The following is a 109,935-nucleotide window of genomic DNA, read 5'->3' on the forward strand; positions in this document are numbered from 1 at the left end:
ACTGAACCTCCAGATGATCTCCATGATGCCACCTTTATCAGATGGAAGATGGAGCACCCATTTGCCTTCCAATAGCTCCTCCACACTACCTGTCTCTCCCCTTAACAATAAAGTTTTGAGTGGAGCACCAGTTTGCCGAGGTAATGGGTTTTCACAGCCAGGGGAAGGTGAGCGCCAAGGATTATTAATAGTGTTCCTCGATCAGTTAAGGGAAAGATAAATGTGACACCGGCAATCAAAATCCCTGAATATCTGATATCAGTGAGGAGTGGGTATCACCCGCCAAAAATAGAAAGAGAGCAAGAGATTATATAAGAGGGGTTCCTACTCGGAGTTCCACCTCTTTTTGACCACCTCCATATCTAACACCCTTTCCAAGAGTGCTTAGGAGAGACCCAAGAGGTAAGTACCAAGAAAATGTTCTAACTTCCACAGCACAGGTGGCTTCGCCCTCTCCCGGCAGGAACCCAGGACCTTCTCCCGAAGGAAAGCAGACAAGAATATTTCTCACCACGCCGACTCTATCCCCCTTCCCACAAACAAAAGACCGGAGACAAAGAGGTGAAAATCTCCCAAACACTGAGGAATGGCTTCCCGCAGAGACGACTCCAAACGAGAAGAAAGGGCCATTAAGAGACTGGAACAGGTGAACAAGCGGAGGGGGGCTGAGGAGAAAAGGGGGGGAGGAAGTGAGAGAACGGAAATAACAAAACAGAGAAGGAAACAAAGCGAAGGAGAAAGTAAGGACTCGGATAACAATTTACTGAAGTGCTCAGATGTGAACCCCTCTCCTTAACATGTCACAGAAAGGACATCTCTATGCACAGACAGCGACTGAAGTTTCCCTTTCTGGTGTGGTCATTAGGAAGATAAATGTGTCACACTTTTGAAAAGGACCCCCTGCTTTCTGCTTCAGCTTTTGGAGGCTTCTTGTTGCTAATCAAAGTCTCCCTGAATTGCTTGCTTGTGGCAAGGGCGGGTTGATGTCTACTTAATGTACTTGATCGTTTACTTAGTAAGAATATAATCGTTCTGGCGCTGGTGGAAGGGGGAGCTGATCTATACCAAAGCTTCTGTGCAGACAAATTGGATTTTGCAAGTAGCTCGGGCAGGAAAATTGTCAAAATCTCAGAAAGAAAGAAAAACGTGTAATTCATCTTGCAGGGATGGTAAGAAAATGGTGAAGGGCCGAGTATGAGCCTGCCAATACATGAAACGCTTTTTCTATTAGAAAAAGAGGTTTGAGTAAAGCTTGGTGGGTAAAAGAGCCTAGAAGTTTGCTAGCTGTCCTTAAAACGGATGCACTGTTGAGATTAGAGACGGGCCTCAGCCACTCCTCCGTGCTAGAGGCTTCGTAACCGGAGCGGGTCCGGCACCGGGATGCGGCTGACTGGCGGCGGGGTGGGGGAAGGCGGGAGGGTTCCCCTTTGTGGCTCCAGGAACAAGGATACCTCAGCAATGAGTTAGGGAAAGGTTCGTCAGAAAGAAAAGAAGCTGCGGGGGGTGAGGCCCAGCTCCGAGGCAGACTGCAGCAGTGTGGACTCGGCCAGGCGGTCGGAGGTGTCCTAAACAGGACACAGGAGGACGCCCTCCTCTCCCTCCCGCCAGCTAAGGAAAAGTAAAGGGGATAAAGGGACATCAACTGCATAAAATCAGACACATCGATTTATCTTGTAAATAGCTGTGTATTGATGGGTCTACATTTAAGCGTAAAACAGACTAACGATTGGGTTTTAACCTGTGCTACACGGGAGATTTTCAACTCCCTCCTCCGAGTCGAACCCCACTGAAGCAAGAGTAACCTGGGTACCGCCTTCACTGCACTTCCCACCTCCAGGACACCGGGGGGAGCACGGAACCCTGCTGCCTGTGCCCAGCCAGCAGCCTGCTGGGTGTCCATGCTGCGGTGTATCTCTGGTCAGCATCCCAGCCACAGCTCCCCTTCCCCGCAGAGCAGGTAAAAAGGTGTTTCCAACCCAGGAGAGGGACTCGACTCCCCCATCCGTCTCTTTATTTGTCCTTGGAAACCTCTCTTGTACCTCAGGAAATACATAGAAACGGGCCGGGGGGAAGTTCCATCGAGAGAAAAACGACGGTCCCTCCCACAGCGGAGAGTCGCTGCTTAAAAAAGAAAAGGAAGGAAAAAAAACAGGGGACCCCAATGTCACCTCCTCCTCCGTCCTTCTGCGCTTAGTGGCATGCTAATGACTCACCCGTTATAGCTGAACTTGGGCCGCGCAGGGAAGGACGGGCTCGCAGTTCTGGAACGACTGACAGAAGAGACCCCAGTGTCACAGCCGCCACATCCCTCCCAAGGCCGCTCCCCGGCTGCCCCGCTCCTGGCCGGGGTGCAGCAGTCCCCGGGGAATCGGGCTATGCCCACCGGTCCCAGAGCGGGGAGATTACTTCCCCCCACACCCCCTATTTCCTGAAGCGGAGATGCCAACACTCCCGCGGAGATCTGCCCTACTCCCGGGCCCCAACCTTGGCTATCTCAGCCTAATGGCTCCTGCCCAGACTCTTGAGGACTAGCTGGACTATTGGCCATATTTCTTGTGAAAAAATGGGCACAGTTACTTGGAGAGAAAACAACCCTAGAAAACACTTAACAATCCTGAAATCGTACTCGACGATGTCGGGAAGAGCCCGGTCCCGCCTAAGGAGCCCACCGCTGCTCGGGAGCTCCGCACCAGCGCGTTTGTCACCTCGCGTCTCGTTCCACGGTATCCCATTGCGAGGCTTCTGCAGCATATTGTGCATTACAAACAGGATCTGTAGGATTCGTAGGGATGTGATAATTAATTCAGCGAGGATGATGCTTAATATGGACTGGCCCGAAAGAAACGAGGTCTAACAGGAACGTGTGTGTGAAGGGGAGGGGGGGGGGGAAGGCAGAAGGGGCAGATGTTTAAAGTGTTTGAACGGTAAGGCGAATGTTCAAAAGCTACGTTACATTTGCTTCCCGACCCCAAGAGCAGCTTGAAGCTTGGCATATGCTGCAGTTCCTTGCTCATCCCCGACTATAACCGGGGAAGCTCGCCCTGCCTTACTAAAGGAAAAGCCTCTGCTCTGCACCAGCACTCTTCCACCGCACCCGAGGACTTGACCTTGGCACAACTCTTTTCTCCAGCCGCTATCACGACAGACTCTGGCACTGCTCCAGTAAGGCTTAGGCTCCCATCTCGTAGGGAGAGACCCCCTGCCCCCTCCGGTCCCCGCACAGGCGCCCATCCCCGTGCCCTCTCTTGAGCCGAACCCCCTCGTCCGCGGACGACGTGGGGCTCTGCGAATGGGAGAGCGACAGCCCACGTTTGGGCGCTCTGCCACGCAGGGGTACGGAGCTGGCGCGGGTCCAGCCCTTCTCGGTGTGCCATCCCCGCGCGGCACTGCAGCTTGGTCATATGAGCAGAAATGATGAGAAAAGCACTTTTTAATCTTTTCGCACTTGCCTCCCTGTTCAAACAGTTGCAGGATGGCTATGACTGACGTGCTCAACGCTGAGGATATCAAGAAGGCTGTGGGAGCCTTTTCAGGTGAGTACCTCTTTTTCTTTTCTTTCTTTTATTTCCTCTTTTCTCCTCTTTCCTCTCTTCAGCTTCCGATAGCAGCGCATTTCTTTGAGCTTGGGGAAGATTAGAGGATATTTCTAAGCAAAATACTAATCGAGGATGCTTTTCAGAAGTACAGTGGAAGCCTGTCACGTTTATCAATTCTAGGGCTGCATCCTCAGCAAAGTTGCCCTGCACATTACAGAGATGAAATACCTATTTCAAAGGAAGGTGAGCAGCAGCTGCGGACAGGCTCCTACCGAGGGGATACTTTCAAAGGAAAAAAAAAATACCCTCGGCAAACCAGACTGGATTATATCCTGTTGTGGGATAGGGAAGTGAGCCATGGATGCCGGCAGCTTCCACTCACCCCTGAAATTGAGTTTCAGGTATCATAGAACTGCTGTTTCTCATTGCAAGGAGCTAAGAATTCGCTCTTTTCTTACGTCCTATGTGGGATCCCTGGGTGGGCTTTGCTTTTTGGGATGGAGCAGAAGGCAACGATAGAGCACTCACTACTCGACTGCAGAAGCTTTCTGCAGGACGAATGGCTGCCAGCCGTCTGTACTTGCCTCTCACACTCCTCCGGGTCCCGATATTCCCTACCTCTCTAATTGACCACCAGCCCTGAGCCGACAGCAACCCTGCAGAGATTCAGCAGCTAAGGTTGCTCTTAAAGCAACGCCAAAAATCGTGCTCCGGGATGCACGTTCTCTCTCCCTACCCCTCTGGACTACCTGGCCGACCGCAGCACCGGTAGAGCCGCCTCCCTCCGTCCTGCCCTGTGCAGTGACCTTCCCGGGCGGACGGAGGCGCAAACCCTGCCGAGCCCGGCTGAGCGCAGCAGCCCGGAGTCTAAGGGACCAGCAAAACGCTTTGCTCCATCCGGCGGCTGTTTTTCTCATTAGCTCCCATTGTTCTGAGGGCAGGTCCCGGAGCAGATGCAGTTAGCAGCAACTAATGACAGGTCTTAGTCAAGCAGATCCCGAAGGACTGAGCCTCCTTCATTTTACGTAAGAGGAAAAGCTGCGGCCGGAATAAGGATGCATGGGGAAGAAGGAGAGGGAAAAAACAAACAACCCTCCGCAGCACGTTTTGGAGGTCACTGTACTGGGTTTCTAATCCACACCTTCCTAATCCCTAGCACAGTCGTTAGGATATCAGGGTGGGACAAAAGCGGGTGCGGTTAAAGGACGGGAGAGATGAAGCACGTAAACTCGTTTATCTCGGCTCCGATTTCAAGGGCTCTGTTTGTTTGTTTTGATTCTTTTTTGTCTCTTCCTCCCTGGAGATCGTTTCTGATACCGTCTCGCAGGCAGGATAGCGCACAGCACTCCCTTGCAGTGCCTGAGCTTACAAACCACCACTGCACGTACCTTTAGCTGTCCAAATGCAACACTGATTTCTGATAAGCCTTCAGGAAAAACGAAACAGCCCTGAAAAAGCCACGTGCTGTAACACTTCTCGTCAGTGCTCCATGGTTGAGCAAGAGTGGGCTTTTTTGTTTTAAAGGGTGGAAATGTCAAGAAGTGACAGCCATGTAATATCCAGAGACCGCTCTCAGATGACTGGTTTAGAATTAAACTTAGCCAAAAAAAGGGGTTAAGGCACTGAAATGAGACCAAGCAGGGTAGACTTCAGCTCCCAACTCTACCACAGACTTCCTGTGTGACCTTGGGCAAAGTCTCCATCTCTCTGTAGCTCAGCTCTTCATCTGCAAAGAGCAGGCACTGTCCCTCTCCCCCTCTGTTTATCACAATTAGCTTCTGTGAAGCATGGAAAATTGATTACAGGGCGTACATGGAGCTCCTACATAGCTGGGCTCAACTGTGCCTCCCAGGATAGGACATGCAGCAGCGTGGAAGGAAACCACAGGTATGTACTAGTGTATGTCTCAATGTTTTTTCTAAGCAGCCCTCTGGCTTTTCATCTCCTATAGCTGCTGAATCGTTTAACTACAAGAAGTTTTTCGAGATGGTAGGACTGAAAAAGAAGAGCCCAGAAGATGTGAAGAAGGTTTTCCATATTCTTGATAAAGATCGAAGTGGCTTCATCGAAGAGGACGAATTAAAGTAGGTCAAGATATGTCCTTTCTCAAATAGCGTCACCTTAAGAGTCTAATTTCCTGGGTGTTTTTTTTTTTCCAAGACTTTAGATTATAGCATACAGTTCAATCTTCCAACTAGTATTTGTGTGCAGTAATCTGTTATTTACTTACTATATGGTATGGTCTAAAGCGTGTTGGAGGTAGCTAGTTATAACTTTTATGAATGATCAATACCTTATTGCTAGTTCTTCATTCAAATGCAGTTTCAGAGCAAAGCACTTGTCCTGAATGTTAGAGAAGGTCAGCACTGGATTTTAACTCACATATGGAATTGGTGGTACAAATAAATATGAAATTAAACTGTTCTGGGGGGGGAAAAAAACCACACGAACCACAACTTTCCTTTTTTCCATGCCCCCTCTTTAGGTTTGTACTGAAGGGCTTTACCCCAGAGGGACGAGACCTATCAGACAAAGAAACGAAGGCTCTTCTGGCTGCTGGAGATAAGGATGGGGACGGTAAAATTGGCGCTGACGGTATGTGATTAGAGGAGTAAACTTTGACTGTAACAATGAAATATTACTCTTACATACAACAGCTGAGGAAATCTGGGAATCACTGGGGGCTGTGACCTTCTGAAGGGCACAAATTAGATTTAATGAAATACGAAGTCCTGCTACATTTGCCATTCCTTGCTTTAGGCAAAACAGGGGCTGAGTTCTGACACTAGAGGGGGCAACAGTTCATAGAAACCGAGATGTAGTTAAACCACAGCACCGGGCTAAGGACTGATGCAACTTCAGTGAGTTTAAGATTTCAAGTGGATTGAGGATCAGGACACTGAGAGTTCAAAGACCCGGGCTTGAATATAAAACTTTGAAAGAAAAAGAGCTGAGTACCAGCATTTCTGCTTGATGAAGAGTAAATAGGAAAGTAATGCACGACTTCACAAAGTAATGCCTTTAAAATTCAAAGTGCAGTCAGTCTGCTACAGAATTTCCATCCAGCTTTGGCTAGTATTTAGGTGGGTCTTCACAGCTAAGAAAGCTTTTCACTCCGTTTTACTAAATATGAGAAGTATAAGAAATAACAACTTTTCCTTTTATAGCACTGCTTAAAAATTACTGTTTTCTATTCCCCCTTGGGATGAATCAAATTAGCCCACATGCAAATTTTATCCTTCTTTCTCTTTCTGTATCCCTGAGACACACTGGGAGAGACATGAAGAGATGAGTTTCTGAATTTAATTTTTCCTCATTGCAGGAGACAGTAGCAGAAGTCTGTGGCCAGGGTACTAAATCACCGAGACAGCAGGCAATTGCTGAGTTTTCACAATACTGATAAGCCACATGCTAGGTTGATATCTAAAAAATACCTAAAGCACTCCTATCTCTCTCTGTCACCCAGTCTCTGGGAGCTGTAAAAAAAAAAAAAAAAAAAAAGTTGTATCCAAAAAAAAAAGGCAATTAAAAAAGGCATAAAAAGCAAAATATGATTAACTAACATAGTCTCCTTATTCAGAAGCTGAAAAAAAAAGACTCACAAAATCAGCCACTGACATATTAGTCATACATATCTGCCTGTTGGTAGCACCTTGCCATACCACTGACTATGGCCCTTTTTCTAGATTAAAGCCTTTGATTTCTCAGATCATGATTCTATCATGGTCCCAGAAGAGCTATGTGAAGCACCTAGAGGAAGTTCCTGCTAAACTTCAGCAGTGGTACTGACCCTGATGAGTGTGTCACCATTTGAAATTTCACATGCTTTAACTATATGGGTCCTCCTTATTCCCATTAAAATTAGTGGCAGTGGTACTAAAATTAGTGGGCAAGACTTTTCAGAAGCAAACTTGGCTCAGGTAAGTAAGCTTAGAGCTGATCCACCAACCTCACATCACATATATTTTCAGTTATTACCGGAAGGCTGCAAAACAAAAGCAGTATTGATTAGAATACAAGGACTATATTGCAGAATGATTTTAGCTTTTACAAGAGAATACAGCATTAATTTTTTTATTTAACATTGACCATAACTTTTTAAAGTCAAAGCAATGCCTGAAAGCCAGTACATTGTAATAAAGCAATACGAAACACTCCTCTTTCTTCTGCAAGTTTTACCCTTCCTTAACTTTGAACTGGAATTACACTGAATTTATAATCAATAATGGGAAGAGAATGAAAGGCTTCTTTTATTTGCCTCTTCTGGGGTGGTACATAGCCCTACTGTGCAACATCACTGGTTTTTTTCCATTTCTTAAATTTGACTTTTAACAGGAAATTGTGACACTGGAAAGGCTTGAAATACATGCAAAAATACATGCAAACAAATTGGCTGTGACCAAAGGGTGAGGAAGACAGAAACTTTTCAGCTTTACCTTTGGTTCAGAAATCCAATTCCAGATTAGAATTGCCTATGTAAATAAAAGTCACAAATGTACGTCACATTTATATTCAGTATTGCAGTGCTGTATTTCTGTTGCAAGCCATTTGTTTCCCTGTAACAGAATTGTCAGGCATCACTTTTACCCTTTGTTTCAAACACCAGCTTCCTACATTACTAAATTATTGCAGCCTAAATGATGCAGCCTTACACAGGGATTAATGTTAATTCGCTAGATGGTCCTTGAATGCCCATATGAAGCACCCCTCAGGAGCCCATAGCAGTTGTAAGACCCAATCTTCATGGATTTTTAACACCACAGAGCCATCTTTCTCAGACTTTTTTTCACAAATGTTAATCCTAACGTAATCAGACTTCTTCCAGTTAGGGTTACATGTTACAAATTGTCTCTCATGTCTCCTGCTTTAAACCTTTTACCATTCCTGCAAGACCATTCAGCTCAGAAATAGTTTCTTCAGGTTACGTCCTGTCCAGTCAAGATTTGTAATTTGTGGCTCATCTGCCAGTTTCAAACAGTTGAAAACTTGCAGCCTGTTCATATAAGACGTTATCATCTTCTGTCTGATATTAAGACCCTTTCATCTTTTACTGATATGAACAAAAGATGACAAATGTGAAAAAAAAAAACCCATGCAGGTCAAGGCCAAGTTACCTAAGAGAACTACAAACATTAGCTTTTAGATTAGCTTGGGAAGCGATGCTGAAGCTGCTCGCTCGGCTTCAGGAGAACATTTGTAAGAAAGAAGTGAAAATTATCATAGTGGGTTTTTTAACCTATTTTGTGTGTCAGCACTGGACACACACATCACGCCTTTCTGTTTCTTGGTACCAATAGACTTGAGAAAGTATATAAAGAATTTTCAAAGTTCATGCACTGTAGACAGAACAAGTCCACATTTTTGTCCTAGTAAATCAAATATTTTCCTTGATACAGCTCAATTTCTGCAAATATTTCAAAGTATTTCAATTATTTTCTTTAAACATTGTAAAAATGAGACATCAAGCATTCAGAATTACAGCTGCTAAGTCATGACCTTGCTACAGGTAAAAGACATAACAAAGAAGAAAAAGCTTGTGGAAGTAATTTTTGTTATCCCTCTTTGTGCTGCTGTGTCTTCTAAAATAAATTAGTGTAAGTCATTACTTATGAATTTTGCTAATCAGATTTGCTATTGTACCGATAACGTAAAAAACAATCTGATAAGAGAAATCGTTAGCCTACAATGTGTAATCTGCAATTATAGCTGTCATTTCAGTAAAATACTGCAGGGTATGCAGCAGGATGGTATATGTTACTGAACTATATTGCACACCGCAAAAGAATCCTCTTGTTTTATGACATAAGACAGCTAGTAAATTATTTTACATGACAAAATAGTCTAAATCCTTGCAATTTAAAACTATCGATTGTGCAAAGAAAGACAGAACTTTGTTTGGAAGGAAAATTACAGCTGGAAAGGAGGATGCAGTCAATCCCAAGGATTCTCTCCCTTGTCAGAGCCAGTAAATATATACAAGAACAACCAATAGGCAGGGGCTAATATACAGTGTCATATCTCAGAATATATATTCTCCATATATGAGAACACTTGGTAACAATGCCTCCACAAGCCATCTGTGGTTGGGCTAACCTTTATATGAAAACCCATAGTGAACTACTTTACAAGATTATTCAACTGGAACATCTTCAAAATATTTCAAGTATATTGAAAAACCTGGGAAAACTTTAAAGCAGATAGCAGTTATTCATAAAGGAGTATTTTATGGTTTGCTGGCTATCAGGAGGTACCCATGAAATATATTGCCATTAAGTGATAATACCACTATCAAAATGCATTACAGAAAATATTTGGCTGCAAGTCTGAATAACCTTTTCCAAATATGTTCCATAGATGCAAATTATTATAAAAAGGATTTAATTCAGCTGTTGCAAGTATGACAGCTTGTTCTAATAGAATATGTGTAGTTAGTTTTCCCTTTTGGAAAGGTTTCCTCCATTGCAGTTCATGTTTCTGTCTGCAGGATTTATTCACACCGTGATTTAATAATCATAGCCTGTTTCCTTTTCTGGGCAGAACAGTCTGGGTTTCTATCACAAGCACTTTATGTTATCTCTTAAATTCAGTTTGCAACATTTTCGATCTCTGTACCCACCATGTACAGGATTTAGACACATTTTGTGTTAAGTAATCTGCATCACTAATCCTAACTTGGATTTACATCTTTCAAAATGATGGATAGATTTGGATTTAATTTAAACCCACTGACATTTTTATGTCTTACTCTGGTTTGTCAGCATTTGGCAACATGTTTTTTGGACACAACATCATCAAAAGTGCTATCAGTTTGCACACACCAGTCAGTGAAGATCTCACTTGTTTAGAGTTTAGCATTTTTCAACTGAACATTAGAATGTTCTTCAAATGCCTAATTTTCATTTTCTATCCTTTTTAGTTGCAAGACATTACTCTTCATTATGTCAAACTTCAATAATTTTCTTTTGAGCCTTTACAGATGACTGCCTCCCCTATTTGTCATGTTCCTCTCAGCTGATTATGTTAAATCCATAAACCACTCTCTCTGTATACCCTCTAATCCCTTTATCATTTTTGTTGCCCTTCTTGGGATTCCCTCCAGTCTGTCATTTTTCAAGCTCTGAGGCACACAAAACTGTGCAAGGTATTCTCATGTGTGACTGTTCCAAGGTTAGATGGAGTTAGGAATTATAACCTCCTTGAGTAATGCAGTATTCAGAATGCGGTATGCCAGGCAGCTATTCACCAGGATACAAACATGCCTTTTCCATGCTTTATCACCCTGATGAAAAGCACTATATATATATATACACTCACCAAAGCATAAAATAAACCCAAACTGAAGATAGATATGTTTATGTAAATATTATTGATGTAACACTAATAAAAGCCACAGGGTAAAATTCTGTCCCTCTGAGATCACAAGAATTTTTCTCATTATCACCAGTGTGGTCAAGATGTGTTGGTGTGAGCTTTCTGGTTTTGTAATCTGTCATTTCCAGTCAATTTGCTGGGACAAAATTGAGTTTAAATGTAATATATTTATAATATAGGGACACAAATACTCTGAAAGACTCATTAATGAGTCTCTTTGCCAAACTCTGATATAAAGGAAATTTATCTCACTGTGAAATTAAATTTCTAGCTCTTGCTTTCATCCCATTGCGATTTACAAAGGAATAACAGGGAGCTAATCAAGTTCTTCAGATGAATAGCAGTGGACAGTCTTGACAGTCTGGCATGTACACCATTTCTCTCTTACCCTTAAAAAAATCCTTTCATTTCACTGTGAGATTTCCCAAGTCATACTTTCCCTTAAACTAACCAGGATTTCTTTGTTCTTCTGTTATTGTGATGTTTCTGCTACACCACTGACTCTGTAATCATTGTAATATGCTTCCTCCTTTACATTTTCTTTTTTTTAATATTTTTTTTAAATGTTTCCCTTCTCCAGAATTTGCAACTATGGTGGCTGAATCATAAAGGCTTTGACCAATGCAAACCCTTCACCCATCCTTCACTGCCCAATTCCAACCACCTCCTGCTGGCTGCTTTGGCTCCTGTTCTATTTATTTATGTTATTTTATACTCCAGCTATGTTCTCTGCAATCCTGCAACTCTGTAATTGTGCTGAAAGACACTGTTAAAATAATAAAGGTCACATCAATCTGGGCTTTATTCTCTCACTATAACTTGTTTCTTATTTCATGTAGGTTTGGCACACGCTGAGAGAAAATTTTACTCTTTTTTGCTGACATCCCTGCAGCTTTATCCCTTGCTAGGGTAAAGTAGGAAGAAATAAAAGCCAGTTTTTGGGATAAAACATGCATATAATGAGTCATTCAGCCCAAATTCTGAACTGTGGCAAAACTGACTGCATTATTTTTAAGCCATCCCTGCTAAATGGATGCATACTCATAGCCTGGAAAATCTCTAGTGATGGAAAATCTCTAGTGATGGCAATTACCCAACTTCATTTGGCAGTTTGTTCTTCCAACTTAATCAGTGTTATAGCTAAAAAGTATTTCCTAATATTTAACCTACATCTCCCATGCTGCATTTTGGTTATCAGTAAATTGATCCTTGTCTGTATCATTTGTTAAATTTGCCTGGTGCAGGGGGATTTTTGGATAAAAGGTTTGACAGGAATATCAGTTGGTGCCAATCATGCATGGGGATAACTCTGTGAAGTATTAAAAAGCGGTCATTTCTGAAACACAGGATATGCTTACTATCAATGTTACACAACTATCTAGGACAGGAAGAACAGAATACACAAAAGAACAACAGTATGAATATCAGGAAGAGGGACACCAAGATTCAGGTGTTGTGTTGCTGTTGATACTCTCACTATTAAAATACTATATAAAAATCCCATCAAAAAACATTCCTTCAAATACTTTACTAAAGAAGAGAATATTTTTTCCTTTGAGTTACACATACAAAACTGAGACTCAAGTTAAGGAAATGACTAGCCAACAGTAAGCCTATGACAGAGCCAAGAGCAAGACACTTGTATCCCAAATCCTGTCTCGTAATTTTGGTACCAAGCTCATGCTTTTTATCTTTTTCTTTTTTTAACATCTTCCCCACATCTTGACAGAACATTGATTACTACTGCAAGAAAAAGGAAGGGTAGTTGCCATTTCTGGATTCCAAACTATTCCCTGCAGCAATTACACCTTATTCCATTCAGATTTATTACCGCTAATTTAGTATTTAAAAGAAAAAGGAGAAAATAACGCTGAAACCCTGTCACCATCACATTGTACAGAATACTGTCCTCTGCCACAGTAATTACCCAATGCTACTCGGGAAGCCAATAAACACTCCCTAAAGCTGTTCCAAATTTTCACTCTGTAGTAACTCACAAGAAAGACTTTCTTTGCTAAAGCTGCTGTGCTTTCAAAAGAAATCCTTTGGTTTTGCACAATGTATATACGGATCTGAAGAATGTATTGATTTCTAAGTATTCTAAATAAAGCAAACGAAAACGGACTGCAATGAAGCGATTTATTGCCTGGTTTTGGGTTTTTGTTGTGTTTTTTTTTTTTTTTTTTTTTCTCTCGGCAGCTGCTGACCTCACGTGGCAATAAAGCGTAATTACAAGAGTATACTGGGCTACAGGGAAAAAACCATTAGGAACCCACCTATTGACCTATCATGAATCGTAGAACCATAGATTCATAGAATTGTTTGGGTTGGAAAGGACTTTAAGATCATCCAGTTCCAACCCCCTGCCATGGGCAGGGACACCTCACACTAGACCAGGGATGGAGCATTTACCATTTCTTTGGGCAACCTGTTCCAGTGCCTCACCACGCTCATGGTAAAGAATTTCTGCCTTATGTCTAACCTGAACTTCCCCTGAACTTCCCCTGTTTCAGTTTGAACCCATTCCCCCTTGTCCTATCACTACAGTCCCTGATGAAGAGTTCCTCTCTGCATCCTCGTAGGCCCCCTTCGGATACTGGAAGGCTACTATGAGGTCTCCACACAGCTTCTCTTCTCCAGCCTGAACAATCCCAACTTTCTCAGCCTGTCTTCACGCAGGAGGTGCTCCAACCCACAGAATCAACATAAAATTGCTATATAAAGAAAGGCTTTTATAGTATCTTCCTAGTCTTTGAATCTGCAAGGATTTATATTTTAATTCTTCACTAGATAGCACGTAAGCTGAAATTTTACAACAACAACAAAAGCACAATAGAACAAAAATCAAGAAAGAAAAACCCCACTGACATTAATGGTATAAATTATATTTTTATAGTATATTAGGTGAAATCAATAAGTTACAGCAACATTAACAGGGATATTTTACTGTCATAGAAGTCCGAAGAACACAACAATTCCCTTATCAGTCTTTCTTCATGTTATTCCCTCAGTCATTCCTGAAAAAGCAACACTGAGTGCCCAATCTGGCCTGAAATTTTTCAGCTCTATAGTAATAGATAAGATGAAAAGAGATATATCCTTTAATTTCAAACTAGAAAAGTTACGATGGGTAGAAAGACCTTCAAAAGATCATGGTTACTTTTCATGATAAGAGTACCTGACATTCTAAACAAGCATTTGCTCAGTTTATTCAAATATGCAACTGCTATATATTTGAATTTTCTCATGCATAAGCAAGGGTGCAAAAAGCTTCCTCAATGAACAGTAACCTTAAATTTCTTAACTGGCATCTTACATCTTTTTTTCCTGAACAGCAAGTATTCCATATTTCTTTCCCTGTTATAATAGAAGTTATGAAAAAAAACCCAACTCCAGCCATCATGTTGATAACAACTTCTTAAATAATCAATACACATCCTTTCCTTAGATTCATTGCCAATGGTTTGTAACAAGACACAACTCGATGATTTAAGATATGGAAGTTATGTTTATTCATATGAAAAAAGACACTACTTGTTCTCATTGGTATTACATATTGCTAGCAAAGAAACACAGCTTGTTCCCAGCTACACCTCAAAAACAAGAGCCAAATCCTCATGTCATAGGCAAACCATCATTTCCTGACAAATGACATCAGGATTTTAAGAAAGGGTTTGTACCAACACACCATCACCAACTCTTCACATTTCTCCAATCACCATTTACCATCACCAAACAATCAAAGAAATCATAATTGTTTATGCTTTAAGGGTCCTGCCAAGTTCTTAATGGAGTTTCATGGATCAGCAGTTTTCCACATGTCTTATTTTGGGAATCAATGGACTGGAGGCTGTAACACCTGTTCACTTTGCAGAAGCTGAGCTAGGATTTATATTTACAGTCTACCCACTGGCCCTGAGCTCAGCACTGCCCAATGTTCTATGATTGCTCCCACACTTCATTCACTTCATCAAAGCAAATCTTGCTTGTTTTCTTCTGTTGCCTTTTTTGACATTGCATCTTTGCGGGAGGAGGGAAGTAAAGACACTTCTACCTCATTTCTAAATACTTCTGAAGACTGGAAATGCAGTTCATGTGCTCCTTTCCAACAACACACACACAGTTTGTCAAAGCATCTGTGCTGTAGGATCTAAATATTAACAATACTCTGTCCAAAACAGTGTTAATATTGTTCTGTAATTGAAAACTGGCATTGCACACATTTGCAACAAGTTTTGACTCACCAAAATAATGTCCAAGATTATGAATTTATACAAGGTTCACTGAATCCACAAATTAGCCCACAAAATTTGTGTTAATGAGCGTAAAGCATAAAAGAACTTAATTTGACTCTATAATCTCAGATTGACATTTAAAGTGGTCAATTTCTTTTTCATTTGTCATTCTTTTATTTATAAATGAATTGCAAATGAAAGAGAAATTTATATCATTCATATAAATGAATTTGCAAATGAAAGAGAAACTTATTTATATAGAAATGTCTATGGCATGTGTTAACACACCAAAATTCAGCTGTGGTTTTAAAGCATATGCTGGTATTCTTGCTTGAACACCATCCAGGAGCCATGGGTAACACAGGTACCAGAGCACACACTTTAGCAAATGCCAGTGATTAAAATACCTCCCCCATGTGCTGGATTCTATGCTTGCTAATGATGTGCTTGAACCTGAGCTGCTGCATCTTCATTCTGACAAGGTATTTTAGCAGATTACCTTTTCCTGAGAAGCACACCTTTTAGAAATCCCAACATTCTCTAGAGTTCCAACATTTAAAAAAACTTTTCTCCTAATAAAGTGATAGTGAAGCCAAATGTGCCTAAAGGGGGTTAGCTGTATGCATGAAACATCAATTGTCAAAACATTCCCAGACTGTAGGATCTCCTAATGTGGGAGAATTACTCCACAAAGAGGAAGTGCATTTGTGGTCAGGGCTCTTGTGGTCAAAGAAGTAACAAAGTTTAACAGAGGTTCATACACTTCTAAAGACAGAAGTTAATATAAACATGAATACTAGAGTGCCTTCTGAAGAGGGGCTCTTTATCAGGAACTGTAGCGATAGGAAAAGGGGGAATGGGTTCAGACTGAAACAGGGGAAGTTCAAGTTAGGTATAAGGAAGAAGTTCTTTACCGTGAGGCTGGTGAGGCACTGGAATGGGTTGCCCAAAGAAATGGTAAATGGCATCCCTGTCAGTGTTCAAGGCCAGGTGGGACAGAGCCTTGGGTGACATGGAATAGTGTGAGGTGTTCCTGTCCATGGCAGGGGGTTGGAAGTAAAAGATCTTAAGGTCCTTCCCAATCCAAAGCATTCTGTAATTCTATGATTCTGTGATTCTCCAGCTACCAGAAAAAAATTAGAAGGGACTGCAACAGCTACAACAATAAATGGATCAGAAGAACCAGATAAAAATACTAGAAGGCACTTACTAAGCCCATGGAACATGCAGCTGGAAAAGATATTTTCTTCATAAATTCTTTTAGCCTTCCACCCAGGAAAATCCCAATGAAAGGATTTTGTCAAGTGTCTGAATCAGAATGTCCAGCTCTTATTGGAACAACAGTTATTAATTCTGGGAGATGCTCACTAAGCAAGTAATGATTTATGTACAAAACTGCAGTCGGTTTCCCTGGTGTTACAGAGGCACCGCGCTGGCATTACAAATGGGGACATGGGCCTTCAAGTGGTAAGAACACGGTAACTCTCTGTTAATTCCAGCTTTGCCCCTAGAGCTTCTTGACAGGTCATTAAGAAGCACAGGACCAGAGGACAAATGCTTAACCAGTGATTACTGAAGGGAATGTCCACGGGTTGCTGAAAAACCAAACACTTCAGAGGCATTTTCAGGTTTTGGAAACGTTGCCTGGAAGGTTTTTAAGAATTCTATCATTTTCACCATAAATAAACTCCATTTGCTGTATCTTCAGAATGCAGTGCAGTTGAATAAAAATGTATCACTAGAAAGATACGAAAATATATAGGTAATAGCAAATTATCAAACCCTTCTTACTGCTTTAATATAAAGAGGCATAAGAATTATGTGGCTCTGCTAATTTTATGCTTCCTTCTGCAGATGAATAAAGATTTTCTGTCTTAAAACATTTGCATTTCCCCCCCCCACCCCTTAAAGTAATTTTCAATTTTGCTGGATACAGCACAATCGCATCTACTCTTTCAGCTGCAGTGGGTTGTTGAAATTGAGCTATTGCCCAGCACCTGCTCTTAGTCAGACAGCTGAAATCAGAGGTTAAGGGAAAAAATAAAGATTTTATGTCATTGTAATGCAAGTCTCCTTTTAGCTTTGCTGCAGTCAGTGTTCAATTACGTTCTGTAACAATCGCCATTACCAGAGCCAGTGCTTTTCTGTTCCTCTCTGCATGTATTAACTTTCTTGTTCACACGTGATAGCCTTCTTAGCAAAGCAGAGGAGCCTTACGAGACATTTGCCCATAGATTTAATGAGCCTACATCTTTTTTGGCCTGTTGAAGATCCTAGTGTTCAAAAGTATCTTCATTTTGAATGCTCTGAAGGAACATAACTGATATCATGGAACTTAAATTATTTCTCACTGAAAGCCTGATAGGTCAAAATTAACCTGAAATTTTATCTAGTCTCTTGAATGCAAAACACAGAACACGTAATAGTGAAAGGCTCTACCTAACTTTTTTCCTGACTGCATCCTATTTTTACAAGCTCAGGATCCTTCTCGTTCATAATTTTTATAAATTCACTGTGTAGCCCAGATGTCAATTGATCATAATATAAATCATTATAATAAAGTGACCTTGAAAAGAAAGGACATGGATAAGGTAAAAAGTTTGTGCCTAAAAATTAACCTGTTAGAAAAGCAGAGATGATAGAAAACAGTGTTGTGAACTCCTGAAAAATTAATTAAGAGTCTTAAATATTTCTCTTCTACTTCCTCCATTAAGCTTCTGGGTTCTGCAGTCACATGGCTGCCACTCAGTTTTCAGCAAGGGGAAGAAAAATTCTAGCTATCATGCCTGCAGATAAAAACCTTGAACATTCAATCCCAAAAAGCATAAACAGAATATAAACCAAAACATAACCTTTTATTTTGTTAATAAATCTCATTACTTGAATGTAGTCTGTCTTTGAGTTTTTAATATAAGATATAGTATTAGTGTAAACCTAGCAGCTGCTTTCTCAGCAGACAGCAGCTAGAGATCCAAAAAAAGATTCCCAGCTGCTATCATAGCCATCATCACCACATAATGACTGGCATGCTGGAATTATGGGTAGCTCATTTAGAGATGTCATGTATTCATATATTCTGTATTTGACAGATTAACCCCTTCCCTGTGATGCAGAAGCATACTTAACGCTCACTTACCAGCATCCAACACAACTGTGCAAAAGAGCATGACAATGATTGCTCCAATAATAGCTGAGAAAGGTTCAGGCCACACACAAGGCCACAGCAAGTCCTCAGTCTGTCACAGATACTCCCCCACAGAGAGATCTATACAACAGTAAGACCTGCTGTATGAAGTTCCAGATCTCTGATCAGCTGCCCACATCTAATGCTTTAGAGTGTGTTGCTAAAAACTACATAAATATTTAGGGTTTGTTCACAGAGCTTTTCCTTGTGCAAGAACAAAGATTCAAACTGGAATTTTCCCAGACATATGCAGAATAATTATTCCCCAAAAATTCTCCTTATCTTTACCCTTGTGGATTTGAACGTATCCTTGAGAAATCCATCCCTCATTCCATATTCATCAGAAGAGAGGACATAACAGCTACAATTAGCACACTCAAACCAAGTTTACAGCCTTGTAGAGGTACCTACCCAACATCTAATGATTTACCACTTTTCACTGATGCCACAACCACCATTAATTTCTATCTTCCACTTTCTCAATGTAGTAGCTCAGAAACAAATGACAGATATGCCAGATCAGTCAGAAGCGCTGTTGTTGTAACTGCCAACAAATCCTTTGGCTGATTCAAACATTCCATAATCATCTTACATTTCAGTGCACTGAGTCTCAGCCAAAACCCCTTCCTATCTGTGTCTCAGTCCCTACCACAAAAGAGCAAAATCTCAAGACCTGGAACTATGATGCTGTTATCAATAGTGACATAGAAAGCATCCAAATTCATACTTCTGTGCTAATAGTCTCACTGTGAAGAGAAACAAAAGGCAATTTTTGGGGGTGGCAAATGAAGTAGCCCTCAAAATAGATGACGTTTCTATTTATTCTAATGCGTGGGTAAAGTGTAAAGAATGGAAAGCTACAATAAAATTTACACATCCGTTCTTGCCATTTTCAAAGCTCTTCAGACATGTCAGTAAACACCCAGTCAATTCTGTCAGATCTATAAAAATTTTAAAAGCTGCATGAACTCTGAGTATTTATCCATTTGCAAGATATTTCTGGTGGTGTTTTGTTCCTCAGTTTCCCTTTTGTAACGTGCGATTTTAAAAAAGAGCTGATGAAACACTTTTTATTTAAGAGGCTTCTTATAGAAAAGTCGAATTCCTTTCCTCAACACTAATGACCTCCTGAGAAGCATTGCTTACTCCAAGGAAGGCTACATTACTTCCTCAGTAGCTTTTATTAAGCAGCACATTCAACTTACAGGTTGTAATGTGCTCAATTCTAAATGTGTCCAGAATGTTTACATCTATACATATCTATAGCTATAAAACCAAGTCCTGGGAATATTAATGAATTATGTCTCACAAATATCACTTTTTAACAGGTATGTGTTGTGAAGGAGACAATGAAGTGACCTGCACAGTGCCTGACAATCCAAAGCACAAGCTACACTTCAATCTAAAAGACTGACCTTGGTTTAATCCTTATTGTAAAGCCTTAATTTGCTTCCAAAATTCCTTCCCATCCTCCTGGAGCTGCAGTTCCAACACCGCTGCCTTCTGTAGCCTGATGAAATGCAAGCTGCACATAGACACATGCAGCTTGTGACCACTGCCTAAAGGAATGTGACTTCAAATTTTAGTGTCTTGTGGCTGTCAGGGCAACTCACCCTGCTCACATCAGAGAAGGGGCACCTCCCACTCATAGGAATCTTGCTTTATTTGAGGAAGAAATACAATGTGTGAATAAAAAAAAGAGCCCTCTATTTCTCCTTAGCTGGTAAATGCAGGATTTAACCTAACAAACACTTCTCTAGGGCAAGGACATCATCCTCTGTTGTTTTTCTGCTGGTTTTGTTTTTTTGGTTTTTTTTTTTTAAACCACAAGGTTTCTCTTCCCCTCTCTTTCTCACGTATTCAAGATGAAAGAAGCTTCAGTGAGCACAGTTACCAGTATTCCAATTTATTCAGCAGCAACCCCTGCGGACTGCTAACAGCAGACTGCGATTCTGCTTGGATTACAAGGTGTAGATAAGAAATTTCATCCTTAACCTATCACTGTCAATGCCGGTAAGGGAGCGACTTTTACCTATGAGAAGTCAGGCTGGGGAAAAAACTGATTTTGAGGTGTGGGGGGGAAGTATGTGGGGCAAAAAGGTAGCAGAAATAGAGAGGACACAGCCCATTAAGAGTTCTACATGCAAGTCCATAGGAAGGTAAGTGGGAAATGAAGGAATGAGACTAAAGACCAAGGTAAGTAGCATATGGAAGTAGCAACAGAAAGGAGATTAACAGATTCCAAGCAGAATTTTTCAGAAGCAATGAAAATCTCACCTCCAACATACTCTATGCCTTCTATTACACTGATCCCAGTGTAAAACAGTAGAGATGTTTGAGACCTCAGTAAATGCTGATGGATACTACTACATTACAGCCACGATCAATAAATCTCAAGTACATAATAATGGAGCCTCAAAACCTTCACATACAGACCTGTCAGTAAACTGGGACAATATTACAAATAGGCAACAATGGATAATGCAAAGATTGCAAAAATGGAACAACACAGAGACAGGTGAATTTCTCAGAGGATGGAGTGGAAGGAAAAGATGAAAAAGGCTGTAAGCTATTTAGACATAAGTGATGGAGAACATCAATAACCACACAACTGTTTTATGCGATGGACGATTCAGGAATGGAAAGAGAAAACGGTGAAAGCAATAAGATGATCTGGGATTAATTTTTATTTTCCTTTTTACAGGAACCCCTAGTAGTGACTCCATCACTCCACTTTGCTACAGTCATCACCCACAATTAAAGTCTCTGCCCACTCAGGCTAAAGAAGACCCTTTAATAATTTAATCACAGAAACAACGTTTTTATGTGCATATAAAAGACTCCTTTGATTTTGTTAAAGGTACTTACTATTTTAATGCTATTTCCATGCCTGGCTATATGTCTGGCAGATATGGCACAAACATGTACAATGGGTCATTCATGCTAGAAAAGACCAAAAAAAAAAGATAATTGCCTTTTAAGCTGGCAGAGGTTAAAACAAAGTTTGGAAAATTTTATTTTCAACCAGCTCTACTCTTGGAATGTCCAATATTATAATCCAAATACAGATGCATAATTGATTATTCTCTTCTTCCCAAGCTTACTGCTTTTCATAGTAAGCACATTCCTTGCTCCACAGTAAACAACCTAAAGCATAGCAAAGTTTATACCCTGAGAAGTGTTGTTTGTTATTAATGATATGCTTTCGAACAGCACTAAAGCTGTCAAAGTAATGGGAAGGGAAAATCGGGAAGCTGCACAATCAGCTTCTTCAGCTGTATCCCAGACCCATGAAGTTTGATTTGGGCTGCTTAAGTAAGACAGGAGATCAACTTAAAGATTAACAATAGGGGATAAACATAGTTTAAAGATAGTCACAGGAGATCTTAGGAAAAATATTTTAAGAGTATCACATAATTGCAGGAACCAACCTACTGCAGCATTAAAGACTACACAGATAACAAAGAGGAATAAAAGGACAAAGTTCTGAGATATTGAGAATAAAGCAACTAGAAAACTGGTTATTTAGAAGATAATTCTCATCAGAAAACCAACAGTAACATAGTCAAAAGCAGGAACTACGAACTGGAGGAAGTGTAACAGGTCAAACGCTGACCCAGGCTGAGAAGAAAAGCTGCTCAATTTCCACACAGCCCTCACAAACTGTCTCTTTTAAACGTGCTGACCCAACTGACACTGGGAAGTTCAGATTTGCGGACTTTTGTTTTGTTTATAAACAGCCACAGGAAAGAACACAGTGCGTCTGATGAGAGAAGTAGGGCAGCCCCACTGCATAAGAAGACAATCGTTCTATGGCTTGCATGCGCAGGACTGCACTCAGCCAGGCGGGTGAGGGAGCTTCTGCACGGAAGATGCCATTCCGTAGGCTCATCGGCAGGAAACAGAAGCTTCTCTCCTCCGCCATCGCTTGTCCTTTCCCTCCTTGCTGCTCTTTGCCCATAACTTCATTGTTTTCTGCCCTGTTCCCAGGGGGTTAACTTCAGCTCCGTGGTAGGGTCCCCTGTCTTCTGCCCAATAACAAACCGCCTCCTGACTAACGTACTTAGTTGCTGGGTAGAAACTACTCGCTTGTCTCCTTAACCCCCCTGCGCTACCCCGCCCCAGCTACCCGAAGGGGCGGGGAAGGAGAGTTTGAATAACAGGACTTTTGGTGGGCGGGACAAGGGAAGAAAACCAATAGAAGCTGCGAGTAGCTTTGATGAGCAGCGCTCACAGCCAACCGAATTGCTCAGGAAGCCTCGTCTTAAAGGAGGCGGGGCGCTCGGTTGCTAAGGCCGCGCTGTTGCTAGGGAGGCAGAATATGGTGGTTGCTGCCGTCGTCTTCCCTGTGCCGGGGCCATGGTGAAGCTCGCTGCCAAATGCATCCTGGCAGGTGAGTCCAGCCCGCCCCGTCCCATCCCATGCCATCCTCCCCTCTGGCTACAGGGGCTTAGAACAGGCTCTGTGGGGTCGGGCGAGGCCAGCAGTGGGGCGGCGCTGGGACGCCCGGCCCCCCTCAGGGTGGTGGTAGGCCGCCGTTGGGAGGAGGCCTGTCTCTTCTCGGCCCCTCGTCGAGGGGTCGCCCCGGCGGAGGATGGAGGGGGAAGAGGCGACAGGCGAGGCGGGCACCTCAGCTCCTTCGGGAACGGTGGAAATTGTGTTTCTCGTTACCTACCTCGTGTCCTCTCCTACGATATGTAGAAAACCAAGAGATTTGCTCAGGGAGGGTGTGAAGCATAGCCGGACCAGCTGAAAGGTATGGCTCTGAAAAAAAGAAAACAAATAAAAGAAAGAAAGAAAAGAAAGGAAGGAAGAAAGAAAGGAGAAGAAAAAAAATTGAAAGAGTATTTTTGCAGTGTGGAAAGGTGGGCTGAGGATGAGGAGAGTGTGAAGGGAGCAGGGTAGACAGCAGAGTTCTGCCTCATGCAAGGAGGCTCCCCTTGTGCTGGAAAGAAATTCATATCAGAAATAGGGATGATTCTGAGAATGAGGAGAAAAGGTAGAGCCTTACCAAAGAGTAGAAGGATGAAGCATATGTGCTTCAGAAAGACGTCTCTTTTCCCCGTGCAAACTGGAGGTTAACCTGAAACAAAGTGAGGTGAAAACACTGGGCTGTTTAGTCAGGATGGATTATGGAGTTGCTGGAAGTAAGTACATCTAACTGTTAACACTGCAGAAAGCAAGCTTGTCCTTCCGTCTCCTGCCCCATGCTGAAACACTGTGCAGCCTCAGCCAGAAGCACAAATCCATAAAACTGTTGTATGCAGACAACTCCCAGGTTTAACTCTGCACCAAACCCGTTTTCTTTAATCCTTTTTTTTCTTTTCCTCTTTAAGTCTCAGAAGCAACTAACCATCAACTTGCACAAAACAAAGGTGTGATCTTTGGCAAATGCAAAAGAATTAATTAAGAATCAATCTCCCTTGCACCTCTTTTGACAGCTGCTGTGGACAGCATGAGCATCTTGCCTGTCTTCTAGATTTGAAACTTACACATCATTACCAATCTGAAAATTTCCATGTCCCAACATGTAAGCTTTGCTTCAGTCTTTCAGATTTTGTTGTTCAGTGTTACCAAAGGCCCATTCTACGGCCATTTTTAATTCACACAGGTTTTTTTCGGATGACCCAGTTATGTGCTTTAATCCTCACTGGGTTTGAAGCCGCCTTCTCAATTCTGTTCACAACACAAATAACAGAAAGATCCTGTCCCATATGTAGTTCTCGTAAGTGCTACAATAATATCCATGTATTATTAAAAATACATTTTATTATAAATAATAAATAAATGAGGCAAAATAACTTAGTGAAAGAGATGTAAGAGGTAGGTAACCACAACAACCTAAAGAAAGCAAGAAAATGCAATTACATAGGTAGAAGCAAAGACATCAGAAACCGAACAAGGAACTCTGGTGTACCTATGGAAATGGTTATGAAGAGTAGAGTGGCTCATAGTATTGGGATCTGCACCAAGGTCAAAGAGAACAACAGGGGGAAAGGGCTTTTATTAACAAAAGGGAGACTATTAGCTTGACAACAGAAAGGATTTCCTGTGTTATCTCAAGGGTAATTTACAGAGGCCTAAAAGATACTGTTGTTTGAGCTGACTATGGAGATACTGAAAAGGTTTTCACCATAGAAAGACAGTTGGCGGTAGCAGGCATTTTAGAGACACACTACAGTTTCTGGCAGAATAACAGAAATATGGACAGAATAAATATTGTGGGATGCAGTACTGGCAGATGAGACCAAACTAAATGAAAAGGGCAAGGAAACTTATTTTTGGAAAGTGTAGTGATGTAATGGGCTAAGAGGGTGGAAAATAAGAAGAGAGAAAGAACAACTGCGGGTGTCAAACTGAGGAAAGGCACCACGTTAATTGAGAATTTGCACTGGATGATGTTGCTGCAGTTTGAAGCAATGAATGCTTCTCTGTCTCATTTTACAAAGACAGATCTAATTGTCTATTGAAATACAGAATAGCTTCCACTCAGAACAGAGTGTTTTCTTCCGCACAGACTTGAACTGATCAGGGAACAAACAAGCTGACTTACCAGATTTTCCTGTCTAAATATTATGAACCCAACTCAGCTCAAAGTAAGCAAGCATGCTAAAAATGTTTAAACAAGAACTACATTTGGTTAATGCATCTAAAAAGCTGTAATAAGGTCAAAATGTAGCCCTTTCTGGATTATTTATTAACAACATAATATGAAAGACTGGTATTCCAGGCTTGGCTGTCATGAGCATTCCTTTACGGGTAAAGCTGGAATCACTGAGGTATTTAGTTTGTGTTTCCTGTCCTTTGAACTATATCCAGGTTAGTGAGATAGTATGTGAAGAGAGGAAAGCCCTTTGGGAACATTAAGTCTTTGTTTTGCAAGGATTATGATATTTTTTGTGGACTGATATGGGCATACATGAATCCTCCAGTTCTCTGCCATTGTATTGGATCTTACGCAGCAGGTCAAAGCAGGCAGCTGCCAAGATTACCTGGAGTGTTGTGCAAGCCATACCAGAAAGCCTCGCTCTAGAAGAGCAAAAACCAAAGCTCCTTGGTTTTCCTTCCATACAGGGATGAATCAGCAGGCGCTTTCTCTCCAGCCTAGTGACATTTGCTTCTGTTAGGCTCAGGATGCAACTAATGAGCCACCAGCAGCATTGAGTCAGCAAGAGTTGCTCTCTTAGCAGGGTCAGCAAGAAGAGTTCATTGAGGAATGTTACCAGTTTAAACAGCTTTGTAGTATATAAATGACCTGTCTCTTCACTAAACTCAGTATATAACACAGATTTGAATCTGGGGAAATGGGTAGTCTAAGGAGAAGAAATAGCCTCCTATGCAGCTCAGTGCGCTTATCACATTGGTTTTTCTTTGCAGGATAACATCTCTGGGAATTTTTCTTAGGTAAAGACTATAGGGTAGGCATGAATTTTAGAGAAAACAACAGTTTCAGCCTGAACTGGGAGACCTTTACTGTCGTTCATAGAGCAGAAATTTGATGTCAGCACCAGTATGGATAGTTGCAATATTAATTTTCTCACATGGGTAGTAATTTTCAGGTTGTTTTATGCTTCTTGTGACAGTTGTCTTGCCTGTATTTACAGTTAGAGCATCCAACTCCTGTGGCATATGATAGTAACAGAACCGAGGAAAAATAAGATTCTCCAAGACACAACACAAATATTTTATGGTTTTGGGTTTGCAGGAGATCCAGCTGTGGGAAAGAGTGCTTTAGCCCAGATGTTCCGAACTGATGGGGCTCATTTTCAGAAGAACTACACACTGGTAAGCATACAACAGGCTGAAACGTTCTTTGAAGTTGCATAAGAAAACTAATAAGGTCTAGAACAAAAGAAATAATGTGATTTTAAGTCAAGGCATGCAAGGGGTGTTCTTACAGGATTTTCTTTCTCTTACACCTTGAATTCTGAAGAGAAATAGTTTAATATTCTGTCTTTACATTATGTAGATGACTCTTTTGAAACTTAATGCAGAATAATTTAGTTACTTTTGTAATTTTCTTGCTGAACCAATATTTTCACAAGCTTTTGTGGTGTTAGAGAGCTTCCCCCTTTAGGGAGTGCTCTATGAAAAAGCATTGCTGAAGGAGAAAGCTTTTAATTCCAGCTATTAAATGTGCATGTGGACAGTGCGCTTATCACTATGCAAACACGAAGATGTGCTGCATAGCCCCAAGATAATTATAATCTACAGAAACTGTTCCCAGATGAAGAGGATACAGTTTGCAGTCTTTCAGTGTGAGAATCAATGGTGATGACTAATCAGAAGCAGGATAAAAATAAAAGTAAATATAAGTAAAGTAAAAAAAGGAAAATATGAGTGTAGAGGAAAAAAAAACCCATACTAAAAGATGTTTATTCATTGAAATAAAGATGGAAACCAGAATTTAACGATAGAAATAGAACAAACAAACAAGCTACAAAGCAAAATGAGATAAAAGGTGGAAGAAGCACAAATAACCTCAGTCCCATATGTTAGCTGATCACATGGTTGGTGCAGAACATTTTAAGGTGTGTTTTCCAGCAGCAGTAAGATAGTGAATGTTACCCTGCAGATTTCAGCTAATACTCTTTGCTGTATATAAGCAAATCTCTGGATGTTGGTGGTTCTCTGTTTTTTTCCTTTATCTGAGCAAGTCTGTGTGGCTTTGACATGTAGGTAGGAGTGTGTTACCAGAGCTGTGAGGAGTATTGCTGAGTTCCCAGCAGTCTATGTTTGATGGGATTGTAATGATTCACTAGAATTGCCTCAGTCCAATGCGTAGTTGGTATGCAGTCGGACAGGCTTTTAAAAACTCTTCTGATCCTTGTTTTCCTGATTCTTTTTGACAGACAATGGGCATTGAACTGTTGGTGAAAGCTGTATCAATTCCAGAGACAAGTGATAGCGTGGTGAGTTTTTATGTGACATAAATTGGGTCAGAAAGAGACATCCAGAGCTCAAACTTCACTTCAGTCTCACTCTGATGGAAGATTGCTCTGCATGTTCATAGGGCCATTATTTTGCATTAAGGAAATGAGGTTGATCATGAACAATTGCTGATACTCCAGGTTTAGTTTAATCTTAAAAATGTGAGCTTTACATATTTGTGTCCCAACATGACAATTGAAACCAAAGCTGTTGCCATCTTTCTTAGGATTCTGTTCTGACTTTTAGGACACTCAGGTTTAGTTCATGTTTCTTAGAACTACAGAAGTTATAACTTAATTGTTATTTTTCTTTAATGCCATATATTCCCACTAGTGGAATGTGGACCACATGTATAGTTCTGTATAAGTAGTGCAGGTTACTGTCCTGCTCCACATACGCTGTTTCCAGTTGAGATGGAAACGAGACTTGGGGCTTGGATGTAACTCTTTTATTGATTATACATAAAAAATAACTATTTCTTTTCTCATACTACCTGAACTGGAGTGCTCTCAGTGTGGGGAACTTGTCCCTCAGGGACATGACACTGTTGTACTGAACAAAATGCAGGAGTTACAAGTTCTGGTATTTACTTTCTAAACTCTTCCCTACACTGCATTTTCCTGGCAAGAGCCTTCTTTCTGCTTCCGTTTTCAGGAATTTTTCATTTTTGACTCTGCAGGAAAAGATCTATTTTCTGAAGTGCTGGAGAAACTGGTAAGTCTTATGTAACAGTCCTCTTCTTCCAAAGAAGCACTTTTGCTTTGAAGATCTGAACTTCCCAGTCTGGCAGATGTAGCAAACTTTTTCTTCAGTGTAAATGGGAGCAATTACCTCAGTTGCCAATGCATCCTGTTCTTCCTGTCTAAAACTTGTAAAAGTACTAGAATACTTTCCAGAGGAAGGAAAGCAGAAAGTCATTCACTTTTCTTAAAATAAATAAATAAATAATAAAGGGATGTTTAACTGAGACTCTTTGTGTACTGGTGATTGAGGTTATTTTTATTTCTTACAGAAACATCTACTTTGCTGCTACTCCAACAGTGGGGTTTTTTTTGGTGTTTAAGAGGTGTATTTGATCCAACACGACTTATTCTTGTCCTTGAGCATAATATTGCCCTTGTTTCTTTCCTTCATGCATTTGTGTCCTTACCTGTACAGTTCTCTATTGTGTTATCTCATTTTGAGGGGTAGTATCAATTAATTGATGCAAGGTTTCGTAAGGTGGCTTAGTCAACCTAATGAGAAAACTAACAAAATTCATTGCTGTACAAGAGGCAATCCCACTTTTGCCCTTGCACTAGGTCTAGTTTGCAAGAGACCCCTCTAGAAGCTGGCTCAGCTTCTCAAACTGGAAGAAAGCCTTTCTACTTTTTTTTCTCTAGGATTAATTTTGCGCTTATTCAGCATGCAGAATCAGCTTCCCCAGGGATCAGATGAGTGCCAGAGCTGATACAAGTAAAGGAGCAGGACTGTGCAGACAGGAATGGGGAAAGAGAGCAAGGCCACCTCTCCCAGTGCCAGCTACCTATTTAGTCAGCTCCACTGAAATGTGAAACCTCAGCCAGGGCATAGGATTCCTGCATGTTAGGCTTCTTATTTTTGTCTTAGCATCTGTGTTTGCCGTGTTTACAAACTGGCTGTTGACCACATCAGTTTCATTAGAGCTGACAATGTTCCTTTCTTGCTGTGCAGTGGGAGCAACTCAACGTACTGTGCCTTGTGTATGATATCACTAATGAGCAATCTTTCAACAACTGTGCCAAGTGGCTGGAGAAGCTGAAGACTCGAGCAGCTGGGATGCATGTCCCAGGTGAGAAAGGGTGTGGTGATTCTTGTTATCTGCTCTCCTTTTCTATGACAGCAGTTTCCCCTTGAGATGTAGGGCATGTCTTCTCTATTTGCTTTTATCAAAAAGCAGATAAGGTATTAATATGTTTCCTTTGTGGAACTTTTTCTAGGTACTTCTGGACTATTCTTCATGCCTCCAACTTTTTCAGCTGCTTCTAGAAATGTTCCAGCAGTTATTGCTAGCAAGTCAGCATTTCTGGGGGTTTGTTTTTCCTTTGTGTTGTTTTTTTTCTGTAGGTGTTTTAGTGGGGAATAAAACAGACCTAGTTGGTCGTCGAGTTGTGGAGCAGAAACAAGCACAGGAGTGGGCTGAACAACATGGCTTGGAATACTGTGAGATGTCAGTGGTGAGTATCTGCTCCTTTCACCATCTGTGGAAGTGGGTCTTTGTAAAGTTATCTTCTCTTTCAGGTAAATAAAGATAATTGGGGTCTCCTTTCCACTTGCCATCTAACTTACCCTCAATTTTAATGTCTTCTGTGAAGCAGAGCAGAAATAGTAAAATGCTTATTCCATCGGTGATTCACAACTTTCTTATTTCTTTACAGAAAGAGATGAAAAATTTTGAGACCCCTTTCCACATCCTGGCAAAGTCATTCCACCAACTGTACAAAGAGAAAGTGGAAACCTTTCACTCACTAGCTTGAGGGCTGTGATTGGCATGACTTATTTATCCTCTCAGCTTGTTCTAATGGCGAGAATCCTGCAGGGTGGAATACAGAGTGAAGAAAAGAGATGAGCTATTCGCTTCTTCATGGTCATCTGGTAATTCAAAATAAACTAGATATAAGCAAGTGGAAAGGCACTATTCTGCAGTTGCTATCTCAGCATTCCTTTCATGTCCTCTAACTTGGTTCTGTGCTCACTGAAAGTCTGCTAGGTTGGAGGAGGCGGGGAGTAAAAGGGGAGGGTAGAATGGAAATAACCAGCTCTTTGCTTTGATGCTGTCATGTGTCTTCCCTGAACAGACTTCCTGCTGCTACAAGCGAGGATTTAGAGGTTTGCAGAAGGAGAGAGGAAGCTGACAGGATGTTTTTCAACTTAAGCAACCCAGCATATGTTTTAGGGCAAGACTGATTTAGCCCTGATGCTTCAAAAGCATTTTCAGTAGGAGGCCTACACCCTAAAATCAACACATGGAGACTGAGATATGTGGGAACTGAGCTGGTTTTAGGTGTGTTTCTAGGAGTACCCAGTGTTTGAGGCCTGTTTTAACAGCGTTACCCTTATCAATTGTAGGACTGATATGCTGATGACTAATATGTGCTTGTGACTTCCAGAATGTGGTTCTTTTCTTCAACGTGGCTCACTTTCAGTGCTTGGTAGGAACTGTCTTGCATCTGTACCGCTGACAGTTGGTAACGCAGTGCCCTCTGCTGGTCCCAGGTCACAACATTTCTCAAGAAGCTACCTCTCTTGAGGCGAGCAGGACTTCCTCCAGGCATATCCAAACTGGCTGATCTGCAAAATGGGGTCAGATAGCAAAAATATCTCTTTTATTCTAAATACGAGTGTAAAATTTGAAACAAATTCCCTTCTTCATGTGTTTTTCATCTTACGTGGTTTTGTGTCATTTTCCGTTTTGTCAGCTGAACTCAGCAATACCATGCTCTTACTAGGCTCAGACTAGAATGAGAGTCCTCTTTGTTGTTAAACTTTCCCTGCTTGTCTTTGAATTTGGGATTAAAGACCTCGATTTTGATGTTGCTAGTGGAAGCAGGGCTAAGGAAATGAAAGACAGCCTGGCTAAATTACTGTGACTCAGCCATGTCTGGCTAGAAGTTTTTTATCAGGAAGGGTAAAAGCCCATAGAGAACTGCTTTTCTGTGGGGAGTATTGATGTTGCATATCTAAGAATCTTTTTGCTAATGCAGTATGTGAAAGCATCTGTGGTCAGGTACTGCCTTGTAACAGCCTAACACTAAGAATTTCAAAACTGTAACTTTCTTTTCTCCCACATTATGTCAGCCTCCCTTGGATGTGGGAGGCTGAATTTTGTACTCCTAGGTACTACAGTGATTTTTCAGGCAGGCTTTTCAGGAATCTGTGTTTCAAGACTTGTATACATGCATTTTATAACCATATTTATGCCCAGTGCTAGGAAAAGTACATTGGATTGAACGTAAGAAATACAACCACAGATGTTGTAGCAGAGTTTATGAACCACTTAGAGAATCTGGAGAAGCAGCTGGACTTATTTCACTGATAACTGTGTGTTTATGCTAGGGAGCATGAATACCATCTAAAGAGTTTAAGTAGGAGCTCAGCCCAAAAGAAAAGAAAATGTGTAAATTCTTGTGCTAGAAGCCACCTCAAAAAAATGACAGAGCCACCTGAGAAAGCTCTTGCTTCCTCTAAAGAAGGAAGGACTAGTCTATGGGCTTAGGGTAACTAGAAAACTCACTCTTTTTTGAGTTGGATTAGCATTACTGGCATTTGTATCTTACATGGGTTGTCTTGTTAACCCTCGGAGATGTCTGTTGATTTCCATGGGCTGAGTAGAGTCTCGTCTGCAGGTGCTAATACCTTTGACTGTTAAGAATATTAAGACTATTAAGAATGAAAGTTATTTTGGATGCTGTGCTGATCTAGTTAAAGAACTAAAGAAGGCTTGATTTGATTTGGTAGCTCATTTCCCCTGGTTCTATTGATGATGTGATTACAGCAAAAGACAGATACTTTTTCATATTGAAAATAGGATGCCAGGTGTGTATGCCACCTGTGACATGGTATATGGGGGGAATGAATGCCTTGGGAATGGGTGATGAAATGAATCCTATGCAGTCTTTAACCAGGGAGTTCAATCTCTGCACCAGAAGGACCTCCCATAACTTCAAATAAACAGTCTAAATGCACCAGTAAGATGAAGATGGGTGAATGCTGTTTTATTAAATGAATGCAAAAGCTGGAGGATCTCATTAAGGGAATGCTTGCAGTGGTGATTTGTGATTTATAGGGGAGCTGCTTTTGAGAGGTTAGTGAAGAAAAATGCATCCCATGCAGGGAAAGATGTATTGCCTGAGAGAGGAAATGTATGGTCTAATTAGCTAGCAGTAGGGTTTCACCCACTGCCCCTTTCCCTCTTCTCACAGGCCATGGCTAGAATTAGAAAAGAGGCTGTGTCTAAAGCATGTTTCCCAACTTGCTTTTACAAGACTATTTCAAGCACTAAATTAATGTCCTTCAAAGTGGTATGTTTGACAATAATCATTTCAGTCCTTCCAAATGCATTTTAAAAGCATAATATATTGTCTTTCCTGGCTAATGTACTATATAATACCAGCATGGTGCAGATGATGCTTGTTGCTATTTTCTTAGCTTATGCATGACCTTGTTGTAGATACTAGTAGTGAGGAGTGCGGAGAGGTCATGGGAGCCAGATATGGGAATACTGTGGAAAACAGTTCTGTGTTTGCAGGAGTTTAGGGTAGCGACTAGGTGAGCAGGATGAGTTAAGAGACTGAAGCCATTATTAAGTTTCTCTTACTATGTTCAGTAACTGTTGTGGCCACATCTGTAGAGTGTGAATTCATGTTTGCTGCTTATAGCCTTAGCATCCCTCTGAATTGCAAACACTGTGGAGAGGAGTAGGATAAAGGCAGGAAGCTGTCTGCTGACCAGGAAGCTTCTTGTCGTGTTACAGCTCCCCTATTTTGTCCAGCTGTGCAGTGCTGCAGGTGCTCAGCATGGGTGTTACAACTCGGAATAGACCCAACTCAACCAGAACGGAAATTTCAAAAGAAGCAGGAGGAAACAAAAAAGCCCTTAATTGTTTTCCAGAATACATTGTCCTTCCTGTTCCTGCTTGCTTGTTTGATTAGACAAAAACATTCTTTTCTCCTGGGAGTCCCTCCTTCTTACCTTTCCTCTGGTCCTTGTGGTTCTGCTGCACAGAATCCCTGTTATACGTGTGCCCTGCTTTACTTAGCTTGATACATCACCAGCTGATTTTTTTTTTTTACCCTTTTAATTTCTGCATTATCTATTCCCAAGGCTGCAAGACATTTCTTCTTAGAGAGATTAATAGATGAAAGAAAACAGAAGTGGAATTTTTAGTCAAATTGTCTTGGAAGAATGAACCTTAAGAAGCTGACTTTCTGAAATTTCACTGGAAATTTGTCTGTGTAAAGTTGTCATGTTAAAGATGCTTTAATGGTTTTGTTTTGTCTTGCCAGACATATTCTACTGTGGAGTGAAATGCAGGATATAAAACTCCAGAAAGATTAGGTTTTATTGTGGGAGTTAATAGGAATTTCAAAGCTGATCATACTGTGATAAGATCTGTTCAGTCTTAACAATAGAGTGGTCACTGCTGTTCATAATAAAGCATTAAATATACTGAAATGGGGCTGTCAGAACAGTTTCTTCTATAAAGACTTAAAACTTAAGAAAGGCCATCTTTCAGAAAACTGATCTGATAAATGACACCATTTTGACCAGGGTTATTTCTAATATAACTCCAGTGACTTAAAGGGCTGGATTTAGTCTTTTATGCCAATTGGCTCCCCTGGGTAAGCTTCATTTCTTTACCCACTATACATCTTGGACCGATCTGACCTGATAGCAAAAGACACATGATGTTGTTGAAAATGAAATACTGCCTTGGGGCAGAAGGATAAACTGTGTGGCCTCCTGAGGTCCTCCCAGCAATACTTTCTATAATTCTATTAGATTAAGTGGAGAAAGAAGTAGCTTGGAAAGCACAAAACAGGCTAAGTCATAAACTAGCAATTAAACTGGGAGCTGGGCTGGTCTAGGGCAGAACACGTACAATCTATCCCAATTAAGGACTGTATCTCAAGAGAAACCAGGAGCCTGACGCAGGTGCTGACAGCAGGGAAAATGCTGCGTTTCTGTTCTGGAGGCAGCAACTGCTTTCTACTGGTGCTTACACAGATCCATGGGGGTCCATACCCTGCTCAAGGCTCTGCTCTGCTTTTAATAAATACTGCATCTATGATGTTCAGGTGGCAACTGTTTGCAGTTGTCTCATCTGCCTGTAAGAGGCCAGCAGTGCAATGGCAGAGTATCTCTTAGCAGCAGAAAGATATTCCTATTCTTGACACCTGCGTGAGGGCCCCCCCTCTGCCCATACATTCATCGTCAGTCCTTTTTGTAGCTCATATCCGCTTCTAAATGGAGAATATGCGCTTCTACTTGTTCTTAGCAAGTAATTTTCCTGTTTTGCCTCTGGTACTCTAGGGAAGCTGGGGCTAAGGGACTTCTAGGACCTTCTGGAGCAGAGGTGGAGTCTGAGAGGGAGCTTTTCCAAAGGCCATGTTGGCCCCCACAACATCTCTCAGCCTAAGGGCACATCATCTCTGTGCTGCTCTCATCTGATTTCCTCCTCCTGCTGTCATCTTGCCTAGAGAACAATGTCTTCTGTGCCAGTTGCCCTTGGCTCTGCTGACCCGGAACAACAATGCTTGGGGGAGGGAGAAAGAAGATTGCTAGTCGATCTCAACTCTTTTCAGGGCTCTTTAGCTGTTGTTACTCCCAATCAAAGTCACCGGAGAGATGGGGATGTTGCTCAGCCTAGAGTGTAATTTTCTGGCAGAAGACCCCCAGCTGAGTCCTGGCAGCCTGATCTTGGCTCTTTAGAGCTTGCTGCAGTGTAACTTTCACAGATGCTGCCTGTTCTTGAGAACAGACTCAGAGTTTTGGTCTTGGTTTGTTTTTGTTTGTTTGATTTACTCCTTGGGGGTCTTTCTCTCATTCCTCTGTCACAGCTTCACATATTTCCTCCCCTAGAGCTGTTTGTCAAGAGAAGCCTGGAATTGCTCTCTTTCCCAGTCTCTGAGATAAAATTCAAATCTGGCAATGTTGAAAAGGGAAATGTGACAGAGCCTACATGTCAAGCTGGGGTCAGGGATGGGGTCACTTTTGATGAGTTTCCCTCCAGCCAGATCTGCATCAATTGGAGAAATGTGGAGCCTGTAATCTTTCTGCACAAGTACTGGAAAAATACACAGTATGAGAGCTTCAAGTTAGGGACAGCAAGCAGAAAGCTATAAGGGCAGAAATGAACAGCTGCTGTGTCCCAAACGGGACAAGCAGGAGCAGTAGGGGAATAGGAATATGTAGGAAAAAGCAGGGTCTGTATCCCTCCGTGAAGAGCCCAAAGGATTTGCTGAGGCAGAGTTGGTGGGGTGGGAACACCTAAGGCTTTTCCCAGCTTGTAGAGTGATGTATGGAAATAAAGTGGGAGGAAAAGTAATTTTTGCATGAGCCGTTGGGGGAAAATGAGGATACAGGGTAGGGCTGGATAATGCTGCAGGTGGGAGGGCCCGTGAGAATTAATTCAGGGTGAAGACCTTGGGGCCAAGGCCAGTTTGGGGAATTCAGAGCCACAATGAGTAAGGTCAATGCTAGCCATCAGTTTAGGTTCAAGATGTAAGGCATACATTAGACCAAGGCAGGATGAGTTAAAGGTTGCATGAGACCAGGGTTCGATAGGGCAGTAGCAGGAATCCAGAATGATAAGTCTACGAGTACTGCGGGCAATGAGAACAGCAAGCTGTGATACTGTGAGGAGCAGTAGCTGGAGAAGCCATAAAAAATAGAGAGGGTAAGCTAAGGACACCATCAGACTGCCAGAGTGGAAGCATGTGAAGAGATGTTGGAATTCCAGATTGAGTACAGTTCTTCAGAGGGGATTTCTGAGTGGAGGGAAATAGACACCTACAGTTGTTACCCACACATCTTTGTAGCATTTAAAACACAAATTAGTTCCAGCACTAGCTCAGTTTTCTTTTGCTAGAAAGTGGGGTGATCTATTCTGGTTTAAACTTTTTTTTTTTTTTGGGAGAGGGATGGGAATGACATAAACTCACGCCTAATTGTGCCGCAGCACCCTGACTACATTATGTTCATCCATTCAGGGAACAGACAAGGGAACCTACACCTCACCCAAGCAAGCAGAAGTGCCCACTACAACTTGAGCATTGACATCCCCACAATGGAAACTTCACAGTCAGTTCATACAGCAGAAGACCTCCCCAGAATATCAGTATTTAACCTCAAGCAACAGAAAAATACAATGTGCATGAGATCAATGTAAAGCAGATAGAAATCACTCTTTTGTGAATAAAATTAAATACAATAAAAAATGCCTTCTGCTCTACATGGCAGGAATCTCTTTTCTGTGTTGGTTTCCTTTCTCTGCTTTTGCTAAATTATTTTGATTCCTGTGGAGCATCACTCTCAGTCTGAGCTGGGCATGGCCACTGTGTGCTATTTCTAGGACTTTTGGTTTTGTGATATTTGGTGGCTTCAGTCTGGGGGCCACGAAACTGGAAGTTCTGACATTCAGGTTGCAACCGAAGCATCAGACATAAAATTAGCTTGTAAGGACAGCAGAACAGAGTATCTAGGAAAGATGTCTTGCAGGGTTAAGATAATGCTTTTCAGTGCTGTTGTCAGCAGAGAGATCAGGCTGCAGTGAATGAACGTGAAAATGTTAGCTGGGGAAGGAATGCTGGCGGGTTTGGAAACAGGTAGCAAGGCTGGGTAGCAACAACGTGGGTTTCTTGTAACTGAGGTAAATGCAGAGGAAAGGATTCCTCTTCATTGTCCATGCCTCTTGCTTTTTTTCCTCCTGACTGTCCCTGCACATGAAGGTCTTGCAACTATTCATCCTCATGACTCTGCTCACCTCCCATGTGAACAGCCCTCCCCATTACCATAATGCTGCTTAGATTCCCTTTTCCATTTACTTTTGTTTCTGGGGTTATAAGCTGCTATCAGAAAAAAAAACCCACACTGGTCTTTCTATCCACTACCATCCTCTCCTACCCCTTTCCTCTCCATCTGGTGCTAGGTTAGAATTTGTGCCTTGTTCCCCTGGCACAAAACTGGACTGGTATAGGAGCAAAAGAGCTGTGCCCATGTTGGATGTGTGTCTCTGTATGGGTGAGGGGCATCTGAGGCAGGCACCCTTTCCTCCTTTTATCAGAGCGTGCTCATTTATTATACCATCTGTTTTCCCAGTGCTGGAGATGATGCTGGGGATATGTGACTTGGGGCACTCAGGCAGAAACTGGCCTGCACAAGGCCGGCCATGTGTTTGCCTCCTAGCAATGCAGCGGTCAGCAGCAAATTCTTTGCTGCTGCCTCCTCTCAGTATGGGAGAGAGCAAGTGTGGGCCTGGGTGTGCAGGAGACACAAAGGGATGAAATGTGCAAAAGGGGGGCAGGAATGGGAGAGGGACTGGGGTACACGTGTATCAGCTGGAGAAAACTGTGGAGACAGACAGATGGGCAGACTGGGGGAGAAGGAAAGAGGAACGGATTGTAGAGAGGGAAGGACAGAAGAACTGGGGGGAATGGACGCACAGAAATGAACTGGTTGGGGGACAGCAAGAGAAAGGCTGTGAAGGAAAGAAAGGCAGATTTGTCAGGTGTGTGGTGAGGAAGTAGATAATCTGTGGGAAATAAATGTGTATAAGCTAGGTACTACAGTAACAGGTAAGTGTATAACTACAGAGATGGAGATAAACAGTGTGTATATGTGTGTGTGTTGGGGTGTGTTTATATAGGCCTGTGTGAGGAGAGCTGAATGATTGGCAGTAACAAAGAAGAGCCACAAGGAAAGAGCAGAGAGATAAAGCAGAGGAACAAAAGAGCAAAGGTAAAGATGAACCATGGGGAAAAGAGAGGCATGGGAAGGCAAGGCAGCCCTTGTAGTGCAAACAAGAACTGGGATCTGGTGGGGGGATGGAAGGGGATTCATATGGGAAGAAGGGAGACTAACGGCACTCCTGTGTTTGTGGCTGAGGTTCTCTTACTGAGACCTGAGAGAGGATGCAGGGCAGAGATCAGAGCACAGTTCCTCAGTACTGAACAGAAGCATTTTTATGTGTGCAGGGCTCACAGTGAGTGAACACAGAGACCCAGTGGACCTAGGAGTGTAAATGCCACTGTGCTAGTGCAGATGGTTTCCTGCCTGCTGAACTGCAGTGTGACCCTGAGCATCTGCAGCCTGTGGCCTGCTTCTTTCCAGTTTACCTGCTTGACTGCTAGGAGCTGTTTAAGATGACAGCTCAGGCATTTATCTATCCTTTTCTCCCCCCTCCTCTTGCCCTTTTCCTCATGGTGTACTCACAATGGAACAGGAGACATGAAAAAGCAGTGCTCAGATTCACAGGCACCTTCTTAATTCTACTGCCTCATATAATAGACACCACCTTGCTTTGCTGCCTGAGTCGACCTCCCCCCTTCCCTTTGACCATTTCTTTTCTCTTCTGTTCTTTTCTCTGCCTTTTTTCATCTCCTCCTTTCTCTTCTTTCAACTTTCTATCCTTTAAAATTCTTACTCTTCCCTGTAACCCCAACCCCCTTTCTCTGTTGTGTTCTAGACTCCCAGTTTACATGCCTCCCCTTGTTGTTGCAGCTTATTCCCTCTGGTTGCCCTGTTTCTTCTGCTCCTTTTTATCTCTCCCCAGTTCCTCAGTCTCCTTCTGTCTGTGCCAGTCTGCCTGCTTTCCCTCACTCACTGTCTGTCTCTCTAGAATTGGGTTGTGAATTCTGTTGGCATCAGAGCGGGACAAACTGTAAAACCGAGGTTCCCGGAGGGCCAGGTTGTGATCATTTTATTTTTACAATGTCCTTGGATGTGTAAAGGTGTTTGTTTGAGGGGGAGGAGCGGTGCATGTGCTCCATGTGGGAGAGCAGAGTGCAGGCCAGAACGAATGAAGCTTACCACTAATATAGGTCAGTCACAGAGAAGGATCCCAGTGGCCTGTAAAACAGAGAAGTGCTTCGTCTCTTCAGGCTGGCTACTGGAAAGGTGGCAACTGAGCCACCTTTTTTTGTTTATCCAACAGACACAGGAAACCTGGAAAAGTGCCCTGTCAAAGAGTGCAGCAGTGGTGAGCATGGGAGTAGGATCAGCTCTGCACATGGGTCTGCTCATCTCCCAGCCACCCCCTTAACCCAAGGAATAACCAGCCTGAGACTCCCTTCTGCTCTGAGCTGTCTTCTCTCATTCTTGTTCATATGTCCTTGTTGCACACTGGGGAGCACAGCTGCTTCCCTCTCTATAACAAGGATGCAGGGAGCTCCCTGTGCCCCCTACCAGACTTGCTCATTGTGTCAAAGCAGACAACAACAGAGAAAAATAATTAGAGAAGCCCAAAAGAGAACCATACCCCTGCATCCTTGGAGGATGGGCTGGAGTGTTTGGCCAGCCTCTGCTGGGGTTGGTGCTGCCAAGGAGACCTACACAGCCAGCAGCGAGGTATCACCAAGGACCTGAGCCTGATCTGGCGGAGCTGCATGAGCCAAGTGTACTGCTGGAAACTGCTTTGCTCTGCAGCAGACTCCTCACCTCCCATATGATTCGCCACCATGTGAGTAAACTCTGCTTTGAGAGCATTCCCAGCAATTTTCATAAGTGGTCAGTAGCTGCAGTGAATGAATGAAAGAATGAATGAATGAAAGTGGCAAATCCTGATGACTGCAGCATTTCTCCTTGGAATTTTTTGTTTCATTTCTGCTAAGACTTTTGTTGTTCCATGAGGTCAACAAAAAAAAAAAAAAGTTAATCTGCTAAGATGACATTCAGGCAACGGAACAGACATTCAGATTTTTGTAGGTATTTGGAGCCTCTGCACCTCTGACTGCTCAGCACGACTGAAATTCAGGATAGTTCTTCGATGTCTAAACATGGTGTTAGAGCCTTAAATAGGTGTTTTGTTTTCTTTATTAAAATAGGCCTCTATTCCCAAGACAGAGAATGTCACCTCTCTACAATTTCTATCCGTGGTACACTCTTATGTGCCTTACCAAAATGTTCCAGGTTAGCATTTGACTGGCTTAATCTGATGTGTTTAACATACTTCCTCTGTAAGAATTCACATTGGGAATCCTAAACCATTCCAATGGCAATGTAAAACCATCGCAGGAGTTCACATGATAGCCCTGTGAACACAACACACCACCTTGCTTTCTCTGAAACAGTGTCTAAAGCACATGTACATCTCATGGGATGTCTCCCTGTCTATGTGGGACTACAGGAAGAAACCCTTCTCGCTCTGGAATCCATAGCCTGTTACTGACATCAGAGGGACACGACGATTTTGGATTTCCTAAGATTGCCCACTCACTGAACTCCTGAATAGTTGTTGGGTTACATACTTCTCTTGATTGTCCCTCTGAAAAGCCACTAAAAAAGGACTAAATAACCTATCCCAGAGACTGACCATTTTTCTTGGTTTTCTTAGGATGTTCCTTCATCTCTTTTAACCCTGTCTTATTACTGAGCATCACACAAATTAGAAGTTTATTATTCCTCTCCTGATACCTAAACTATCTGACAGTGGAGAGTAAGGGATGTCCTAAAGAAGACAAAAGTGTGTATAGCTGGCTTGCATAAGGGTTATCTGCATGAGTACCACCACACCTAGGAGAGCAAATCTGCCCCAGACAGGAAATCCCAATGATACCTTTGCAGCTATGAGGACCAGATGGCAAAAGTTCATTCATATTTGGGCTGGATTGTTGCTTTAAATGATGATACTGAACAGATGAGGCTGCAAAGGGTCCTCCTATCTGTCCCCATCTGTGGCCTTTACACTGGAAGAAAGGCTTGGAATATCGATCAGTGTTGACACGAACCATCCTCACTGTATGCCTCACCTTTCCCTCCGCATTTATCATTGCGCTGATGCTTCCAGGAAGATTATGAAAACCTTCAGTTCAGAAAAAAAAAATGAAGGCCTTTATTTTTCTTGCCTTATTCTTTGCAATTCTCTGATTGCTGCTATCTTCACACGAAACAGGCTTTTTGCTTCTTTCAGAGCCAAACCACAGTCAATGCACATTTCCTCACAGGAGCTTCATAAACCTGTTTGTCAAGAAATGATGAGGTTTTTAACCTGTGGGTTCTGAAGCTGACCAAGAGAAACCATCCTTTCCATGAGAGGCAGATCAGGAGTGACAGTCTACTTTAGTTACAGTCAGTGGATGAATAGACAAAGGCTTTAATGAAAGCAAGAAAGTTATTTGTGCCCATGTTTCATCCACAATGGGCAGTGAGGCCCATTGCTTCTCTAATCCAGGCGTCTGGAGACCCTTTCCCTGTGCCTTGACCCTAGAGCAGATTCTGATTACAAAACATGTGCCATAACCTTTTCACCAACTTTTTGTTTTCTGGATACTTCTAGGATTGGACCTATGTGGATGTCATGGGAAGTATCTGTACCTGGGTTTGAATATGAATGGAAAGAAAACAGAGGATTTCCATGAAGGATCCAGGAATACAGCAAAGGAGAAGGAATACCTGTATGCTTGTGAATAAGTTGGTCTCAGATTGGATTTCTATAGCATGTTTATGGTACGCACGGTGTATGTGTGTATTTTCTGTGCTTTATGCAGGGGTAAGGGCGTGTGGTCTAGCATGAAGGTAGACTGGGACTATAGAAAAGAGTGTAGAAAAATGTGTGTTCTGGGGTGGAAAAGTATGAGGGGCAGCATCTGAGGGAGAGGGATGGTGCCTTCAGTGTAACAGAGTTATGCAAATACATGGCCATAGATGTGCTGGTGGGAGCAAGAAGGTTCGCACAATTTTTCTCTCCTAGTCTTATTCAGTAAGTTTGTAGATATGTGTATGCATATATCCTCACTGGGGACACTTTACCAAACACTGGAATACCAGCTAGAGCGACTTGTTAGCAGCCTGCCCTCTGTTAGAGCTAATGGGTTGCAGGCATTGATTTTTACTTTTTTCCCCTATTGATTAGGAGGCTGCTGTACACACAAACCTCAGCACAGCATGGAAAGAGAAAGGGAAGCAAAACAGTTCACATCCCAGCCATTTGTCATGGTGGAAAATTCATCTTGAGAACCCCAGTTTTCTCCCACTATCTCTTTCAAATAAAGAAGGAAGCTTTTCCCTTTTGAAGAAATCAACCCACAAGGCTCATGAGATGATAACACTTTGTTTTTATTCCAGCCATCTTTGAGTAGCAAACGTTTTAAAGGTTGCCATTCAATGGAAGAAAAAGGATTCCTGCAGGAAGAGCACAGGAGTTGTAGCTTCAAGACTCAATCTGGAACAGATTTCTTGGTTGTATATATGGATACCTAACTAATTTCTAACAGCACTCAGATCACACTAAAATCAGTGCAAATACTTTGATTTTGGCGGGCTTTGCTACTATATTCTGAACTTTTCAGTGCTTCAGTGCCTCTGTAAACTAATGTACTTTGTAAGAGTGTTAGGAGGCTAAATGAGTTGTTTGCACAACATTTAGCTTGGAAGAGGATATAGGTCAGAAGCTGAGGGAATTACGTATTGCAGCTTTATAAACTCTCACTTGGTCCCTGCCAGAGTTCCAGTTCTGTCTAAAATGGAGATTTTAGGCACTCTCAGGGCAGCACCAGTGCCACTTTTGCATGGAAACCTATTAATTTTAATTATTAGACCTCCATGCTCTGTATCTCTCATCTTTCTTCCTTTCCAGTCACAGTGTTACACTACAGATGACTCTTCTGTAGTATTTGAATATTTGATGTTTGAACTGCCTTTTATGTTGATCCTCAAGTTATATGAACCTGAAGAGGACCACTGAGGCTATTTCCATCTGTATTTATCTCCCTATCTCTATCTCATTTAAATCTCTATTATCCCAACCTGCAATTCTCTGGCAAAACCCCACAAATCTTCTTTCCTTGGTTTACTAGTTTGTTAAATTGGCCTAAGAAAACCACCAGCATGAAGATATGATGTGAATAATGTTTCTTAAGTGCTTTGAGACCCTCGGCTTTGGATGCCAATGATAACTGCTCTGATCATCCCCTCTGCTTGTCTAACAATACACACTTTTTTCAACTTTCTCTTTTCATTCTTTCTGCATCAGATCTCACTTCTGTCTTCTCTGCCCCATTGGCTTCCAGTTCTATAATCATCACCCTAACCCCAATTTATTTTTCCTAACATCTCCTCTGCTGGTGCATCTGTCTATTAACACCTCTGCTCTGCCTGCAAATACAGCTGCATCAACTCCATCTCTTCTACATCTCATTACAGCAGCTCCTTCTGAGTTGGCCTCCCCAGGATGAAGATTCCTAGATACCAGTTTTCGTACACTATCACTCTCTGATTTTCTTTTATGTGCCAAAAAGCTCTACTGCAGCTCTCAATCCACAAACACTCCAGTCAGCTCCATTACCATCCCATGGAGCTGCTTCCGACTTTGTGCCCTTCATCTCCCTTCCTGCATCTTTCCTGTGCCCCTGTTTTTCCTGCAGCACTGCCCCTTCTCTCCACAAATAGCAGCACTCTTGGTCTGCCATTGGAAGCAGACTTCCTGTGGCTCCCTGTCTCATCAGCTTCTCATTTCAAGTAATTTAAAATGTAATTTGAAATCTCTCTATTTCCTCCAGACTATTAATTTCTCTCTCCTTACTCTTCTATAGATGTCATTTTGTGTTGCGCTATTCAGTAAGACTGTTGTAAAAACCTGCCACAGTGTTTTTATTCTGTATTCTTGTTTTGGATTATAATTTTTAATGGTTCTTTGTAGAAAAGATGAAATCTCAGCACAGCATCTAGCTACAGCACAAGCAGTCACACAGGACATTCTGGCATTTGCATTGCCTTTGCTCCATTCTTCTCCTGCGGCATTTAGAACCGTAAAGGGAATGTTGTGAGTGGCCTAAGAGTATAGAAGTAGGGTAGCAGGAAGAGAATTATTTCTGGAAATTGGGAAGTGTGAGGCAGGAAGCTGTGTTCAGTCCTGATCCTGGGACGTGCTGAGCCCTCATAGCTCTCATTACTCTCTGCCAGAGATTGCAGAACTCACCACCCTGCGAACTTGGCCTTGTTACACTGGCCATTCCTTTCTGGGGAGAACATGCCCCTCTGCTGTTGTCACTTGGAACCAAACTCGTCAAAGCTGCAGAAATACGTAATAAAGACAACAGTCCTGAATTGGTTTGAGGGTCTCTGTTTTGGCCCGGCTGCTGCATCATCCTTGGCATCTGCCTGGATTCATTAGATGTAAAAATATGTAATTCTGATGTTGCAGCAATGTGTTTTTAGTCACAGGTGAAATCTGTAATTTCTCACAGTATTGGGGTCCCCTGCAAGCCCAAATCCACAACCTGTGCAGTGACCACTTGCTCCTCCTACTAGTCTCACTAGACTCATACACCAACAGAAGAAAGCTCCTCAGCCCAGAGACAACTTCTGTCCAGGCAGCCACATGTTATGCAACCCAAAGCAGCACTGTCATTTGTAATAGTGAAATAAACACTTAACCACATGGGCTGCGCAGGGGAGCCCAAAGTGAAAACACAAAGCATCACCCCTTGTCTCCCTGTCCTCCTTGAATGACCCTTGTGTGTAAGGACAGGATCCTGGGAGCTTTCAGAAGGCCTAAGATCTCTTTGCTTCCACTAAGTCCAGCCAGGTCACTCCTGTGGCATTACTACAAGAGCTGTGCTATACATTTTTGAGAGTACCAAGTAACTGAAGAGCCCACCTTCCTTGGAGCTATGAGCTCCACACATTGGTGCCTGATGGATTTGAGTGCTGGAATAGCCAGCTGAAGTTTTTTCCTCTTCAGAGTCTTCCAGACTCCTAGCCCAGCATTTCTACCTTTGAAGAAAGAGAAGACTTGAATACTGGGGTTAAGTTGGAGGGGAACAACCACCAGTGGAAAAAGAAAGTGGCTTAGAGCCCCAGTAATTATTTATTCCTCCCTCATACCTTTCCCCTTCAAGGCCCCTTCCTTCTTTCAGTGGGAATGTCTCAGAAGGGAGAGGAAGTCGTTGGAAGATCTCTAGCTTCCCCAGCTAAGAGCCTTACAGAGCTTCCTCTTCGACACAGGCCGTCCTTGTAAAGCCATTATCTCCCATCATCACAGGGGTGTTCTCTACATCTCTCTGCTTCTCAAAATCCTTTGAACCAAGGACAATGGTTCAGAGCCTGTCCGCACCTACCATACTCCACACTCCTGCAGCAGGCTGTGTCCTAAAAGTGCATTGGGGCCACATCCCCCTTGCCCATCACTCCACAAGTGCAGAAAGAGACTCGCAGCTCCTGTGGCAAAAGTAAAAGCCAGGATTCTTCCAGGTGAGGCTGTGAACTCAGTGGACTTAACCTGCACTGTCTCCTATCATTCCTCCTTTCATCCCTTCTCCTGCCTCCCCCAGGTCCTTTCCTGCATGCTGATGGTGATCTGTGTATGGCTGATGCCAGACACCATGAGTGCTTGCTGCTAAACACCTCCAACTCAGTCTCAGCTGTGCAGGCCCTCCAGCTGGGGAAGGTGAACAGTGGTCTGCAGGGCAGCCCACCCCCCCACCCCACCCCCAACTGCTGGCTATGGAGCCTTTCAGTTCCAACAGTCCTGGGGCAGATTGTCCAGAAAGGGCAGTCCCAGCCTGCACCCAGAGAGGGAGAAGGGAAGAGAGGTAGATGGAGTTATGAAATTGCCCTCTGAGTGGTTCAGCTTCCCAGCACCCGCTTCCCTCAGCCCTGCTCCCTGCACAGAGCAGCGGTGAACCTACAGCAGCTCTTCTGGCCCCCTTTTCACTGAACAACGAATCCTATCAGAGAGAAACAAAATCGGCAGCATCAAGAATTAGATGATTCCTTTTCTTTATGGTTGTTGCATTAATGAGCAGCTACATGTATAGGACCAGGAGGTGACTAATGTAATTAACCTGGTGTAATGATACTGCTGAGGAAGAGAGAGAGGATTATGACATACTTAGATGTCAGTACTGCACAGTTTTGTGTATGTTCCCAGTACTCTCAGGTTGTGTCTGACACAGGAAACTTCACCACTGATAGAACTCAGCCTACATCCATTCAGCTCATGCATCTTTCTGTGTAAAATGAGGATGTGAAATGGGGATTGCTTCCTTGGGTTTGAAGGGGAGGGAGGTATTCAGTTTTGGTGGTTTCTTTCCTTAACAGCATAATAGTAATAGTAAAACAAATTGTCCTTTCTGCTGAAGAATCTTCCCAAAATGTCTGCTTCTTGGAGCAGGGGTTGGGATTTCACAGAAAGCTGTAAAGACAAAGTCAGAACGCGGGGATTCACACAACACTGGTCAGGGGGAGACAGAGGGACGGAAAACACCAAAACACAGCCAACTTGCAGCGAGCCCACGGAGAGTGAAGAGCAAGCATTTAGAACCCCACCACAGCAGCAATAAGCGCTTATTTTTTACATTACCATTTCACCCGTCTCCTGAGAACAGAAACGGCTGCCTGAAGTTTTGCGCTGGGGTGCCCGCTGTGTGCGGGTTTGCAGCTCTGAGCATGTATGAGAGGAAGGCTGAGCTGAGGGGGGCAGAAAACCGAGAAAGAGGGGGAGCCCCCAGCTGCGCCTGGGCCACCAACTCTTCTCGGGGCTGGCAGCGGAGGGTTGGGAGCCGGGAGCGGGGGGGGGGTTGCCCCCTTCGCCCCTCCCTGCCTGCTCCTTGCCTGCTGCCCGCGCAGAGCGGAGCGCAGCGCAGCGCAGCGCAGCGCAGCGGAGGAGGGCGGCTGCCGCCCGCGGATGCTGGGGCGCGGGCGGCGCGGGCAGGGCGGGCGGCGCGGGCAGGGGAGCTGTCCTTCAGCACCGCGGGCCGCCGAGCGCGCCTCCCGCACCGCCGCCGCCCGGGGAGCCGTCCTGCAGCACCGGGGCCCGGCAGCGCTCCTCCCGCACCGCCGCCGCCGGGGGAGCCGTCCTGCAGCACCGCCGCACGCCGCCGCCGAGCCGTCCAGCGCCGCACCGCCGCCGCCGCCGCCGCCTTGATGCAGTAGCGGGGCCCGGGAGTCGCCGGGGGCTGCCGCGGGGCAGGGGGTGCCGCAGCCGCGCTCCGCGCCTGTACCCCCCCCCCCCCCCCGTTTCCCCCCCAACCCACGTCCGTGTCCTCGTCTTCCCACCGCCACCCGGAGCCCCCCTCTGTCCTCGCCCACCTCCGCCGGGAGCGAGCGCCGCGGCTGTGCGGAAAAGCCATGGGAGGCAAGACCTCGGCACCTGTTCAGCTGAAATCAAGGGCTTACAGTATACTGGGCAGCCTGGCTTGGTGGTAGGAGCGAGCGAAAGGAAAGGAGAAGCAAGCAAGCAAAAGTGAGAGAGGATTGGAGCGACTGCCGCTGCCGGGAAAAAAAAATCAAATAAATAAAACCCCAAGGAAGATAACTGAGAAGGAAAAGGATTTTCATGGCGCAGGCTGCAGAGCTAAGCAAGAAGACTGAAGGTTGCATCTCTGCTCTTACAGTCTCTAACTGTCTAGGTCCAGATAATGAGAGATTGTGTTGAGGATGCTGCTGCTGCTCCCCTGTTCACTGTGGAAGCCATCTCCAAATTAGCCATTACATATGGAAACTGGAGACCAGAATTTTAGAAAAAGGGATTAAGGCGTCTCATTTTGGGGGGGGTTCTCTCTTTATTTGTTTGGTTTTTTCTTGGTTCTTTTATCTCTTCTTTTTTTTTTTCTTTTTTCCTTTTTCCTTTTTTTCTATTTCAACCAGAACGTTTCCGATTTAAAAGGCAAGCCTCTTCCCGTGTGGTCTTTCTAATTTACACTCTTTTCCGTGGGCTTTCTTACCTCCCTTTTTTGATATCTATCTCTCTATATATACCCATTATATTATTAGTCGGAATTATTATTCATTTATTTTATTAAACACACACACCCCAAGAATCAGAAGGCGGTTGGGTATTTGTATAATGAAGAATTATGGGGCTCTTTGACAGAGGTGTTCAGATGCTTTTAACCACCGTTGGTGCTTTCGCTGCCTTCAGCCTGATGACCATAGCTGTGGGGACCGACTACTGGCTTTACTCCAGAGGGGTTTGCAAGACTAAAACTGTCAGTGAGAACGAAACCAGCAAAAAGAACGAGGAAGTCATGACCCATTCTGGATTATGGAGAACCTGCTGCTTGGAAGGTATTTGATTCCGGATCTCCACCACCCCCTCCTTTCCTCTCCCACCAACCCATGTTCCCCCCCACCACCACTTTCCAAATAAATCCCTCCACATTCCACCATTTTCTCACTTCATTCTTTTCACCACGGATTGAGAGCGGTGGGCTCAGTTACTCAGGGCACAGAGGCAAGAAGACAGGCAAAACATTCTCTGTTCCGTTCCCTTCTCCATTCCTCTTCCCCACATTCCACCCCCACCCCTCCCTGCCAAAAATTCACTTCCCCTCTCAAACTGGGATAACGCACGTGTTACAAAAACACCGAGAGACCCAACTGTGTGGTCTGCCTGTCTTCAGCTTGTTTGTACTGCCTGGGAAAGCAATGCCAAAATGCTGTGTTACTGCTGTGCTCCGGCTGTAACCACAGAGTGAAGTAATTTGCAAATGGCTTATTTGTGAAGACAAGACTGGGAGCGAGGGGTGATGCGGGGAGGGGGTGACTGCAAAGCACTTTGGATGCAATTATCAGTTCACTTTGGGAGGGGGGGAAGAGAGAAAAGGAAGCAGCCCTGTTAGGTCCAATATGCCTCATACAGTGAATCTAACGATTCCAGTCATCTTGAGCAGAGTTCAGAGCATTTCGCAATGTCTGTGAGCAACCACATCTCACTGGGCTGGGTGCAGAGGGGTCTAGTTGGTGGCTGATTGCTTTGGGACTAAGATTTTTCCTGGGTTTGTTTGTTGTTTGGGGGGGAGGTGTTGTGTTGGTTTTTGTTTGGGGCTGTTGTTTTGGGTTATGGGGTTTTTTTGTGAGGTTTATGGTAAAGGCTAAAAATAAACAAGCCTCTGAATGGAAAAAATCCAGCCTAAGTCTGATGTGGTGAAACTGAACAGCAACTCAGTGACATGTCTGATGGCAGAAGAGACACCGCCGCAGCCAACTTCTCGAATCAGACGTTCCTAAGGGAGAGGGAAAGAAAAGAGAGAGCCAGTGATTCGCCTTTGAATATGTGTTGCTCAGTACTGCTATTGGCGTATGTGTGGGCTGGGGAGGTGGTCTTCAGCCTGTGCTAGAGGGAGAGGGGCAACCGATGTAAATGCGTGGCTTATGTTACACACGTAGCGAGGAGGAGAGAAGCGAGAGCACAGGAGCGCACATTACAGCCCATCGTAAAAGCCCTGTTTATGAACTAGCCCCCAGCCTAAAAGTGGGCTTTGTGGACATCCAGGGATAACGCCTGGATCTGGTGGTGTCCACCGGAGCTGGGTGTGCCTGGAGCTCCCCGGCGGGAGACAACAGGGAGCGGGTACCGCAGGACTGATTCTCTCAGATCGGCGCTGGGAGATGGGAAGGCAGTGGAGGGGGGGGATAAACTATGCATGTCCTGATGTCTCTCACCAAAGCAAGCTAAAGCTGCTGTTTGGAAATGGTTGTGTCCGGGAAGAAGCGTGAATTTCCCCCCCGTTCTTGGTGCAAACGTTTGAGTGATGGCTGGACATGTTTTGAATAGCTAAGTGACTTCATTGAGCGATGGTCTATTTGACGCATACTGCATTTAGTGCCCTTTGTCAACCCAAACTGCTGCCTTTTAACATATCCTGCAGAGGAGCTCTATGCTGAATACTATATGCTGTCTCCACGCCAGAAAATCAATAGCAGTAAATTAATGGAGGATGTTTTAAACACACGCGCTCGCACACACGCACACATTTCCTCCAAATAGATAGAGGTATATAGCAATAAAAAATGAAAAGCTTTTCAAAGAGCTATTCATTAGAACCAGGGAAGAAGATGTCTCCTTAATTAAAAATTAATGAGAGAGGGAAGAGAAAAAATAAATAAATAAAGGAAGCCTAAATGCAAAACCATGTGGGGAAGGGAGGCTGCGGGGAAGAGCTCCCTTCCTGAGCCATGTCCCCAGGCTGTAGGGTGGAGGGAGGCTTGGGATGGAGAGAGAAGGTATGAGGACCCTGACTGGGAGAGGCAGTGAATTCGGATCATGTCTATCTGCCCAGAGAGCCATACCCAGAGGGACGAGGTCCAAGGGGGAGGAGGAAGGGGCGGGTGAGGTTTGTCAGATTGGAGAAGTTCAGGGTTCCTGCTCCTTTACATCTGACAGGACCCCACAGGCACTATGGAGAAGTGGCTTGCATGGCAAAGGAATATGCTAGGATGCTTCCAATTAAAAGCTTCAAAGTGCCCCTAGCCCAGGCCCTCTGTCCTCCCTGTTGATGCTCTCCAGCAGGCTCAAACAGCAGCCCTGGCCAAGGGGGTGAAATGCAGCTTGAGCACAAGGTGCATGGCCCTGGCAGAGTATTCCCTCTTGCCCCAGCCATGTGAGGGCTGGACTGGCCCTTTCCCCCAACCCCCGGGTGCTGGGCAGAAAGAGCAAGTGGGGTAGGAGCGTACAATGCACCACACAGGAGCTGAGCACAGCTCTGAGTCCCTAGCCCGAGGGCACAGGTTGCACCAAAACTTGGATAAAGGCTCAGTAGCAAGAATATGTCAGCAGAAGGCAAAAGGAGCCCTAAGGACACATGCTGAACAGGCCCTGGACATGGGTTCGCTTCCTAGGGTGGCACGGCACAGGTCTGGCACCACTGCTGCCAGGATGCCTCTGCCTGGATTCCCACCACACCACAGCCTGCATGGGCTGCTGGCTGGCACTGCCTTGCTCATAGGACAGCACAGCCAGATACCTTCACCAGCCCCTGGATGGCAGACCTCTTACTGTCATGTCTTAACCTTAAAAGGGGTTATTGTCTTTCTCAGCAGGGGGAATCAGAAACGTGTCCCTGATTGACTCACTCTCCCTGGTGAAAGCTGCCGGCTGGTGAGCAGGAGGGAGAAGGGAGCAGCAAAGGATCCTTTCCCCCATGATACGGAGGTTGGGCAGATTTGTGGAGGGAAGGGCTTGGTCCCAGCAGACTGTAAAAAGAGCAAACCCCTTGGATCGTGCTCACACCCTGGCCACGGTATGGCACAAAGGCTGTGGGACAGACACACTTCTGCTGCCTGGGATGGGTGTCAGGGCATGTCTGTAGGGTGAGGGGAGGTAGCAACGAGGAGGACAGGAGGTTTTGTAACAAGGAAATAATCAAAGGAGCCGAGCTTCATCCTGCAACTGGTAGGAAACCTCTGACGAGGCCATCTTAATTTCTGGGGATGTAAGGGAATGCTGGCATTAGGACTGTAGGATGTCAGAGATGGTGGACTCCTTGTGCTGAAAATACTGTGCTGAACTGTCTTTTTTTCCTTTTGGCCAAGATGCCCAGTAGCAAAAATGGACATGGAGCCTCAGTCCAGGCTGTACATGCATATATGCTGAGGTCAGAATGGCGAGTTCCTCGAGAATTTGGTCCCCAGGCTTTCAATTTCTGGGTCCCCCTCTCTTCAGTCATTCTGTTCTCACAGTGGACTCTGTTAGCATTTGCAGATCTTGGTATTGCTCCAAAGAAGAGTATCATTTGGGATCTTCCTACTTCATTGGTATTTCTTTTGCCCCCTTTCTTGTGTCCTATAGTGAGCCCCTGCTCTGTGTTGGGGCTAAAGCAGAGTGGTGATGTCAGTTCACATTACTGCAGGTCACAATTCTGATTTTTTTTCCTCATCTTCCTTTCTCAAATTTTGGGCTTGCCATCAAGAAATATGTGCCCTTCAAGAAAAATGGCCCTTCTCAGCCCTTTAAGTGCATAGGCACAAAATACACACGTGCACTGAGCAATTGAGATCTGCAAGCTCATGCCAGATGTGGATACTGCACCTTTTACAACTGTGAAATGGCTGCACATCTTCCAGCCTAAATCCTTCTTGGCACCAAATGCTTTAAAATCACTTTTTATTATGAGTGATGCCTCGTCTAATTCTTTCATTAGCTCCTGTAGATCTCCTATAGGATCTCCAAAGAGTGAGCGACAATGCCTTATCAGGGTCTTACGAAGCAAGCAAATGAAATGTATTTTATATCTGTAGGTTATTGGTTTTGTCATGTTGTCATTATTACTAGGAAAGAGATAGGTCTGGGAGGCTTTTATACTGAGAAGGAGGAAGAGAAGAGTCCAGGGCAGGCAGGCATGAGTGATGTGCATGGGGTTAGACATCCCTGTAGATCTGACTGGTGTGAAGGCAAGTAATTGAATGGATGTTGGTGGAGAAAATAATTCCTGCCTAGAGACCCTTCCCAAGGAAAATTAATGAGCTGATCTGTTCCCTTTCCAGCTTGTTATATCTGAACAGCACAGAAGAGTTAAGTGCGGTTTCAGTGTTTGCAAAAATGAAGAGCTGACAGCACAGCAAGGCAGAGCACAGGCAGTGGACAAGCTTCTGCCAGACAATTCTGGTGCTGTGTCGCTTCCTCATGCTGCCTTCTCCCACTGTTGTTCACTCCTGGGCCACCTCTTTTCTTTCACACCTATCTTATGAGTGTTTTTTTCCTTATATTACCTCTTACCTTTCCCAACTTCTTTTTCTCTTCTTTCCTGTCAGCATCCCTAGTTTCATGTTGCAGAATTCCTTGCTGTCCTCCTTCCAAGGATCTACAAATCGACCAAGATCCTTTCCCCTGACTTTTACTGTTCTGATCCAGTGACTTTTCTGAGCACACAGTGAACAGAGCAGTAGATTATTAAGTCAGGGTCTTCACATCTTCGTGGTTCAGGAGCAGGAGCAGCCTAGCACAGCCCTGAGATGCAGCAGGAGGCAATGGCCCAGCACAGAGCTGATTGCTGCTGGCATTGCATCTGCTGGACAGGTCTTGGGTGAAGAGAAAGACAAAGGATTTTAAAAAGTGGGGTGGCAGATGGTGGGGAGAATTACTCAGGATCCCAGTCTCAGTTGGGTTTGATTCTCCTCTCAGCTTAAATTCACACCTGACTGTACCGAGAAGGCAGGGATGAGAGGGGCTGAGACCTGCAAGCTCAGTTCCTTTGTAAGATTTTAAACAGGGATATGCTGTTCCTCACCGTTGAGTCACTGGAACTGACTTTTAAATTGCTTTTAAATGATGATTTTCCTACCAACAGAGAAAGAGGAATGGGTTAATATTGTCCTGAAATGCACCAGAAATTGCCTTGCTGAAGAGAGTGAGAGCAAAATGCAGTGGGAGGGACATGGAGATGCAGTGTGGCAGCAGTAATGTATAAAGAAATTACACAGAGATAGAATAAATGTCTCTTTGCCAGGGAGACCAGGAGCTATTCCTATCTAGTGTTTCCCTTTTAACCCATTCTTCTTCCCATGCAGCCTCCTGAGCCCCCATATCACTTTGCTGTGGTTTGGTACAATCTAAGGAAGAGTTCTGGGGGAGGAGGACCTCTGAGGCCTGGCAGCAGAATCTCCATATTTATTTCATTTAAAAGCAAGAGTGAGGAGGTTGCCGGCGGGAGCAGGGAACATTTCAGGCTCTCAGATGGCTCTGCCCCCTGCCCCTGTTTGAAGAGCAGATTCCCAATCAAGCATACTCGGTTTATCCCAGGGGGGAGCTCTCGCTGCTCCATTCTGCGCTGCTTCTCCCTTCCATATTGCACTCGTTGTCAAGGGATGTGCTGCTGCCTTTCATGGGCACAAAACCTTCCCCCTTGCAGGGGGCTCTCGGGGACGGAAGGGGGCTTCTGCTGGGGGAATGGGTTAGCAGCAGGGCTCTTGTTCCGTCTCCTTCCTCTGCAGCCCCCATCCCAGGGAGACAGCTACCCAGCACGGGAAGCACAGAGCACAGAGCAGGTCAGGCATACGTAGAATGTATTGTAAATACAATACACTTAAAAGTTCTTTCTCCCTTGCCTCTATGACCCCAGCTTTATTCTCACCCTCCATCTTTGACTCATTCTATCCATCTCCATTTTAATTTGCTCTCGTTTCCCTCCCCTGTTTTTCCTCTTTATTTTTCTCTTTCATCTTCATGTCTCTTCTGTGCTTTCTCTCAAAAGCAGCTTTGCCTTCATTATTTTGCCCTGTTTCTCTCCAAGTTCGCTGAGGCCCATCCCCCTTGCTTTTTCCTCTGTTATATTATCTTGTCCTTGCTCTCCTCTGTCCCCTTTGCTCCTGTCATCTCATCTCTCTCTGTCCTCTTTCTTCTTTGCTGTTATTTCCCCTGCCCTTTCCCCCATCTCACATACAGCCATTGTCCCCAGCTGAAGGACCCCATTCTTTTGAAGCTGTGTTCCCTCTACACTCTAAAGCAGCTCTTTTCTGACCCCTCTCCATCTCTCCCCCTCCTCTTTCTCTGGCCAGTATTCCCTTTCCTCGAAGCAGTGTATAACACCAGTTGCTGTTGCTGTCTTCTCTTGTCCTGAGGGCAGCCTGGCTACCTCTGAGGGGGGTGAGACCCAAGCCCCTCCTTCTGCTCCCCTCATTGCTCATTGCCTGTGGTCAAGCCAACATCACTCCACTTTGCTGCCTCCAACCTCCCATGGCCGGAGGGCTCACTGGCAGCCCAGCTGATGAGCTGGCTCATCTGCATGCAGCCAGCAACTGGGCTGGAAGAAGCTCATAGCAGTCCTAAATACCCTCCCCGGCAACCCTCAGCCATGGATCAGGCCAGGATCCAAATGGAAAATCAGGGTTTCTGTGGCCATAACCCTGGGGCAGTTGTTGTGCACTACAGCGAAGGATCTCTGGTTGTCAGGAAGAAGCATCTCAGCAAGCAGTCATCCTTTTCAAGCTGCTTACAGGGGGATGATTTTTTCAGGGATGCCCAAGGGGGTGAGGGGAAGGGGCTGAGGTCTCCAGGCTCAATGGATCTTGATGATCAGCTGAACTGCAGTGAGTCAGGCCAGGGGGTGATGCTGGCTGGTGGAAAAAGGGGATTATGGCCCATGGAGGGCTCTACATGAACCATGGCAGTTCACTGAATGCCAGAAACAGCCATATTGCCGTTAGTGGCCCAGTGCAGCCCATGGCTGCAGACAGAAAACTAACCACCAGCAAGTTTCCAGGCATAAGGAATAGAGCAGGATAGATAGTGGAGAGTGCAGGAGCAAGGGCCATCCAAGGGAGAGGGTTGCAAAGTCAGAAGAGGGTTCATAAAAGGGGGACAGGGACAAGGAGGAGGAGGAAAGACTGCGAGTATGAGGGCAGCCCTGCAAGATTGGACATGTTTGCCTGGAAAAGGAGGTGAATGAGAGGGGAAGCAATTGGATTGTATTGAATAATGAATGGGCTAGAGAAGATGGATCAGTAGCTCTTGATTTCCCCATTTTGTAACACACAGACAAGAGGACCTGATGTGAGTCACCGGAGACCCAGTTAAAGCATTCTCATCTGATGTGTATCAGGGCTGTGGCGCTCATTGCCACTGGAGCTCCCGTGGCCAAGATTTTAGCAACATTTAGCAAGCAAGTGGGCATTTACAACCGAGTTCACGAAACTTAAGCGTCCTTCTAATGGATGTGAACAGCATTTTGGGTGTTTTGTAATTCAGCAATTAAGGCAGTCGCCATAAAAATGAGGATAACATTTCACAAGGGCAGTCTATCCCCTATCCAAATGCCATGTGGTTCTTGCCTCTTCCCTGAAACATTTGTCAGGGATTAAACAGGGCTCAGATTTACTTAGTCTGGCATTTCTTTTGTTTCTATATGCTATTGTATGCAGTTGCAATACAAGATGCAAACTAGGCCTGCGTTTCTGCTGGTGTCAATGACTGCCCTAATTTGACAAATTAACAGCGAGTTTAGGTATTTCTATCATATTTTTCTAGGAAGGATCTGGGATAGAGAGCAATTAAGAGCATATGGAATTAAGTGGAGTCCTTTTTCTTCACACCCCAGGGTATAAAGCAAGTAGTTAGCACTGAAGGTGCGATATATGTGCAAAGAATTATTATTGTTGAAGTCCCTGCTTCCCAGAAAGCAATAGGCTTTGGGTCTCTTTGATGCTATCATGACTAAATTAGAAATGAGGTTGTCTCTTTTCTCGTGTATCTGTGTAAATGATTACTGAACTGGCATTTGATGACGTACAATACCGTAGTGTTTCTATGCACAAGAGATGTGAAGGCCTGATTCTCACCTCATCTGCACTGATGCAACTTCACTGACTCAGATGGAGCCACACTACATATGCTGTCCATGCAGGCAAGGGGGAGAATGAGACTGAGGATGGGCTTTGTATGCTTTAAACACCATGTCCCCAAGGTAACTGCATGTCCCCGCGTTGTCAGTGCCATACCCAACAAACCAGGGGCTAAATTCAGTTCCGGTATGAATGGGTGCAACAGCCCCAAAATGAATGAGATTTTGTACTTGTTTATGCCAGCCACTCACCCAGTCCAGCAGTTCCTTTTTTAACTATTATTTCCATTGCCATCATCTTTCAAATTCATTAGAAAAATTCAACCTGGCTGCCCTTCCTGTGGGGAAGAAATCCTCTTACAGACTCCTCACCTTGGATTCATGAGCATGTAACACAGCAGAGGTGACCATGAACCCCCTGGCTTCACCTTCCTCGTTTTCGGCTTTCTGCTTTTCTATCTTTCATTGAATCTCTTTTATTTACTGACAGCTTCCGGTCTCCCAGCCCCCTTTATCCTCTTGGTGTTACAGAAATCTCTCCCACAAAATTCCAAACTACTCAGTCAGAGTTTTCATACCAAGCTCTGCAGGATAGCTGAAATCCCCTGCTGTTCTATGGAACAGGTTGCTGAAGATTTTATACTAGCTTCCTATCAAAACTATAACTCCCCAGAGAAGTATATGGACTTTATCCTGCACTTCCTCTTCCCTAGAGCAAATAGTCTTACCTGCTAGTTGTGAAAACCAGAAAATGATGGTATACAAAAACCTGAGGATGCAACATCATCCTATCCATGGGTAAGAATCTTTCTGACGTGTGTTTTTGCTAGAAGCAAACAACTATAAATTTCTGATTTAGCTTGTTGTATAAAGTATACATTCTGTCAAATAAAGAACAACACTATCCACCTCCGTCCCCTGGATTTTCTATTCCTTTCTGATTTTTCTCTTCCTATTTCTCAGTTTTCATTCTCCCCCTGAACATGATATTTTTTTTTAGTGTCTGTTTTATTTTTCTCCACCCACTGCTTCATAACTACATTTCATTCTTAAATTTGCAGTCGCTCAGGGAATTTCTCTGTTTCTTCAGGTCTTGTTTATACCAGCAGCGTAGCTGCAGTGCGATGGATCATGTTTGAACACTGAGTATGTCCCTGAATACGGCCATGTTCATTCAGTTTCATAGACCAGCCACTGCCAATCAAACTACTTTTGATCCAAACCTGTTTGTTGACTCCTGCAACCTAATTGTGACCTGTCCATTGTAACCAGTAAATTTCGGAGACCCTGTTCCTGGAGCTTTATTTCCTTCTGAAGATGTTGTCTAATACTTTTATTTCTTAGTTTCTTTTTCTTTTCTTTCTTGGTTTCAGTTTTTCTTCATTCTCTCTATCATTCCTCTTCAGAATTCATTGTTTCTTCTTTTCTTCTCTTTTTCTCCATGTTGTTTCTCATGTCTGACATTTTCTTCCCCAGGTCTCCCCCATGATGACGTATTTTACTTCCCTTCACATTTCTAGACTGTAGTCCTCCTGGGTTGGAACTATTCTCCTTAATCCCAGGCCATTCAGCCTCTATGGAGAGGTTGTGGAAAAGGACTGACAACTAAGTGTGTTTTCATGCTCATATGTGCACACATGCACATGTGCATCTACTGTCAGATACAGTTGGTATGAAAGCTTGGTGGTTGAAGTGTCCTGGCTCTGACTTTTGCCTATAAGCCAGCCATAAGGAGTCATTTCTGAATGCAGATGCCCCCCAGAATTGCCTTCAGAGTACAGGGTCTCAAGGGATCAATCATCAAGAGTTTCTGCTGTTTCCTTTTAGAGTCAAGCACTGCCCTTTTCCTTAGGCTGAGGGTCACAAGTTTTTGAAGGGCAGTGGCAGAATCATGAAAGAAGACGTTTTTCTCTTGCTCCTTTTTGAGTGAGGGAGTGAATGAACTGTGATAAATATTTTTCTGTATATAGCTAGAGCTGTCTCAAAGAAGTGGCAGAGGAAACAGATGGCAGAGGCCCTTTATAGGCAGCTGCTGTTGTCTCTTAAGGTGTCACCATCAGAAGAAAAGTGGTTGTAATTGGGGAGCTTCAAGATCAGTAATGCCTGAAAGGACTAGAGTAGAAAAGAATGTCATCCTGCATGAAGGTTAGGGAAGGAGACAGAAATCAAATATTCAGAAACTAAGAATGGTGCTTGAGAGTTGAAATAAAGTGCAGAGAATAAGCTGAAGCAACTATGAAGTTTTACTGAGGGACAACAAGAGGATGAATGGTTTCCCTGTGTTTGGGAGTTCATACTTGCCTACAGACAGTGGGAACATTGTAGGCAGGGTGAAGAGCTGGTTTAGAGTATTTTGGGGACAGCAAGAGAGGCTGGTGTCCAGTGGAAACAACTGAGAGACATAGATCTCCAATGCAGTGTGGAAATGCAGCTGGGAGAGAGGAAAGGTCCAAGAATATCTATCTCCAGGCTCTTATCTTCTCCAACTTGCTTCTGAGCAGTGTGTGCTTTTGGGATGTCAGGGGGGGTGGGGTGCTATAGTTTGGTGTAGAAGCCTCTGTCCCAGATATTCTTCAGATAATTTGCCTGCCTGGAGCCGTACCATCTCAGTGTATGCAGCAGAAAAAAGAAATTGTAAGTTGACCTGTAAAATAACAAGTGGAGACATGCATCTGATCCCTCAAGAAATAACCAGAGCTAGGCTCCTTCCTATCTTCCAGGCTGGAAGGGATTGCACAGTGGGCTAGACCCCTAAGTATGCCTGTCATGGAGCTGCATAAATCTCTCCTGCTCCATTTGTGCCTCCAAAAGTAGGAGCCATGTGTTCCTTTCAAGAAAGAGAACATTCATAGGAAAGTTCTATAGGACGTGTGGGAGGAAACCAGGGAGGATGACAGGATTTATCGTGAAACAGAAGGGTTTGGGGTAACAGAGAAGCTGGGATCACACTTGGCATTGGAAATTAATTGGAGCTGAGCACTGCACCACATCTTCTAACTGAGACACCTCCATTGCAGCTGTACTCAATAGTCTCGAAGGAAATAACATTAAGAGTAGAGTAGTGCAGCTGTTTTGCCATTGGTGAAGGGAGCAACAGAGAAACCAATGTCTACCATGCCAAGTGAACTGCAATGCAAACAGCAGCGCAGCACGCAGGAAAAGCATGGACTGACCATTTTCCTGAATTTCAGATGGCGCCTAATCATTGCACCACTTTTCCCCAATCATCGCTCCACTCTTCCCCTCTTCAGTCATCGCTTTGTCCGTGTGTTCACAGCAAAGCATAACTGTGAAAGGCCAAGAACGGCTTTCCAGGAATTAATTCCATGGGCTGTCTAAGATCACAGGAGAAAGGTGTTTTTCTGTGTGCTGCATCATTACAGCTTGGCTCACATTTGCAGGAACAGCGAGGGGGAAAGCAGAGCAAAGGAAGACTGTGAGAAAGAGCACTGTGGGGATGTACAGGCACCAGGGCCAAGGAGAATTTATACTTTTCTGCAGAAACCAAAGGGATGGGTTGCTTATGGAAGTATACTGACTCAGCTGTGGAGGAAAGCATCTCTGCATACTGGAAGCAGAGGGATGTTTGGGGCTGGAAGTGTCTGTGGCAGCTGGGAAGCACAGCTGGCCAGAAGGAAACACAAGGCAAGAAAAGACCCAAAACAAAGGAAAGCTGGGAAAATGGAGAATCAAAAGAGTTTGGGTAATTTTTTGTCCCAGCTTGGTGATGCCAAGAAATTTATCTATACAAGCAACTCGAGGCAGACATGGCTACCCCCTACAGTGAGGCTCTCTGCTGGTCTCACAGGTTGTAAACACATGCATCTGTCCTTCCGGAAGCCTGGAGTACAGCTTTCCTAGTAAAGAACCCATGGTTTGGCCAGATGATCAGGCAAACCAAAACATAATGCTCCTATTTGGCTGCTGCTCTTTGGCAGAGGGTTTCTGAGTATTTCACCTTTTATTGCCATGGTGCCATTACAACGGCACCAAAATGCTTCACGAAGGGTGGAAACACCTTTATGCTAGGTAACATGTATACACAAAAGCTGTTGTCCCCACATCAAAGAAGTGACAATCTAAGATGACAAATAACATATGAAGGGCAGCAAAGCAGAAGACAGCAAATGTGTAGAACTTGTTTCTGCATTGTTGCTTTTGACATCAGTAATAGTGTATTACACCTGGAACTGACTTCGTCTCCTTCTCCAGACAGAGCAGAATACAGAATAGGGCACATCTGCCCAGCACCAGGCAGTGCCAGAAGGAGATACCCAAATCTCTCTAAGCAAGCTAGCTTAAATATCTCAAGCCCTAATGGCTACTCAAGCATGTTGCTCTGCACAGGCAAATTAGCAGTGTGTCTGGGAGCTGTCAGGATGCAGCACTTAGTCAGGTATGCTGCTTCCAAGACCCATGCAAGGTCACATTACATTGTGCCATGAAGCCTCTCTCAGCTCTCAATCCAAATCTAATTCCTGTATTCCCATATGAGCATGCCCATGTGATTGGAGGGGTTCTTGCTCATGCTTGGTGACCACAGGTGGTCTGAAAGGAAAGAATGATCACACCCCATTCTGTTCCTGTGGGACAGGTACTGTATGTTTTGGGGTTCTAAAAGGAAGCTTGGTTCCAAACATGTCTCCAAGCGCATGAGAAATCTGGAGCCTGGAGATGCCATCACAGCTGGATTTCTCCTTTGCAGTTTTAGGAACCAGGGCTGAAAGACACAGAAACAAATCTCCATGTGACCTGCAGATCCTGTCCTTTCATATGAGGGCTGAAGCATGCTGAAGAGGCAATGCTGGAATGCTTTTCCCCATGTGATATCTGCCCTGAGCGTACACGGCCACTTCCTTTTCTAGGGTTGTCACTTACCAGTGAAAATCCGTTGGATTCATGACAAAACTGCAGGATTTACCAGCAAAAAAATATAGTTTGTTCTTAAAATAAATAAAATCTGATGTGGAGGTGGCAATTTACTCAGACACCCAAGAGATCACTTATTTTGAGTATCTTTTTTAATTCTCACTGAAACTGCTAGTTTTCTGTCATTCTTGATCTTAGCTTACACAGGAAAAGGTGCAATATCCTATATGGCTTCTTCCCCACAATAAAAACAAAGGATTCAAGGAGATGGAGGCTTCATGGCCATCACTTCACTGAGCTGCACCACAGCAGGAACAGAGGTTGAACCCACATCCAAACAAATTCTTCAGACCTGTATAAAGCCCTGTTCTTCTTTAAAACCGAGTGAAGAATTAGATCTCTGCAACAGATACACAGTCAGTAGCTTTTCCCAAATAATGAACTAATCAGAAATACTAAAAATAGGCTGCACTGGAACATCAGTTCAGCCATTTGGAATGTAGAGCAAACGGCACTGAATGTGTTTAATGAAGTAGAAGAGCTTTGTTTTTAATCACTGTGCTATTGATAAAATTCTTGATAGGTGATCAAATGTGGACTTTGTTTTCAAATGTTGTGAATTCATGAACCTGCCAAGACCTTCTTAAGCCACCTTTGCTCCTTTCGCTGCTAATGCAGTTGGATTTTCAGGACCTAAAGTAAGAATAATTGTAATGTCGTCTTTTTTTCAGGATAAAAAACATTTAGCCTCTGGGCCAGTGATCAATTTTCAAGAATAAATGTTCGTAGTTGTACAAAATCAGACCCTGAGAACTGGGTCGGGTAATTGAGAGAAGATGACAAAATGGGAGGCAGATCAGTTCGCATCTCTGCATGCTGTTACGGGAATAATACCAGGGCATTAGAGTAGTAGGATGATGAGAGTGAAAGAGGGAGAATCTGTTTTTTAATTGTACAGCAGCAAAATGAGTGGGGAATCAGGGTAGAGCCTACAGCTGAAGGGAGGTTTAATTTTCATGCAGGGAAGGAAGTGAGCTGGGACTTCATGGGTGTTAGACCAAAGGACATGCAAATGGACTAAGGGAAACTGAGGATCTAATAGGAAAAATAGGTCTATTGTGAGGATTGAAGCAATCCTATTGAACAAGTTTAGATCATGCAGACCCTACTGGCTGTCCTTCACATGTGGACTAACTCTTCCAGCATGACTGGATTATACTCAGTCCAAAATGTCAGAGGACAAAAGAGTCTTAAACTACCATCATATTCACATCTTTGAACTTGTGTCATCTGGGATTTCCCCTACATACAGAATGTCTTCAGATGGAATTTAAGAAAAATTTTTGCAGTTTCTTGCTATTAAATGGGATGAAAAAAAATAGAATGAATTTAAGGACTGAGTCCTACATCTGTGCACTGGCTGACATATGCTAATACATTAGTGATCTTAATGAGCAGGTTGGTGTGCACCTTGAAGCTATCTTTATTTTTCCTTCTAGTGGAGAAGAACCACAGTGTCTTCCTCATGGCCTGCAGGAAATCTTCAAACATACTTGAGATTTAGTTTACATGCTTTACAACAATGTTTTAACACTTGTTTTCTCAGTACACACACAGTCCTTAACAGTTCTATGGTAATGTTACTGGTGTGGGGGACAATATCCAGTATGTGCTAAGCCAGTATAGTATTTAATTAGCTGACTAAACATTTGCATTGTGATTATAAATGCACAAATTATTCAACTCTATTCTATTAGGAACAAGGTTTTCCTTTTAATTTCAACTGTCCATCAGTTACAATGTACTTATACCTTAAGGTGATGAGACCAGCAGAAATGCCTAAATGGGTTGCTAGAAAGTGCTACAAATAAAATAGAGATGTAATTCATTAGCGTTGGGATGATCGGCCACCCTTTAATTGGATGAATCACACAATGGGTGTGTTCCCAAAGCCAATCAGTGTGTGCCAGTTCAGTAGAGCCACAGCGAGCAATGCTGTGCTGCGTCATTCGGCATTCTCCGGTGAGTGATTAAATCCAAGTCATTTGTAATAAATCAGATGCTGTCACAGGGTCAACCTTGTGGGTCATGCTAGGTTATCACAGTGGCTTTGTACTGGTTATATCAGGTACTGCTGTGTCATACAGATTTTTTGCTGGGTCATGGGGTCATGCTGGGCTCCTCAGATGCCATCTCTTGAACTCACGAGGAGCGGTGCTGGAGTGTGTCAGGGGAATGATGAGAAAGAAGGGTTTGCTGCGTAGCCTTCTAGTGCACCTGGTTAAGGCTTTTTCTCCTGACTGAAATGCCTCTTCCCTGAAGATGTCCATTTGCCTCATTTATTAATTAAAACACTGTGACTTTAGTGATTTGTCCCTCCAAAACAACACCTGCCCATGGCCCAAAACAGGCACTTGAGCCAGTGACTTCTTTTTTGAGAACAGAAAACATCATGCTACTTTGGTTAATTATATTGGTACCTGACCCCATAAAGTCCAAAATAGATCCTGACCTCTGCTAACACTGTTGTACATTGCTGGTTTAACTGCCCTGTTGCAGACAAATTATAGCCAAGAAATGCATGCACCTCCCCTCAATTACGGGATGAGGCTGAAGGACAAACAGGGGCAATAACAAGACATGTTCCAGGAGTCCCCTGCTTCTGTGGCACCTTGTTTTGAGTTCTGATTTTGCTAGGTATATGTTACAACAGCCCTGAGGTACTCTAACTTGCATCAGAGACTAAGCCAATCTTTTCTGGTCTGATGGTCAGAAAAATTCAAACAGCACAAAGCCACCTTTAATCCACACACCATCCGTTGTGTTTCAGATACCACTGGGAGAGCTGGGAATCCACATCTTCCCTACAGAAGTCACTTTTAATGGAAAGAGCTTAAAATGTTGACATTCCAGACTATTCCAGGATTTTTTAAAAGACTGTTATGGCCTCCTGTGAGGTCTGTGGTTAGTTGAGTAGCAACTGATGCTTGCTTTTATAGAGAAGGAACACAGGAATAGTCTCAATAACATTTTTAAACCTCTCAAAATAAATCCATTTTCCATGACACAAATGGCACCCCCAGAATAGACAGTGGCAGATTGTGGCATGAAATTTTACTGATACCAATCAGGATGACATTCCCAACCCACTAGTGCCATCGTTGGTCAGGTAAACAAAGACTAACAGATGATTTACTGAAGGAGATGTCCCATTTTTCATCAACAAAAGCAATGCTGCTGGTGAGGTTTCAACTTGTGGTTTCTACACATGCCATTGCTGTCCTCTGCTCTCAGCAGCAGAAGTCATTCTGGTAGTGTATACGTTTTCACTCCTTGATGCATTTCATCACCCAGAGTCCCTGGAGCACAAGAAAATACTCCCATGCCCATTGTATATGTGGGAAAATTTGGACACAGAAAGGTTAAGTGGTTAGCAAAGTATACACAAAAACTGCATTAGAAGGGAACTTATTTTTCTCCATGTCTCAAGTCCATATCCAGATCACTCCACCATCTTTCCAGAGCACTGTTTACCTGGCTCCACTGACTATCTTACACAGATGATCTCTAAATCACCACAGAAATACCATGGATTGCAATCAGTAATGTATTAGAGCAAATTCAAGCTCTATAGTACTTCTTGCAAGCTCCCAGATTCTTTGAATATAGGAGGTCTCTGCAGGAGCCGCATCAGATCTGGCTGGTCTTCTATTGGAGTCAGTGAGTGAACTAGGAAAAAAGTTATTCCCACTGCAAGTGAAATCAAACTCATATTTTCCTCAGCAGAGCTATTTTAAGTCATTCATTATTATCTTTTTCCTCCCCAAAGAAAAGCCTGTTTGATACTCAGAGGTTGTTAGAACCAAAGGGGAAAGAGAGAACACTGGGATATTGTTCTTGCTGCAATTGTAGACTTACTTGGTACCTTAAAAAGATTTTATTAAAAAACAAACCAACTCTGGAATGCTTTGAGGAAAAAGAAGAAAATAGCAAAGGAAAAAAGGAAAAAAGAAAATCCATGCTGTTCTTGGGCAGTGTCAGGGAAGTAAGGCCTGAAGTTGCCATACTGGGTCCAGTCCATTGCTACTGTAAGTGAGCATAATCCACTGATTCTTGTGTTCAGCCGTGATGTGTATGAGGCTATGACACAGATTATATAATTTAACCTTTGTGATGTACAAAGGATCCAATACTGAGCTCCTGTGTACATATGCCACAGATGGTGTTTGATGCCTTTCCATGTTGTGCTGGATTCCAGCTTTCTCCTCAGGCTTTCCATGTCAATTGTAACTCACCTGGAGAGATATTCAGGTATGTTTTCCTACTGCAAAAGCACAACATGGAAATGCACCCACATTAACTTCCTACCACAGTGCAGCCTCATGGGTGTTACATGATGCAGGCAATGGCACTGTTTGGCACTTTACATTGCTTGCCTTCTTCCACACACCAGCACAAGGAATCATCTCACCATCACCCATTCATTTCTTTCTCCACCTGCTTGTCTGTGGTGGGGTTTTTTTCTTTCTCATTCATGTTCATCAGGTGCCTTCAATTCCCAAACATGTTCCCAGATCTTTTCCAGTGTCAGCTGTTGAGCTAAAAAGGGATTTTCTGAATTTGATTGATCAGGTTGTCACAAACCTGGCTAGGAGCCATTTGTTGGACACTAATCAGATTGCTGCTGCAGGATCCAGCTGCTGAGTTTCCAATGTGCTTCTAGTTTCTGGAGCGTAAAGAGAGACAAAAGCCCTACACCTGACTGAGCATCTGCAAGGATGCTTGAGGGGCATAGAGCCTCTGTCGGCCACCCCGTTCTGAGCACTTGACCTCCTGCTGCAGTTGTCTGTCCCTGCAGGTTTGCACAACTTCCCCAGGTAGCTTAAATGCAGCCTTTCACAGAAGGCTATCACAAGACATGAGCCTTTTGACTTACATTTTAATTCATCAGGCACTGCTAGATGTAACACATGTGTGGTAGAGATTAACTTTGCACATAATGCCTGAACGCAGCATCTCTCAGAAAATACAGATCATGAGAAAACTATAAACACATGTCCCCACGCACTGCTCCTCTCTCTTTGGTTCAGTGGGGGATCTCCTGCCTTCAGATTACCAGCTCATAATTTGTCTTTTCTGAATGTGGTTATTCCCTTTCCTAAATTAGCCTTTTTACTTTCAAAAACCATTCACCCCCCTCTCTGCCACCCATTCTCTCCTGCCTCTTGAAGCTTCCTCTTTTTTTCATTCCCCAAGTCTTTCTTTGATCTTTTCCATTCTTATCTGGTTTTGTTCAGCTTTTTGTGTTGTGCATAGGGCTCAGTAATCCCATCACCCCTGAATTCAATCTCAGCCATCACCCACCAGGGTTCAAGAACCAACTGCTGTCAATGATGCATGAAGGACTCTTCTGCCTAATAGTGAGTAGGCACCCACGCTGAAGCTACATTATTAGTTACAGCAACGTAAGAACACCGTGACATCAAGAAAAGCGCACAACTCATGCAAAGGTCCCACATCAACATGAGGCTCAGGACCAGCTGTTCAACAGCAGGCACCCAGGGAAGAGGTGTTTGAACTTAGTGCTATTCTAGTAGCATTGTAGGCTTAGTAAGTACAATGACTCTGAAAGACATAGAGGTATTTACCTGAACAAGCAACTTGTGCTTTCAGCTGCTCATGTGGGAACTGTTCAGAGCTGCTGGTTCTGGAGGACACCTGCTCACCTGGATCTCCTCCACCCATTCAAGTTCCCTGCACAAGAACTTGGAGGAAAAAGACCAGATCAGGGCACAGATTATCTTCTAGCTGTTATATAGAATAATAGAAGCATACAATAACTTAGTTTGGAAAAGACCATTAACCTAGCACTGCCAAGTCCATCACAATAATGAGTCAGGGTCTCAGAATATATTATAACCTGCATGTTGTTATAAAAGGAAATAGGTGGAAGCATCATGCTGTCTGTGGCTGCAGCTCAGCAGATGGTCCATTTGCACCCTATAATTTATGAGCCATGCTGCAGTATGATTTAGAGGGTAGAGAAGAGAGTGCTTCAGTTTCATCAGGGACATGGAGGTAAGGGAAAGCTTCTCACGAATGGGCTGGGACTACGGCTTAGGGTACGAGACAGTCTTCCTGCACTGACATGCCCACACACAGACCAATGCACACATCACCCTTGGAATAAGGATGACTCGATGGCTCTTATTATAAATGATCCTTGGCTAACAACATAGGTAAAGTAATTTATGGCTCTTCTTGCATTTCTGAATAATCTTTAGTAGGTTGAATTGACCATAAATCTATTTCTGTTCTTTGGGTACAGATGTGAATCCAAGGACTCTCTGACTCTTAAAATGATGAAGTTTGGCAAGCAGAAATCGCTTTTAAAATCAAGGATTCAGTCTTCTCTCATTTAAAGACTGCAGGAAGTGGTGACACACTTACAGGAAGCAAGTCCTGATTCTGGTAAACTGAGATGAAATAATTCACAATTTTCAGAACGGGATGAAACACATGGCAATTATAATGCAAGAAGCTTTATGAGGACGTAACTGTTTAAAAGCTGATTATGGAAAAAAGGGACTTGGCATGCAATCTGGAAGGGTAGCAGAGGGAGGGATGGCTGCATGGCAGGACTCCTGTTGGTGTATGAATGTCTGCACCATGGTGGCATTGTTATCCCCTTCTTGTCCTGACAATATACAGTCAATGGCACTTCAGGAGGTGGGTGGGGGACATCTGGTTAATGAGGAACAGATGGACATCCTCGGACATGTGCTCTACCTGCTCTTTGCTTTTCTGCTTCCTCCCTCACCCTCTGATTTCTCCATTCTCCCCTGCAGCTGAGCTCTTCCTTCTCCTTCCTTTTAAATAGGAGGGAATGTTTGTGTGCTCCTGAGAAAGAGCAACAAATGGCTCTGGGCAGAGACAAGTGCAATACCAGCAAATGCAGTTAGGAAACATCTCATGCATGTGCCTTTCTCTGACATCCCTACATGCTATGCTGGTCCCCACTTACTGCGTCTGCTTCCCACATGAGTTCCTGGACCCATTGTGACAGTGGACAATAGAGGCTACTTTCTTGTGTGCCATTTCTTTGATAGCACCTGTTTAATGATCTGAGAAGGACTTTCTTGAAGCCCATTCCTTCAGACTTGGCAGTTTACCCCACTGAGAAAAGGTATTTGTTTATCCATCCTGGCTCTCACCTCCTTAGCTCATGGTGTGATTTTTAGAAGAGGTGAACCAATGGAGATGGCAACCTGAATTTCTGTTCCATCCTTCTGGTTCCTTCACAGCACAAATTTGTGTCTGAGCTTGTGTGTTCTCAGCCAGTTCATGGGTGCCAGTAAAGTGAGTTTGTTGGTCTCCCATAAAAATCTGAAAAGCTGAATACAAACCAGATCCTGAGAGTAATACAAATTCCCAAAGTATTGTGCATCTCACAGCTTGGAGGAGACATCACAGTGTTCCTATATGTGCTTCTACAAAGGAAATCTTCCTAAATCCCTGTGTTTCAACCAACGCTGACAAAATAGCAAACTAATTCCTATTGAGTTCCAATTGGCTTTCATTAATACTAAGGGCTTTCACTGAGATTTTCTCCCTGAGCGATATGACAGAACAGGCAGTTCCTAAACCCCTTTTCACTCCTTCCTATAACAATTTTTCTTCACTAGAGTTTTGTTTGCTCACAGTTACAGAATTGAACTGATCCCTCAGTTTAAGTTATGTGATGTCCTTATGTAACATCAGGACAAGGTTTTACACCTTCCACCTTCCTCTAACTCACCAAGCATTTTAGTGTGGGTGAGCAAAGTGCCCTGAATCAGTCTTTCAAGGGCAGCAAGCAGAGGTATAGTCAGCAGTCCGGCTGTGCCACCTTCTTCTGTCTCTTTACTCTGAGAGCTGTTACAGTGTCCAAAAATGGGATTAATTTTCTCTGTTGGATAAAAGGCCTCTGTCCTTTCCCATGGTTTCTACTACAGCTGCTTTTGAGATACATTGGGTTTTATACATATAGCACAAACATAGCATGAACAAGGAAGGGGAACTTCAAAGGAGAATGATTTTGGTTGGCTGAGGTAGAAACCAAGTTAATTCATTTGAGGTGATCATTTCAATGAAGAAAATGTACTGAGTCCCCATGGTATTCTCACCGTTGCACACAAATGCTGAGTTAGCATCCAGATCCATCCTCTGCCAGGATCTGGACTTTATGGGCAATTGGGAAGTCTTATTCAATATACATCCCAGCCAAAGCATCATGACTATATCTGATTGTCCTTGGCTTTCCTTCCAAGATCTTTTCCATACTCCCTCTCTTTCTGCCTTTTTCCAAATGAGCCCTCACTCCTCTCTTATATCCGTGGGGAATTAACAAGCAGATTCTAACACAGTGAGTTAGCAATACCTCACCAGCCTTACAGAGTCCAATAGCTACCGGCAAGACCAGGCAACAGAAGGAAAAGCCTGTTTATCTCTCTCCTTTTGCCATTCATCAGAAGCTGAAGCAAAACCATCTTAGCTTTTTTTGTATGACCCTCCCTGGGACTCTGTTCCTGTCTGGAGCATTTAATTGGTAACACCAGAAGAGTGAAGAGCCTGATCACCACTACAGTAACCTCTGAAGTCCAGAGTGACAAGACTGTCTTTACTGTATTCCTCTCCCATGAGCTATTGAGCATAGGAACACAGTCTGGAACTGGTGTATGCTTCATTGAGTTCCCAGGGAGATCCCAGTCTAAGTATCCCATCCAGAAGTCCCCAGGGAGAGAATGTGCCCAGCCATCCCTGGCAGCTTATCTCCAGGCTTCACCATGCACATACAAACAAGTCTGTCAGTCCAGTCGGTGCTGCCACTTTCCATCTGCTTGAATGGCTGTACACTTCTCGTTTCATCTTAGATCTTTTCTTCAGACACATCTCATGTCTCTGCTTGGGCACATTCCACAGGGACAACAGTTCTTTATGAAGTCCCTTACCCATAAAAGAAGTACCTGGTCATTGGTCATTCAATTCTCATGCAATGGAGTTGGGGCAGTCTGGGTGTTTCTCACCAGCACAATCTCTCTGTTTGAGAGCTCCCTTCCCTTCAACCCCAGGGTGCATGTGTTGGCAATAATGTCATCTTCAGTGTTCCACCTCTAAATAGTCTTCCATCTGCTAAAGAGTGAAAATCGATGTCGGTGCACCTGAACCTGTTCCCTTGCAGGGAGAATTTCTATGCACTGGCCCAGATTTGTCAAGTCCATTATGAAGAGCCCTGTTGTGCAGAACTTCAAGACACATTGCTTTGTAAGATAAATGCAGGTTGAGACCGTGCAGCTGCATTCCTAGAGAAAAGGGCTACAATTCCCCAGAGACCCTCGAAGGTCCAAGGCAACTGCAGTCATGATCTCGTTGCCTGCACCAGTGTCATCAGTTCAGTAATGGAATGAACTTGTACAAGCCCCACTGGAGAAGGGACAGAACTAATAATCCTGAGCCTCTCTTCTACAGCAAGTGCATGCCCAGAAATGACCTGGTGAGCCTCTGAGGAAACCTTATGCCTGTGTCTGGCAGGGAAGGAACTGGGGTTTACTGGTGGTTTTTGGATTCTTGCTGTAATTTCTTGTGACCTACAAGCTGATTTTGTGCTTTGCACCAGAATGCAGCAACACTGGGAGAAGTTCATTGCCTTTTGGCTGTGGAGGCTGCTTCACTGGGATTTCAGGATTCCAATTTTCCTGAACTGCACAGAGAACTTCTCAAATGTGATGACACCCATGGTCACCCCAAGTGAAATAAAACATCCCTAGCCTGAGTTAGAGTTCAGTTTCAGTCCTTTTTCTCTTATTCAGTTTCACTGGTAAGTTGGAAATAATAATGCATCATAAACCTTACGTGAAGTCTGGGCTTCCATCCCAAAATTTTCTCAGAGGTTTACCAGTTATGAAGAACATTGTGACCAGCCAATGGTGGATCCACTGTAGCACTCATCCTTTTCCTACACTTAAACTGACATGGAAGGTTTTTTTTTACTTTAATATACCATTCACCAACAGACGTCTATCAATATGTTGCCAGTCTGGGTAAATCTGTTTTTCCCTGCACATGCTTTTCAATCTGATTCCTTTTCACCTTTCATTTCTACATGTAACACAATTTTCAGCAGCTGGATCCTGCAGTAGGATGAAATTTTGCAGCTGCTCTGTAGGAATTTGTAGTCTGGCCATTATCATGCTGTGTAAGTACTTTAGCACTGGCTTCCCAGGCTTTGAGATGACATAGCACTGACTTTCACCCCCCAGTTGTATTTGTTCATATACTCCCTCCTATCACTGGGCAGGGCGTGTTGGTTAAGAAAAGGTTGTTGAGACAGTTGTGTCTGTTAGTTAAGTCTGAATCATAGAATAACTGAAGCATTCAGGTGAGGAGGGACCTCACAAAGTCTCTAGTCCAAGCTATTGCTCAAAGCAGGGTCAGGTGTGAGGCCAGGTTTGCTCAGGGCTTTATCCATCTGGAGCCAGGTTTGATATCATATTCCAGCAGAACTTCAAATGAATGTGGTATATCACTGAAGAACAGCCATCCCTAAACTTTCAGAGGCGTATAGCATTTTAAAAATTAATTCTTAGGTCTTAGCACTATGTACATTGTGCCTTTGCAACTTATCACAGCTCCTCACTCTACTAGTCCTCAGTAGGTGCTGATCAAGAGCTGAAAATAGCCATATGAGATCTCAAATCACTATAAACTATAAGCCCTCCTTGGGCCATATACTTGTAAGAAGGCCAGAGGAAGAACCTTGTATGACTTTATAGGTGGTGCACACAAGTAGAGAGAAAGCAGTGCTTCATCTACTTTATCACAATAACTAGAGAGTAGCCAGAGAGTAGGAGATGTAGGAAAGCACGATCTGCAGTCTCAAGCTCCTTGGGAGCTCAACGTGTGCACACTGGAGATTGCAAACCCATGGAAACATCTCTGATGTCTCCCTGCACCCTGTTTCTAGACCCTGCAGTCAGATGCACACAGGGGTGCCCTCTGTCCTGGGGATGAGTGGACTTCTCTTTGTGATCCACTGCTAACCAGCTTCTGTGCATGTCACAGGAACTTACTCCTTTCTGTTGGCAAAGGGTTAGGCTGGAGGAATAACTGTATCATAACCCACCCAGGCCATCCTCAGGGTCCTGGGACTAGGGCTGGGTGTATGAAACCAGAGAAGTTGTCTCTGGTCAGAATGGATGTTACTGGACTCAGATTCCCTCACTAAGGTATAATGCCCTGTCAGGAGGGACAAGAAGAAAATATTCCTCTGAAATCCCATATATTTGCCCAGTTATTCAGGAAATTGTACAGCTCGGGGGGTATATTACCTCCTCATCATGGAGTGTGAAGTGGATGGAAAGTTTTAACAGCAACACCAAGCAGTTTAGCTGTTTCAGATAAAAACTACTTTTTTCTCCCCTAAATGTGACAAGGGATCATAGCCTGTATATGCTGAGGATCTACTGCTGTAGGTCGCAGAGCTGCAAAACTGTGTCAGCCAGGGCTGTTCAATAGTTCAATGATCTATTGGACAAATGAGAGCATGAGAAGCACAGTAAAAGGCAATCTGAGACCACATGAGTGTCTGTCAGCCAATGCCACAGTTCTGGAAAAGCCAGGGTTGTAATTAGAAACAGTAAGTATTTCATAAAGCAGTATCTCCTATTGTGATACATGTTAGATAAACACACACAAAAGGCCTTAGGCTGGCCCACTGGATCCAATGCAGTCAGGATAGACAAACCTGCAGCTAGAGGAGCCTTCCCATACTTTGGGCTCCCAGGAGAGGCTGCACCTCTAGGTGATAACTCACACTGGTGCTCCAGAGACACTGGCCACAGGGCTGTAGACAGCTTTGTGCCCTTTTCCCATAGCAGTGACTGCCTTGGTTGCAGGCAACTCCTCTTTACTGTCACCACCAGTAATTCCTTGCATTTCCCATGTATCAGTTATTTTCAGTCCCTATTTTCTGGAGCTCACTGCTCAGGCCAGCCAGGAAATGAGATGCTGCACTCCAAACCTAATGCAGTGCAGCCAGAGGAAGCCAGACAAATTACTTTGCAAACAGCCCCACATTTGCTCATATTCACTAGGACATCCCACGGCACAGTGTCACTGCACTTCATATGGTAGATGAGCACTTGGTGTTTTGTTGGTTTTGAGATGTGTGTGATTACCAGCATTGCTTATCTGGTTTATAGCTGGCTTATAATCTATGTGTTGGGCATGTAATGGTGTGCAGCAGCATGATTGATCCAGAGCTAGATGTGGTGACGCTGTCACCTCTGTCCCTCTCTTTTAAACAGTTCATCAGATATTTGCAACCTAAGTTTGCAATACCAACTTTATTTACCTGAGGCATCACTTTGCACTGAGCCATTTCACTGTACACAACATCCGGGATTCAATTTCAGGACTTCTCCACTCAGAAACAAAGGCCTTTCATCCAGCAAGCTACTGAGAGTGGTTTTACTGGCTTGGATGGAGAGGGTGGACCTTTATAACTAATAAATATGCCAGCAAATCATATACGTTTGGCTGCATTCACAGCTTGAACCGAGTGAATTGGAGGCAGTGTGAGCTGCTGTAATGTGTCATTTTCTCTGTCTTGCCAGCACATAACTCACACAACTTAAACTATCTTAACTATTGCTGGACTCCCTTGCACTTGTCCCTTGCTGCCCAATAAACAGGATAGTGACGTGGTGTTCCTAATAGCACTTCTAAGACTACTGTATACTACTACAATAGTGTTCCTGGAGCAACCAAGATACATAGCTGAAAAGACCAGTAATTGAGAAAGCTGATGTATTTTCACCAGGAGAAGATAGCAATTCATACCCTCTACCTGTCATTATCCTTAAGTATTGATTCTCCAGTCACATTTTTTTTGCTAAATGACTTATTTCATCAAGAAGGGATTCTGCGGTTGCAGTCAAACCTTGACTGAGAATATATGTGCATTTGTTGTGAAAAGTGCCTGTGACCTGAATTTTAGACTAACCTCTAAGAGTACCCTTTTAATGGAAACTCAGCACGCTACATCTACTGTTGGTAGACTCCTACCATCTGAAGGGATAGGTTATGTTCTCGTGGGCCTGTTGTCAGGACATTGTATCTTACTTCGCAAAAACTATGTGTTGGTTATCAGATGGGCGAGAAGACAGGTTTTAGTAAATAACACATAAAATATTTGTATGCCATCATTCAGTTTACTTTAAACAAATTTGCTTCAATTGTGTTCCCACTCCATTTGTCTGCCTTCTGTGACTGTTCCAGCAACATATTTACTGGCACGGATTTTCACTTAAACAGCAACATTTAAGTGAACATTTTGTAAAAAAGCAAATGTTGAATCTATGATCAAAAAGTATGCACTGTGATGAGACCCTACTATTAATGAGTTACAGGCACTACCATGTTGTTACTGGAAATTTTTGTCTGAGGGGAACTTAGAATTTAAACACAATGACGAGAGCTGCAAAAGAATCTGTTTTCCTGGGCATATTTTTGACATGTTCTTTCTTTTGGGGGTGGGCAATGGAAACTAAAACATTTTCCATTTCCAGTCAATGGCGTAGGATAACAGCAATTTAGTATATGCATCCAGTCAGAAAAGAACTGAATTTTATATCATCACATATACTTAAAGCAATACTGGCAGAGATGGATTAGCAAACTAATCAGAGGTTGAATTATCCTGATGTTGTCAAAAAACATCAACCAACAAACAAATTAAGGGAAGTTATTGCTTGCCTCCAAGAATTATTTAAATACAGATGGGAGGGAGGGTTAACAGCTCTGAGGGAGTGGATATGTCCCAGACTCTTCAAAAGAGGGAAGAGTTTTCTGTTGCTTATGCATGGAATTGTGCTTTTACATTGCTTTTCAGTCCCATTTTTTGTCACCTTTGTAACAAAGTTGAAACAATTGAAAAGAAATCTGAGGTCAATTGAAATCAAGACGGGGGAAAGAGAGTGAGAGTCCCCAAACCAGAGAGATGGAAATGTTAGTCCAGGTCAAAGAAGTAGTACTAGAAAAAAACGTATGTCAACAACTGTAGCTGTGGAAGGCACTAGCAGAGAAATGCAAGTAAAGACACAGACTGGGGCAAATCAGCTTGGAAAATAAAGGAGATGAATTTGATATTTTGCCTCAAAACAAATGGGAAGCCATTAGTTTGAGATGAAAAGGCAAAGATGTAATACCAGTTGTGTTTAGTTGTACACACAAATTTCTAAAAGCCCTGAGTAAGAACATTTCAAAGGTCAGACCATGCTGTAGACATTATGGCTGGTAGATATACTGTTAGAGTAAGGAAAACAGGTTTGCAATTCACAGAAATGCCTAGGTTATGCCTAACATTTGCAGAAAGGACTTCACAGAGGGTCAGGAAAATAATATAGATTATTTGAAACATTTTAGATTAAGAGAAACTATTCTACCTGTGAAGGAGTTAACTGAGAAAAGCTGACACAAATTGGGAAGCTTTCTTACGCAAGAGAGGCTGCAGGTAAGCAGGGAAGAGCCAGTGCAGTTCTAAAAGGTATGTGTGCATTTGAGTACTATTGACATTATAGTGGCTGGTAGAGCTCAGAGGAGTTTTTTACCAAAACACATTATTTGTTTGTGAATGTCGGTTTGTTGAAGCTGACACTCTGCAGGAGCGTACTTTCTAGTCTCAGCGGAAAAGGTTGCTTAGATCTGAGACGGAATGACTAGGCAGAAGGAAAGAAAGAAAAGAGTCAGTCAGAAGAGCCAAAGAATTAACTCATCTAGAATACAAGAAATCCAGGGTGAAGTCTACACTGGGTGAGAAGAAGAACTTCAATACTAAGCCTGGCTGCTAGACTGCTGGCTCATCTAGGGCAGGGATGCTTTCCCCCTTCCTCATAGGAAAAAAAATAACTGAGGAGTTATGAATATGCCACAGTACGAACAGAAGACTTATTCTGAAACTTCTAAAATACCCTGATGTTTTGCACCATCACATCTTCAGGCAGAAAGAAGACCCTGAAGCAGCAGTATCCTCATGAATGGAGGTCTCTGGCTCTGATGCCAGAAGTAACTGAGCTCTGTGTGGTCTTGATCAGATGGTATACAACTACATTTTCATAGGTACTTCTTTCTAAGTGCCTCATCTGAGATATTTTTGCACCTACTGTTCTATTCTGTGTTGTTCAAAGGTGCTGAAGACCTACTGCTCCCTTTCAAGTCCTACGGCAAAGCAATTAGGTTAAGTTATTTCAGACTGCGTTCCCAGAAATGAAGATGCATAAAATGAATGAACACATGAAAATATTGGCCCTAATATCTCTGTGACTCAGCTTTTCTATCTCTACAATGAAGAAAACGATGGTAACTGATTTTGCAAAATGCTTTGAGCTCTACAGATGAAAAGCAGTATGAATGTTGAGTGTGATTATAATTTTTATTAGAAAAAGATTTAAAGGATCATCTCTCCCTGGAGAAGGGATCCTAGCACAGAAGAGACATCCCTGTCCGAAGAACTGCTTGAAAGTTGAGCAGCTGCTAAGGACCAGAGTACCCTTATCCCTGTGAATACCCCAAGGCGGATGGAGTGGACAACCATTTCACAAGGCTGCCACGAGGTAAAAAAAGAAATTGGACCAGGCATCATTATCAGAAAGGAGATCATTAGATTTCTGCACTGTGGTCTGCATGAACCTACAGCAAAACCAGACAAGGACAGTCATGCAGGAGACATAGGAGTGAGTGACTCTCTTAAATGCTCTATGAAGAATAAGGAGGCTCTGGGTGCTTGTTAAATGGAATGGTGGTGTCAATGGAGGAGCCTGAGGACACAGCAGATAATGGCTCATTTTCAAAGAGCTGAGCAGAGTACCAGAAGCTAAGAAATTACTGGGAACAGGAGTAAAGTAAAAAGCCAGAGTAAGGAGATAGGCCTAAATGATGAGAGGTACCAGGGTCAAGAGAAGTAGTTGTTTTTTTGAGTGACTGAACTATGTCAGATGTTTCCAGGGCTGCAAAAAGAGTAGGAGGAGAAGCATGAGAAAGACTCAGGAAAGGGGGGTGTTATGTCTAAGTGAGATAAATCAGGGCAATCTGTGGTTGAAAGATGGAAAAAGTATATTGTACTTGTCTGCAAAAGGGCTAGGAGATGGGAACAACATGGGCATGCTGGGAACCAGTGTCAGAGAAACAGCTAATAGCAGCTTGAGAAACAAAGAAGGAATAGGATCAAGACTGTCCATAATAAACTGCCCTAAGTCTCCTGCTGGTTATGGAGGAGGGAGTCATACTGTTGTTTCTGTAACTATAACCCAAATTAGGGAAAACCAGATGCTGGACAAAGTATTCTGAAGAGGATCTTGTTTGGTTTTGGTTTTTAATGCAGACAGTGTTGGACAGAAATGGAGATTAACACAGCACTGCAGGTATTGTCATAATGACCTGAGAGAGGAAAGGAGGGAGCCAGTTAAACTGCAGATGAGCACTAAAAAGCATGTGGGGAGAATGATTGAAGGGAATCAAAGATTTAGTTTAATCCTGAGATGAAGAGACAACAGGAATTGGTGCAAATTAAGCAAGACAGCACTGGGTAGGGAGGGAAAAGTGGGGCTCATTAGGACAGATTCCCAGAGACCAGGAAGCTGACACTGAAAGTAAAGTAAAGACTGCAAGAAGTCTGAAAGAACATGGAAACTAAGACAATAGAATAAATTCACATGCACAGAATTACTCCATGAGTGAAAGGAGAGTTAAACTGTTTAAAAACATACATGGGATCTACTCAGAGTTCCAGAGATGGGAGATGGGGCTCCTCCTGAGAGGAGCAGGCATGATTTAGTTCTGCCCTTCAGGATCTACTGTTGGTAGGACATGATCCGGGGAAGCTGCAATAAGCAGCAAAGACAGCTGCATTGATCTCCTTGGGAACTTGCAGAGTGTGGGAAATGCTCTGCTGCTGGGATTATCCTCTTGGTCATCTTTTGGGGAGGTCCTGAGGTTGGAGATGATCCCACTGCTTTCCTCTCTGTAGAAATGCTCTGCATCCTGCAACCTGTGGGGTGCAATGGGAGATCCTTATGCCCTCTGTGTTGTACTGTTCTGCTGCTGCGATGGCACCCATCCCACTGCTTCTAGACAACTCTTTCCTGTCAGCTGCCTCCCCTTACAAATAAACACTCCTGATGTGCAGTTGATTGATTAGGCAAGAGCAATGTAGAGACAATGCTTTACCAAGCTATTTAGACCAGACCGTGAAAGCACAAAGCCACTCAATTCTCAGAGCCAGAGAAGCCCAGCACGACTATAGGGGAGGCTTAATACTCACACTAAAACACCCAGCATGAAGCAGCTATATTATCTTTTCCTTACCTGCTGTTCCACTTGTGTCACTCTCTCTCCTTGAATCCCTGTGCTGACTTCCAGTCTCTTTCTACATCAAAGTTCAGTTCCTCATTTTATCTTCAAGGCCTCACGTGGCTCTGTTGGAGCTTGCTCCCTCCTTCCTCTCCCACCCTACTCACTCATCTCCCCCTGCCCGGCCCTCCTCCATCTTCCTGCAGCAATGACTTCACTCCTTCTCTCCTGCTGTCCCCTCCCCTCTTTCCACCACACAGCCTCATTCACCTCCCTGGTGCCTGCCCTCAGGACTCATTTACTGCAGCTAGTCTTCCTGTGTTAATGACTTCCACTTCTCCTACGCCGTTGGCAAGCTTTGCCCCTTTTGACTATTAACTTTGTTTACTATTGCATCTGTAGGATGAGGAATGATTCAGAGATATCTGGCCAAGGCTAGGAGCAAACAAGACATGAACATGCCATAGCTCAGCTTGTGACCTTTCTCAGGCACTTCCCTCATTCCAGCCTGCACATCTCAGATCTAATCTCATCCCTACTGTTTTCCCGCTGACCTCACCAGAAGCAGGATCCAGGCCTCACAGTTGCTGCCTAAAGGCTGCTGAGAGCCTCTTCTGACAGAGCTGAGCGTCCTCACTTGTTAGTGCCCCACAGGCTGGGGTCTTTGTAGTGTGAAACCCTGGGGGCAAGATTCTGCCTTTTTAGCTGCCAGTAAAACTCTGTGTACACAGGGTGGCATGTGGAAATATACAATAATGCTTAACGCTATGAGCAGACAGCATTAGCAGGGGAAGACTTCCCCCTCCCACTCACCCTTTGTCTATCTGTTTCTTTCCCGTTGTCAAAATTTAGCATCCTCCACTGAGAGACTCCGTTTTGCTCTGATGCTTGGAAGGCATCCAGTCCCAGCTCACTCGCTTTCCCTGCCAGTCTCCACAGGTATTCTGTACACAGGGCTTCCAGCTAGTCAAGAAATGCTCTCTCTTTTTCCCCCCCACAGGGGAATCTCCAAGTTCCGGGGTTGCTACAGGATCCTGGTGGCTAGGCAAAGTCATTCATTCTTGTTCTGATGTATTAATCACCACTGCGCACCATGAAGTGCACTACTGGAAAAGAGCAGCCCTTCAATAGTAGCAGAGGGCAGCCCTGAAGAAGCACTTGCACAACGCATTTGTTGGTTCAGGTCACAGAGGAAGCAAGAGGAAAACCTGCACAGTTGTGTTTCCAGCTTGTCCCAAACTCATTCTGGTGCTCACTGAAAATGGCTCCAGGAGAAGCAGTCTGGACTAGAAATTAATGCATAGAATTAATTTCATGTTTGAGGTTGACATGACTCTAACATAGGCTTGGCAAAACCAAGGCCACAGCCTGCCAAGGCCGTGATGATCAAGAGGGCCAAGAGAACAAGGTCTTGGTGCACAACGGTATCTCAGAGATCTGTTTTGAAGACATGTCCCCTTAACTGTCCCCAAGGAACAGACGTGCTTGCAGCAGCCACATCTTCCCCAGCAGGACCCAAAGAGAAGTTGCAAACATCTGTTAAGTATGGTAGCTGAGGTGGGTGCAGAAACCAGGCTGGAAAAACATGAAAAACTCTTTTCCTGCCCCACAAAGCTCTGAAATTATAAAGCTTCCTGTTCAATGCTGAGGTGGTTTTCAAAGGCTTTTTTTAGACCAAAACCATGAGTTAGCTGCACTGAAACTGTCAGTAAGCCAATAGCTCAAATATTCACCTTATTCACCTGGAATTCAGGTGGTTTTGTCAAAGTCTCTATATCCCCCCGAGAAATTTTCATTGAAAAACTCTGAATAACTTCAAGAGAGAAAGACCTGCAGCAGTGGCTGCAGCATGGGGAAAATGAAAAGGTATTTACTCATGGAGAGACATACACACAGTGAGAGTGAAATGCTGATGTTCTTTGATCTTGGCACATTTCCTGACTGACAACTCCAGTTCGAAGGTACAATAATGAGGTTAACATCCTAGGTGCAGCATGATATTTGTTGTTGCTTCACAGACTTCTGTAGCTATAGAAACTATCAGAAACTGAGGAAGAGGCTGGAATTTCAGACCAGTGATTCCAGTGGAGAACTGGTAATTTTTTCCAAGGGAAAGTGGGCGAATCTGGAAGGAGTTTGCATTTTGGCAGTCTTTAGGAGACAAGTTGTTAATTTACTGGATTTAAAGCAGGGGAGTTTCAGTTCTGAAACTTGGGCTATGCTCCCTCACATGTGGGGTAGGTGGGGAGGCATGGTTTGGTGTAGGAATCTCCGATGGGCATGTCTCCAAGTAGCGATCCTGGCCAGAGAAGGTGACTCAGTACCTGGTTTGAACATGATTCAAAGCCCTAAACGGCCTTTCAAGTTTCTAACTGAGTGTAACTGGACCAGATCACATTAGAAATAATATTCCCTAGTCTAGTATTGTGAGTAAATTTTATCCCATTATGAATCGCCTTCTCCCCAGGATGTGCGAGTAATGTTATGTGTAGTGTAGCTGAAAACGCTTCAGAGATTAGCCCTAGCACACAGCTCACACCTACAGACTCTTCTGTAATAAAGTGGTGTACTCAATGGATGAAAAAATATTGGTGCGGCAGCACGGCTTGCAGTCAAGCTTCAAAGAGGTTATTATGACTGAGCAGCAGTACCTGCTCCCCCATATGCCTTCCGTGGCTGTGCCACAGGTAGTTTCACACTCCTCTTTCACAGCCTCCACTTCAAGCTCCTCTCTCAAAATCACCCCTCCCTCACTGACCTCTACTCACCCTTATTGCACGCATCATCCCTAAATCTAGCATGCTTTTCCCTTCCACTGTTTCCTTTTTAAAACCCAGCATAAACTAACACAATACGCACACACATACAACTGTAAACGTCCCATGATTCTGTGCTGCTATAAACCTTCTCCATCTAAACACCCTGCTGGTACTGTTTGCTTGTTAAATAAGCCCAGTGCTGTGCTTAAATCTAACTTTTGTTGTAAGCATTTCACAAGAGGGCCAAGTCACATTGTTTCCTTGTAAATCACTGGGGTACGTGCAACCCAGAGGATATAACAATAATAAAATTATTAACGTTCTAATAGCAGCCTCTGAAAGCTAACACCGCTCGCAAAGCTTGGCATTTGTTTTTTGCCCAGCTGCATAAGAAGGGGACTAAAATCAAATCTGTGCAATATCTATTGTAACACCCAATGTTTGATGTGGATTATGAGTAACACAGCAAGCTGGAACAGTAGCAGCTTGTCTGGAGATATTGAGAGCCACAGCATAGCTGTGCTAATGCAATTTAATCAGACTCACAGGGGCCAGCTACCCTACTCGGCCCTGTGGGATATAGACTGTGTTTACCTACACTTTCTGAACTCCAGCCACCCAAATGAAGTATAAGCATGTTTGTTTCATGTGTAACAAAGCAAACTCTATGTCCTAGCTCTTTTAGCACACAGGGCACTGCTTTCCTACTGCTTTCACAGACCAGTCTGTTTTTTACTCCAGATACTTGCCCTGATAGCAATTGCACCAAAATAATATCAGAGAAGCAGGAGCCTAAAATTGCTTGGAACCCACATGGCTCTTCTGATCCCGAATCCCAGCATAGCTGGGAAATTCAAGAAACAGTAAGAAGCCACGTCTGGATTCAGTACTCAGGCTAATTGCGAAGGGGCTGCAATAGAGGTTGTCCCCACTCTGGGGACATGACCAAGGCAGTGAGCTTCCATTTCTGGTATAGCTAGGGGTACCAATGGCTTCCTCCCCAGCTATCTGTATGAAGGGGCTTGCTGTACATCAGGTCAGCCCTCCTCTCCTCCTGCCCTGTCTTCCCTCCAATTTCTTATTCTTATTGCTTTAGGAGCATTTGGGAGGCTTTGGATCATTTTAGTGACTGAGGTCGAGGTCAGGAGTGGATTGACCAGGGGTGAGCATCCTGGAGGGGTTTGGTACACTTGTATACCCCTCATCCTAGGGTGCTCCCCAGGATGAGAGGACTGGCTGGGGATCTGCTCTGGGTTTGCCTTCTCCTGAAGCACCAGTGCCACAGGGTGAGACACAGCAACTGCTACAGGAAATTGCAGGATTAGGAAGTCCTGACCTCCTCCTTGGTGGTTCCATTTTCAGATCGTAAGTGGTGCATTTCAGGGCAATAAAGGGCACAGGGCAGAAAAGCTCCACGAGTGCATGGCACAGCACATCGCAACTCAGCCTGAAGCACTGCAGTCAGCAGGGTTTTCTGCCAAGGAAATCCTATGCCGAGTTTCCTCCTGGCCATCTCTGGTGGGCTGCCTGAAGGGACAGCAGAAATCCCAGCAAGCTCTTTGAGCGGAGTAAGGGATAACCAATATTCCCTGCCTGGGTATAGCAGCCTCTGCTCTCTGAGGGCAAGCATGTGCGAGCTCAGTGAGCACGTAATGGCTGCCATGCTCGTCTGCAGAGCCACCGCGCTGGGGGATCTTTCTCACTGTTGCATGAAGGGCTTTGGGATCCCTGGGGTATAAAATGTGCTAGAGAAAATACAGTCCTTCCCTTGTTCTATTCCCTTGCCTAAAATAAACTTCACACTCATCTGCTGGGCTGGAATAGCCAAAGCAGGTTGCGCACCCCCAGTAGAACCTCTCACTCCAACTCAGGTGACTGTGGCCAGACCCCCAGTTCCTACTCAGAGGTCATTAAAGAAAGAAAGCGATGCCTTCCTGCTCAGTCCTTTTCCCATGAGCAGGGAGGGTGATGAGGTGAAAAGCCCTGATGACCACTGGGGCAGTTTGCAGTTTTCCCATGGGAAGCAAGCTGAAGAATTCCCACACCCTGCTATTCCCCAAAATTTCTACTGCTGGTTGTCAATTATAATCCAGATTTCACAATTCGTTCTGCAGGCTGATGATGTTGTGTGGGAGAACACAGGAGACTTGCTGAGACTGCCAAACTGCTAAACACATGTGATGGGGGGCTCTCCCTTCCTCCCTGTGTCGGAGCCTTGGAGAGGAATGGAGGGGAGAGATGAAGTGGCACAGAAGAGGGAGGATGGATTGAAAGCTGCCTCTGTCATTGACTTGCTCCATTCTGTGGATTATTTCACTGGAGTTCCCAGATATTTTTATTATTAATAACTAATAATAATTTTTATGTAGTGCTTTGCATCCTGAAGGACCCTAAAGCACACCACATACTTCATAAGCTAATTACCAGCTGCAAGCCTAATTCTTCTCTTAGTTGTGACCATATCTGCTGAAGGAAAAGCTCAGAGTCACACTAGATTTACACCAGTTTAACTGAGGACAGCGTTTCCCTATAGATCCAGCTGGATATGTCAGAGACAAATGCAGTGTGGAGTTGGAGATGAAAGATTTGAATTGCCTTTTCTCCTCCTTCATAATTTAAAAATGACTAAGGAAATTGCATTCAAAAAGCTTTGTGAACACAGCATTACGACTGCAAGATTCAAGATTTGGATTTTGGGAATAGCCAAGCCCAAATTCCCACTGCAGTAGGAGCTCGGTCCACATCTGAACCAAGGCACTGTACAGCTCATGGCTATGTTCCAGGCTGCACAGGCCACTATTCACAGTGTAAGGAGGGCTGTTCTCCCCTCTTTTCTTGCCTGGTAAACCCATGCTGGTGCATAGTAACTGCTAATCACCCCTAGAGTTACAATCTCACCACTGACCCAAAGCATGACCTACTGCAAAAGGTGAGCCTGGCTCTGTCCTCTGATGCATGTTCACAAACCAGCAATACAGTTGTATCTGAGGATGAAAATGCAACTCGATAGGATAAGGTGAATTATAAACTTTTCAGTCCATGGATTTCCTCTGCATACTTCCAGAGAGAGTCTAATCCACCCAAGCTCTGGGTCTTTGAGGTCAAATCCGAGATGGTTCAGCCTTTATGTCCTCATCCAGGTAGGATGTTGTTTACATGCTCTGATTTCTTAGAGTTTGATGTTGTAACCCTATATGCAAAACCTGTCCTAGTTACAGTGTTGTTGCAATGATAGGGGAAAAAAAAAGAGAAGCAACAGCTCTTAAATACTCCCTTTGTCCCATCCACCCCCTCCCCTCCAGGCTTACACTAGTATCTCTCTTCCTCTGACATCTGGATACGCAGCCATAGATTGGGATTGCCTGTGGTAGCTATGGAGCATCTCCTTTCCTCCCACACCTTATGCACATCATTTCTCTCTCACTGCAGATAATTGCATCACCCTTCCTGTTACTCGACTCACAGTTGTAGTGTCACATTTTGACTTGTTACACACACACACAAATGTTCTTGCTACAAATTGCCAGATTTATTTTTTTTCTTTTTAATCCTCTGTAATATCTTGATTTCTTTCACTCGCCTTTTTTTTTGTTTGTTTTGCTTGGACTTCTCTCCATGTCCTGATCAACTTCTGCTTCACTTTTCTGCCTTCCACCCCAGCAGCTCCAGCACTTCAGTTGTGCTCTTGGCATTTAAAACCCAACGTCATGCTACAGTGTCTGAGCAGGACTATTTACAAACCCTTTTCTCAATTATTTTGCTGGTTCCCAGCTCATTTAAAGACCCGTTTTGCCTCTTCTTGCAAGGCAAAGGCAATAGCTTTTACCGATTCAGCTGATATACCTTGAAAACTCTGCAACAGGGCTTGTAGGCCAGAAAGTTCATGTTCTTCCTACCTAGAATGACACCAGTCACTGTAACAACTGTAGGAATAGTTTCTAACCTCTCTGCTGAGGAATCAGAGATATTGTCAGTGTTTTACGCATTCACTGAACCCCAGAGGAAAGTATCAGTTACAAACACCAAATTATTTCATTGACATATAAATGAAATCATGACATGCATTAGTTATATATGTATATATAAAACTATTTTCAATTCCAGAACGCCAGCAGCACAGCAGGGAAACACAAGAAATACAGCATCAGGAGGAGCAAATTTATTCACAGCTTTAGATGATTTAGATGAGCCTATTACATTTTTGTGTTTAGTGCTATTTTCAGAAGAAGCTCAGCTCAGGTTTGATTCTGGCAAAGTCTAGAAATAGAGCAAATTATTTACCAGGGGAGATGGTTGTGGTAGATGTACACAAAAAGGATCTTTTTGAATGATTTTTATTACTGCCATATTGAGGGTTTTCATTTGTAATTTGGACAGATGTCTCGCAGTCCCTGAAAACCAGCCACCCACAATGCTTCGGCTTATAAAGCTCAAATATGCTGGATTTGTGTTTGCACCAAAACGTGTTCAAGAGGCTTTGCCCAGTTTTCCCAGCCAATCTCACTGTAACAAAGCACAGGAAATTTCAAGGCACAGCAAGGATATTTTTGTAAGTTACGACCCTGTAAAAAGAGGGTGTTTATAAATGGAAATTTCATATAATCTTAATAATAGCTTTTGCTACCTCTGCATCTCCACCCACGTCCATGGGAATAGCTACAGCCAGCTCTGAGGCTGAGTCTATCAGCAGCATTCGGAGCGGGGTGGGAAGGCGAGGAGGCTGCATCCTTCAAGGGAAAACGCAGAGCGGCTGAAGGCTGGGAGCAGGCGCAGGGTCCGGCCGTGATGCAGCGCGGTGGCCGCTCCCCGCCGCAGCTGCAGCACCAGGACCAGGCAGGCGGAGCGCTGCAGGGGATCGTGCGGGGAACGCCAGGACGTGCGTGATGGGGCTCCTCTGCGCTCCTGCATCGAGGGGGCGGGGGGGCCCAGGCCACCTCCAGCGGTACATGTGGTGTCTTATTCTGTCATTAGCCCCCTCTCCTTTGCCAGGTGACTGTCGGCGAGGTGGCAGAGAGCACGAGAAAAAGGCAGAACAGGAGCCTGGTATTAGCTTGGATGGGACTTTTCTGCCCAGTGGCCAGTCTCGTCCATCTTGTCATCTCCTCTTCAGTGATACCCCACACTCGTTTCCCCTGCTTTTCATCCCCTTCCCATCTATGTCTGCATTTCTTTCTCTATTTATTAACCATCTCCTGACTAAGCTCATTTCCTGAGAACTGGTATTATCAGGTATAATTGGTATTTGCTGCTGTAGCTTTGGTCATGGCTAATGTGTGGTGATATATCCCTTCCTTCATGCTTATCAAGATCTGTAAGGCAGTGTTTGTACCATTTTTACTGCAGTAAACTCTCTTTATCATCTGATCCTTAGCAACAGCTGTAATAAACATGATTATTAATAAGAAGGTGAGGAGAGCTGGTATAATGGTTCTGCCTTGTAGGCAGGGGGGATATTCTATCATAACTATAAGATCAATTTCTATTTTGCATCAGCTCTTTTACAGGCTTCTTCTCCACAATATCTAAATGATTTCCAGTGGCTCGTTAAGTGATGGGGCTTGATATCAGTCACATGTAGTTTGTTCTTTTATCCTCTCCCCAGGGAGAGAATTATGTATGCAACATACTGCTTATTTTGCTAAGGTTTTGTTTGGGTTTTTTAACATATGCACTGCTGCATGCTTATGTTGGAGAAGACCATGTCGAGGCAGGCACATTGCATTTGGACAGGAAAGTGGCAAGATTTCTGATGGTCCTTTGTTCCCGTGGGATACCTGGGATTGTCCCAGGCACCCTTCTTCAGACTGCATTTGCTGCCCCACTGAGCTTCACCTTACAGTGGAAAGCTGTCCTTAAGGACAGAGTTGTGGTGCTGTGGACTCTTTGGTCTTCAAATTACTCACCTGAGCCAAAAGGTATTGCTACTATCACAGCATCAGGGGCAGAGCTGCTAGAGCAGCACCTTCTCAAGCCCCAGATGACCATCCCTTGTGGCACAGAGGCTGCGTTCTCTGATGTAGCCCTACACCCTGCAGCCAAGGCCTTTAAATGCATACTTAGGCACGTGAAAAGATGGCCTAATTTTTGTGAGGTGCTGTCTCCAGAAAGATTCCCCCAGAGTGCTAATGAGCACTTTTGAAAAGCCAGCTTTTCCTTCGGGCACGTCAGCACAGGTGGGTGAAAGCAGATGCCCACAAGCACTCTCTGTGCTCTCTGCCACTGTGCTCTTCAATCCCTCAAACCTGTGAGTGCTTCCGAGTGCTTCGTTCTTGGAAGGGTGGAGAGCAATCAAAATGCCTTCAGAGGGATTCTTCTGTGCTACCCTTGGCACTTCATGAAACCTCACTCCTTCCTCTTGAAGTCATGTCAGGTTGGGCATTAACAACTCAGTGTCACTAGTGTCAGTTTTTGGCAGGGACAGCAGACCTCCTCTCCTGGTTTGGAAGCTCTTTGCCAGTATGTGTAAGAAAGACACACCAACTGTTTGTCACATAGCTGTGGAATTTGTCTTCCCAGCCCAGAGGCTGGCTCTGAGCCCCACTTCACCACCTGGTTCAAAAGGACTCTGCCCAGAAGCAGAGTCCTGGAGCAGACAGAAATGTTTGTGTTGGATCTGACGACCTGTCCTTCCTGTGCCGCTTCTCGCATTTATTTCATGGGCAAACAGTGAATATTAGTTTACTCTGCAACAAAGGTAGGAATCACAAGTGTGAATCTGGGAGAGCTTTCATGTGTGCTCAGGCTTCGCGTTGGTCTGGGAGAAGGTCATGTCAAAGATGAGCACATTACACTTGAGCTGGAAGGTGGGGAAAATTATCTGGCCCAAAATGATTCAGTGTCTGATGGCTTTCATATTCTTATTATAAATATCCTCAGGCTATTTCCCTGAGGCAGGAAGATACTGTTATTCCCATTTTGAGTGAAAGAAGAGGAGGGTGAAGTGACTTGCCTAAAATGATACAGGGAGCGTGGCAGAAAGAAGTACTGAATCCTTGGTTAACACCAAGCTATCTTTCTGAGCTAATATCGACAACAGCTATATCCAGCCCCCTTTATTTATTTCTCTAGAAGCCATTAGGCCAAAACCTCTGTTAAATTGGAGAGTGAGACCAAAGGAAAGCTTTCAGTGGATTGCTTTTTTCCATAAATGGAAATATCACAAATCATTCTGGGAAAACAGGTCTTTCTGTTCTCATCCCTCTTTGTCTGCTTCTCTCCTTTTGGACGTCTTTTCCTCTGCCTCTGGCTTCCAGTTTTCAGATGTACAGTCCTGACCATTTTAAAGTGTTCCTACCCTGCAGGAAGGGAGTAGCTTTTCATTCTTTGGAACTTACTATTTTGTGATGGATTGCACTCTGCAGGCAAGCACAACTTCTGAAAGAGGCAGGGCTGCACAAAGCGGCACAAAAATAAACCCCATCACCAAAAATACTGAGCTGGCTTCTCATAGGGGGTATCTTGGTCTGACTCTCACTGCAGCAGAGCTGACTGCTACCAGCTGCCCTGGATAGACAGCATGTACCCAAAACATGACCCGGCTGTATTGGAGGTCTCTCTGAAGGCTGAATGCATGGTTAATGTTGATTTTCATGCACCTTAGGCACTCAATCCCTTTCAGCAATATGGCAGGTTGTCTCTGCTCTGTCTAAATGCAATGACTGGGTAACTTCTGTCCCAGTCCAGGCACTGGGGGAGGTGCCTGTTGCACCGGTCCTAGCTCCTCCAGAAAGCATATTCCAAAGCTTGGGCAGGCCACAAGCAAAGGGTGGGGATCATGTCTAAGGACTCACAGTAATAGCCAGAGAACCTGGGGGCTGCTCTGTGATTTTCTATGGGCCTGGGCTTCCCCAGCCTTTCTATCCTGAGACAACACAGAGCTCCTCCCCACCTCCTCTGCAGCCTGCACATCCGAAAGCAGGCTGCTCAAAGGATGCCCACACCAGTATGTCAGGGAGAGGGAGGTGACTGCGATGAATGAGAGAAACTGAAGAGCTGGTGGGTGAGCACAGGAAAGATGATGAGGGGAGAGCCTGGACTGCGCTGGGATTGCTGCAGGGAGGAGGTGGAAGCACGTGGCTTAAGTTTCTCAGAGGCATGCAGAAGAAGCCTGAGTGCTCAACACCTGCATGTTTCAGGGTTCACAGCATGAAATGGCTCAAGTTGGGAAGAATGGGAAGGGCAAAGGCACACAAGTACAAAGGGAAATGTTGTTCTTACTCCCTTGAGGACCTCCTACACACCCTCCCAAATAGTAATTTGCTCCTGCTGAGACATTCAGTAGTATTACCTATAGGGCAGCACACGGCTCTTCCCTTCCTGGCTCTGCAAACCGCACGTGCAGCACAGAAGGCTGTTGTGTCAGACCTCAGCAGCGCTGCTGAGCAGCTCCATCCCTCCTCCCCACCAGCACAGGTGCCAGGGATGCTGCTGCACCATCTCAGCAGGCCACAGATGTCTGTCAGAGAGCTGCTGAGTGACCTTGGCACAAGGAGTGACACTGAGGCCTTCCCCGCACCGAGCTGAACTGCTGCCATCCATCACTCACCAATACAAACTGATGCACCTGCACCATGCCCTCCTGTGCAGCACGAGGCAGAGGAGTGCTGGCACCCCATTTTACAGGATGGGACTCCAAGGCAGAGAGAAGAAGTGGTTCTAACAGCAAGCCTGTGACAGAGCAAAAACTGAATCCTGTTCTCTTACATTCCCAGTCAGCTTGTTAATGACCTAAATTCTGCATCCTTTCCCCATCCATTGCCCAGAGGAGCTAGGAGGCATTGGAGGAGAGGGTGTGATTGCACAGGAATTCAGAGTCACTGCGCTCTGTGCTAAGCACAGACAAAGCAGGGGCTGAAGTGGGACCAGTGCTGCCCACCCTGCCAGCATGAACCCCAGCAGAGTTGAGCCAGGGAAGGGGGTCAGCCTGGCACAGCATACCAGCCTGCAGTGAAGGGCAGCTCCTCAGTGCCACAGCATCTTAAGTAAGCCAAGGCTGGACAGCCCAATGGCCAAGCACCATGCTGAGCCAGGCCAGCCAGAACTTTAGGACTCTCAGCACCAGGAGCAAAGAGCCTGCATGTCCCTTCACCCTGCCTAAGTAGCTGAACCTCTAATTAGCTATCCCACACAAGTCCATCTAAAAGACACCCTGCACAAGATGCAGTGTCTTTCCCAAGGAGCTTGATTCTTCACACAGGAATTAATCAGGCTCAAATGCAGCAAGAAATAGAGTGGGAGGAGGAGAAGAGAAGAAGCAAGGAAAGGGTAGCACAGAGAGAGGAGGTTTCCACATGCAGTGCCTCTTCCCTCCCTGGCTGGTTCCAACTGGGGGTCTCTGGCTGTGTGATGGGAGCCTTGTGTGGGAAGTGCTCCACAACAGTGTACAAGCAGGAGGCACCCAGCATTCAAGATGTGCCAGGCAAGGAGCTGAAATCTGGTTTTGAAGGCTCCACCAGTGCGTCAGAGAGCAGCGGTGCTCATGTGCACTGTACAGCAGTGACCATGGACAAAGGACCATGGTGATGGGCTGCTCGCCTGTCACAGGCAGATGGCCCCAGGCAGTCAAGGGCAAGCAAGGGAAAGGACCCCCTTCATGCTATATCTACCTTTCTCACAGGTTTTTAAGTGGGCAAGAAGCAGGGTGGGAGTGTGGCAAAGGAATTTGGCTGTGCAGCTTTCCTTTCAGAAGACATATGGCTAAGAAGCAGACACTTCTTGAACGAGGTAACTGGATTGAGGACGGATGATTAATAACCTCCTTTCATAACCCACAGTTTCAGTGTGGGAATAACACTTCAGAACTACACAGAGAGGCTTTGTTCCTACTTTCTTCTCCTATTACTAAACTCTCACATGCACACACTCCTCTGTGCTGTTTCTAGCCTCTCCATGGAAGCTCTTTGAACTAGTAGTTAAAGGCAATAGGTATCTCAGAAGCATTAGACACAAGATGACTGGATGCAGACAGAGCTAAGCTTGGGGGCTGACCTAGAGGAACCTCCCTACCCACCTTCTACATCTATTTGCTCACCACTGCCTCCCAAAGCATTCCAACCCTTGCTCCAGTAATGTTCAACCTCAAGAAGAAACTCAGAGGGAAACTCAGAGCTTGGTCCTTCTTCCAGCTATGATCAAATATCTGGAAGGTCATTGGAATTAATCTGGATTAAACCTTTCAAGACATGACTCTGGGACCTGATATGGTGCCTGCAGGTCTCAGCCTGGGTAGGGTTATCCTAGAAGAGCTCTGGGTTCGTCACATTCAACCCTTCCCAGAGGCAACAACCACAAGCGCAGTGGCCTCACTGTCCCCTCCCCATGCACACCCAGATGGTCCGATGGCTGGGCTCAGGGACAGGGTGGCAGGTGGCTTTCCCATGTTTCTACAGCATTTGTCACTCTCCAGACTCAGTCTCCAAACCCTTCTGCTAAGGGATCAGTCAGCCTGAGCCACTTTGGTGGCTGACCTCTGCTGAGGCAGCCAATGAGATCACCATGCCTATCCAGGTACCTCATGAAGACACAGCTTTTCTCCTTTCTGAACAGATTATGCCCATCAGTTCTGTGTTAATGGCCAGCCAATGCAAGAATCCAGAGGGAAATGTAAGGGGAAGAAGTCTAGGGGAACCCCAGAGGTATAAGAAAATTGCCTTCCATGTGGGCACCACTGTATAAGCATGAACAACTTGATCCTTTGAGATACTAGTCCACCAGTGGTCATGATGAGGGTTACCCCTCTGGCATGGTGTTCATGATTTCAAGAGGAGATGTGAATGATAAAAATAAGAACCTGGTAGACATCCCAAATGACAAAAGTCTAGGAAGATGTTGCTTGCCTCCTGCTGAGATGGCTTTGCTAGTTGTAGAGTGTGTGGAAAAGGCTGCCCCATGACTAAAGGTAGCAGAGGCCCTGTACACAAGACTGTCTGCTGAAACTGAGTGTGACCAGCCTGGGTTCCCTCACATACAGTAGACAATTTTGCTCCCCCCATGCAAAGGGTGTTTTGCTGCTGAGCTACGTACACATGCATGCACCGAGCTTCTTGTAGCCTTAGTCTGTTAGAGGACACAAGAGGAGACCCTATAACGGTATGCAAAACCAACCAGTCCTATGCAGAAAGTAGACTAAGAGCTTTTGTTCTTCTCACACTGCACCAGAGCAACAGAATGTATCCTGCACATGAAAAGAATAGGCAGCAAATTCACAGCTGAGAGAAACAAGCACTTTTCCACTCAAACCTGATCCCAGCTGCTGGGATCCATCAAAACCACACCAGGTGAAGCACAAACACCTGCATTTACACTGGTCAATGCTGAAGGAAAGGATTCTGGCCCTTGTGCTTCACAGGGTGATCCAGCCTCTGGCTCCTCTTCCCACCCCACCACCTTCCTTGGAGGTGGGCAGTGCTCTCCTGTCTATCTGCAGCAGGAATCATGCCTGCTGGCCAAAGATCCTACTGCTCTGTACCACTGAGTGAGAGGTGCTGGGCTAGGTGGGCATCAGGCTTGATCTAGACAGAGAATCCCATGCTCCTGTGCAAATAAGAGGGAGATGTGTGTGTGAGCACGCAAGTAGAATAGCTGGGCATTTAATGGGCATCCATATGCGAGAAGGAGTGCTGTCTGAAGGGAAGGCAGGGAGGGCATAAAGGGCGATGCAGAGGGCAGTTGTTCCTGTGAAGCAGGTTTTGGTGTTCTCATTTGTTCTTGTTTTTTTTTTCTCTTGTTCCCTAGGGAATTTTAAAGGTCTGTGTAAGCAAATCGATCACTTCCCTGAGGATGCAGATTATGAAGCCGATACAGCAGAATATTTCCTCCGTAAGTCTGCAGGTTCTTCTTCTTGCAATGGCTCGTAGGTGCTAGCGTCGGGTGCCTTTTTTTCCCTGTAGGTAGGGTGATGGAGATGCTGGGACCCGTGAGGCTCAGCAAGCCAGAGGAGGTGACCCCAGAGCCCTCCAAAACCCATTCCACTCTCACCTCCATGAGGCCCTGCCCACATGACAGTGGAAGTTTCAAATTCACAGTAACAACTGATGGCTTTTTTTATTAATGGCAATTAACTTTGATATAAATCTAGAGTCTTAATTCAAATCTATTGGAGAGCTGCTGAGCAGGTGTAAGGTCAGGACTGGGCTAGCTGGGGCAGCGTGAGTGTATATGAGAGTATGTGTGTCTTCCTAAAGCAGAGGAAGTTTATATTTCCTTACCTGATACTCCAGTTGCATCAGATTTAAGAAATTAGCTGCACTGTGTCTGAGGAGCAACTATTTCTGTCTTTACCTTTCCCCAAACACCACTTGCCTATTAAGGCTGCAGCTCTGATCTGTGCTGCTTTTAGTGATGGGAATGGGAAGCAGGAAAAAGAACAGTCTGAGCCCTTTGAAGAAAAGACCTGGTGCTCACCCAGAGCTCCCTGGAGAGGTGCTGTATGCCAGGCACATGGCATCTCCATAGGAAACCTAACCTGAACTCCGAGCCCAGCCTGGGGCATGTGGGTGAAGCAGGGCAGATCCACACTGTGTGTTGCCCTCCCTGATCACAAGCCAGCATTTTCACCTTGCCCTAGAGGCAAGAGCTTGCTCTTCCTTTAGCATGGCTGAACAGGGATCATTCCTCCTCTTAGGTGCCCACCTTGCTATCCTGCCCTCCCTCCACAAGCCCAATGCCTTTTGACATCACGAGAAGAGATCCTCTCCATTCAGAAATCTGAGATGAGAGCTTTTGACCTCCCAAGGTTAAGCATCAGAGGACTCCAAAAGGCTGGGAGTCTTTCAGAATAGCTCCTTGTCAGCCAGGCATTCTCCAAGCCAGATGTGGAGACCCAGCCCTGCGGCAGGGATGAAAGAGATAATTTAGGCTCTGTGAGGCTCATTTGTATGTGAAAAGAGGCGGACCTTATGCTGCTTCCTCTTGGTTTCTCAAACAGTTCTTCATCCACTGTAAATTGTAAATAACCCAGGGAGATTGCTTCCTTCAGATGCCTTTCTGCAGCATCAGCCTCTTAATCACTGCTTGGCCCTGAACAGCAGAGCTGAATACAGAGGTTTGATCCAGTTTGGCACAGCGGCTGTGCAGGCTGCCTCTGAGGCCAAACCTGCTCTTGCAGAGCTGTTTGGGAGAGAGGAAGCTGCTTGCAGCATCAGCTGCACTTCAGAAAGAAGAGCTGGGGGAAGGGGCCGAGCATCTCAAGAAGGATGAGTCTGTTCCCTCAGAGGGAGCAAGATCTGAGCACACAAACTGACCCATCATCAGGACCTGATGGTGTCCCAGTGTAGAGCCCTTTTCAAGAAAGAAACAGGTTCAAAGAGGAATTTGGTGAGTCAGTAAAGGACCACTTGAATCATTTGTGAGGGAAGTGGGATTTCTGCTGGCTTACACATGACTGAAGAGGGACCCCACTGAACAGCTTCTTCCCAGGACTCCTGCCAAACCAGAATCTCTGGGCACTCTGCATGGGTGATGCCTGGCAGTACTGGCAAAAATATCTACGAAGTTGTTTATTATCATCAGACTAAGCAATTCCCTCATTTAGGGGACCAGGACATAACTGTGGGGCAGTGCCCATGGCCTTGCTAGAAGGGCTTAGACTTTATTTCTGCCAACCATCCACTTAAGGTGTGTAAGCTCTTTGAAATCAAATGCCTCTGAGAAAGCCCTTTGCTTCCTGCTATTTAAGCTTCACATTGTAAAATTCCACCTTGCTTTCCAGAAGCTATTAAGAAGGTTATTATCACTATCCTGGTCCCTGAAACACAGCCAGGCAGAACTAGAAAGCAAGCAAGAGAGGTTTGTCCCTGCCGTTTGCATTCCCTATGCACAGGCAGTGGGCTAGGGCCCCCCCTCAAAGAGCTGACTGCTTGTGCCTGGTAGGATCCTGATGCCAAGAGGGCCTTTGAAGCACACTCTCTGCTCACTTAGGCGTAAATCCTGCGTTTGCTTCAGTAGGGTTCATTCTTGCAGGCAAGGAGGGATTGGCTTTCATCCCCTCTTCCAGATCTTTGCTCCACATGCAGAATTGCACCAGCCACTCTAATACCTTTCTTTACCAAGCAAGGCTTCATTTCACACTTTAACAGCTTACTTTCTCTTGGGAAGGGAGAAGGGAAGGCCTTCCTAATTAAAACATATGAATATTGGCCACACGAACACAGGCAGCTTGTTCATACCCACTGAGCAGCCCACAGTCAGCATGTGCATGCTTGCATGTGTGTGTACCTGGCCTTTTGCTGCATGTGACCTGGCCTTTTGCTGCATGAATACAAGAGTTCCCCCAGAAGCTTTGGGGTACGTTTTTCATGTGTTTATGGCCATCAGTGCTATTGCCCTCTGCTGGCTGAGCCATTCCCGTTATCGATCGATGGAGAGTGCGTGTGTGGGAGCTGGCACATCCGAACCCATCACTGCCCTCTGGAAGGAGCTCGGTTGTTCAATCACTAGGATAAGCCCTGCGCCTCAGTGTGGAGGGCTAGGACTTCAGCTTCTTGGTCCTCACTGCAGCCACAGAGCACCAGGAGCTCTTTCCCAACCCTAAAAAGATAAATAAATAAATATCTCCTTGAGATGCTCAGGCCATTTTGGGAGGATTTGAGATCGAGCAGCTCCGTGGGAAGCATTTGTGTGACTGCTGTTTGAAGAGCGGGCTGGAGAAGCAGTGCCCCCCAAGAGGAGAACTTGGATGGTGCCGGGGCTCCCCCTCCCGTCTGTTGTCCCCCTGAAAGTGGAGGATAAGACAGTGTAAGGAGGGACATGCAGCACGGCAGGATCTCAGCTCAGCCAACAGCCCCACACCTCCCCACACTGAGCCACCAGCTTCATGGCAGCAGATAGGGAGCAAGAGAGATGCTTCAGACAGCTCTCTTTTTCTGACACTGTTTCTCTCTCCCTCCCCAATGCCTTTATATCTCCTTGTATTACTTCCCCCCACCCGCACATTGCCTTCTGTGTCTCCCCTCTACCCCCACTCATGTGTCCCCATGTAACCCCATATCGTCGCCCCTTTTTCCTCTCTCTCATACGTCTGTTGTTCTTTCTGCCCCGCTCCCTCTCTCCTCTGCAGGGGCTGTTAGAGCCTCTAGTATTTTCCCGATCCTGAGTGTGATTCTGCTTTTCATGGGTGGACTCTGCATTGCAGCCAGCGAGTTCTACAAAACCCGACACAACATCATCCTTAGTGCCGGCATCTTCTTCGTGTCTGCAGGTAAAGGGATGCCCAGGGCCTGATGCTCCTGGGATCTGTGAGATGGGCAGCTTGCTCAGCTGGGGCATCCTGCACCAGCTCAGTTGCTCAGGCAGGAATGTTTGTGGTTCCTAGCTCTGATGGATCTTAGTCGGGGTGAAAGCAGCCTTTTCACCCTGCTTCCTTGACCGAAAGCGGCAGGCAGCTGCACACTGCATGCAAGAGGGGCTTTCCTGTTGCTTGGGAGATGCTGGAGGGAGAGGGTTTCTTTCACTACTGATGGCATCTCTCAGGAACCAGCCGAGAGTGCAGTCCAGGGATACTGCAGGTGTGCCAGGAGGGTCTTGCCTGGTTTCCTAAGGGAAGTGGCCCACTGGGAGGGGATAGGAGTGTGGGGGCCCTTCTGTCCACAACCCCCAAGTGTAACTTTCCTGACATCTCCCTTTCTTTTCCCCGCCATCCGGCTGGCAGGTCTGAGTAATATAATTGGCATCATCGTATACATATCAGCCAATGCTGGAGACCCCTCCAAGAGTGACTCTAAGAAGAACAGCTACTCCTACGGCTGGTCCTTCTACTTCGGGGCCCTGTCCTTCATTATAGCCGAGATGGTGGGAGTGCTGGCCGTCCACATGTTCATAGACCGGCACAAACAGCTGCGCGCCAACGCTCGCGCCACGGACTACCTCCAGTCCTCCGCCATCACCCGCATCCCCAGCTACCGGTACCGCTATCAGAGACGCAGCCGCTCCAGCTCCCGCTCCACCGAGCCTTCACACTCCAGGGATGCCTCTCCTGTCGGGATCAAAGGGTTCAACACCCTCCCATCAACAGAGATCTCGATGTACACCCTGACCAGGGACCCGCTGAAGGCAACCACCACCCCTACCGCCACCTACAACTCCGACAGGGATAACAGTTTCCTCCAGGTTCACAACTGTATCCAGAAAGAGAACAAGGACTCTATCCACACCAACACAGCCAACCGCCGGACCACCCCGGTATGAAGCCGTCGCCAGGAGCTGAAAATGGGGCAGGAACAGGCAGGAGATGGGGTGGGATGCGGGGTGGGAAGGGTGGAAGCGGGGCAAGGGTAGCAGGGGGGTGGGAAAGAGGAGGAGGAGGAAGAGGAGAAGGAGGAGGAAGCGCCCTTTGGGGGGGGTGGGGACCTTCCAAACTAAAAAAAAAAAAAAAAAAAAAAAAGAAAAAAAAAGAAAAAATCCACCAAAAAAACAACAAAACAAAAAAGTACAAAAAAATAAACAACCAACGAGCAAGCAGATAAACAAACAAACGAGTGAACAAAAAAACCAAACAAATGAGAAGGAAATGAGAGGAAAGAGACAACAGTGAGAAAAAAATTCTTAAAAAAAAAAGAAAAAAGAAAAAAAAGAAAAACTTTAAAACTGAGAGAAAGAGATTTAAAAAATAGAAATAAATTTAAAAGAAAATGCATGATTTCCCATGTACCATTATTTTAACATTTAATAAAAACAGACTTAAAAAAAATATAAAAGGGAACCAAGAAATAACAAAAGACAATAAATCCAGTGGGATGAGGAGGAGGAGGAGGCAGCTCTTTGGATTTTGGGGGGTTTTATTCTTTAATTTTACCGTTTCTTTCACAGTTACCTTTAATCCAGCATAGGCTCCTTGGGGGACAGGGACTGGGGGTCCCAACGGCAACAATTTTGGTGTCCTTGGTCCGCTTACAGGGGATCCCAAGGTGCCGGGCGGTCAGCCATGACCCACTCTGTTTCCCCAGGATCCATGGGGATCTGCTCCATTCCCCCAGGATAGATGGGGATCCGCTTATGCCCCACAGGTCCACAGGGGTTAAGAGCAACTCCTGTCATTAGGGAATGCAGGAGCCCATGCTGAGTCACCCCTCCACAGTGTCCCCAGGGAGGGGTCCTTGATTCCCTGTCCCTGGGGATCCTGGGGTTAATGGTGACAGTGCAAAAAGCAAACAGACACAGTATATAAAGAGACAGATGTACACACAGACAAAAAACAAAAAAGGACAAAAAAAAAAGGTTTCTTAAAAAAAAAACAAAAAAGTGGCAATTTTTTTAATAAAACAACAGCTATAAATAAATGTAAATATAATAAGTGGATTTACTTGCAAGAAAAACAGATAGTATTATTTTTTCTTTTAATTTTTGTTTTCTCCAGCTTTAAACTGTGAACAAAAAAACAAAGATAAAAAGCAATGGGGAGCGTGGTGGGAGGTGCAGGTAGAGGGTGGGGGGCTGTGGAGGGGAACCATGGCTCCCATCCCTTCACGATGCTGCTGCTGTGGTCCAGGGAGGGGGGATATGGGATGCCAAAGCCGAGGGCAACGTGCCAACAGGGGGTACAGCACTTGTGCACACACGTGCCCATGTGCTCACACACGTGTGCCCAGGCACAGGTATGCTCTCCTGTGAATGCTCCAGAGGCTCCTCAGGCACCCCCCAAATCTGCCTGGATCCCTAGTTCCTGTCAATGGGGCTGCAGCCATGTGGGGGCATGGCAAGGTCTATCCAGCACCTGAAATAGCTCCTGTCTCCCCTCTGGGTACAACCAGCCCACCCTGACCCAAAGCTGGCCACCAGCTTTTAGCCTTGACACATGTAGCCCCTGGCCCACACCCCAGGGAGCCCCCTGTTCCGGGCCTGACCCCCCCCAGGTCCCAGTGGCCATGCCAGGGAGAGGTGAGAAGCCATCGGGCATCTCCACACCTGCTGGGTTTTGTCCTCGTCCCCTCCTCACCGGAGCATCCCATCCCGATGTGGCTTCATCCACAGTGACCAGGTAAGCTGGGCCCCCACCCCAGGACCCCTGCACTGGTGGCAGCCCCTTCCCAGGGGTGCCAGGGTCAGCTTTTAATCCAGTTCCCCTGTGGAGGCAGAGGTAGGGGAACACATGGGGCTACAGTGATGCCCTGCAAGCCGCTGGCCAGCCCAGGGCAAGGGCAGGGCTCCTTGTGGGGAGGCTTGCAGGAGGGGGCTGCCGAGCCCTTGGGCAGCTCAGACCCACTTTTCGACTTCTTCTCTGTCCTCATTCCTGATGCTCCAGTTTTTCGGAGCTGCGCAGTCCCCCACTTCGGGTCCCAGAGGGGCTTCTGCTGAAAAGAAACCTCCACCTCCCCGCTGCTTTCACCCCCCTTCCTTGCCCCAGAGCAGGGCAGTGGGCAGCAATCGGGATGGGGTGACCCTTAGGAACAGCATCAATGGGCAAGAGGAGGATGCAAGCAGCTTGGCTGGGCGTCCAGACCCCCCCTACCACTGAAATCCCGTCCCGCCACCCCACAGCCCTTTAAAAGAGATTTACAGCGACCCCCCTTTTCCAGTGCCTCTCAAGTTAAAGCTGGTTACCCAGACCCGGGCATTGGGGTTTCCATCCCCACCTGCCCCCTCACCTGTATGGAGCTGGGGAGCATTCACAGGGCTGAGTGTGCCCCCCGGGGACAGGCGGGAAGGGAAGAGTGCCGGGAGAGCACGGATGGGAGGTGAGGGCTGGCAGGGAAACTTTCTTCCAAGGGTGTTGCTCGTGTCCAGCTCAAACAAGTACAAGAAACCAACTTCCATTTCCTTTATTTCATGGTTTTTTTCAGACTGTTAAAAAGAAAAAAAATTTTAAAAAGAGAAAATGACAAAAAAAATCCTGGTACATGAAATAAAGATTTTTTTTTTTTTATAACTTGGTCCTCATTTATGTGAATTTATTGGGGGGGGAGGAGGAGTTCCTCAAACACCAGCAAGAAAGTCAACTACTGGACAGTTCTGCCCTCTTTGACAACTGAGTGGACGCTCTTGCTTCAATGGCTCTTCTCAAGTTGGTCTTCACGATACAAGGCGAGAGGAGAGGGCTTTGCTACAACGTGCAGGTAAATGCAAGTCACACACATGGGCTTTTCCTGCCACCCTCCAAGTATCTGCTCCAGCCCCTGTTTAGCCGCCAACATTGCTGCTCCTGTCCCATTCCTCCCAGGATGGTGTTACCACAAAGGATACTACCCAAACTCCTACCCAAAGAGAGAAGCTCTCGTATCACCAAGCCAGGAACCACTCGTCAGCTCAGCATTCACACAGGCTGGAGGGGACAAATATGAAAGAGAAAAGAAAGTGTGACTAACGTTGTTCTGGGGTTCTGTTCAACCACTCATGGGATTTGGGTGATTTCCTCAGTAGCTGGGTTGGCAGTGGCTGCCTGGTGGAAATGCTCAGCATCAGAGCCCTGAGTTGGGCGTTACTTATACCCAGAAATGGGTAAGGTATGTCCTCTCACCTCCCACCCCACCACTGGCAGCAGGGGTGCCATCAATGTGCCAAGATCCCCTCACCTCCACTGGGCTCCAGCTTACCGTGGACCCTCCATGACCTTCTGGAGTGGACCAGGATCCCCATCAGATCCCATCACCGCCAGCTCGAAGGGGTGATGGGGATAGAAAGCCAACAGAAGGACAAAGCCTCTCCGAAGTGTAGTCAGGGTCTGACCCATGGTGGGCTGGATGAGCAGGTAGGATGAAGGGTTAAATTCAGTGGTGGCAGGGGGCAGTGGCATGAAGGTACACTTGGCTCCGAAATGTCCCAGCGGACACTGATGGGGTCACAGTGCCATCACAGCACCACAGTCCATCCTATTGCCTGATGCACCTTGCAGAGGTTGATACTGATGCTCAGCATGCGGATCCTCTGATCAGTATCACTGGTACCCCCGGCCTAACAACCTTCAGCTCACCCCTCTCCTTTGGGCCCCTGGTAGCACCCCACAGATACCCTATGCCCCCCCAGCATGCCTGTCAGCACACATATTTCATGGGCCAGCCAGCAAAATGCTTCACCACAAAGTTAATTGGGGGCACTCGCTGTTCCATTTCTGCTCCTCCTCCAGGGACCCTTCCCAGGAGCAGCCTCTCTAAGAAGGAGGGCACAAGGAGGGGAGAGGCAGCAAAGCAGGCCAGGTGCTGGCTCTGGGGGACACCGGGGAGCTCCTGGCCATGACATACACACATCTAGGATGCAGCCGTCTTCCTGCCCTGTCTAGCTCACAGACCCCAAAACCTTCTCACCCCCTTCTCATCCCCTTGCCTGACTCTGAAGCTGCCAGCAGTGCTGGGTGCTACCACCCAGGCAAGGGTGGGATGAGCTGCAGAAACCCTTGTGCATCTTCATCCATCCTCCCCGAGGCACTGGGGAAACGAGGCTCCACTTCCCATGTGATGGAGCACAGGGAGTGTGTGGCTTAGCCCCCTACATGATTCCAGGAGACGTTCCTTCCTCACAGGGTGCAGATGGTCTTACTTTTTCCTTTCTGCTTCTCCCCTTCTTCTAGCTTTTACAGATGGTGCAATAGCAGGGGAACTGCACCAGCCTGAAATTAGGCATGAGGAATGCATGAAGAACATTGCTCAAATGGGGCAGCCTCCATTCCATAATAATTAACACTCAGCACTTCTACAGCACTTTTCATGTTCAAAGCACATTACAAACATTAACTAATTAGTCTGTCATATTAAGCGATATCTTAAAGGGGTGACATTGAAAGCAAAGGGCTTGTGCATGGGCAGGAGCCCTCATTCCCACGCTCTCCCAGGGGACATTAACACTTGGATAGGTGGAAGACCCTAAAATGCCACCCTGTGCCCCTCTTGGGTCTCAGTGCTCCCCAGAACATTTGCTTGCCTCTTCCACAAGGATCAGCATCTTCTCCACAGCACTGAGACAGTGAGGTCCTGGAGATGACAGGGACTTGCAACTGAGAGCTCAGTTAAAATACCCTGATAGGAAAAGTCCCCCTGTATGGTGTGGTTTCTCAAATCTGAGAACACACTCTCAGATGCTGTCTGGGGATGGGTGGAAGTCAAGCAGGCATCTACAAGGGAGGATGTTGCCCCACTCATAGCAACACCCTAGGGTAGCTCTGGCAAAGGATCCAAGCTTGAGGGGGCATGGTGCTGCCCAAGGAATGAAAATGATGCCAGGTCTTCCCTCACTATGGAGGCAGCATGGCTGAAGAGGGGGCTCCCTTTGGGGGACAGTACAGGGTGAGGGAGCACTTCCTGCTGAGTAATGCCCAGCTCCTGGCACTCATGGGTCTGTTGCTAATGTGTGCTCACTGCTCCTCCGCTGCCTTCCTCATATGGACCTTATCCAGGACTGGCTGGGTTTTGGGAGACACTCTGAGAGCTCCTAATATGGGGAAACCTAGATACATGTCCATCAAATTAACACCAGGCATTTAATAGCGTCATTGAAATGTTTTAAACACCTAGAGGTAGTAATTAGTAATAATGGTTTGGTGAGGGAGAAAATTAAGAGCCAGGTATGGAGCCCAGTACTTTTCTCTGCAGGTAATTTTTAGTGCCAAATGACTACAGAGAGAACCCAAGCACCAGACAGACAAGCCTACTGTCTTGTTTGCACGTGAGGACTGACACAGGAGAGGAAGGCAGTTTCATATCTCACCTTTTCAAAGCCAAGTGCTGATGCCAAAGATGCAGAGAGCCTCAAGAAGGAGAACTGATGGAGAAAGGGGGTCTGTGAGGAGGTAGTCAACCTAACAAAAGCCTCTAGGAAAGCAAGGATGGCAAAGGGCAGGCCAGCTGCATGTCCTGGGGGCTCTGTCTGAGGGTAGAGGTGGCTTCCGACACTCAGCATCCCCTCCTTGAGTGACTTCCAGCTGCTGGGGGCTTCTCCCCTCCTTTCACCAGGCCCTTTCTGACATCCCTGCAGAGACAGAAAGAAGAGGCAACAGTTTTGGTAAGGAAGGGAGGCAGAGGAAGGACAAATATTAAGAGCAGCCAAGGATCTATACAGATTAAGGGGATATGAATTAAATTCCACCAACCTGAGGTTTCCCTCCTAAAGCAGAGAACAAGTCATCCTTCTTTGCTAAGCTGAGGCATGGAGCTGGAGTCCATGGTGGCTGCAGTTCAGTATGCTGCTCTCACCCAGGCAGGCCATTTACAAGAAGTTGTGACCAAACCAAGCACATCCATGCCACCTTTTAGTGGCTCCACATAGCTCCAGAGCAACCAAAATGCACCATGGAGAGGCGAAAAATCCCCCCAGGACATGGGACAGGTCCTAAAAAAAACCCTTTTCCTGGGGATCTATGCCCACAAGGGTAGGGCAGACATTGGTGATGTTCCAGTGTACACAATGGATACTCCATCCTAAGATCATCAGTCACCAGCAGGCAGAGCAGTGCTGAGGACCTACTGGACATGGAGCTGCAGTGAGGACCTCACCAGAAAAGACAGGAGGCCGATGAGCCATGCTGCTTCCCACAGGCACAGCAGCAGAGGCTCACCCAGCCATTGCCTTTCCAGGCTGCAAATCCCAGCTCTGACCTGGCTTCAGCAGAGCCAACACAGACGTGAACCATTCTGGCAGAGCGCTGTCATTTGTGCCAGTTTTAGTGTGGAGAGGAGTGCGAATGACGCCAAACGCCGCTGGCCTCATTTCACTTGCCCTTTATGGAAACCTCCAGGCCTTGCACCCTGGGCACACACCAACAGGGATGCAATGTCTCATGTGTGCAGAAAGGGCTTGGATGAAGTGGCCTGGACTGCCTCCATAGCGGTCAACTCTCGACATTGTGGGAAGTCGCAATGTGCAGGAGAAGGTTGACCCAGCGTCGGCAGCTTCAGCAAAGGGGTCAAGATACACGGGTATGGGCTAAGTCCCAGAAAAAGATCCGCAAGGGCAAAGCACTGGGCTTGGGAAAGGGTTTACTCTGCTGCTGCTCCTCCTGCAGCTCCTGATCCCCTCGGGCATGGAGAAAACAACGGACTTTGCTCTCTAGGGACCTGTCAATCAGAATCTGCCACCACCGTTTAATTTGCTGAATTTATGGCTGCCAGGAGGCCGGCAGGTCTGCCTGTTCCTGAGCAGGCAGTGCCATCCCGTGGGATGAGCTCAGCACAGCAGCCGAGTCTCAAAGACACAGTATGCAGGAACTGATGCAGCCGCACAGCTCCCAAGGGAGACATCCCTTGCTCAGTGCCCCACACAGGACAGGAGGGGCCGGGACCATTTCCAGTCTGCCAGGGCTCCTCATCTCTTGCTTCCAGTTATTCCCCCTCTCCTCCCAGTAAAATAACTCCAAGAGGTTGTAACGACATAGCTGGACATGGGAGTTCAGCTCACTGCCACCCAGAACAGGCTCCAGCAGATCCCAGGTATATATATATACGAGGGGCAGGTATAACTGTAGGAGGGGAGGGCAGACAATAAAGCTGTGACCCTGAGGTTGGTGTGGTCATGAGGTTGGAGGCAGCACGTCCCAGCAAGGCATCCTCCATCAGCAAACCTCCCCACCTCTCCTCTAAATTTTACAGCTCCTCTGGTCTCCCGCTGGTGCCAAGCCAGGCATCATCCAGGAGTGTTCACTGTGGAGATGCTTCATTCATGCAGAGAAAAGGGCAGTCCCACAGAGCAGTTCCCAGTCAGGGAGCCCCATGGCTGCCCCACATCTCCTCCTGTCCCTGCTGCTACTACCCAAGGGCTTGGTGCTGCTTGTGGGCCCTTCTGGGGAGTGAGTGGTGCAGGGAAGGAGAGAAGCTTCCCAGTTCTAGACCTTTGCCATCCCTTCCTGCAGAGCCCACAGCAAAGCCTGGATCCAACCTTGGGAATCAGCTGTGACCTTGAGAAGTGCCTTATCCAGAAGGACAGGCTCTGGACAGGGAAGAGGAGAGAAAGAAGGACCTCGGGCTCTGCAGAGGGAGCTTGCTTTCTGGAGCAAGGCTGAGAGTGCGCATCCTTTCCACTGCCTCGAGGTGCCTGATGCCCGATGGGGGACATACACGGCATGGCTTTGCCAGAAGGGACAAAAGCACCCGGCTGACTCCTCCAAAGACAGAAGAGAGCAGATGGCACTGAAATCTGCTCAAGAGGAGAGGAAGGAATAGCCCCGAGGCTCCACAGTCCCTGTACCCCAAGAGGCACATTTGTTCTCAGCCAAGCGTGTCAGCAGCCAGGTCTCTGACTTACCAAGGAACAGGGAAAGGAATGGGAAATGTGGGCTGGCTGAGCTGCTGTGTGTCCCTTGGCACTGTGCTCTTTTGTGGGGACTTTCCTGAGAGACCCTGGGAGAGAAACAGCATCTTATACATAGGTAGCATCTGCATTTGTCTCCTTACTGCCTTGATAACTAGGTCTTGTGCAAATGGGGTTCAACTCTGCTCATAGCAGAAATCAGTTGGTGTTCAGCCTGGAGTAGAAGGCTCTGGGGAGATCTTACAGCAGCCTTTCGGTTCTGAAGGGGGTCTAGAAGAAATCTGGAGAGGAACTTTTCACAAGGGCATGTAATGACAGGACGAGGGGGAATGGCTTTAAACTGAAATAAGGGAGATTTAGATTAGACATTAGGAAGAAATTCTTCACTGTGAGACACTGGTGGTGAGACACTTTAACAGGTTGCTCAGTTGTGAATGCCCCATCCCTGAGAGTGTTCAAGGCCAGGTTGGACAAGGCTTGGAGCAACCTGCTCTAGTGGAAGGCGTCCCTGCCCATGGCAGGGGTTGGAACTGGAGGAGCTTTAAGGCCCCTTCCAATCCAAACTATTCTGTGATTCTATGATCCTATGGCAAGGTTTTCTTTTTGCCTCCTGATGCCCTGGTCAGGCCTCTTTACCTGGTTGGAATAAACAGTAAGTGTTCTAGAAGAGGGACCAGTGAGGCAGGAGCATGTGGAGAGCATGATTAGCCCCAGAAGATTCTGATTTTTCATGGAGGCTACCATAACACTGACAGTGTTGAAGGAAATTACTGTGGACTTTTCTGTGCTGGACAGGGGCCCTTGTAAAGAAAGCCCACGTTGCCTGTGGTTCTGCTCACATACACCAGGATCCTTTTCAGTTTGGTGCTGAATATAACTCAGACACTGGAGAACTGCAGGGCAAGGAGCAGGGCTCCTGCAGCTGAAAAGCAAACCACTAACACAGTAGTGAGAAGTCTATCACTCTCCATCACCCTGGGCCACATCCTCTTCCCTTGTTGGTCCAGCTGGATCTAGGTAGCATTTCCCCAATGCAGCAGCTGTGACCTGCTTCTGCCTCTGTTGACACAGTTCCCCATCACCACAATAGCTTGTATCTCTAACGTACTTCTCCCTCAGTGAAGCAGGGAAATAATGTCCCTCTCTGCACAGCATGGAGGTTCCAGCTCCCACTGGAGAGGTTTACTGGGGTAGCCTGGAAGACAGCACACAGAGCTGGGATTGCAGCTCAGCCTGTGCACTCCCAGGCTCATACCCCAGCCACTGCACCAGTCTTCCTCTCCTTCTGCAGGCTCCGAGCCAGTAGGGACACTGCCGGCACCAGCTGCTCTAATTGAGCTTTGTAGAATAAACGTGTGGAATTAGCCTGTTGGCTGCTGGGATGAAATCCAGCATTGAGTGCAGATCAAAGGAAGCAATCTTGCTGACAGTTTGGGGGAGGCAGCTGGACCCAGGCTCCTTCTGCAGCTCTGGAAAGAGCAGTGTTCAGCAGCTGAGAAGGAGAACAGAGTATAATACATGCTGCCTCTTCGATGATACATGTGGTGCAGGCCCTGATGGTCAAAGCTGCAGAAGCCGTGGGAGACATCTGACAATGGTGATAAAAACAATCAAAGCCAACCAAGAGACAGCACTAATTCAGAGAAAGACTGGGTTCCTGAAAATTCAATCAAGCATTTCCCCAAGAAAGCTGCCACACGAAGGGCGCAGGTTTATAGTCCAGCCTCCAGGAAGGGGATGAAGGTGCTGAGAAGGAGGCCATGTGTCGCAGTGAAGCACATGGCGTGGGAGAACAGCAGACTGAAAACACAAATAAAACAGCAATGGGAAAGATGGGATTCAAAGAAGAAAGCCAGGGAAGGACGGAGGGCTTCCCAGTGTGTGAACACTGCCTGTGGTACAAGCCAGTTCCTATACAGCCAGGGCTGGTTGCAATGCAAGCCCAGGAGCCAGGAGTGAGCTCTTCCATTTAAAGACTATGATGACTTTAGAAGAAGAGTCTAACCTGAAGAGGGGTGTAAAGGTCAGGTTTCCCCACAGGGGGAAGGCATTAAGGCTGAAGACTATTTCCCTTGATTTCTGGGTTTGTCAAGAAGCGCGGGTCAGTGGATACTAAGCATATCGCACAGGTATAAGGTGTGCTTGCTGCTTAGTGAGGAAGAAAAATCCAGCTGGCTATTTCTGATGCATTTGTTGTAAGAATGAGAAAAGGAACTACTGGAAAAGAATGTTTTAATGTGAACATTAGTCTTCCAATCCTCAGCTGCCTCTTTGAGTGGAAATACAGTCATACGAGCTGGAAAGCAACCCCTGCCTCAAGGCTTTCCAAGGCATCTTTGGTCAAGGCAGAAGGGATCTATTTTCTAAGAAAGGCCCCTAACGGGTTGGGCACTTGGACTTGCTTTCTTTCATTTAAACATAGCAAACCTCTGGCAACACCACCTGAGCTGTGTATTGTCCTCATTCGGCAGGAGGAGGCTGCTGCTCAACACAGAGCCAGCTCACAGACCTCCAACAAACCACAAACAGTGGTGGAAGCTGATGGTGGTGGAAGTTTTGGACTGCAATAGCCACAGCGCTGGAACAAGCCCCTCTTTTATGGATCTAATACCAGCACAGAGCCCAGAAACAGAGAAGTGGGAGACAAGAACAGAGAAACAGATGGGAGCAATTTATCCTGGCTCTTCTCATGAGCATCTTCCAGGGAAGAGTGATTAGCCTTATTAACTGATTAAGTGACTAATTAACTGATGAACTGAGATTATGGATCAAGAATCAAATGATTGCAAGCAAGTGTATTTTGAGTACTTTTCCGGGAAATGACATATCTCACATGCCTTTAATGAGAGCTAGAGGATGGGTGGTGAAAGGCTTTTGGCTGGGATGAGAGGGGCCCCGGCTGCAGCATGGCACAGGATACAGGAGGTGCAATGCCTGGCATGAAGCAGAAAGCAAGACACACTTGTTCCTTCCCCTTTTCCAGTAAATTTGACCTAAATGGGGCAGCAAATCTCATCTTCTTCAACACTGGGTTTTTGTCTTAGATCCTTTCTTGCCCTTGATAAGAAACCTGAAGATTGTCTCTGTGCCCATATGGCACACCCTACACACACTCTCCTCTGACCCATGCCTACACTCAACTCTGATCCCACAAAAGGTAGTTTGGAGGGCTAAGCCCAAATTGCACATGATCTGTCATCTCTGGGAGATAGAAGCAGCGTTACATTCTCTTGCAAGCACCTACACAGGCTTGGGAGCAAAGCGAAAGCTGTGGAAGGGAAAGGATTTTGATCAGTCTATTTGTCATCGCTTCTCTTCATTCATTCCCTAGTCCAGTTTTCTCTTCAGAACTTCTCACTCTTTTTATCACCATCAACAGTCCCTCTGAGTCCATTCAATGCAGGAAGGTGAGGGATGGGTGCTGTGGGGGTTACCTGGAGCTGGTCTCACACTGAGCCACCACCAGCAACTGGCAAGGCAGTTCCAGCACTAATGATGTTTGTCTCCAAAAGGGCTATTTAGGTGAGACAGTTACAAATTGCATTTTATAAACTGTATTTCTATAAGTGGATTTTTTTGCTAGCGGGGAAAAGTGCTTTAATAATCCCACTTCTGATTAATGGCAGGGTGTCTTGGCAAAGGAAAGACTGCTGCAGCTTCAGTTCTTTCTCAAGGAGGAATTACAAGTGGCAACAAAGAAGAAAATGCACACCTCTCTGCCTGGAAAATATTGATCTAGACTGTTCTTAGGTAAAAGATACCCAATAAAATTATCTAAAGACTTAGATTTTAGCCTCTGGGCAAAAGAGATCTGTAAGCTAGATCCTGTTGCTTTTAGGGGCAGAGGAAACTTAAATTCCTCTGGCACATGAACATCTGTGATTTAACGATTTATTGCCCTCAATCCCTGAGAAGAAATACTATACCAATGCCAGTGGCAAGGATCTGAGGCACATGCTGTACTAAATCATTGGTTCATGGCCTCCCAGGGGGGCACAGGGATGAATCCTAATGTCTACTGCTAGGTCTCCCCTCCAGCAGGTCAAGGAAAGCCATGAGAACAATGCAGAACCTCAAATGCCATGCTGTAAATACAATGAGGGCAACTGTATTTCCCGTTCTCTGTGCATCTTTACCTCTCAAAGTCAAGTGTTTCAGAACAACCTCTAAAACACAGTCACTTGAATGATCACACAGCTACAAACTGAAAAGTTACCTGCTTTCCTACAAAATCATCATATAGGAATGTATTTTTATTTCAAGAGGCTGTGTGTGTGTGAAAATTAAGAGGCATAGCATTAAGTTATGTTTTCTGTCCTGACATGTGATTATATTGATATCATTGATATCATAGAATCACAGAATGGTTTGCAGTGGAAGGGACCTTAGAGCTCACCCAGTTCCAACCCCCTGCCATGGGCAGGGACACCTTCCACCAGACCAGGTTGCTCCAAGCCCGTCCAACCTGGCCTTGAAAAGAAATACTTCTGCCAAAAGACATTCCATGTTTCTGTGAAGCTTAATCATTGTTTCCACTGGAGAAGACGTTTTTGACACCTCGCCATCGCCTGTTTGAGCTACCGTGCTTTCCGCAGACACCAAAATCAATGTTTTCTTCCTCCTTGTGACAGCCAGGTACAAGCTGAACATTTTGTCATGTGTCAGCCCCAGCTTTCGTACTTCAAAGCCAAATCCAAGCTTTTTAATCAACGGGGCACATTTACTACCATTAACATCACTCTCTTCCCACTCCTACACATTTTTGTCGTTAAG

At 45.2% G+C, this 109,935-nt stretch overlaps 3 protein-coding genes across 8 annotated transcripts; all 3 read left to right on the forward strand.

The window, feature by feature from the left end:
- Nucleotides 1-3,009: 3,009 nt before the first annotated feature.
- On the forward strand, nucleotides 3,010-13,031 carry PVALB (parvalbumin). 4 transcript variants are annotated; one of them, XM_031050026.2, is made up of 5 exons: nucleotides 3,010-3,162; nucleotides 3,466-3,533; nucleotides 5,488-5,620; nucleotides 6,022-6,131; nucleotides 6,859-6,989. In XM_031050026.2, exons 2-5 carry the CDS (start codon nucleotides 3,473-3,475, stop codon nucleotides 6,891-6,893), a joined length of 339 nt encoding a protein of 112 aa, XP_030905886.1. In that variant the 5' UTR covers nucleotides 3,010-3,162; nucleotides 3,466-3,472; the 3' UTR covers nucleotides 6,894-6,989. The 4 variants fall into 4 exon arrangements, with proteins under 4 accessions (XP_030905886.1, XP_005150443.1, XP_005150441.1 ...); XM_005150386.3 differs by lacking the exon at nucleotides 6,859-6,989 and adding an exon at nucleotides 11,488-13,031 and having other exon boundaries at nucleotides 3,015-3,162; XM_005150384.3 differs by lacking the exons at nucleotides 3,010-3,162; nucleotides 6,859-6,989 and adding an exon at nucleotides 11,488-13,031 and having other exon boundaries at nucleotides 3,273-3,533.
- A 9,599-nt stretch (nucleotides 13,032-22,630) lies between these two features.
- Nucleotides 22,631-36,213, forward strand: IFT27 (intraflagellar transport 27). Of its 2 annotated transcripts, XR_004080760.1 has the most exons (8): nucleotides 22,631-22,719; nucleotides 26,032-26,111; nucleotides 27,179-27,238; nucleotides 27,912-27,971; nucleotides 28,950-29,067; nucleotides 29,343-29,452; nucleotides 29,654-29,870; nucleotides 35,987-36,213. XR_004080760.1 is itself a non-coding variant. In XM_005150388.3 (7 exons), the coding sequence occupies exons 1-7, from the start codon at nucleotides 22,686-22,688 to the stop codon at nucleotides 29,750-29,752; spliced, it is 561 nt and encodes a 186-aa protein (XP_005150445.1). In that variant the 5' UTR covers nucleotides 22,631-22,685; the 3' UTR covers nucleotides 29,753-31,325. The 2 variants fall into 2 exon arrangements, 1 of the variants encoding a protein (XP_005150445.1); XM_005150388.3 differs by lacking the exon at nucleotides 35,987-36,213 and having other exon boundaries at nucleotides 29,654-31,325.
- Nucleotides 36,214-47,227: 11,014 nt separating this feature from the next.
- Nucleotides 47,228-97,364, forward strand: CACNG2 (calcium voltage-gated channel auxiliary subunit gamma 2). 2 transcript variants are annotated; one of them, XM_005150391.2, is made up of 5 exons: nucleotides 47,228-47,305; nucleotides 47,854-47,999; nucleotides 92,734-92,817; nucleotides 96,056-96,196; nucleotides 96,647-97,364. In XM_005150391.2, exons 2-5 carry the CDS (start codon nucleotides 47,858-47,860, stop codon nucleotides 97,180-97,182), a joined length of 903 nt encoding a protein of 300 aa, XP_005150448.1. In that variant the 5' UTR covers nucleotides 47,228-47,305; nucleotides 47,854-47,857; the 3' UTR covers nucleotides 97,183-97,364. The 2 variants fall into 2 exon arrangements, with proteins under 2 accessions (XP_005150448.1, XP_005150447.1); XM_005150390.3 differs by lacking the exon at nucleotides 47,228-47,305 and having other exon boundaries at nucleotides 47,789-47,999.
- Nucleotides 97,365-109,935: the final 12,571 nt, after the last annotated feature.

Source organism: Melopsittacus undulatus, chromosome 5 (genome assembly GCF_012275295.1).
Source record: "Melopsittacus undulatus isolate bMelUnd1 chromosome 5, bMelUnd1.mat.Z, whole genome shotgun sequence".
NCBI classification, from domain to species: Eukaryota; Metazoa; Chordata; class Aves; order Psittaciformes; family Psittaculidae; genus Melopsittacus; species Melopsittacus undulatus.

Coding starts and splice junctions, on each gene's coding strand:
- PVALB (XM_031050026.2), top strand. CDS start 3,473: ATGGCTATGACTGACGTGCTCAACGCTGAGGATATCAAGAAGGCTGTG. Junction 5,621..6,021: donor ATCGAAGAGGACGAATTAAA/GTAGGTCAAGAT, acceptor CCCCCTCTTTAG/GTTTGTACTGAAGGGCTTTA. Junction 6,132..6,858: donor CGGTAAAATTGGCGCTGACG/GTATGTGATTAG, acceptor TCCTCATTGCAG/GAGACAGTAGCAGAAGTCTG.
- IFT27 (XM_005150388.3), top strand. CDS start 22,686: ATGGTGAAGCTCGCTGCCAAATGCATCCTGGCAG. Junction 27,239..27,911: donor CAGAGACAAGTGATAGCGTG/GTGAGTTTTTAT, acceptor TTCCGTTTTCAG/GAATTTTTCATTTTTGACTC. Junction 29,068..29,342: donor AGCTGGGATGCATGTCCCAG/GTGAGAAAGGGT, acceptor TTTTTTCTGTAG/GTGTTTTAGTGGGGAATAAA.
- CACNG2 (XM_005150390.3), top strand. CDS start 47,789: ATGGGGCTCTTTGACAGAGGTGTTCAGATGCTTTTAACCACCGTTGGT. Junction 48,000..92,733: donor GAGAACCTGCTGCTTGGAAG/GTATTTGATTCC, acceptor CTTGTTCCCTAG/GGAATTTTAAAGGTCTGTGT. Junction 96,197..96,646: donor CATCTTCTTCGTGTCTGCAG/GTAAAGGGATGC, acceptor TCCGGCTGGCAG/GTCTGAGTAATATAATTGGC.